General features: G+C 44.4%; 13 protein-coding genes across 23 annotated transcripts; 5 read left to right on the top strand and 8 right to left on the bottom strand.

The window, feature by feature from the left end:
• Nucleotides 1-27,862: 27,862 nt before the first annotated feature.
• Nucleotides 27,863-35,226, bottom strand: slc71a2a (solute carrier family 71 member 2a). Its single transcript, XM_084693593.1, has 12 exons — nucleotides 34,967-35,226; nucleotides 33,514-33,612; nucleotides 33,020-33,082; nucleotides 32,734-32,861; nucleotides 32,199-32,313; nucleotides 31,584-31,802; nucleotides 31,374-31,487; nucleotides 29,913-29,984; nucleotides 29,571-29,683; nucleotides 29,159-29,256; nucleotides 28,744-28,907; nucleotides 27,863-28,171 (listed from the first exon to the last, which is right to left on the bottom strand). The coding sequence occupies exons 1-12, from the start codon at nucleotides 35,048-35,050 to the stop codon at nucleotides 27,926-27,928; spliced, it is 1,515 nt and encodes a 504-aa protein (XP_084549719.1). The 5' UTR covers nucleotides 35,051-35,226; the 3' UTR covers nucleotides 27,863-27,925.
• Nucleotides 35,227-35,745: 519 nt separating this feature from the next.
• Nucleotides 35,746-41,463, top strand: LOC146220626 (uncharacterized). 2 transcript variants are annotated; one of them, XM_084693567.1, is made up of 19 exons: nucleotides 35,746-35,981; nucleotides 36,129-36,206; nucleotides 36,323-36,395; nucleotides 36,498-36,540; nucleotides 36,635-36,713; nucleotides 36,829-36,917; nucleotides 37,013-37,159; nucleotides 37,253-37,304; nucleotides 38,048-38,148; nucleotides 38,501-38,586; nucleotides 38,813-38,894; nucleotides 39,076-39,161; nucleotides 39,409-39,496; nucleotides 39,639-39,687; nucleotides 39,890-39,977; nucleotides 40,144-40,244; nucleotides 40,349-40,433; nucleotides 40,591-40,695; nucleotides 41,017-41,463. In XM_084693567.1, the coding sequence occupies exons 1-19, from the start codon at nucleotides 35,863-35,865 to the stop codon at nucleotides 41,119-41,121; spliced, it is 1,656 nt and encodes a 551-aa protein (XP_084549693.1). In that variant the 5' UTR covers nucleotides 35,746-35,862; the 3' UTR covers nucleotides 41,122-41,463. The 2 variants fall into 2 exon arrangements, with proteins under 2 accessions (XP_084549693.1, XP_084549694.1); XM_084693568.1 differs by having other exon boundaries at nucleotides 41,020-41,463.
• A 219-nt stretch (nucleotides 41,464-41,682) lies between these two features.
• spina (spindlin a) lies at nucleotides 41,683-47,727 on the top strand. 2 transcript variants are annotated; one of them, XM_084693586.1, is made up of 6 exons: nucleotides 41,683-41,899; nucleotides 43,293-43,563; nucleotides 43,695-43,743; nucleotides 44,009-44,265; nucleotides 44,577-44,810; nucleotides 45,110-47,727. In XM_084693586.1, exons 2-6 carry the CDS (start codon nucleotides 43,509-43,511, stop codon nucleotides 45,307-45,309), a joined length of 795 nt encoding a protein of 264 aa, XP_084549712.1. In that variant the 5' UTR covers nucleotides 41,683-41,899; nucleotides 43,293-43,508; the 3' UTR covers nucleotides 45,310-47,727. The 2 variants fall into 2 exon arrangements, with proteins under 2 accessions (XP_084549712.1, XP_084549713.1); XM_084693587.1 differs by lacking the exon at nucleotides 41,683-41,899 and adding an exon at nucleotides 42,354-43,047.
• A 1,082-nt stretch (nucleotides 47,728-48,809) lies between these two features.
• On the bottom strand, nucleotides 48,810-51,423 carry dnajc25 (DnaJ (Hsp40) homolog, subfamily C, member 25). Of its 2 annotated transcripts, XM_084693584.1 has the most exons (5): nucleotides 51,104-51,423; nucleotides 50,608-50,760; nucleotides 50,008-50,478; nucleotides 49,816-49,880; nucleotides 48,810-49,670 (listed from the first exon to the last, which is right to left on the bottom strand). In XM_084693584.1, exons 1-5 carry the CDS (start codon nucleotides 51,404-51,406, stop codon nucleotides 49,592-49,594), a joined length of 1,071 nt encoding a protein of 356 aa, XP_084549710.1. In that variant the 5' UTR covers nucleotides 51,407-51,423; the 3' UTR covers nucleotides 48,810-49,591. The 2 variants fall into 2 exon arrangements, with proteins under 2 accessions (XP_084549710.1, XP_084549711.1); XM_084693585.1 differs by having other exon boundaries at nucleotides 48,810-49,880.
• A 239-nt stretch (nucleotides 51,424-51,662) lies between these two features.
• Nucleotides 51,663-60,174, bottom strand: ythdc1 (YTH N6-methyladenosine RNA binding protein C1). Of its 2 annotated transcripts, none has more exons than XM_084693562.1 (16): nucleotides 59,948-60,174; nucleotides 59,287-59,388; nucleotides 58,880-59,190; nucleotides 58,327-58,723; nucleotides 57,558-57,611; nucleotides 57,363-57,457; nucleotides 57,103-57,211; nucleotides 56,805-56,922; nucleotides 56,594-56,678; nucleotides 56,225-56,391; nucleotides 53,754-53,833; nucleotides 53,307-53,343; nucleotides 53,173-53,212; nucleotides 52,961-53,026; nucleotides 52,718-52,876; nucleotides 51,663-52,573 (listed from the first exon to the last, which is right to left on the bottom strand). In XM_084693562.1, the coding sequence occupies exons 1-16, from the start codon at nucleotides 59,973-59,975 to the stop codon at nucleotides 52,355-52,357; spliced, it is 2,067 nt and encodes a 688-aa protein (XP_084549688.1). In that variant the 5' UTR covers nucleotides 59,976-60,174; the 3' UTR covers nucleotides 51,663-52,354. The 2 variants fall into 2 exon arrangements, with proteins under 2 accessions (XP_084549688.1, XP_084549687.1); XM_084693561.1 differs by having other exon boundaries at nucleotides 57,549-57,611.
• Nucleotides 60,175-60,501: 327 nt separating this feature from the next.
• LOC146220630 (UDP-glucuronosyltransferase 2A2-like) lies at nucleotides 60,502-63,029 on the bottom strand. The gene is made up of 6 exons (XM_084693566.1): nucleotides 62,188-63,029; nucleotides 61,776-61,924; nucleotides 61,566-61,697; nucleotides 61,395-61,482; nucleotides 61,072-61,291; nucleotides 60,502-60,903 (listed from the first exon to the last, which is right to left on the bottom strand). Exons 1-6 carry the CDS (start codon nucleotides 62,951-62,953, stop codon nucleotides 60,621-60,623), a joined length of 1,638 nt encoding a protein of 545 aa, XP_084549692.1. The 5' UTR covers nucleotides 62,954-63,029; the 3' UTR covers nucleotides 60,502-60,620.
• A 561-nt stretch (nucleotides 63,030-63,590) lies between these two features.
• LOC146220631 (UDP-glucuronosyltransferase 2C1-like) lies at nucleotides 63,591-67,477 on the bottom strand. 2 transcript variants are annotated; one of them, XM_084693570.1, is made up of 6 exons: nucleotides 66,563-67,477; nucleotides 65,014-65,162; nucleotides 64,748-64,879; nucleotides 64,574-64,661; nucleotides 64,241-64,460; nucleotides 63,591-64,101 (listed from the first exon to the last, which is right to left on the bottom strand). In XM_084693570.1, the coding sequence occupies exons 1-6, from the start codon at nucleotides 67,287-67,289 to the stop codon at nucleotides 63,819-63,821; spliced, it is 1,599 nt and encodes a 532-aa protein (XP_084549696.1). In that variant the 5' UTR covers nucleotides 67,290-67,477; the 3' UTR covers nucleotides 63,591-63,818. The 2 variants fall into 2 exon arrangements, with proteins under 2 accessions (XP_084549696.1, XP_084549695.1); XM_084693569.1 differs by lacking the exon at nucleotides 66,563-67,477 and adding an exon at nucleotides 65,550-66,416.
• A 1,706-nt stretch (nucleotides 67,478-69,183) lies between these two features.
• Nucleotides 69,184-70,825, top strand: LOC146220632 (uncharacterized). The gene is made up of 2 exons (XM_084693583.1): nucleotides 69,184-69,807; nucleotides 69,906-70,825. Exons 1-2 carry the CDS (start codon nucleotides 69,352-69,354, stop codon nucleotides 70,560-70,562), a joined length of 1,113 nt encoding a protein of 370 aa, XP_084549709.1. The 5' UTR covers nucleotides 69,184-69,351; the 3' UTR covers nucleotides 70,563-70,825.
• Nucleotides 70,826-74,758: 3,933 nt separating this feature from the next.
• LOC146220633 (uncharacterized) lies at nucleotides 74,759-76,385 on the top strand. Its single transcript, XM_084693588.1, has 2 exons — nucleotides 74,759-75,229; nucleotides 75,329-76,385. Exons 1-2 carry the CDS (start codon nucleotides 74,774-74,776, stop codon nucleotides 75,983-75,985), a joined length of 1,113 nt encoding a protein of 370 aa, XP_084549714.1. The 5' UTR covers nucleotides 74,759-74,773; the 3' UTR covers nucleotides 75,986-76,385.
• Nucleotides 76,386-77,518: 1,133 nt separating this feature from the next.
• Nucleotides 77,519-81,172, bottom strand: fktn (fukutin). Of its 3 annotated transcripts, none has more exons than XM_084693577.1 (10): nucleotides 81,055-81,172; nucleotides 80,589-80,778; nucleotides 80,346-80,402; nucleotides 80,042-80,242; nucleotides 79,667-79,944; nucleotides 79,447-79,579; nucleotides 79,167-79,296; nucleotides 78,600-78,733; nucleotides 78,286-78,410; nucleotides 77,519-78,119 (listed from the first exon to the last, which is right to left on the bottom strand). In XM_084693577.1, the coding sequence occupies exons 2-10, from the start codon at nucleotides 80,688-80,690 to the stop codon at nucleotides 77,906-77,908; spliced, it is 1,374 nt and encodes a 457-aa protein (XP_084549703.1). In that variant the 5' UTR covers nucleotides 80,691-80,778; nucleotides 81,055-81,172; the 3' UTR covers nucleotides 77,519-77,905. The 3 variants fall into 3 exon arrangements, with proteins under 3 accessions (XP_084549703.1, XP_084549704.1, XP_084549705.1); XM_084693578.1 differs by having other exon boundaries at nucleotides 80,936-81,109; XM_084693579.1 differs by having other exon boundaries at nucleotides 80,589-80,644; nucleotides 80,823-81,108.
• A 154-nt stretch (nucleotides 81,173-81,326) lies between these two features.
• On the bottom strand, nucleotides 81,327-96,180 carry fsd1l (fibronectin type III and SPRY domain containing 1-like). Of its 3 annotated transcripts, XM_084693571.1 has the most exons (14): nucleotides 96,028-96,180; nucleotides 92,491-92,586; nucleotides 92,254-92,385; nucleotides 91,163-91,264; nucleotides 90,346-90,368; nucleotides 89,779-89,900; nucleotides 87,365-87,574; nucleotides 87,154-87,252; nucleotides 86,664-86,793; nucleotides 85,923-85,955; nucleotides 84,266-84,363; nucleotides 83,737-83,988; nucleotides 83,309-83,397; nucleotides 81,327-82,854 (listed from the first exon to the last, which is right to left on the bottom strand). In XM_084693571.1, the coding sequence occupies exons 1-14, from the start codon at nucleotides 96,040-96,042 to the stop codon at nucleotides 82,732-82,734; spliced, it is 1,524 nt and encodes a 507-aa protein (XP_084549697.1). In that variant the 5' UTR covers nucleotides 96,043-96,180; the 3' UTR covers nucleotides 81,327-82,731. The 3 variants fall into 3 exon arrangements, with proteins under 3 accessions (XP_084549697.1, XP_084549698.1, XP_084549699.1); XM_084693572.1 differs by lacking the exon at nucleotides 85,923-85,955; XM_084693573.1 differs by lacking the exons at nucleotides 90,346-90,368; nucleotides 92,491-92,586; nucleotides 96,028-96,180.
• A 58-nt stretch (nucleotides 96,181-96,238) lies between these two features.
• Nucleotides 96,239-110,420, top strand: ift74 (intraflagellar transport 74). 2 transcript variants are annotated; one of them, XM_084693564.1, is made up of 20 exons: nucleotides 96,240-96,385; nucleotides 96,662-96,828; nucleotides 97,025-97,166; nucleotides 97,287-97,335; nucleotides 97,450-97,548; nucleotides 97,632-97,692; nucleotides 97,915-97,974; nucleotides 98,085-98,146; nucleotides 101,715-101,853; nucleotides 102,444-102,506; nucleotides 102,892-103,035; nucleotides 103,431-103,471; nucleotides 103,575-103,654; nucleotides 104,971-105,024; nucleotides 105,112-105,209; nucleotides 106,124-106,250; nucleotides 108,475-108,638; nucleotides 109,404-109,529; nucleotides 109,733-109,793; nucleotides 109,993-110,420. In XM_084693564.1, exons 2-20 carry the CDS (start codon nucleotides 96,703-96,705, stop codon nucleotides 110,106-110,108), a joined length of 1,812 nt encoding a protein of 603 aa, XP_084549690.1. In that variant the 5' UTR covers nucleotides 96,240-96,385; nucleotides 96,662-96,702; the 3' UTR covers nucleotides 110,109-110,420. The 2 variants fall into 2 exon arrangements, with proteins under 2 accessions (XP_084549691.1, XP_084549690.1); XM_084693565.1 differs by lacking the exon at nucleotides 108,475-108,638 and having other exon boundaries at nucleotides 96,239-96,385.
• LOC146220637 (leucine-rich repeat-containing protein 19-like) lies at nucleotides 97,880-100,536 on the bottom strand. Its single transcript, XM_084693582.1, has 4 exons — nucleotides 100,282-100,536; nucleotides 99,675-100,185; nucleotides 99,322-99,507; nucleotides 97,880-99,075 (listed from the first exon to the last, which is right to left on the bottom strand). Exons 1-4 carry the CDS (start codon nucleotides 100,360-100,362, stop codon nucleotides 98,672-98,674), a joined length of 1,182 nt encoding a protein of 393 aa, XP_084549708.1. The 5' UTR covers nucleotides 100,363-100,536; the 3' UTR covers nucleotides 97,880-98,671.
• Nucleotides 110,421-113,543: the final 3,123 nt, after the last annotated feature.

Consider the following 113,543-nt stretch of genomic DNA (forward strand, 5'->3'; position numbering starts at 1 on the left):
TGTTTTTCAGAAAGAGGTTAAAGTGAAAGGATGATTGGTACAGTATGTTTTCAGAAGCACCAGAGCACAGCTTTACCACAGAGACTGCATACCCAGTGTTTAATATACGGCTTTTTTTAAACATCTTTAAATAATCGTAAACAAAGTCAACATAAATATATCTCCGCTCAGAACTGTGGGATTATACATGGATTACGGTGGCCAATAAACCCACAGCCTGGTGTTCACTATAAATTGATATGATCTGTAAACCAGAGAGAGCCATGGCAAAAATCTGTTGCAGACATATTGTGGAGGTTGCTGGGGTCATTCCAGTAAAATGAGGGATTTGTGTTTGTAAGTGGAAGGCGCCAATCAGCCACACACACAGGGATCTCTCAGGGTTTGTCTTCAGAGAAAAACGACTCAACGTTTGGCTGTGGGGTGTTCATTCATTCACGGGTCAGTACGGATACACCTACATACTCACAGAGCCCTTGTTAAATCAACACCCACCATCTCAGGCTGCATTCATGGGCTTGGCAAGTGTTTTCTTTTCGTTTTTGCATTATCATCCTGGGGTTTACTTTGGTTGGCGAATCTTTTCTTTCCTTGGGTTAAGTTTAATTTTTTTTAATTTAATTTTTTTACTGCATTTTGAAACCTAGATTTTTGTGAATGGCTCTGCCTGGAACCAATATCTAAAGTTTCAGATTCATCAAACAATTGGTTGGTCATTCAAAATCTCTCTGCTGCTCTTGTATTTGATTCATCCTAAATTAAGGCTGGACTGTTTCCAGAGATACCTCTGAGTGACTTTGGTTTGACATTTCTGAGCCACTTTAACAGAACAGGAGATTGCTAAATGTGAACACACGTACTGTAGTTTTCCCAAGACTGTCATCGGAAAATTATTGCTATCAACATTGACTCATACAAAGGTCGTGAGAAACCTTTATGCGTGGGCATTGGTTCACTGCCTGTCATCTATCCAGCTAACTACTGTGTAATTTGCACTGTAACGCCATTGTTTTAGTGCTTCATTGTTTTGTTGAACTGTGGGGGAAACGCGGCTCCAAATGAAAGCCACGTTTTTGCATTTCCACCACCCAATTTCATAGTTTTTTGTCACAAAATAATTTCTGTGACACTTTTTTGGGTGCTCCTTTTTAACGTGGAAATAACACCATTTCACGTGTGAATCTTGTTCACACGTTTTAATTGGACTTTAAAATAAGATCCCCCCCACAAGGGGGGGGGGTCTTCGAAGCCTAGAGCCTAGTGAAACTGGAACTGCAACTGTAGCAGCTGCACACTGATCACCCTTGAGGTCGGAAGGGGTCTGTGGAAATCAAAACAACATATCTGTTGCGGTCCGAGAAAAGGAGACATGGTTATTCATAGGCGTTCCTTCCTGCCTCCCCGTGGGCGGACCAGTGGATTGAAGACACCTCCTGGCCCGAGCAGAAGGCAGAGATAGACGCACATATTTAATAATCATTTGCCACAGCAGCATGAAAGTCTGACAGGAAACTGGCCTGTAAAATGATTAAACATGTGGTGTATTTAACACCTATTTAGATTTGTTTTGAAGATGTTAACCGTAGCGTAATTGAAGAAAATAAATCCATGCTTTGCTGAAAGGATGGCACCTGCACTCATTACCAGCCAAAGCTGATAAATATTCAGATCTAACATCGTTTGCTTCTTTACCACCATCAAGCTCAGTCTTAGATTTGTGACTCTTTTACCATGCGTGAAATTCATTTCATTATTTTAAATTAGTGATGGGGACTATGACACTTTTTAAAATGTTATTGGGCTCCAACTTCCCTGTAAAACCAGGGAACCATGTTGCATACAACAGTCATGCCATTTTCTGTTGCATATTCAAGTGAAGAGTCCATCTAAACAGTCACTTTCCTCGTGACTCATGAATGATTATTAAGTCAAACACGTTTAGGAACATGTGTGTTGGCACCGGTGGATTCTCTGCTTTCTGTGCTCTAAAAGATCATACATTCGTCAACAGTGTGAGAGAAATGCAAAAGTGTGTCACCATCTTTGTGCCTGATAATGAATGCAAGCGTTTAGAGTTGTGTGCTCCCAGAAGGCTGATGCCATGTTTCTGCATCAGTGTGGCAGCAGCCAAGACTGCAAGGTCTTGTCCCACCGGCTCCTGGATAATCTCCCAGTGACCGTGTGTAAACACTGGTGTCATGACCCGGGCTTTGATTCCACAGGCACCCCACTGCCCAAGAGCACATGACTGCTCTCCACTCCCTACCTCCCCCCAAAACGTAATTAAATCCCTGCCATCAGGCCACACAATGAATACTAATATCATCATTATTTCTCTATTTGGCAGAGAGCCTGATCAAGAGGCACTTCCTGGGCCTTCAGTAGAAGTGCCCTGGGGAAAATAATTGGCCTAATGATGATTGTTGAGTGATGCATTTTTGACTGAATGCATGAAAGTCCATTTACGTTTACCTGTTAACAGTCAAGCAAGTGGTTGTGCTTGAAGCAAGGTTTTGAAAGACAACGTTGGAGGGATCCCAGTCCTTTAACCATGTAGCCCTCATCAGCAGTTTATGAAATACATCCAGGACCTGCAATGTTAGAGTCCTGTTGTCCTGTTACTATTATGATTTATTCTTACTAAATACTTTGATTCCCACAGGTTTGCTTTTTTTACTTACTCGCGTATTATATTTACCATGCTTGATACAGTATTATTACTAAAAGTACTACACTCATCCTTCATATGCTTTATATGTGTATTATATTTATGATGCTCCTTAGTTTATAATCCTCAATATATTTGTGCTTATAACACTTGCAATGCTTTTCAACCATCTCCTTATATGACAACATTTTCATAAACGTGAACAAGCTTTTCATCTCCGGTTTCAGGTGTCAGTGACGCGTCTCTCATCGCTCCAGATCTATAAAAAACACAAATGGATTAAGTAGTGACAGTACAGACATACCTACTGTACTGTAAATCGAAAAGACGATATTCTCAGAATATTGTGCCACATTTCGAGCTGTAAAGATGGTTCAGAATCTTGCTGTCAAAATCATGCACCGCTCATGAGAATCAGTCAGAGATCACACAGATTCCCGGAGTGGTAGACATATTAACCTGATATCATTCACAAATATATGTGTAGTGCCTCAAGTGCACCTGATCAATTGATCGAAGAGTATTCAAGACACAGTTTATGGTGCGTGCAGAATGTTCTAATTAAAACCAAATGAAAGCAGATTTGACTGTGGTATACAGTGTTTCTCCCATGACAATGCCAGTTAGACAACTGACAAGGTTTTTGAGCCACAGGGAAATAAAAGCTTGTCCCTGCTCATATGCAATTTATGTTTGAGAAGCTAATTCCACAAACATCCAAGTGAAGTCAATCAGTCGAATTAACATATGGGAATGCAATTTACAGTATGTCGTGATGAATCCCAATGGACGCCTCTCTAACTGAATGGTTGATGGTGTCATTGTCATGCAGACTTGCAGTCGGTCAACAGGAGAAAATAAGAGTCGGATTGTTTCACAAAAAAGGTTCACTTCAATGCAGAAATTACTCTGAAGACGCAGGCGGAAGGCATTGTTTTTTAACCACATAAAGCCCACGACCCTGCAGCAACATGTACAAACGGTCAGGTGTTGAGCGTTGCTCAACGGCAGAATTTTGGGAACGTTTTTGAATGAGACAAGAGAACCACACGTGCAGCTTTTTCTACATGAATCACATTGTCGAGCCACAGGTAAAAGTAACAAAGAAACTATTTGGTCATCCGTACAGTAAATCGATTTGTACCCTCAGAGGGATTTCATCCAGTTAAACAAAGGTTAAATTGATCAAATAAAACCCCCTCATTAACATAAACCATTAGAGATGTATTGTTAATGTGTTTTTAAGTAGATATTACCCAATGGTATTCCTATTCAGTTCCTGCTGGTACTTCCACTAAGCTGCATTCCTCTTGTCAACTGTCGTAACCCAGAGGCTGACGAACGTGTTGTTGTTGTTCCAGAAGCCTAGCTCCACCTCCACGCCACACTGCATGCAGTACTAATGTATGTAAATGCATGCTAATGCTCAATAATGAATAAAAATGCCCACAATTCAGTCTGTCACTGATGGGAGTGTGTGTCTAAGTGTGAGACCTTATTTAGAAGGAAAAAAAAACACACAAAAAAATGTAAATGTCACAATATTCTTACATTTAAAAAGTCAAACGCTTGTTGTTTTTCCGTTCCTAGGTCTACTGTCAAGCCAACGCAGAATAATCATATACTCAGACTGAATCTTATCGCATGAAAACACTGTTGCACCGTCTTATAATTATGAAACACAAAGAAAATAAGAACTAGCATGTTTTCAAAGCAGATCGCAGAAGGAGGGATAGAATATCCATCATTGAACAAAAACTGGTGTTACATTTCACACAGAAATTTTTAATTGGACCAAAATAGACTGTGGCCTATGAGGCCTAATTATTTCTTCTCATTTTGCATAGGTGACAATCATGAAGTGAGTGACCACTCCATCCATGTAAGGCAAAGACGTTTATTTGTCCGTTTTTACTCTTTCGAAAATGAAACGGGGGGACTTTGGATGACATGGTTGATTAAATATTTATAAAAACTTGTACTTAAAAGTTTTAATCCATTATTACAATTTGGGTGACAGGAGAGGGGCAGGGTGAGGGTAACTGAGCAGCTAGAGATCTATTGACAGGTTGATTGCTCTGATAGCATTGCTCTTCAGTAACTTTTAATGGATTTGCTGAAGATTAAATGTGTGGATGGTGGAATTAAATTCTAAAATGGAGACACTTTACTATAGGGTAATCTGCATAATGAACTTTAAGCAGATATGCACATACTCCCGGGTTCAAGCTGCAAAGTCTCGATTAGAAACATCAATCTACGGACCACTTTGGCTTTGCAGTCAGAGGGCAGCAGAAGACTGGAATCTGGCTTCGTCTGTCCTGTTGGAGAAACTGGCCAGCCTTGCTTCTTATCATGTTCTGTTCCTGTTTACTTGGCTCCTGTCATTGGATGTTTGCCTTTCGTCTCTTTGGTTTGTTTTCAGTGTGAAATGATGCCTTGTGTTCACTCTGCGATTTAGTTGTCTACCACCTCATTGTGTCATCGAAAAAAGCATTTTCAAATGAAAACAGCCTATCTTTTTCATGAGTAAAAGTTGGTCTTTGTGGAGGTACATGTAAATACAGGGGAATTTAATACCTAATTGATTTTCAGATGGGTTTTGCTGGGGAGGAATTCCTGTGCTTTATCGACTTACGGTACGCGGTAATCCGAAGGTCGTACCAAAGACAATGGTTTCACCTGCTCTGGTTTTGTACAGTACTTCCCAGGCAATGCCCTCAGGGTGTCTGCTTGCTCATTAAGAAGTGCACACTCATACAGTAGTTTACAGAAGATAATGATCCACAATGCAAACGCAATGATCTTCTTGAAAAATTTCATTTTCAAAATCCGTTCCTGCTCCGTTCGTTGATTGCTTCCATATTCCTGGTCTACACTTTCAGATGACTGAATATCCCTCCCGCTGTCTCCCATGAAGGCATATGTCATTTGTCGCTTATTGGCCGTTTGACTGGTTGAAACATCCTTCTCACGATATGCTAGTGTTACATCTTTAAACAGTAGAATTGTCATTGCTCTGCATTGCACTGAGTCATTTAGCAGACGCTCTTATCCAGAGCGACTTACAGTAAGAACAGGGGCTTTCCCCCGAGGCAAGTAGGGTGAAGTGCCTTGCCCAGGGACACAAGGTCATTTTGCACAGCCGGAAATTGAACCGGCAACCTTCTGATTACCAGCCCGATTGCCTAACCGCTCTGCCACCTGACTCGCTCTCTCCCTTTCTCTGGTTCTCCCTAATGTTCCGTGTGTAAATAATATACTCCATAACATGCCTGTCTGACAGGCTTGCCTGGCGACGTGGAGGGCGCGCGGGGGGGGGGTGGGGGGGCGTGTCTTCCAGGAGAAGGCCTTGTTTTTCAGCCGGCTTTGACAATCAAGACAGTCAAGCTCCAGTGGGCACCACTCACGCTGTGACAGACCACATTGTCCCCATGGTGACAGGCAGCCAATGCTGCGCTGAGGAAAAAAAGGACATGGAAAGAAACAGAGAGGACAAAGAGGTTAGGAAAGAGGGGAGGAATGAGACGGAGAGGAGGAGAAGGGATGCGGGCACGAAGGGACCCGAGCGAGTTGTGTGGGAGGAAGGATGAGAAGGAATGGAAGGGGAGAGAAGGACGTGGAGATGGAACGGGGAGGGCGGGAAGGGGAGGAGAAAGGGGAGAGAGAGAGAGAGAGAGAGAGAGAGAGAGAGAGAGAGAGAGAGAAAGAGAGAGACACACCTGTGATCGTCTGATGAAACGCATTCAAGGTGAAATGATGGAGCTTCTTTATTTTCTAGTCCCTTTGTTCCCCTGGGGGAGTCTCTGATGTCGGCAAGGCTTGGTCCCTACAGCTCTGGCTCTCTAACCAGCACCTGTGAGTCCACCCACTAAAGAGAGACTCATGAGCAGGGACTCAACCGTGCCATTTCCCCCAATTTGTCTTATCTCAGTTTTATGTGTGGAGACGTGCAGTGAAGCCCATGATGCCATTTCCTCCCGACTGTATGTGTGTTTTCCAGTCAATACTTTTCCCACTCCCCCGTTCTTTTGGCTGACTTTTTTTGTTTCCTCTCCTCATTTCCCTGGTTGCCTCGCAGCGCTATCGCAGAAGCAAATCTGTAATCTTACAAGACATTACCCCTCATGGAGGTGCTTGGACAGTGCACCACAACCTCCAGTCTGCCCTGCCCATTCCGTGCGCCATAAAAATGGTCATTTCATTTCCCCCGCGCGGATCAGGTGCCAGATATAGAAAGCCCTTCAAGAATCAAAGTCCCCTTAGGGTGAAGTGACACACCTGTCCATCACAGTTGGCAAAAAAAAACATTCAACATCCTAATGATGAACCTCTTATCACTACACAGACCATCCCGGCAGATGGGGTTTCCTATTTGTAGCCTTTATGAATCACCTACAGTGCTCACTTATCTGGGCTGCTATACCATAGACTGGTCATCTATTGTATATCTTTACTTTACAATATTTTCTCCTGTGCCTGTCAGTCAAGTAGGGTAAAATAGACTTGTTGACAGGTGAAAAAGAACTGTAATTTCATGGTGCGGTTCTCCTTTTCCTTTGATACTTAGAATTGTCCAGCCCAGCACAGATGTACTACATAGGTGTCAATGATTGGCTTTCCAACAATAACAGAAGGGGACGGAAATGTATTTTTGATGCCCAGGCAATGCTGTAGCTTGTGAAATGGTGTTTGCATCGAACACTTCAATACTTGTGCATTTGCATAGGAAAGTAAAGCATCGAAGACAAATCCCTCTGAGTACACTAAAACATTTAATACATGTGGTCTACTTCATAAAGTCTTTACATTTTGACAGTAAAAACAGATTTTTGCTCTGGTTAACTTAGTTATGTCCAGATTATTGTCGGATCAGAGGTGCATCATAAATATGCCAGAACAAATAACCCTGATGAAACCCTTTGTGATTTCTTCAGACGACTGTCACAATCTCAGGCTAAAACTGTCGTCTTGGTATATTGTTTTAAGCAGCTATTGTGGACAGGGGTCAAGATAAACACTTGTTTTGCAGTCATGAAAGTACAGAAAAGGCAAGGGGTTCCAAAAAAAAACAGACTTAGGAGACTTTAGATTCAGGTCTGAGTTGACTTTCAGGGAGTCTAATTGGATTTCCTGCCCGCAGTGATAAGAAGTGGCTGGGCTGGGTAGAGTCCAGTCAGCTGCATCTGGGCTGGGGCCTTCAAGCTTCACCAGTTCAGTGATTCTCCCTCATTACGCAGAGTCAGTAAGAGGATCCCAGCGTACAGCAATATTGAAGAACGCTTACAGTAATATGGCACCTAGGGTGAGGTACAGGAGAAGTCTCCCTGACGGCAAATGACAATATCTGTCCACAAACTGTCTTTGGAAACTTTGTTGAGTTTTGGATTTAGCCTGACCATTCCTCATTCAATTATGGCCTTCTCTGGACTGTGAATTTGTTTGTGTGTGTTTGTGTGCCTGTGTGTGGGTTTGTGTGTAGAAATGTGTGTGTGTGTGTGTGTGTTTTGGTAGATGTGTGGAGCAGTAATACAAATATCTCATTCCCTTGGGAAATATGACCTACAGTGAATCCACTGAAATATGGAATATATTATTCATATGGGTTTGTAAATATGTTAAATCGGAACTCTGAAAAAAAGTAATTATCCTATTTTGACCGAGAAAGGAGACAAAAAGATAAATCACATCAAATGAAAAATCATTCTGTATGATTCCAGGGGTGATAAAGTTTACAACCACTTAAATTACCGAGTCATACAGAAAACTGTACAGTGATAGGATTAAACCACAATGAAGAGAACATTCTAACAAGGTGATACCGACCTGCATCACAGCATACAGAGCAATTGAATGTGTGCCTCTCTATCTGTGATTGTGTCTGATTAGATCAATCTCTAAAAGAGCCATAATCATCTGTGTTGCCCACTCATTATTCATCTGAATTGCTGGTAAAGACATGTTTCCAATCAGTAAAATGGTATCTCAAATGAACGAAATAGCAGCCAACCCAACCAAGTCCCTCATCCTCCTATGGAATATTCAATTCACAAAGAGACAGAGAAAAATACTGATATCTCCCTCAAATTACACAAGTTATTGAGACAGCCAACAGTAAGAAATAAGGATTTAGATAAGCCAGCTGCTTTAGCGTATTGACTTTTTTGTTGTTGCCTCCAGGATACAGAAAATGAAATTGGCACTGGGCCAACTTATCATTTTGATGTCAAAAATAATGTCATCTTATTACTTTGGCCAAAAACGCAGGTCCGTTGTAGCGGGCCTAATTAACTGGCGCTGCCCAGCTAGTGGCCACGTCTTTGACGGTTGTGTTTCGGGAGTCATTAGACTCTGGACTGCATGGCCTTTGTGCAGCATGCACCTGTGGGGGGAAAAGCCCTACCAGGATAAACAAACAGAGCACTGCACAGTCTGGTGTCTGTGAGGATGACAGATGATCCCTGTGGAATACAGAGAGGTTTTGACAACGTGGTGGCTTGTAGTGGTATTCTGCTAGTGTCTAAGTTCCCTTATACCTGTGTATAAGTATGTAATAAAAATGTAGTGTAGCTCTACTTAAACATAGGCATAAAGTATAGTCAGTTTTGATGCAACAATATTCAGGGTGTCAATAAAATATGAGCACTCCATTATTGAATGGATTGGTTTCTGAAGGAGGCCCTTCTGTCTGAGTGACAATCCATAGCTTGCGTGTCTGAGTGACAATCTATAGCTTGCGTGTGTGTGTGTGTGTGTGTGTGAGAGTAAGTGTGTGTGTGAGGCTGGGCTTGATGAGGGATTAGCAGCAGGGGCATGTCTGGGGGTGACAGACAGAGCCAGTGTTAAGTGCCAGGGGCACTGCTCCCAGCCCTGTCTCCCCCCTCCCGGGCCCCCCATCAAACATCCCTTAAAAACACCAGCTGATAATGCTACCTAGCCCTGACCCCCAGGGGTGCCATCTAATCCCGGTCATATTAATAGACAAACATCACAATCCCCCCCCCCCCCCCAAGCTAGCTGTGGTTAGGCTGGCTTAGTGCGCCGCTTAAGTAAGAGTGATCGTTTTTCTGATAAAGCATACTGTTGTTCGCAGCATCACGGCCAGTGATCACACCATTTGTTTGTGTGTCATGTATGTCTGTCTGTGTGCATGACAGACAGACAGACAGACAGACAGACAGACAGACAGACAGACAGACATTGACAGGATCCTTGATTTGAATCTTTCGGCATCACACTGATTGTTGAATTAAACTTCACCTTAGTACCAATGGTGTGTGTGTGTCTGTGTGTGGATGTTTGTGTTGCTGATTGGGTGTCGGGGTGTGTGTGTGTCAATAGATATTAATAGCATGGCTGGCTAGCTGTCAGGGTAGCTGTATTTCTCCCTCTGTGTGTGAACTTGTCTCTCAGGAGACTATGGAGGTGCAAAAAGCTCTGTGAGATCTGCAACCACGAGAGCTCTGTCTGTGATTCAACATCCCTCCATTATTTTGGGATCAAACACTACATTGGGTTTAGTGTGTTGGACACGATCAATAATACTATTAAGATTCAAGCATGTGTGCACATAGTCGGAAACTCGTTAAAGTGAGAAACACGTACCTCCACTTACTTAGATTGTGTCCCGGGCTAACCCTTTTTGTTTTGCTAGTATCCCATGGAGTAAATGAGAAACTCTCAATGCACTGTCTGATTGTCTGTGTGCCTGTCTGTTTGTTTGCGGTCTTAAGTTCGCTGAGTAAGCAAAGCATCATCTTCAGCCATCCACCACAATGTATGAAACAGCCCTTTCTACAGTCTATGGAGCTAGATGTTTACCATGTCATTCTTGTGCGACTGTATCGGCTACATGTTTTGACCCTCTTTACTATTAGCCTGCAATCCTTTCTCTGTGCCAGCGTTTCCCTTAAGATAACGTCTATTGACTCATGAATACATTGACACCGCACGCATGCTAATGAAGGATCTCGTTTATAAACTTTCAAATCATCTTCAACTATTCCACGACTTCATTTCACCTGGACCTAAACAGGCTTACAACGTCTGGGCTGGAGGAATTGCTCATGGATATTTCACGGACAAGTCATGGACAAAATAAGGACACAGGGTATCCAAGGAGAAACAATGATAACCGTAGACATTTTAGTAGACAATTCAACACACATGTCAACAGAACAAAGTTGGTTGATTGGTACTGAAAAGGAGCAGTGCGTAATCATCAAACAAACAAAACAATTGATTTACAAACAGGTACTTGTAAGTCGCCATTTCCATACTTAATCATATCTATCACCAATAAAGCAGGGATAATCAGTGCAGCAATGTAAAGTCGTTTAGAAAATGAAATGCCTTCTAAACCATTGACGTGCTCTTCCAACAACATTTGTGGGAGGTTTTCGATTAGGATTTAGCTGCCACACATCCTCCTGTAAACAGATGGAACAGGGTAATACATTGAATATCTGTGGAACGGATAGAATACTGTAAGTCCCATATGTGAAATGTGCATTTGTCTACAGGATTACTCAAAGGTGCAGCCAAAAATCAAATACCCCATCTATATAGATTTAGTACAGTATAGCTTATGCTGTCATACAACTAACCATAAATCCTATAAATGAAATGCCAAGAGAGCTGGAAAACGTAGATGGCACACAAAGACACAGGCACAGAAATACACACACACACACACACACACACATGCACAGAGAGAGAGAGAGCCATTCCAAAGCACCTATCCATACATAATCACAGAAGTGGGACCGCCTGTGTGTGTTGATATGGGGGGCTATTCTACCCTGTGCCTGCATTTGAATAATAATCCCGCAGAACCCCATTCAGCAGTTTTCCCACACAGCCTGTGTCTCCACACATCCTCTTACGGCACCATAGATTCGCCGGCTGATTTTCCTTGCCGTCGAGGTAATGACATCTACATCCTTCCTGCAGGTGGGTGGAGATCCAAAGTCTCGTCTGTTTTTGTGCCAGCAATGGATCCAGGATTTGAGTTGTTTAGTTGGACGCAGGCTCCGGTGAGACCAGCCCTGGCCTCCGTCAGACCGCGGCGGAGATGTGTGAAGGATTGAGGTCACTGGGGGACTGTGCACCAGCACGCAGCAAACATGCTTTTCCCTCTACATGGACGATTTAACGACAAACTCTTATGCGTGTCGTTTGAAACAAATCAATGTGGTCGCCAACGGCAGTCATCTGTTATCGGTGCATGGCTGCAGCGAAATGAGTCCGGATCCTCTACATAAATTCCCGAGTCCATCTGTGACAGTATATGAAGCACTTCCTCAAAGGCAGTTATAGATTTTTCACTGTGAGAAAAAACAACCTGAGAGATTTCTTAAAACGTTCAAATTGATGTATGCAAAGGTACTTCACAAAAAACAATAGGCATGTGTTTTGGCATTACAAATCATATTCATATCAACATAGAATGAGTTGACTTTCCATTTGTCTTCAGCTTACTTTCAGATGACACATCGTCTTAGAAAATATTCTAATCTTGCTATGATTCATTGTGAACTGTTGCTGGCTGTGACTGGACAGAAAATGATATATAAAATGTCTTCAATCATTACAGATTGATATTCTTCTCACTGTCTGCTGCAGTGCATTCTAAACAGCGTTATTGTGTAAGCCTTGGGAATTCATGTACATTATGAGTAACTCTAATCCCTACAGGACACAATGTGGATAATGTTGCTCTGTCTATTTCTCTCTCTCTCTCCCTGTCTCTCTATATCTGACAGGAAATTTACAGTTTTACAAAATATTGTTACAGTAATTAGCACCTCCAAAATAAGGTATGAAATCTAGTTTTAGGAGATCAGTACTTTATCAAAATCAATTATCAGTCCATTGATAATTTCCTAAGACTCTGGAAACTTTCATGATTTGCATTTTGCTAGTAGCTAAGCCATTTACTTTAGATAGTTTAGTGTTTGGTCTTAGAATCTGTTTTTAGGTAACATCTGGTGTGTTTCAAGTGGATGATTTAGATACAAGTGTGGCAATTCCCCTGCTTAGGTTCCTCTCTACTTTGTATAAAGCACCAGGTGAATCAATCCTATTGTTGTTGGACAAGCACCAAACTGGCAAGTGACAGCAGGACTGTTCTCACATGTGTGCAGTTTAGAATAATTGGATATATGGATACAGTTCACAGAAACCCTGCACAACAGATGTTCTTCGTTATGACTTTGTTGACGCAGACATTGCCGCGTCAAGATAGCTATATATGGCCTATTGTGACTATTTTTGGTCCAACTTTGGAAAACCTTCCGCGACTGTTCTTCCTTTTAAAATTGTAAACCGAAATATAGACAGCAACATACTATATCTGCCGGACAGGATTCTTGTCATATGCCGTGTACACAATAAAAAATGAGTATTGATTTTACTAATAGCACACGGACGATTCACATATCATGTTTTATTGTAGATGTAGGTTATATCCCGCGAATAAGCAAATAAGCATCTTCAAAATTTTCATGCAGGATTTGACAAGATACACAAGACAGCGTGTGAGACCCAGTCTCTGCTCATTCAACGCCTGTGGCATTGCTGCTGGAGTTCAAGATTCCCATTGATTTCTTCTGTTCTCTTATGGTGAAACGGATGATTGTCTTAGAGGGCTTTTGTGAGATGAAGCCAAGGACAGCTCCATTGCAGGCATCTTATTGACCTAAAACGTTGGATATTTCCTATATCAGCAGAAATATCGTGACCCACTATCCGCCCGAGTTGGTGGAGAGATTCTGAGAGATGCGAACACCTAGACCGCAGCCTTTTCGGCTGCCCTCATTACAGAGGCAGCAGGACACTTGAGTCACTGTGCTATGTTTAGTACAATAACAAGCAGTCTTATGAGACTGGACCGCCGCACGGGGCTTGCTAAAATGCCAATGTCATCATAGGAACAATGCAGTCCTTTATATTAGGAGTTGTAAAGTTAAACCGATGGGCTTTCCTCTTGCTCTGACAAAGTGGCATAGACGATTGTAAGGCTGTTTGCGTAACAGCTGACAGCATCTCACAGTCAGGGCACAGCAGAATATTGTCAGCACTGTGAGATTAATGAGTTGTCGCTTGTTAAATGCACTGCATCCAAGAGGGAAGACGATCCTGTGATGTTGCAGAAAAAAAAACGCGTCGCGGAACACTGTCAGTCATCGACTGGATCAACTTCAGGGGTTATGGCTCCTACAGTCCTGTCAGAGGGTTTTGACTAATGTCCCTCTGCTCCGGTGGAACATAGTGCTGGCGCCGTGCCGGGTCAGGGGGTCAGGCCACTCACAGTTTTGATGGACGGGCTTGTGGGTGTATGAGGAGGATGGCTAATTATGATTAATGATATTGTGTCCACTGGTTCAGGAGCGACATGGGCGTGTAATTGGCATTAATGACTCTGAGTTATTAGTCTTGTGTTATTGTGTTCCTCTCTTTCTCTGTTTCTCTCTCTCGACTCAGTCTGTTTGTAGATCCGTTTATAGCAAGGCCGGAATCATAATATATATATTGGTATTCAAATCTGGTCAAAATGTCCCCCCCCCCCAATATATGGATACAAAAATATTAATACAAATATAAATGTGCTACACTACGACAGGCAACCACGCACGCTGTCCAAAGTTATCATTAAAAAATAATTAGTTCCCCCCCAATGTTGGCCTTGGTTTATAGAACAGATCAATTGCATGAGTAGGCTGAAGACGTTCTGCTTGTACAATACATGGTTACATTCTTGCAATGCTACATATATTGGTGTTGATTTGGAAAATGTACAGCTAAAATTGGGGAATGCCCTCATGCAACCACACTTTTCTCGAAATGTATCCTTGTGAAACTGAGAATTGCTGAAATAGGCAGTATGGGTGCTAAAGATGGAAATCAAGCACGATACAGTTCACCACAACACCTGCCTTGACTGACTCAAATACATAATGGCAACTTGTTTACTGTAAATGTCTGTATTTATATGAACAGAATGGAGCCAAAAAGATAAGCTTTACAAACATCTCCCAATTTACCTTCTTCTAAATCTATTGAGATTAGATTTTAGGTGACCTTTTGTGGATCCATTTAATGTAAAGGCATTCTTTGCGCTTATCAGTCTGCTAAACGCCAGCACCTGAGAATGCCAATTGCGTCATGATTTGAACGTGATAAATACCCTGTAAAGGCTACATTAAACTGCATAATTTTATGCTGCCTGGCCTAAAGTTGCACATATACGCCTAATGGAGTTGTAAGAAACCATGCATTATTCATACCCCCCACACATTCAGGATACATTGTCAAAATAGTGGGAGGAGAAATCACTCAAAATGCTACTGAGCTTTCAGTCCCTCAACTGCACCGCCCCTGTCATATATCTCATTCATTTTGGATGTGCTCTGTTGGAGAGAGTGTTTTCTGGCTGATGACAGCTAAACTTATAAGAAAAATATGAGTGAGTTGATAAGGTCACGGTCATGGCCTGGGCTGATTTACATCCAGCCCTGGATGTGGACCTCTGAGCAGGGCGAGGGAGGTGGCTTCCCCCTAGCCCGTTCACATTCCCTCTTGGTGCCATGTTTATGAATCGGCTGCGATAATGACCTTGACCTATAAACAAACCACCTCTCGCCCATGTATGTGTTATTGTGATGAGGAAAGTGTGGTTGTGTGAGTGTAACTGACTGTGGTTACTGTGGATGTTTATGAAAACATTTATTGCATTCAGATTGTTTAAGTAACACGTGGCAGTGGCACATCTCCTGATTTAGAAGCATGCAAAACAAAATACCACAATGTCTTTAATAATCTTCCCCCGCGCCTTCTCTGAATTAATTTTCCCTGTAATTAAACATAATTGATAGTGTAAGTGAGAAACATGCATACCCTGATCCTATTTTTCCCACGGGAAGAATAATGAATGTTATATTGGATGGATGTGTACTTGAATAGCTCTTATTAGTATTGCTGTTCCAAAATTATAACATAAGCCCAGGTTTTAATTTAAAGCAATTACACTTTCCGTACTCCTTGTAACTTTCAGGGGATACGTCACATTTCTCCAATGTTCTTTTCAAATCCTTAAAGCTAGTAGGCGTAATGCAGAATCAACTGTGCAAGACCGGATCAGCCGGAAGTTGTCCATGCCGCTGAGCCTCAATGCGCCACTGAGCACTTTCCATAGAAACTAGCGGGACACCGTCTCTAAACGTTTTTTTTTCTTGGTCTACTGCACAATAGGTCTATAGTTCTAACTCGAGTTGACAAAAAAATATTCAACCTTGTTTAAATCAGACGGCAAGGATCAAGCGTTTGCTCAATCATAATGGGCCTGCAGTATTCACTCCACTTTTGGAGTTTGCTTCTCATCTTGTTGGGCTCTTCTAACAAAAATCGTTCTGTATTTGAGTAGGGGCCTATTACAAAGAGCTTCCCAATAGATAAACTCCAGTTGGAGTATTGCCCTGGGCTTCATTCGGATTGAAATTGGAGATTCAGAATCAGCAAGGAAAAGAACCAACGGGGTTTCAAATCGTTTGGATGGACCTGGCTGGAATATCAGCGCAAGGTGCCAAAGGCATCATCAGGCCTACTTGTGATCAATTCCCTTAGTTTCCTAGCGCACCCATAGACGTAGATTCTAACTTTTTATCTGAAATTCTGTTTGCAAAGCCTCTGTCCATAGTTATTTCAGACAGTCGTTAGACAGGTGCCCCTCCTGTCAAGGCGAACAAATCCTTAAAGATTAAGGCTCCCTTTCTCCAGCCACATGTTTTATCCCCAAACAAGACCACTTTCATCACGTCTGAGGCACTTGGAACACAGCCATGGTGGGCATTAGCATATTGGAAGCTTTAGCATGTTCAAATAACCATAGTCTTATTACCGGGTGTTTAAGAACGTCAGCCTTACTAGTTGTCTACAGCAGCCCCTCAGCCATAAGGGATGTGTGGAGCAGATGCTCCGAATGCCATCTCATTTGCCTCTCCACCGACCCAATCTGAAACATACATGTCTGAGTGTGAGAAAGCGGAGAGACGATCCCCAGTAACTTGGTTTGAGTGAGTATTGTAAAACAATGCAGTAGTGTGTACAGTGGCTACTTTTGCGACAAAAACGATTACTGTATAACTTTATTGATCCCAGGGCGGAAACTACGAAGTACATGTACAACGCAAGTGTTAATCTTTGAGGTGTGATCTAACAGAGATCAAGTGTCATCCAATGTTTTTGTAATTTTAGGATATTCATTTTGATTTCAGTTTGGAAACAACTGGTTATTAGGTCATTTACAGTCAGGCTAATTTGAACAGTCTGACTCCTCCATTAAACCGGCTGAATGTCTTCTTGCTCCACTTTCATTTCAAAGTCAAATAGCTAAGTGTGCAGCCGTCCAAGGAGACACAATAAACTCAACGACACAATTTAGCATTTTCTAAGCCAAGAATATAGTGACTGTCTTGGTATATCATTTAAACTCGTTTTTTGGGTAACTTATCTAACCTCTTCTTTGAGTTATGGTAGTGTCTTAGAGTGCCCAATAGTCCTTAATACGCCCTTGTGATTCACTGTGTAGTTTTACAAGATAAGAAATAACCCCTAAAACACAGATAAACTATTGCTGTGGACAAACAGATTAATCACAGCCTTCTCATGCAAGAGTCTTACGCATGAGCTGCTCGATTCTGGAAGAGTTGTTGTCAACAACTACACCTTCTCTCTTTGCAAGAAAGATGCACTATTGATTGCATGCTCCAAAATGTATGGGTCAAAGACAGAAACTATGTCCGTGAATGTAAGTACTGGGAATGCTTGCATGATTTGAATATCATTTGCATAGTAATAGCAGCGTTTATTTTGGTCTTCTGAATGCTAGCTACACCCTCTTGAATGTGCCGGGTATACAACGGCCCCCTTGGGTCCAGAAGAGCCATCAAAGGAGCCTCTCCACAGAAACGACTGCATGACTTCACCATGTAGCCTCCAGCCAGCAGTCGTGGCTTATGCTCTGTTTAGCAAGTAGCGGCCGACTGTGCCTCCAGACTCAGTGTCCTGCTGAAGTATGAGGGGCACGAGCATGATTCGGACAAGGGGAGGTGGCTGGGAGAAGGGCAAGGCAGTGACTGATGGACTGGTAGAGATAGACAAAGAGAGGGAGAGAGAGAGAGAGAGAGAGAGAGAGAGAGAGAGAGAGAGAGAGAGAGAGAGAGAGAGAGAGAGAGAGAGAGAGAGAGAGAGAGAGAGAGAGAGAGTTGGAAAAGAAGATGCAATGGATGAAGAAACTGACTGTCCACCAACCCTCGTAGTGTCCAAAGCCAGTCAGCTCTGGGCTCTCAGCCAGTTATACTGTCAGAATCACAATGAGTTTGGACAGCCTCGTTAGGGCCCAATATAGTGGCTGGATGGTCCGCACATGCAGAGCATGCACTTGTAAAATGGACATTAACTGCACTGAAAGACAGAATTCTGTTTGAGAGGTTTGTATGTTGTGAATTCTCACTATAAATACCCAGGGTTAACAAACCAAATGTTTATAACCTTCAAAATGAAAATGGGTTATGATAAGTAACATTTATCAGACAGAAGACCAACTCGGCCTTTGAAGTTTTATTGTCGCATTGAATTCAAGCAATTGAGACGCTGCAATGCAATGTTATTTTTGTTCACCGCTCCTGTTTGTTGAGATGTGGTTACTTTCCAATGTGGAAAGGATTCAGAACGCAGCGGCCCGTCTGGTCGACAATCTACCCAGACGCTCCCATGTTACCCCGCTCCTCATCTCCCTCCACTGGCTACCCATCACAGCCCGCATCAGATTCAAGACCCTGGTACTGACTTTCCGAGCAGTGAACAGGACTGTACCAGACTACATCAAGTCTCTCCTGCAGCCTTACACCCCCACCCACCACCTACGGTCTTCTTCCCCAGTGGTGGAATCAACTCCCCACCTCCATCAGAGAAGGTGGAGAGACTGACGGTCTCTCCACCTTCAAGAAAAGGCTCAAGACGCACTTGTTCCGGGAGTACAATGGTACTTAGGAATAGTTTGCTGGACCCAATGCTAGCTACCTCAAGGATCACAATGACTTGCTTAGAGACTTGTTGCTCTTGTTAGTTAGTGGTAACTGATTTAAACTGTTGTACTCGCTGCAAAATATTTCATTTTAGTTTATCATATTTTTTACTGTTGCTTGCTTTTCTACAAGTACACTTGCACTTATAGCAATTCATGTTGTTTAATTGTAACTTGCTTAACTACATGCTCTTATGGTTCTTCCCTTTGGCACTAATTTTTGGTTGTTTACAATATGCTTCATGTTTTGGCTACCCGCAATGTTTTGGGGCTATCTTGTTGTTATCAGTGACCTATGCACTTTGTAAAGCTCTCTCTTGGAAGTCGCTTTGGATAAAAGCATCTGCTAAATGAATAAATGTAAATGTAATATGGCTAGAGAAGACAGATTATTCTTTGACTCTGACTCCTTGTTCAAAATACTGTAAGACTATGCACTTCTGACCCTTGATGTGCTGTTGTTCTTTCTATATCCACTATTTGTAAGTCACTTTGGGTAAGCGTCTGCTAAGTGAATACTCTGTGACAAGAACAATGTTATCTTCAATTCACAGAGTATGATTTTCCACAATAGTATTTAGATAATTATATTTCTCATCTGATCTTCTCTCAACAATGTGCATTTAAACTTTCTCCATTCCCAGTCAATGTATTGTGTTGCTTAAACATCTTTGCTCCAAACAAATATAATTGGATTTGATTATATGTGTGACAAACAAAGTACTTCTGCATTAGTAGTTGAAAGCTTGGTGTGACAAGTGCCTACGGACATGGATGTTTTGCTAAATTGGCATTTGCAATCAAACTTAAATTGTGAAGCAGTCATATTCAAATAGAGAAATGTTCAAATAAGACAAAGAAAAATTAACCATAAATCCTCCGGAAACTGGCAATCACATCCACATTGACATGGTCATGACATGGACCTGTCTCATTATTTTTCTGGAGTCATAAGTTGATCTCCATGTTGGACATCTAAAAAATTCTCAAAAACCCTTCCTGTATGTGTTTTAAAACGGAATGTACTAGTGACCACAGAGATGCCACAGACAACGACACAGTCAAAATAAAATGCAAATTCAAATGTTCTAGAAAACCACGGGCAGAATTATAAGCAGGCCCAAAGTGTTTTACCCACTCTCGCCACCAGGGGCGCCTGCAGGAATTTTGGGCCCCATGAGAAAGAAAATATATATTTATATTATTTGATCATTTCTATTCGTTTTTCTATTTTTTTGGGGCCCCTGTCAGTCAGGGGCCCTTAGAATCGTCCCTAACTTTTCCCCCCTGTACGGCGGCCCTGCTCACCACCATGAGCAGCATAAAACCAATTCGGCAACACTCTTTCAATGTAACTCCAGCCTGTTCTGTTGAAGATCCTTTTTTGTTTCAGAACAACTGAACATCAGGTGTCCATGTCCCTGGACTCTCATTAGTGTCGCAGCGGAGGCTGTTTTTCACATAACCTGAAAGAGCAATTAAGAGCTGTGTCTCGGGGCGTGGTGAGACAACTCCACGTCGCTCCACCGCTCATCACACCAGCAGTGTTGCAGCCCACTTCAACCTGTTGCTGACGTAACAGAACTCACCGTGCCGCACAGGAGCCCCAAGCAGAGGAGTTTGTGTGTCTGGGTGGATGAGAGTAAGAGAGAGCGAGGCAGAGAGAGAGAGAGAGAGAGAGAGAGCGGGAGAATGACAATGAGAAAGGGGTGGCGGTGGTGGTGGGGAACGACTTGGTCAATAAAGTATTAGGAGGGCTGTGCGGTTTCAGCACTAAGCCAGAGGGAACCTGGCACCACAGGGACGGCTGCAGGCAAACACACACTTACCCATATACTTACACCCACACAGGTTCACTAAACAGCACACACAGGACAGGCATGACGAGCATTTAGAGAGAGAGAGCCTTTGCAAAAGTGAAAAAAGCTAAGAACCTTTAAACTCTTTTTCTCTTTAACACACACACAAACACACACACAATCCCACACTGGGAAATATTGTGTGTTCGCACATACACCGCTGAGACTGCAACTATCTGCTTTGGAAAAGGTCACCTCTTACCCCAGACACCCAGATTATTACCTCTTCTGAGACAAATGTCAGTCTTGAATCATTCCTTACCAACAAGTAAACCTTAAAGTGAATCCTAGTCAGAGAACTGGCCTCTTATGCAGACCTTGATACAGAGTATATTAATCCTGTGGTCCTTAATCATACCACATAGACACTAGACAAGAAAAAGCATTAGGTATCAGTTAAAGTCTCGAGAGACTGGAGACCATTACAAGTTCTCTAGGGAGGGGGGGGGGGGGCTCTCTAACTCTGACACTTCCTTGTTTGTTGTGATGTCGCCAGATCCACTGAGCTACTCCTGAGGGATTGGTCGGTAGCCCAGTGGCATTAGCCAATGACAGCTGGGGTCTTTGGGAAGTTATCGAGGTAGTCTGTCACTTAACCTCAACTCCCCAGACACAAATTCACACACGAGGCTAACAGTTATTTGAGTAGCTTGCACCCACTATGGTGTACTATGATTGGAAGCTTCTCATTGTGTGTATAGTTTTAGTCTGTTTCACAAACATTGTGAAAATGTTTGTGAAAATATTCTGCAGCAACAAAGATATGCCAGAAAAGGAAATACAGAAAACAATATCACACTGATGATATAAATATAGCCATGACTTTTTATAATGCAGTTACCGGATCATACATTGGAGTGGGTGAGTGCGGTCAACTGAAAGGGTTCACGCCCAGCACCCCCCCCTCTCTGTCAATTAACCAAAAGAGGTAAACAGGTGAAGGCAATCAGCTAGACCCACTACCATTAGGTGTGTTCGACTTCATGCAGCGCCGGCGGCGCCGACAGCCGTCTGCAGCCGGCTGATTGAAGCAGCCAATGGCATTCACTGCTTCAAGTCAGCCAGCTGCAGCCAACTGTCGGCGCCGCCGGCACTGCATGGTCAAACACACCTAGTCACCCACCACCTATAATGACAATGAACACAAAACTCTAAAATATGTACAAAGTACAAGATAAATTATATATGTGACTCCTACACATTGCTTTGAAAGCGATGCATTGAGTTTTCTTTATTCTGAAACCGGTAACGCACATTTGATATTTGTTATTTAGGTACAGCAGCTCTTACGTTCAGAGAGGGTGTGCTTGTAATGAAAAGGCGAAAACTCTAGCTGTTGCATTTAGTGTGTCCTGTACTTTATAGGCCTACATAACCTAATGCTACGGGCCTGCTGAGCGCACTGACAAGTTTGTGTTGGCCAATTACATCTGAAAGCACTCTGAATCCTTGTGTGCACTAAGTATGATCGTCATCCAGTATGTCGCTGCTTTGGCCAATCAGCAGGGTTGTTCTTGACTGGCAGTCACCCCTGCCCCCAGCTCTCATATGCTCAAGTTTCTGTACGGAGTCTTTGCTGGAGGGGAGTCAGATAGCTGAGCGGTTAGGGAATCGGCCTAGTATTCAGAAGATTGTCGGTTAATACCACCACTAATATTTAGTTAATATCACAGTCATACTCTGTCCAGTTTACTCCTCATCCATTAAATGTAGCGGCATGGTTTTGTTTGTTTGGCCAATAAATACAAAAACTACATTCCATCACCATTTATGGTCAAAATGTATGCATTTTCACATCACAGCTGAACTGAATGAAGATTTCAGGCTACAAATGGAGATTGTTTTCTTTCATCTAAGCAACAGGGAAATGGTCAGCCTCTTGGTCTTCACACCTCAAATGGCTGGTGTCCAGGACAGATGGGCAAAAGCTTAAACTTGAGCTGAGTCTCTGACTCAAGTCTCTCATACAGGACCTCCCAGTTTAAATGTCAGCGCTAGTGAGACATCATCTGACTCTCCCGGGGTTCCTGATTGGTCACGGGTCAAGCCCCAATCCGTCAATCATCTCGAGGGGTTGAGAATGTCAACTGGAATCGAGTCCACACTCAACACCCCCTTTTAAACCTGATCTTTAAGCAAAAATAAATCAATACAAATACGGAAAAATAAAGATCTACAGTATTTAACAGCTACTGCATCCCCACACCCAGACTCCTGGCAGTGACCTGCATCCCCCCACAGTCCCTGAGAAGCTCATCACCTCAAACTCAGGCTTGGCTGGCCTCGCCTGAATCCCACACACACTCTCTCCGTAACTCCATCATTTTGTTTACCACATGCAGGTGTCACTCAAGCACACTAATTGCCTCCTCGAATCATGCAGCGATGGTTCACTGTGGCATGCAACCACTGAGCGTGCCCGTGGTGGCTGGGTGAAAGTGAGACCCTCTCAGCAGGTACTGCAGTAACAAATTGATCTGACCTCTGTGGTCGAGACACTTTGATGCATACAAATCTATTCATGCGCCAGGCTTTGATTTTTGTTTCACCGGGAGACACACACACACACCCCTTCAAACCGTTGTCATTATTATTTAATGAAAGAAGGTGAACACAACTTTGTGGACAACTTTGATAGCAAAAAGGAGTCTCACCCCATGCAGAGTTGTGTGTGATGTCAGAAGAAGTTAGGACTGTTGAAAACCTTAACTGTATCTAACTGCAAGGCGTTCTCTATAAATTGCAGCAGAGGCTCAATCTTCAATATGGCAGTAAGACAGTTTGTTTATCCATTTAGTCATACACACACAAATACACAAACCAAATTGGGTTTTAACCGATGCAAAAACCGAATGTCAATGAAGCTCATGAACTTTGATTAATGTGGATGAAACTAGACGGTAGATTCATGGAATCGTTCAGGTCTTACCAGTAGGAACGTTGCTAAAAACAATTTACATAAGGTCATCACACTAATCAAACTAATTGGCAACACCACCATAAAACTAATTGAGCGTGAATGCCAATCATGATTATGTCATATTTCAGTGCTGCGCAGGTTCGAATCAATCAGACCTCTCCAGTATGAACCATTGCTGATGTTGGGAGCTTGGTATTTACACAGGTTAGATGTTTTGTGAGTGCAAGTGTGTGTGTTCCCCCCCACCCCCACCCATCCCTGAAATGCCACTGCCTACATTGCGTTGAGGACAGACATTTAACAGCATGTTTGGTGGGTTCCTCTAACTGGAGCCCGGTCGGGCTTGCTTGCTCCACCTCAGTCTGTGACAGCAGCATCACCCAGAGGACGGTGGATTCATAGCACACTCCACACTGCCACCTAGAGGTGTCGGAGGCGTGTCCGTGACTATGCTAATTGGCCATCTGCAGTGGAACGATAGGGACTTTGCTAACGAAGTCACAATGACTGGCGGAAAGACCTGTCTGTGTAGGGCCTGCAGGGAGCCCAACTGACAGACATGTGGAAGAAGAATTTCACGCATTTGTGGGAAAACACAGTGGAAGGTTTTAAGTGACTACAGTCTCTCTCTTTGTATCTTTCTCTCTCTCTCTTTCTCTCTCTCCCCCTCTCTCGTCACTCCCACATTCATTTGCAAAGACGAGAAGAGGTGTGTTTGAAATGCGGTATTAAGCTTAAGGTGGCTGCGTGACTTGTATATTCAAGTGATGGTTTCCATCTTTTCCTCCCTTCCTCTGAGAGCCATTGATAAGGGATGACGCAGCCAGGTAATAAGGACGAAACCGCTGAATGCACACGTCAGCTCAATAATCTCATCTGACCAGAAGAGTGTAGTCTACCAGGGGCCAACAGATTATCCTAACACCGGCCAGCAGCACACAAAGTCATACAAGCACACCATTCCTTGAGCAGGTAATATCCAACAAGAACATTTGAACACCCTGTTTTATATGTCTTACCTTGGACAGCAAAACCCCATAAGACATTTAATGAGTGTCTGAAATATATAGAGCTCCTTCAGCTATTTCTAGTAGTAACATTATTTTGAATGTGCCTCACTGCATGTCTCACAGCTAACCCTTACGCTAGCCTGAGAAAACCCGAATCCACCCTCGAAAAAACAAACCTTGCAAGGCTGTGGGGTGTTTGATAATGCTAGAACTCTATTATCCTTTTGACATTTCTCATTTTGAACAAGACTATGGGTGTGCACTCACTGAACTGCCTTTTGAAGCCGCCATGTAGAAAGTGAACCCAGGAGGGTTCACCCTTTTGGACGCCTTCACATCGCACCTTCAAGACTCCTCCGAATTCAACACATAAAGCTGAGAAAGTTGTCACACGAGGAGAAAAGCACTGCGCAAATAGGCATGTGTGACAGTTACCCAGGGAGTGCATGCTTTCAGAACAAATCTCCCAGGAACGCATTTACAACCGGTGGGAGACAGTGTGACAACACTGCCCTCCTGTGGCCACACAGTGTTGAGTCTTGGAGAAAACACGTGAAGTTAAGCCAAGCAATGGTTATGTTGTTTTTTTTATTATCAATTCAACAAGTTTTTAAGATTTAAGACATACATACAATAAGAGGTGTATATACATAGCCCATGTACATCTCATTGCTGTGTCATCGTGACAGATAACCTCCAATCCATGTACACTTTAGTATTTACATAGTCATTTTCATTAATTAAAAAATGAACATGTTTACACAATAGGCACATTTGTATATACTCTGATAATGATGCTGGCTACATATGTTTGATGAAAATACACAGCAGATATGGAGAAATAACAAATTGTCTAATGTATTGTTTTGTTATAAATGTCATGAACACAACTCAACTGAAATTGGTGTTTTGCTAACAAAATATGGAATGATTAAGTTAGACAAAAACAAATATTTCATATTGAGAATGTGAATTTGTGTATACAGAGACAAGGGGTCTGATTTGTCATTTACAGATATTCTTAACTGTTTCAAAAAATAGCTGTCTGGCGATATGTGATCATTTCAAGATACTTTTTCATATATATATATATATATATATATATATATACTGTATATTCAATACATAACAATGCAATAGTCTTCAATTCATTATATTACTATACATAATTAATTTTACTCTTACAGGCTGGGTAAAACTATAACACAGACAATTCAATAGTCACTGTAAAAGCAGCTGTTAACCTCTGTGTGACATCAGTTTAGAGATTCTTGGTCGGAACACCTCACTACCAGTTTAGAAGCGTAAGTTCCAAATCGAGGGGCCCTTTGGTTCTCATTTCTCTTTCCTCGTTTTCCTTGCTTAATAAACCCTGGCTTCAAACCCTCCTCGCAGAACAAGGAAGTGACTCGCTCACAATCAGGTAAGACCAGAAGCACTCAAATGTCTTCCTCCTCCAAAATCCTGGTACTGACGACAAGTTCAATCTGCGCCATTTCAGAGACAGGACCCAAACAGAGGAGTCAAAGATGAAGGTATATATCTGACCGTCTACCCCCTCGGGGCGTATTGTCGGGGGTAAAAAAAATGATTGGATTTACAGACAGATACAGAACAATATGAGCTCTAGCGTCTAGGGACTTTCAGAATCGAGTAGGTACGTGTGGACAGCTATTCATGCGTTTGAGCAGTCAAACAGAAATCACTTCAGGAAAACACTCAACATTGATTATGGAGCTCTCGACCCGAGTGAAGAGAGCGTGACTCATCCATTAGCTAAGGAACAGCATGGTCAGATCGTGGAACACGACATCGGTCTCAAAACCCTAACCTGTAGGGAAACAGGACTAACCCTCATCTATGTACATATAAAACATGAACTATCAACATTTTCAACACTTGCAGTCTCACGGGAAAGGAGGATTATGTACAAAATGGGCCACTCTCAAAATGTGCCACGCTCAGAATGTACCACTCTGAACTGATGTACCTGCTCTCTCTTACAGCATTTAATACATTTTCAAGCAGTGGGTTTATTTGACACAGGGGGACAATACATTTGCATGGTGAAGGATGGTTGTACCAAATTTATATCAGACTTCAAAATAAAAAATTTCAAAGCTGAGGTAGCTATCGTAAAAACAGGGGACATATTTTGTAATGAACAGTGATTGAAAGTCAAGGGTCACACTAAACAAGCAAATCTCATTTTGAAAATCAACCCGTTACATGTCCCTAGGGTATAAAGAGAATACAAAATCCTCCCAGAAATTACAAAAAGAATATCATTAAAAACGTCTTCCTTTCCATCGAATTAAATACAACCCTATAACAGAGTAGCCATGACATTGTAGTCATATGTTGCAGAATGTTTAACACTCTGCTCTATACAGTATGGATCAACTGAAAATAAAGACGTCATAAATACATTTCTTATAATATACGTCAATGCACATCCCCTTAACTAACAATCAGCATCAACACATGTAAGCCTGCTTCACACAGAACCTTTATGGGATGCAGTAATGAGGCCACACATTCACTTAAACCTATCCACAACCTCACCTAAAACATCATATATGTTGGCATAAACATCTGGTTCAACAGCCCAACCCTGGTCCTCTAAATCTCTGGTGACCAATAAAAGTACTTTGGAACATCCTCTTTCTACATGGTAACTCAACATCCATTAAATTCTCCAGTGACCTAAAAGACATGATATGATATTTGCTATCACATGAGTTGTAAGGCATGTCAACTTCACCTTCTTTGTTGTTTATTCAAATATCAGACTCATTATCCTATGGCTATTTGCTTTGACAGATTACCTCTATGAACACTTTTTAAATAACGATGTTATTGAATACTACTGGCACAGCTGTCTCTGGACACCTTACGTAGTTCAAGCCAATTCCCATGAAACACTTAAGGTACCTTCATTTGGTTAAATGCTGTGTCTCGCACACCAACCTTTCCAACCTTGCTTCCAATATTTGTTTGCCACAATAACCACTTTCCTTAACAACAAAGAGCAGCTTTCCTCCACTATTCTAGAACATAACTTCGTATATTGGAAACATACCAGTAAGATAACAACCCCCTTATATGACAACATCATGAACAAACCGCATGAATTAAATCATCCTAAAATAAATACTAGCCGGTGTAGATAGGGTCTAAGAGAAAAGGGTCAGGGAATGGTTGTGCATCAGTGCAGAGAAGCACGCAACACTGAGGTTAGGGCTTTCCCCCTCCTCCTTTCCCCCTTCTGAGGGGACACCTGGGGGGGGGGGGGTGGGCACTGGATGGAAGAAAGGGGGGAGGGTTGCCATAGCGAGGTGTGATATGGACGGGAGACGTCCGCCCCATCTGCCTCTCCCTCGGTCACACAATGCTGTCCTGCAGCAGGGGCTCAAAGTCCTCGTCGCTGGTGGGCGCTGGGGTGTCCTCTTCGCTTCCCGGCAGGGGCGTGTTGATGTGGACGCCAGCCAGTGCCGACATGTCCTTGCCCTCGAGGCAGGCCTGCTCGTCTGTCGGTGCCGGGTGCTCGGGGATGAACAGGGCGACCATGAACGCCACGATCACTGCGCAGGAGCCCAGGAGGAAGGGAGGGCCAGGGATGATCGCCCTCTGCGGGGGGGGGGGGACGAAGGGATGAAGAGGGGGAAAAAAAGAGGATTCCTGGGTCATACAGACAGCGAGGGTTGCCAACTTCCTCAACCCCAAATGAGGGACACGTTCTTCCAGGTGACTGACAATAATGGAAAATCGCAAAGTTTCATTAGCCATACTATTATAATCTACTCATTGCAGTGTCCTTTTGGCAAACCACTGCTGTAGTTGCTTGGCGTTTGCGTGAGTTTTGGCGCGTTTACAGTAGCCTATTATTGGCCGGCGAGGCCGTGATTGGAATACGGGACTGGAGCTGTCCCTCCAAATCAAATCAAAATCACCCATCATTCGGGATGTCCCGGACAATTTGGGACGGTTGGCAACCCCGCAGACACCTGCTAGCCTAGCATTGCTAGACCAACCCCGTGTTAGCAGATTCAGATACAGCATGAGATATTGATACAATTTCAAATATGGCATAAATAAAAAGTCCAAAGTGTGATCTGAGGGAGATCGACTTAATGAGTTCGATGTGGGTGGTATCTCATGGCAACGTGAGAGCCTGGGTGTGGACTATCATGGTGACGTACCTTTGTGGGAGGGTGGAGGGGTATGGGGTCGATGGCATACTCCCCGGGTATGGGGTCTATACCACTCAGCTCCACGTTGAACGTAAAGAAGATCAACCCGTACAGAGCCGGGCCGAGTCCATTACAGAGGCCTCGTATGCCAGTGATCATGCCCTGGACCACACCTGTGGAGAAACATTTCACCTCCATGAGACCCTGTTTGTGTTCAGCCTGTCATCAGGGAAAATTCCAGTAACAGAATCGCAGGACAGCTCTGCTGCAGAGGAAATAGGAGCGAAGTCAAAACATCTAGGGGGGAGAAGGGCATATTGATTTGGCTGCTAAAGGACAGTGGAGGGGAGGGGGGTGGAGAGGTGGGGGGGTGGAGAACAACACTAATGGGATAGATTACACGGGAGAGAGGGGAAGGTCTTACCCTGCTTGTCCGGGTCTGCGCAGCGAGACACCAGGGCGCTCACAGCCGGGAAGGTGATACTGGACATGGCTGCCACCGCGCCCGCAGCCCACATCATCCTGAGCATCAGAGACACATAGGAGACGCCATCAGCTCGGCTCAGATGTCTTTCAACCCCAGTCTGGTCTTCCCCAGCATGCATAGATACCCATTATTGATAGCCGGGCGCCTACTCTTCTCTACGTGGGTTCGGGGCATGTCTTCTGTTCATTTGAAGGTCTTGTCTATAATGCCTGACACTTCAATTTTTACATTATAATTTTTGATGTTCTATTCTGTTCTGTTCTGTTCTAGTCAGGTTATGTCAGGCCAGGTCAATTCTAGACTTTCTTGAAATGCTTGGACAGTGGAGTGGTTTTTGAAGGTTCCTCACCAGGGTTCTGAGCCGAAGCCGTACCAAGCCAACTGGAGGATTTGGAAGCCCAGACCCAACAGGACTGTGTTCTTGTTGCCAATGGTCCTCATCAACAGCGTGAGGAACAGAGTCTGTCATGGGAGGCACAACCATTCTGGTGAATCTGTTGCAAACTTACATTGGTTCGTTTGTTATCTTGAGACATGACACTAGGTTTGCTATGCAACTGTGCAGGGGCATCATTTTGAAGTATTATCATATCAGAGCAAATTTAAATCACACCTAATCTAAGGTAAACACAGATAAGAAAAGCTGGATTTAAGTTGACTGCTTGAGTAGGTTTATTAAAAGGTCACATACCTGTGCTACAATGGACAAGATCCCTACCACTCCGATGAACACTGCAATGGTTGTGGATGAAAAGTTAATGACCTGTGGGAGGGAGGGAGGGAGGGAGGGAGGGAGGGAGGGAGGGAGGGAGGGAGGGAGGGAGGGAGGGAGGGAGGGAGGGAGGGAGGGAGGGAGGGAGGGAGGGAGGGAGGGAGGGAGGGAGGGAGGGAGGGAGGGAGGGAGGGAAAGAGGGAGGGAAAGAGGGAGGGAAAGAGGGAGGGAAAGAGGGAGGGAGGGAAGAAAGAAAGATTGAAAGAAAGAAAGAAAGAAAGCAGCTTAACTCTCAGTTCTGCTCCAAGGGTGCAGTTCACATTATGATGCCACTATGTTAAATTACTACCAGATAACGGTGAGATAATCGAGTGTTCTGAATAGGTACATCAAGAACACAGTCTATTAGGTTTTTAGATAGCTCTATAATTACACACACTTTATGAACAATGTAGTTCACTTGGCCAAGCACGGTGCTTTTGTGATTTCTATTGCAAATGAAAATGTACAAAGATACATAAATAATATATTCGTTTTTTGTATATGTACCATTGTATGGGTATAAAGTATAGTAAATATGCACTGCATGTAGGGCTGGGCGATATGGGTAAAAGATTATCACGATGGATATTTATATTTCCATTCGATAACGATAACGAAGACGATAGACCACAGATCCGTAGTAGAGGCAAAAGAAGTCTCTTCTTCAACTTTTTCCCTACACTCAGCATAAAGTTTAGGCAGAGCGGTGTGAGAGAATTGTTTGAGGCCAGGGAGCACGTACCTGGGGTCAAGTAACTTAAGCTTTTCAAAAAGCTTTTATCAATACCTTGGCGCAAACTCACTTTCTGCATGTTCCAACGAGTGATTTTGCTTCAGGTGGTAAAAAAGGTTTGTCGTATTAGCAGACTTGGTAGCCACCTCTTTGATTACTACACAATTTGCACCAAACATTGCTCTGCTCTTTGTCAGATTTCAAAAAGCTAAACCACTTCCAAATAACTGAAGACGAACCCTTTTTATCAATAATTTCTTCATTGGAAGTTGCTCCCTCGCCATTGCTATCGCTGCAACTGATTTCGGCAATAAGACTAATTTTCGCGGTTAACATTAGCTACTCCACTTGAGGTGCTCAGTCAGTATATTTTAGTGAGCATATGTAGGCTACCATGTCTCCTCAACTTCGAGCTGCATCACAGAAATTAAATGGACTGCTGTTCCTAATTATTCTCTATGGACATTATCAATATTATTCCAAATGAATTAATGTTACAATATCTTTATTGAGGGAAGTCATTACTTTGATAAATTCGATTAAAAAAAATATGGCCCAGCCCTAACTGCATGTATAGGTAACAAGAGCATGAGGGTGAATGTCACATTCAAATCAAGTGTCCAGTCCATATCTGACAAACGAAGGAGGAAGGAACATGTATTTACCTGTCTCAGGTAGAGGAAGAAGCTGGAATACTGGCCAGCCTCCGGTAAGTAAGACAGGAACACTGTTATACAGATGAGAAGGATGGTTGAATCCTTCCCCACCTTTCTTAGAGACTGCAGGACAAGGAAGAGTCACCGTTTAAGCATGATTCCATCATAAAAGACAACGGCAACCTAACAATGAAGTGATGCAATAATACGGAAACTCACAGAGAAGGGGTCGGCCTGTTCCCAGGATATGGGAGCTCCCCAGGTGTTGAGTCTCATTTTTTCCGGCAGGGACTCGGGCACGGCTAGCAGGATGAAGCAGATGTCCGCCAGGGCTACCAGAGTGGCCACCAGCACCACCAGGTTGTCACCGTAGCATGCCGACAGGTAGGCTCCGATAGCTGGGCTGGTCACCAGGCTGGCGGCAAATGTGGCTGATACCTGGGGGGGGGTAAACACACACAAGGAAGTAAGGGGGGTTCAAACGTGACATCTTTCCAGCCCAGTGGTAGTACAACTTTAACCACCGGCACCAATTAACCATTGGTGAAGATTGGTGGACGAGGTCAATAGCACACTGCGAATGCTGTGGCCCTCAGGCTGGTCACTCGGTCACATTGGTGTGCCATTTGAAACCGCCGGGTGAAAGATTCACTTGTGGATATATGAGCCAGCCAGTCAGCTGGATCAACGCAACGGGGGGAGGGTTTGATAACGCTCCTATAGAATTACTGAACTGAATCCACGGTCCTTTTCAGAAGAACCCGTCATCTAACCAACTAACACACGGATCGCACGAGGAGCAATGGACACATGGTGCAGCGTGACGATGTTTACCAGTCCGTATGCCGTGCTCCTCTCATGCTCCTCTGTCACGTCGGCGACATAAGCAAAGATGACAGAGAAGGTGACGGAGAATGTCCCGGACATGGAAATCATGGCAAAGTACCACCTAGGGACAGAAGATAGTGTCTGTTAGCTCGGCAACATTCTCGATACATTCAGAGCCTTTACATTTAGTCATTTAGCAGACGCTCTTATCCAGAGCGACTGACAGTAAGTACAGGGACGTTCCCCCGAGGCAAGTAGGGTGAAGTGCCCTGCCCAAGGACACAACATCATTTTGCACGGCCGGGGAATCGAACCAGCAACCTTCTGATTACTAGCCTGACTCCCTTACCGCTCAGCCACCTGACCCCATTGGAGGCCTTTGGAGCCTTCTGTTTAATTTCAACACTGAACTGATGTCATTGTATAAAGTCCTAGGGTATTCTAGAGCAAAATGGTAACATTTTACTAAATGTATGAAATAATAACTCAAGAGATAATTGACGATAATTTTTTTTATCTGACAGCCAAGATGCAGTCTTACCACGGACTAAGGCGCATGAGGGGGATGGGAGCGCAAGTGAAGAACACAGTGACCAATAGGAAGGAGCGCCTCCCCCACACATCTGACAAGGCACCAATCAGAGGGGCGCTCATGAAGGAGAGAAGACCCTGGAGAGAAGACATGGAGTCAAAGTTTATCATGTCATTTGCACCAGGCATCCTAATGACGAAGTCCATTGATTCCAATGGGTAAGGAGCATTATTTTAAAGAGAAATTGCATTCAGAAAAGTTCTTTTGGTGACGACAGAAATGCCAGGTGTCTTACCTTCACCCCTTGAATCAAGCCATTCATCAGAAATGTGTGTTGTGGGAAGGTTTCATGTAAAACCTACAGAGAATGAAAAAAACAATAACATGCTTATAACAGGGCAATTCCACACATGAGAGCTTTATTTAATAAGCCATTTACTAAAAGAACATGCCCAAAGTCACAAGTGATGTTTTACAAAGAGAGAGAGAGGCAGAGGAGAAAGAAAGAAAGACAGAAAGACAGAAAAGAGGATGAAAACAGATCAGTCTAATACCGCAGGCTTCTCCGATAGATAGACAAATGGACAGATGTACCATATGAGCCAATCAGGTAATTGACAGACAGACGGGAAACTGGACAGAGAGATTGTGCCAACAACCTGACAAATTGACAGTCAGGACAGATGAACAACTAAGCCAACAAGATAGCGAGACACATATAGGGCAAATTAGCTAGGACAAAAAGGAGGTTAGGCAGGCCACAAATAGACAGATCACATTATGACTCACTGTTAGCATAGGTGTGGTGAGGAGACCCCAGGCAAAGAATTCCAGGAAGATGACCACCACAGCATGGTAGACACTGGCATTGCCAATGCCTTGCTGCGGCTGGGATACAGGGCAAAGAAAGGGAGCCATATCACATGCTGTCTGTCTTACGTCAATACACACAACCAACTGGGCATGGAAAACACCCAATGGTCTTAAAGTGATACAGCTGTGATACATTCAAGCTATTCTAAAACAATCAACAAACACAATATGATTTCAAATGAACACATATATCAACAAACAGATGAAGATATGATCCATCTTAAAGTGATACAGCTGTGATACATTCAAGCTATTCTAAAACAATCAACAAACACAATATGATTTCAAATGAACACATATATCAACAAACAGATGAAGATATGATCTCAATCATTAATCATGAGAGAAATCAATGAGGCTATCTTTAGAATCTGCCGTTTGTGAGAGGCAACAGTGTCTGGGCCCCTGAGGCATCTTCAAACTGAGACAGACGTCTGTGGCATTTGGAGAGGGCAGAGATGCGCACAACCCTCGGCTGAGCCACAGCGGGATCTAAGATGCAATTTGGGGGATGTATTATGTAATAATATGGATATAACCCCTTTGCCTTGCAGTGCTGTGCGTGTGTGCCTGCCTGTGAAAGTAGGCATGCGGCATCTAGTTGGCAACGTCTTCATTGTCAAATTGAACTTTCGGCTGAAATCCCGGTTTACTTGTCATCCATCTTAGACATCCATTGAGAGCACTCGAGGTTTTGATGTCGTTTTGGTTCTCCCACATTTGATACCCAATCTCCGGGCAGCATCTAAGTGGTGGTCAATCTAACTTTCATCTCATTTTTTCGGTCTGTCAAAGGCGTGCAATGAGCAAGCACTGACTCATCACTCAGCTATGAGCATCTTTTAACCGTTTAAATTGACAGAAAATAAATGGTCAAAACAATAACAATGAAGTAACATTTTGTTTTTATGTTGTTTTTTTATGTTTATATGCATGGTAGTTAGGCTATTCTGTATGAATAAATACATTAAACACAAATTTAGCGCCAACTGTAAAGATGTTATGTAATTACATGATGGCAACCGCGTAACGATATTACATAGGCTTCAATAAGCTCACGCTCTGCCATAGGCCCTCTGCAAGGCGCAGAGATCCATCAGTCTGGCTGATAAAAACAAGGCCTATGACCCATAGTCATTCATCATTCAATTTATGATGGGAGAAATGACCGTTCCAGTGCGGCTTGGCAATAGGCCGAAATTCACAGCAGATCACATTTTCCAGAGGGCATATCAAGTGTTTCAGTAACAGACTACCAGCCATCGCGGACGGCATCCAAAGTTGCTAATTTCGACAACGTTTAATATTTAATGTTGTTTGGATTGCACACTGCACACACATTTAACATTGTCGGATTGTATTCACATACCGTGTATCCATCTTTCATTATAATTTTCTTGACCAGCACTACACGGCTGGTACCCCGATGCTGATCTTTCTCTCCTGGAGCCATCTCCTCACATTTTGCCGGAGTTACATAAAATCCATGCTGCGTAGGGATCTTCGGTACCGCCGCTTCTTCCAGGATGCTTTCTTAATTAGCCCTCTGCGGCTAACGCGTATAAAAAGAAGCTGTTTATCCCAATAGTCCAAATGAATTGACAACCCTGATAAATACTGTGCAAAATGGTTACCGCACACGTCAACCCTCCTTTCAATACAACTGTAGGCTACCTAGGACAGCGCAATCCAGCGATTGAAGATCAGTTAGAGGTTTAAGACCGACCACGAGTCAGTGCGTCGTTTTGTGGCATAATTGTACGCGTTGCAAGAGGACGGCGTTAAAGCTGTTCGGGGATCAGATCCTTCTCTAAACACCGCTTCATCCCAAGGCGGAAACCACGTGTCTGTTGAGATTACTCTCAGAATCTGAATAAAACATTATGTTCGGTTTAGAATTCCAATGTACAGATCATTTTAACGTAGTTTGGTCTGATTCAATTATGTTCAGAATGCCACTGATCTTTCCGATTATTTCGTTTAATCTGTAAACTATACTTTAATTCAAGGCATGGAGAAAAAGAGAACATTACCCTACGGGAATTTTGTGAATAGGCCTATATCAAACCGCTTTGAAACAAACAAATGCTGCAACAGCTAATAACTGATTATAATACAAGTAATAATATCTGATTGTCTGATTTTGCCTTGCATTGTCTGGGTAACTCTGACATGGGGAAAAACAGAGGAATAATGTAACAGAGGAAGCTGTTGTTTTGTAAACAAAGTATTTTAAAAATATTTTCAAATACTCCTCTGCCGCATATGGCTCATGGATCAATGGATCAGGCAACTTGTAAACATTCGTGCTTTAGTTGGTTCATCGTGGTGTCTGTTTGGCCATTGCTAGGCAACATGAGTGTTCAGTTTACCAGCATAGCAAAGTAAGTGCACTTGTAAGCAGACCCACTGCTTAGCTAGCAAACTCTATTCATCTGGGGGTATACCTCATTCACAATAATAGAGCTTAGCTCCACATGACAACCACAGGTATCGCAATATAAACCTGGTATAATCCTTATTTCTTTCAGTTTCACAGACACCAGCATGGCCCTAGCCAGTGGACACTGGGTTGACAAGGAAGTAAGAGGTGAAGCCCCAAGTCCCAGGTAAGTGTGTGTGTATGTGTGTTCACATAAAGACTAGAATGAATTAATCACCTCTGGGTTATATCAGGGCAAAGAAACGTGCATCATTGTGCTTCAGCAATATCATTTATTCGCAGACATGGTCATGCATTAGCTCTGGCTGGAAATATAGCTTTCCTCTTTGGTGGAGTGTCCTGTATGACCCAGAAGGTACAAAACATCTTGATGGATCGTTTTTTTTTTGTTGCAAATATCCCACAGTATTCCTAAGATGTCCTTATAACCCTAACTAAGTCTGCCTTTCCACTTAAGGAGGACGAGCCGATATATCTGAACGATTTCTACATGATCACCGGTATGTTCATAGATATGCCTGTTGGCTATTGCTATTTCCACGAATCCCACAAAAAGTTGGGAGTCATTCATGTTTGGTACTGATGTGTCTGTAGTTTCGCCCACCCATGTCTTATGGGAGCTAATGCCTCAGAATGGAACTGTACCGTCTGCAAGACAAGGACACACACTTTGGTGATACATTATTTTTGTACAAATGTTTTCTTCTTCCCCTGAGCAATTCACTGAACACTGACTGATGTAATACTGATGACCACGTCTCCTATACTTTTATATATTCCTGAGACAGCGTGGTTAAAGGCAAGCTCTACCTGTTTGGAGGAGTGTCCAGTCCCTTGGCCGCGGAGTGTCTCCCAGGGGTATACTGTTTTGACATAAGTAAGATAACAGGGCACTGGGAAGTCACCTCTGACATTTGTACGATTACAGCCTTGGCAACGCAGCCACAGTCACAAACTGTATCTCCCTTTCAGTCTCTTTGACGTGGGAGTGCCTTACCACCAAGGGCATGTCACTCAGATCTATCCACAACAGCTCGGCTGCCGTGGGTGACGGCGTCTATGTGTTCGGTGGTCTCCTGCATGGAGTTTCCTGTGATGACCTCATGCTGTTCAACACAGGTCAGCGTGAAGCCGCATGTGCAAGACACTGATAGGTGTTCCCCTTTTATAGAGGGGGATTGTGGTGATCACTCTCAGTATCCTCTGTTTCAGTTTCACTGAGTTGGACCCCTGTTAAGACCACAGGAACTCTGCCATCTGCAAGGTATTTTACCCTATTCCCTGCTATTTCATTTATTTAAAGTTCTTAAAGCAGCCCTTTACTATACTTCTATGTTTTTTTGTGTTTTAACCCACCCCCGCACCCCCAACAAAGAAAATTAATGAAAATATATTACTCTTATTATGATATGTTGTTTGCATGCTTCTGCATGCACAATTGCTGCCACTATCTGAAAATGCGAAGTAAATATGATTTTGAATGACTATTGTGAAGGTGAACCGTTGAGCATTGGGCTGTGGACTTATTGCTGTTGGCTTTTATTTTGCTCAAAGAAGTCATGCGTTACTGTTGTTAACCTATTGTAGAAGATCTTTTAGAAGGTTGCTATGGAATGTTGGCATATAGACCAGTACTAATTCACTAACAGGCAGCCTCACCAAAATATATCTGAATGCCATCTGTCTTCCATTGAAGCTCTACAGTTTTGGCAGTGTAGAGTAATTGGTAAGCCAAAAGTACTAGTACAATAATGCCAGACTCACCCATTTCCTGATCCAAATTCACACAACCCCCTTAACAGCATAGAACAGGCTATAGACAGAACAAGTTCCAAGAACAAGTTTCCCTCAAGAACACTGATGGTGTTTGTACAGTTCTTTTGCAGTGGTTTCCACAGATAACGGGTGGCATTGTCCTTGAAGTTCAGCTTGTTTGATGTTTGTTTCCACAGAAACCCCTTACAAACATAAAATCCCATGGTTCTCATATGTTCTCCTTGTACGTAGGTACAATCACACATTAGCTGTAGTCAGTGAGCAAGTGTTTATGTTTGGTGGCTGCGCTGAGGACGGTTGCTACTACAAAGATGTCCATGTTCTGAACACAGGTACATTCCTAGATTCATTTAGATTGAACACGTTTTCTGTTCCTATAGTTTCTAATTTAGTACTCCTTTTCAATTGGATAGGAACATTTCATTTGTCTCACCAAACTATTGAATTATCAATGAAACTTAACACCATTGTGACATAATTGAATGCAAGGCAGAGATACTTTTGTTGGATTAGAAGGCTCTGAAAATATACAAACGTCATCGTTATGTAACAACCCCTTTGTGTCATCGCTAAGAAGCCATTGTGATGTCATTGTGTAATTCTAAACACAGCGCGTCATGTTCATGAATTATTGATGTCACAGTAATGGTGTCATAATGACTCTTTCAACTTCTCTTCAACCAGAGAGCCTCGTGTGGCAGAAGTGGGATGTGAAAGGAGAGTCACCCGTGATCTGTGGAGGGCAAACCCTTGTAGCACATCATGACAAGGTAGAAGATATTTACATGTACTGCTTCACTGGCACCACCACCACCCCCCCCCCCCCCCCCCCCAAAAAAAAAAAACACACAGAAAATTATACTGTAATGTAGTCCAAAGAACATGCAAGATGCTGTGGAATATTAAAAAGAAAAAATCAATATCATTGTTGTATTTTCTTTCTGCTCCCTTCATACCAACCTCACCGTTCCTTCACATGAATGTCACTCTATTCAGGACATATATTTGTTTGGAGGCAAAGTGCCTACTCAGGATGGAACGCACACCTCGACAAACGAGATATTTAAGTTAAGCATTGGTAAGTAATAACCACCTAGCCCATTCATTGGAGCAGAGAACAAAATATGTCAAATAGGCGCCCTCAGGTGGTAAAACCTTTAAAGCCACTTTACTTGTGATCCCTCGCTCGTAACTTATTTGTGTTTACATTACACAATGCTAATCAGCAAGCACCTTAATAGCCTCTCTGTCTCCCATAGGAAAGATGAAATGGAAGGTGCCACTTTATGTGGGGATCCCACCAGCTAGACGTCATGGTCATTCAGCCTTCATCCTCCACAGCCATGTGTGTGTGTATGGTGTGTGTGTGTGTGTCTCTGTGTGTATGGGGTGTGTGTGTGTGTGTGTTTGGTGTGTGTGTGTGTGTGTGTGTGTGTGTGTGTGTGTGTGTGTGTGTGTGTGTGTGTGTGTGTGTGTGTGTAAATGACCATGTGGGCATCTATCAAATAGATGTACTTTTTTTTAAATAGAATATTTCAATTTCACATCATCTCCCAGTGCTTTTTCATATCTGTGTCTCTGTTCTCATGTAGATGTATATATTTGGGGGCAAAAATGAAGAACAGGAATTCAATGACTTGAAAGTGATGAAACTGATTAATCCATCAGAAAGGCAGCCAGGTAACAGCTTGTTTCAGCATGTTTTAGTTTGTTCCTTTACATTATTAATTATATTCAACCTGTTCTATTTCCTCTGGGAATGAAATGCAATTTAGTTTGCCAGGACTTCAGTTTATTTTAGGCTTTCCACCTCTTTGTCTAGTCATGAAAGATATTCTATCAGAGTTTGGGCTTCAGGGAGTCAGCCATGGGTAAGTGCTTTCATTTTCAACGATTAATGTCTCAATGTCAAAACTGAAAAATAGATCTGGAATAGTATAATAATAGATGAAAAATGGTATTGTATGCCATCGTTTTGCAGCTCAGGCAACTTGTTACAATTGAAACATACTACATTCAAATAATTCCAATCAAGTTTCAGTTTTCACATGATGTTCCTTTATGCGTCACCAGCTTTGCACCTACGAAAGTCCCAAATGTAAAGTATGAGTTGAGTGAGTCTCCGCTGTCTGTGAGAAAGAACACAGCTGTGTCTGCACAGGTGGGTTCCCAGTTCAGCATTTCAGTTTCCCCCAATGTCTTATTTTTGTTCTGGGCCGCATGCCACTAAGAGTATTACCTAAGCTATGCCTTGGAGGCATGTTTTCATGGTCTTTGATGGTTTTCACAAATTGACACATTTAGTTGGACTATTATTGGATGTTCAGGTGACATCCGACAGAGGCCTCAGTAGTGTTCGGGACGAGGCTATGGACATGATACACAGAGCTTTCTCCATGCTGGATCAGGAGTTCCAAAAACTTGATCGGTATCCTTATTTCACAAATGCCTCTCCATTTTGAGTCATGATGAAGTCAAGCCTTTTCCTTATCCCCCACATTGGTTAACTGATTGACTGACTTATTATCATAGAGAGAAGTTAGATCTCGCTGAAGCTGTAGCTGCTATTCAGCTTGAGAGAGAGGCACAGCAAGCTCACCAACAACAGCAAGAGCAGGTTTGTGTGGTCAGACTCTTAAGTGAACTCACATCACTCCATCAAATCTGTCTGCCCATCTGTTGTTTTTTGCTTTATAGTACCCCTCTGGGGCGAGTCATTTCGTTTAAATCCTTACTCTCAGAAAGCAGTTATCAACTGTGGTTTCGCTGTGTAGCAACTACAGGAAATGCTTCAGAGGCACAGGGACCAGAATGAAGCCTGGTTACGAGCACGGGCTGAAGAGAATGACAAGGAGAGGAAGGAGCTCTGTAAACTGAGGGTGTGTAATAACACACACACATCAAAACAAACGCAAAACATAAAAGAAGACTCTAATTATACCCTAGAATTGTAGGAAGCATGCAGAGACTTATCCAATTACCGCAGAGATGCCCTGCTGGTAGATGAAACCACTGACAAAGATAAACAGGATATAGTCATTCTATCACTGTTCCCTAAAATGTGATGTGAGATAACATTGAGGATATTTAGTATGTGACATACAGTATGTGCAACTCCATTTATATACCTATAGTGCTTTTGTCCTGTAGAGCAAGCAACAGTCATGTGCCATGACCCCATGTATTTGTCTTTTTTCAAGGAGGAGGTTGTCCATGAACAGGAGCGACTTAAAGATGAACAGAGTAACATCCAAAAACGCAGTGAGCACCTTCTTTCTATCATGCAGCAGTTCAAAGGCATGTAAAGCACCGTTTCCATGACAACCAATAGAGGACATGGACTGGATTTGGGCATGTGACGTATCAAAGGATGGAGCTGTGAAGGGTCAACACAAAATCTCTCAGTTGTGAAAAATTGATGTGATATTAATCTGTTTGTCCACTTGTGTCTTTGAATAGTTGCGCTAAGCTAAGATACAATTTGGTTGTCTTTAGCAAGAGGGTCAGATTTTGGGACATGTGTGTCATCATTGACCAAAAATAGTAGGCTAAACTGACATAATATAATGTCAGCAATATTCTTGAGGTGTTTTAGGGCGACTTGGCTAGTGAACAATGAATGTTGGTGATGTAATAAAAAATATATAATTTTGGTTGTGCGAGTCTCACACACCTCATTGTAACTTTTTAAAACAGTATTTCTAGCTCATTGTTTTACGTGATTAAGGAAGTAACAATGTAGCAGATTCGCATGGCCCCAACATAAGCAGATAATAAATCAATGTCAGAACCAAAAGGCTTTATTCCACTTGCAGAAGTTCTCACACTACTCTGTCGCAGTGATGTATGCGCAAGCGCAAGGTTGTCTGTTCTAGTTTGCTCACTATTTTGTAGTATCGTTGCATTCTTTCTGCCGGTTGATTCTCCTGTCTTTATCACTATTTGGCAATAGAAAAGGGGAGGTGTCCGGGTTGAACGGTGTTGCTAGCAAAGAAACGGAGGCTGACTGCCTGAGGGTAACGGGAAATCTAAAGGAGAAGCAAAGTATTCTTTAAACATTTCTATGGTGTTCCTTGGAAACGGGTAAGTCATTTACAAATAGAAGTTATACGCACACTGTTATTAAACAGTAGCTTACATTATTATAAAAATGGGTTCAATGGCAGCTAACGTCTATGCGCGCCGACGCTGCTCAGTCAAAGTGTGGAAACAGGAGGAGGCTGAGTTGGGGCATTTTTGTTTTCATTTGGAAATGTGTTTCTTGTCACCGGAGTACAAACCGTTCTTTGTTCTGCGACCAGCTTTGCCTCTCCTGGTCTGCTGCGGAGAATGGAGAAATGTTGAAGCAACATGGCTGACATTGCAGTGTGCATTAGAACACTGATAGACCATGCGAAATGGCTTTCTACTGTACTTATTTCTTATCTGGAACGTTTTGTTTTGCTGTCAGACACACTGATACGATTTCCTATGGAGTGAGACAAAAAGTTGTAGAGTACAATACAGTACGTTCAGTTAGTGTGTGAACTTCAGTGTTTGTGACAAAAGATGATTATCAAAACATTTGCATGTGACTCGACTGATCGAAATCGAATGGCTCTATACGTCAGGGGCCACAGTACATTTGGATGAGACAGCATCAGACCAAGCTCACGATGTTATGTCTCATTAGGACGAAAAGAGCAGTGTGTGTGACAGATTTAACTAAAGTAGACTCTTGTTTGCAAGACATTGGAGAACTTAGACAGGGAAACTGAATTTATTTGCTGCATCTTTTTAGAGCTAACGCTACAGTAGTATTTTATAGCTAGTTTGACTCAGTACAGTTGGTAAAATGTTGTAACTGGTGTAGTCTGACAACAGTTAGTCTGATTCTAACTACAGAGAATGCCAAGCTTTGAAAGCATTTATTTCCATTTTGGTAAATTAAGTCTATGTTGTCTGTGACCTTGGATCTGAGATGTTGTCGTAAAACCCCAGTCAGTGTTGTCAAGAAGTTTACTTCCTGTTGCTATGGCAACCAACACCTATGATTTTATTTTAATGTTGGTGTTGCCATTGGCAATATGTCGTCATTCACACTTATGGTCAAGGATTGATTTATTACGCTTTTTTTCTAGTATACTATGTAACACCACTTCAATAACTAATAGCTATATTTGTACCTCTGAGCAACCAGACAACATTATTATTAGATTTAGGAATTGATATACAACTGTCATTTTGAGACGGTAGGCTTCATCAAAAGACCCACTAGTTCGGGTGCTACGGCTGATTCATTTACCAGTTGTATATTAATGGAGAAACTTGGGTAGCAGAAATACTGTCTGTAGTTCTGTAGGGCTGAGTTTATGTTAATATAACTTCTGATGGACATCTGTGGCATACATTCAGAAATGACTAGCCTAATGTTTTCATGTTAAGAGGACAGTCCTGATAATGGCCTTTTTAATATCACATCATCTTTTTTTTTCAGGATTTTGGAATCCCTTCAATTGCCCGTTTTTCTAAACATTTTATTTCCGTTGACTTAACCCTGGACGACATAGATCCCCTCCTTCACTTTGATCAACTCTCTAGCATTTGAAGTAATCATGTCTTCCTTACACTCATGTAGTTGCACTCCAGAATTGGTACCTTAGGTATTTTCACCCTAGTCTAGCAGCTAGGCTGCTCACTTATACCCAGATGAATGAAGACTCCATTTGGAAAGACCACGCCAGGCCAGAGACCCAGAGCTGATCCAGGTTTGTATTTTGGCTATCTTGTAATGCACTTTAACTGACAGACATAATACTTATACGTACAGCGCACAGGTTTATTGTACCATAAAAGATGTGTGTGTCTGTGGAAATAACTTTTTGTTATTTGATCAAAGGGCACGCTGGTGTTTCTGCAAATATGATGAAGAAGAAAAACTCCCACAAGTAAGCCATAGTGAAAAGACTTTGTAGCACCATTGGGCAATATTATATTCAATGGATAGATTTTGATTGGTTATGAAAAGGTACTGCCCAGTTCAGTTGGTATTTGCCTTGGGTAAATAACAGCAGCTCAGCAAGGTAAAGATCAGTGAATAATTTAGTACAGTTGTGTGTCAGTGAAAACCTGAAATCAGACACCTGCCCTTTCAGTGTCCTAGCAATGAAAAATGCAGATTCTGTTTTTACTGTATCCGAATGTGCCCTGTAGGAAACACAAGAACACGGGCCCTCCCTCCAAGACGGCATCCCAGCCCCGAAGGAACATCGTGGGCTGTCGTATCCAGCACATCTGGAAGGAAGGCAGTAGTGCATCTCCTTCTGTGTGGAAAGGCAGCGTGCTGGACCAGGTCCCTGTCAACCCTTCGCTCTACCTGATCAAGTACGACGGTTTCGACTGCATCTACGGCCTGGAGCTGAACAAGGATGAGCGCGTGCAGAACCTGGAAGTCCTACCCGACCCCCATGGTAAGGCCTGTGGTCCTGACGCAAAGTCCCGATCTACCACATTTCTAAGGGGCCCATAAAGATGAGCTTATGGGCCAACTGTGAAAACATTTTCCATCAATTACAACTCTGGTCCATCAGAAATGTGACAAATGAAACCTGTAAATCGTAGAAGCGGACATGACATCTCTACAGTACGTCACCGGATTGTTCCCGACAACAACAACGACAAAACGAACATGTATTGAGCTAAACTCAACGGTCCGGTGTTGCCGTGGGCCTTGATCAGTTTTTGTTTGTCCTTTTTATTATTTTTATTATTATTTTTCTAGCCAATTCGCGCATCAATGACGTCAACCTGGCCGACACCATGATAGGCAAGGCAGTGGAGCATATGTTTGAGACAGAGGACGGGACCAAAGACGAGTGGAGGGGCATGGTGCTGGCCCGAGCCCCAATCATGACCACCTGGTTCTACATCACCTACGAGAAAGACCCGGTGTTGTACATGTATCAGCTCCTCGATGACTACAAAGAAGGAGACCTGAGGATCATGCCAGACTCCAGTGAGTTCTCCTGTCAGGCCTTGTCTCACTACCCCCCCAAATCATAGCTGGCATCTCCCCCTCCACCCCCCCCCCTCCACCCCCGCCCTCTTGTACAATGAATATCACCTTTTGTTTGTTTTTTTGGACGTGTTGAGTGTTATCGTAGGTACAAATGTGTCGTTACGAGGCATATCGGAGAGATTGAGGCCGTTAACAAAGACTGTCCCTCATAGTAATCCTTAGGCACGATATGTCGAAATGTAATGTAGAATCGATCGGTGAGCCTGTTTTGTTTTTATTATTATTTTTATCCTCAGGTGATACCCCACCTGCGGAGCGCGAGCCAGGGGAGGTGGTGGACAGCCTGGTGGGGAAGCAGGTGGAGTACGCCAAGGAGGACGGCTCCAAAAGAACTGGTATGGTGATCCACCAGGTGGAGGCCAAGCCCTCGGTGTACTTCATCAAGTTCGACGATGACTTCCACATCTACGTCTATGACCTGGTGAAGACCTCCTAGGGTCTGAGGCCTGCTTGGCATGGGGATCTGGGAGAGGATGGGGAGGGGATGGTGAGAGGGTTTCGGGGGTAGATGCGTGGTTGTCCACCATGCAAAGCAAGACGATTCTGCACCTTGTCCCAGTCCAATTAACTTTTGCCAAAATCCTTGTGGAATGTTTTAATGCAACAGTGTGTGTTCTTTTTAAAGCAATTGAGTAGATGCGATACATTTCACCGAAAGCCTTGAATTGCTACTAATGTGTGTGGGCACGGTCTCACTGTGCTAAAAGCCAGGTGAATTTGTGACCAACAGGTCAATGTGTTCAAAATGGTCTAGTGCCTGTTATGAAGGGTATAAACTGATATCATCCCATTGTATCGGGATTGGTATAAGAAATGAAGCATAGTATTTGCACACTGCATATTGCAATTCTTGCCCAAGTTGGCATCAAGGGAGACTTGATGACCCAAACAGATATAGTGACACATATGCGATCTTGACAGCTTTAACATGCCGAAGAAAAAAAATCACTACCACCTCAGCCGATCATTCACACCTATTGTAACTGGCTGTAATTTGTATGGAATGTGGATGATAAATGGCAACATAGGCAGTAAGCAAATACATTGGCTTGTGTTAACTGTTGAGGGGGAGATGAGCATTGTTTAAATAGAAATATTGTATTTTCAAGAATTGAGTTACCTGTTTGGATATATGTACAGTGTATAACTAAGCATAATGACAATTCACATTTCTATTATAAGCACTAATTTTGAAGAATCATATTTGGAAAAAAAGGATTCATGCACTTGTTTTGTCTTTCTCTCTGATGAGCAATGATAACATCTTATCAACAATCACTTAAAGAGCGTTTTGACAGTTATACAACTAAAGTAGTTACTTAAGACAGTCTGGGCAATGTACCTTGCCAAATCCCTGACTTCTATTTATTCGTCCATCTATGAAAAACGAACTAGAGATGGCCTGATGATGGTACTAAGAGCTCTTATTATTATTTATTGTGTACCCATGTTTACAACCTTGTTCTTATCTTTACTTTTGTTGTGCTTAATTAGAAGAAAGAAAAAAATCTGTTTGGACTTTTATGAAATAACCATTTTAAATGGTATTGTAATATTTGTATTCACCATTATTCGCCTTTTACAAATACTAAATGCAGTGTTTAGTGTGTTAAATTCTACAGAAGTGTTAAAAACTCTTTGATACAACATTAAAGTAGTGACTGACATGATGTAGCCTTAATCCTTCTGCTGACCCTTGTGGTAAATAAGTATCAACAGTGAAAAAAAATGAGTAAATTTGTCCGTTTGAATTCCCAAAACCACAGGGACCACAACCATGTTGTGTTTCTAAGCTCCAAAAGCATTGCATGTCTTTGTCCTGTCTTTATTTCAATTGTGGGAAATAACTGTTGTCAAATTCCAACTTCTACTTTCATTCTAAATAGTTATTGCAAACCCATGTTTCTCAGTGCATTGAATAATGTGTTGACTTGAACTCAATGAGTTTTTCTCCTGCCTCACGGTCCATAGTTATAATTAAACATGAATGCACTGCTGCCTTGTCTGTTTAGAAAGTTAGTTAGCTAGGTTTACTAGCAACTGAGACCCCCTTAGGAAAGTTAGTATGGCTCCTGGTAAATAATTGATCAATCTTTCATGAGTATATGTAAGTTCAATACTGCCAAGCTTAAGTCTTTAAATAACTCCAGGTAGCCCTCCTTACACTCTGTAGACTTTCCCAACTTTGTATGTTCAATAGCTCAGAGAAAGCTGGAGAGATTACGCTAGTTTTCACATACTCCTGTAGCAGAATAACAGACTGGATATTTCAGCTCTCGGAAGAATATATATATTCAAGAAACATTCACAAATGTAACTTCCTCTTTTATATTTTCTAAGTATTTTCAAAAATATACTTAAAAAAAAAGTATCTTTCTTTATTTAGTTATGTTTTTCTTATCTTTCTCCCCTTTGGCCTGAATTTGCGTATTTAAACAGTATGACTTTGTGGAAGCCCCTATTAAGTAGTGTGTAAAATCAGCTCCGGTCTGGCTCCATGAAGACAACATCTGTATGACAATATATCAGCTCCACAAAGGCACTACGTGATACCTTTTTTGAGTATAAAATGTGACATATATCACATTTTAGCAGGTGTGTCAAATTCCAAACTGTAAACTTTGTTTGTGCAAATGGAAAGATGTGGCCTTTAATGACGGTTTAAAGGGAATTGGCATTTAATATTTACGTGCTGTGCTACTGTGTTTGTATTCAGCTCATTGTGAAAGGTTGGGTGAAGGAAATGGACGCATAAATCATTTTGCATGAGTAGCATTACGGTAGAGCTGTAAGTGTGTTGTTCAGGGTTTTTTGGCATTTCAAGATACTTAATAAAAAAATTAAGATAACATTATTCCTTTTAATTTATTATTATTTGTATCTGTTTAAGGAAAAAATGCACTTGTGTTCTACAGTTTGTGCCAATAGAAAGGCAGGGGCCACAGTTGCACAGCATCTTCCCAACCCTGACCCTTGAGAGCAACTTTCCTGTAGGTTTTTGCTTCAACCACTGTTATTGCTAATTTTCTATCACCACAATTGGAAGCTGAAAAACGGCCTTAACATATAAGTGGGTATAAGGACATGTGTATGTACTGGTGAGGGTGTGCAAATAAGGCATACATCAGAATTGAGTGTACACTGAAAGTTGAAGTGGGAAATAATTTGGTTGTCATTTCTACCTTTTAATCAGATAAAATAATTGTATCAGGTTCATTTTAGATGCAGTTTTTCTTTAAATAGCGGTAGTGCTGTTGGATGTTTGCAGTAACATAAATGTTTTGTTTGGTGTGCATTTAAATGGCTTGTTTAATTGCATTTATTGTTTAGGATAATACAGTCTTTTAAATTTGCATTGACACACTCTACACATTGCAAAGTTACTTAATTCTGTAGGTAATTTTTCTCATGTAAGTACCCTACATATGACAGATTAAAACCTAATGTGCGGTTTTGCGGCATGTGATTTGCTTAAAATGGCATACCATCCGTGAGCTAATTTTACTTTCTCTACAGCCCTGCGAAGGGTCCTTTCCCCCTTTGTTATCACTCATTTTTTTATTCTTAAGTGTAAACTTAACTTGTCCAAACATTGTGTTCTGAAAGGGTGTGTAAGCATAGGGTTACAAACAGAAGGAAGCTATGTAGCAGAGGACATTTACATTTAGTCATTTAGCGGACGCTCTTATCCAGAGCGACTTACAGTAAGTACAGGTACATTCCCCCCCCCCCGAGACAAGTAGGGTGAAGTGCCTTGCCCAAGGAAACATCCTAGTCAGCCAGGAATCGAAATGGCGACCTTCAGATTACTAGCCCGATTCCCTAACGGCTCAGCCACCTGACTCACGTTCCTTGTTCACTCAATGCAGGTGCTCCCCCTTGTGTCAAGTTGATAGGCCCCCCTGGGCTTTATGCCAGAAACGATTAAAACTGCTGTATCAAAACCTCTTTATTTTATTGCAGTACATACATAACTTACACATACAGCATTGTGTATGGAGGTCAGAATTCATTGAACCATGCCATTGCATAACCCAGAATTCAAATGTCATACAGACACTAATTCAACTAATAAATAAAGGCGTTTTAAACACTTGAAAGAAAATGATTTATTACTCAGTGTGTCTAATTTGATTTAAAGCTGGTAATGGTAAATTTGACAAACTGGACATATATGATGAATCGAACAAAGCTTGTGACTGCTTCCTTTCTATAAATGTTTGTTTTATAGGACTTTTTCCCACTATCAGCCACCGGGCAGGCATTCAGGCTATGGTGCCCCTTCATTTTTGCACCGTTTTAAGATTAATGTTACCAAGCTAAATCTTAGTTGGGTAAAAAAAATGTTAAGACAGATTTCCTTACTAGACTACAGTTAAGTAGTTGTAGTAGTAATGTAACAGGTAGATAAGTGTATTACGGATTACATCTGGCGATCAAATCCAACAATGTCGAGGTATAATGCGAACACAAGAATGTCTTACATTGTGACCCACCTCAAACAAAGGCATGGGCAAGATAGCAGAGACAACAGACCAAACGACACAACCCTTGGATACACAGAGTTCCTCCAAGCAGGCTTTGGTGCAGCATCCTCCCAGTCTTCAGGTGTCCTGGTTTCTTCCCATAATCATTTCAAAAGGCCTCACATGTAAATAGCTGAGATGCCACAATACCTTTTTTTTGTTTTGTTTGTTTTAACACTACAGTCCAATACATTATGAAAATAATTCTTGATATAAACAGGCATCGCCAATCATCTGTACATGTATTTGCAGAGAAAAGTCTCTCTGGATGCTGCACACACACACACACGCACACACACACACAAAGTGTGAGTACCTGTACATAATGGCATGAGTGCACAGTGTTGTGTATGTGTAGTCAATCATCAATGAAAGTAAGTCGGCCGGGTCCTTCATTCTTCATCCACCGCCTGTACCTTTTCATCCTGGGATCAAGGGCCATTTTCATCTTCATCTCCTCTTCTTGCTCCTCTTTGTACACCTAGAATTGGTCGATAAAAAACATAATCAATGGTCCGGGTGCTGCAGTATTCGTACTATTTCACATAAGGGAGACACAATTGAACGAACATATGAGGAGAATCCATTCTCAATTGGCATCCCCCTACCTCATAGTTCTCCTTGATCCAGAGCTGCCTCTCTAGGAAGGTGTTTTTCAGGCCATCGTCCAGACTATCAAACTGAGACAGAGGCATCTTCATGTACTTCCGGATGATGTACAGCTTCTCCTCGTCCCCATACTCCTCCCTGCAAATGGTGAATTTGTATATCCACGAACAGTACCAGATCACATAGAGACACAGGTGGTAGGGAAACAGGATGATCTTGCACAGCAGGATATCCGAGATGTTGGGTTTCTGGTAGCCCCCCTTGATGTCAATCTTGTTCTTGATGATGTCTCGGATAATCTCTTCCTCCTGCTCCCGGATCTCTTCCTTGGATCGACGGTTCTTGCCCTTCTCTTTAGTCCTGTTTAGGAGCCCCTGTTGCTTGGCCAGCTCTGCGGCCTGAATCCGATACTTGGGCACTGTTGCTAAGTAATTGATGGCTTCGTTGTAGCTGCTGTGCCAGCTGTAAAACTGCAGGGATCGAGATTGTCACAAGGTTTTATCAATGAACGATTAACCACAGAATGAATGTTACATTCAGTAATAGGCCTATCTATACAGTTTATCTTCCTATGACTCAGGGAAAGAAGGAGATCTTACCTGAAACACTGAGATGGCACACACAGTGACCAGAATTACAATTCGCACGTCCACCTTAGGTGCCAACCTTCTCTTGTAGTAAGCATAATAATGACTATAGTATTCCTCTGGGTGATCAAGCATGTAGTCATAGTCTTTCCGGGATTCTTCATCCTAGCAGAGAAAAAAAACTGTAAGGAGCATTTGCCTATTGTAACAGTGAAGTGAAGTACCTCGAATGATTTGTTTAACATCTGCACTGCTGTTTGACAAATCAACGTTTGCGCCTTGTAATCATACGGTTTTCATCAAGCTGGGGTAGTCCAAGACAAGAGATAATTTCACGTTACGTAAGCATACTACTCATAAATGTTTCAGTTCAGTCGGAAGTGCCACATTGGCAAAGCAAGTTGACACGTTCTGCTGGATGAAGCTCAAGCATTACCTGGCATTAGCTAACATAGCCAAGTAACATTAGTTCGGTAGCTCTATCTTAATCCGCAAATTCAGTATTTACCTTTAGGGTCTCGTATGCCGTGGCAATTAGTAGAAATTTCTGATGTGCACTTTCTCGAGTTTCGCCGGCAAGACTTGGATCTCCAACTCGGAATCTGTCTGGGTGATACTTTCTGGCCAGCTGTCTATAAGCACGAGCTATTTCAGATTTGGTCGATTGTCTGCCTACGCTAAGCACATCGTAGCATATCTCAGTGCCACAATATAGTCCCTCTATCAGTGCCGAGACACAGGGAATATAAAACCCACAAAGCAAAATAATACACAGCGTAAAATATCGCCCATGCACCGCGGGCGCAGCCATCTCAGTCAGTACTCCAGTCGCACAATACTTGCCTAATCAGAGACGTGTACTTCCGGCCATATATCCGGACCACAAAAATGATGACGAGCTATAAATCCATGACCAGCCAGACATTACCTATTGGCTTGTATTAATGCATTAAACAAATGCATGTGTCATGCTTAATTACTATTGTATACTAACCTTTTATAAACTAATGGAAAAAAATTAATATAGGGATACGAATCACACTTGACAAACCAAATAAACAAGGATACACAATTTCATGTTTATTTTTTTGTACAAAACAGACCTTAAGAGACATCCTCCCCTTTGACCACATCTCTACATTGCAGGTTCAAAAAAAACAAACACAAAAAACAAAGCTTTATAGCACTGATTTGAGCCTTGGTTTGAAGTAGATTCAGAGACATGACAACATTGCTTTAGCTTCTGCTCAAACACTAGAGAAAATAGACATGGCATGAAACAAAAAGGACGCCAAGAAGGGTAGTTGCTACAACACCGCCATTTTCTAACAGCTCAAAACCCCTTCGACCATCTTGCCTAAATCCTTTTCATTTCAACTGTTACAGCCATGTACAATTAGGAACAATACAAACACACTGTGGGCTCGTGCAGTCAAACAGTCCCTCTGATTCAAAACAAACAAGATTGGCAAACACTTAACTGTCAGAACTGTCAAACTTGTGCAGAAAAAAAATACTTTACCATATTAAACCAATTTCTCAATGTGTGATGAAATAAAACGGAAATAGGCATTTTGGTTGTTGTCTGCCAGTATAGTAACACTGCATGCATGATACACATCAGTTTAGGACAACATAATGTAGAAAAGTACAATTACTCACGGAGAAGGTACAGTTCAGCTCTTTAAAAAAAAAAAAAAAAAAAAAGATGACATAAAAGCAAAACGACAGTTTCACAGGAATCTTTTCGATGGTACGCCTATCTCCGATAGCGGCCCCTCTCCTTCTCCCGTTCACGGTCTCGAACCCGGTCTCTCTCCCGGTCCCGTTCGCGTCCACGGTCTCGGTCTCCTCGACGCACGTCTCTGGGCCGGTCACGCTCCCTCTGGCGGTCACGCTCACGGGGGCGGCTGCGGCGGCCAGTCACCACCGCCTGCGTGCGCCGCAGGAAGTCGTCGACCCGCATGTCGTAGTCATGCTGCATTCAACAGAAGAACCTTTACATGCACAACTCGTTCGAAGTTCTCAAGATGACAGACTCCGGAACATGCCAGACAAACTTATTACAGTGGTGGTGGTCGTAGTCGCGTGACTAGTGATGTCTGTCAAGAAGAAATCTTACCAGGCTGGATGAAAAGGAGCGAACGACTCTCTTTTCTCTGAACCTGGCGTCGTGAGGGACTGGGTGATGGCCAGAATAGGGCGGGTGGGTCTGGGGTGGAGGTGGGTGGTGCTGGTAGTAGGGATGATGAGGGGGCTGCTCCATTCCTGGGTACGGGGCCTGCAGTCGACCAGATTCCTCCGTTACATTGGATGAATGCGAAAACCAATGGGACTGTACTTCATTCCACATATTCGATATTACCATTCCCTGCCAAGGAGGTGGCGGTCCAATGTTGTGATGGAATTCCCTCATGTAGTCATTGTAGGACTGGAGTGAAAGCAATGCACGTTGTTAGTCGATGCCAGGGTCTATGCTTCAGATTGCCACATTACAGAATGGGAACATAGCAAAGGCTATTCCATAACTTCCTTGAGAGGTTGGGGGATAACAAAACAGATCGTTTATGAACTCACCCCGTTAAGAAACACGTCTCTTCGGACTCCAGGGAACCGCCTGTGAGAGAGAGGTATGAGGGGAAAGTTGGAATTTGGGGCCAAACAAGAGCGCATATCAAGCACACTCCATCTCATTTACACATGCTGCTCACCTGTCCACAGGCGGGTTGCGTGGGTCCTGTATAAAACCTGTATTGATAGAAATAGCACCAAGACTGAGTAGCGATGTCAAAGGACTCCAGTTTTCCAGGGTCATAGTGCAACTGCATAATAATCATGCTTATTATTATTATTAAGAAGCAGTTCCACTTTCAATGGGTTGGTTACTCATATGACGTCTTAAGACTGGAGTGTTCACTATAAGACTAGTGGAACAGAATAAGAATATCAAGTCATTAAAGACAGCAGGATTAATACACGTTGAACCTCAGTCAAATGTACAAGACATGAATCATACGGCTTTGACATCATTGTATAGGTCTGTATGTACAGGGCTCATAACTGATGATACAAAACATGGAGAGAGAAAAAAGGACTTGAACATGGCACTTGTCCATCAGCCGTTACAAAGGGATATACCAATATATAGAGATAGTGACCTGGTCTTTGGGGAAACTCGGGTGGATAGTCAATCCGTGGCCGTTTCCTGTTGTGAATGTCAAATTCCTCTGGCCGACGCCTACATGGATTAAGGTAGAAATTGAGACAAGAGACCACCCGCTAAGGACAAGGCAAGTGTATCCTATCCACATTAAGACACACCCTGCATTGGCATTCTACCCAATAGGATATATGATCACATCTCTTCTTTATAAAGCAGATTCAGTTGGTCGTCATGCAATAGTCAGGCCTACATTTCTGGGTCCATCATGGTTAAATCTTTTCATTTATGCCCCAAGTTCTTGGATGCATTTCATTGCCCGTTTTCATGAGAGTACCTCACTACAAAAAGGTAAACCAGTACACATACAACAGACAGTATAACTTGATGGCATTTAAGTTCAATAAATGAGTTGTGCTGCATCTGTTTAGATTCTCATGCTACCAAAGCCAATTCTACATTTTCAAGAGGATGAGTACTGTTAATGAAGTGCATCCTTGTTAAACTGCTTGGGGCTGGGCATTTGAAGTTCAGTTACCCTACATTTAACTATCAAAATGTTAGGCACATTTAAATAATAGCCTACAGTTATGAATATTGCCATGCTATATAATGGTGTAAATCTGTTTACCTTTATGGACCATATTTTTACAAATACAACAATTTAAGTGTGAATTAGGTGGCCTCACAGGAAACCTTCAATACTGTATTTAAATACACCACACTATCAACCCAGATGAAACAATTTCTACAGGAAATGAGAATAAGCCGGTGAAAATGGTAACATACCGCTTTCTTGTAGTTTTGTGACTGTTACCGTTGGCAAATATTAAGATAGCAAAAGTTCATATACAGTCCATCTTATGGTTTAGGTCTACAGCCACAAACACATTACAAGGGGAGGCCTGGAAACGCATAGACCGGGGTGAGAGGGAGGATGCAGTCCATTGCAATCAACCAAAAAGACCAGAGGCGCGTCGGCCATTTTTTTTCCTCTCTCTCTTATAAACCAAGAGGTAATCCCTCTTTGGCTTACAGCTTTCCCTTGGGTTTTTTTTTCTCAGTCCATTGAGGCCTTAAGAAGAAATGAGAGGGGTGCGTCTCCTGCTATCTCACTTCTCAGTCCTTTAGAGTAAGGATTTGCAAACCATTCCTGGGGGGGGGGGGGGGGGGGGTTCCCCTACCTACCACCGGACGGCACTCCAGATGTGGAAACTTAACGGCTCTCACCCCCTACAACATCCACAGTCCTTGGTGTTCGGGGGTGACTGTAAACCAACATATTTGCCATTTGATTTCTTGAGGAAAGGGGGGGGGGGGGGGTTGGGATGGGAGGGGGGGGGGGGGGGTATTGGTGGTTTAATTGGAATACAGGACAGTTCAACAGATCTCCTTTTGGTGGGCCACTCTACATTAACGGAAACTCGAGGGAGGGCTTAACCTCCCGGCATTCTCCCTCCTCTCACCCAAGTGGTAAAAGATGCGAGTTCACACAAGGCCCAATAATAGATGATCCCTGAAAACACCAGAGTCCAAAAGGCACTGCAACAGGAGGCGGGGGGCGGGGAGGAGGAGCCCCTGTGATAAGTCACAGTCACAGCCCCCCCCCCCCCCCAGGGCTGTGTTGGCCAGGTCTCCCAACGGCCAACGGATCTTTTCCCCACTGGCCTACAGCTCTCCAGCAGCCTGGTATGGTGAGGTGGGTGCTCGCTCCCTTCTCTCCCCCTCTCTTTATCTTTGTGTGTGGGGCTAGATACACTGCATACCATCTACGTGTGCGAGACAGACCACCCAGCTGTGGGCTCACGGAGGGAAGTCCGGTAAAAAAAGAAAAAAATGCTCCTCTTGAAAGCATTTTAGATTTTTTCTATCAAGCATTCTCCCCCCTCAATGCGATGTGCAGTCTTCTGCTTAACAATTATGGCTCCTTTTAAAAAGTCCCATATATGATAAGGTTTATCCCCAGGAAACTCCTGAAAGAAAAGGCTTTGGGAATTATTTTTCTTTTAAAAACAGCTCATCTAGTGAAAATAATTGAAACAGCTAAAGACAACAAATGTGTAACTTCCTGAAATAGTGAGTGCTTTCGCATCATTTGAAATGGATGTTCACAGAATACTCCTGGATATTACCATTCCATCTTATACCTACTTCTTTTACACTAAAGCAAACAATTACACACCACTGGCAAACGCTTATATAAAATCAGCCTAGCCCTGTCTTTTGGGGTTTTTTTCTCCCCTGTGACAATCCTCAACGAGGCTGCATTTGGGTCCGTGCAGCTACGAGGAACGAGGTCTCCCTCTTCCGGAGTGACGACAGGAGAGAGAGAGTGGTGGGGGGGGGGTGGGGGGAGGGGGGAGGATCTGAGAAGCCCCCCCCCCCCCCAACCGCTCCCTCCGTCATCACGTCACGCCTCGGGCGCGAGCGGCGTTAGCGGCGTTAGCGGTCCAAAGAAGCATTTCTAACCTTCCCAGGTCGCGCGCCGGCTCTCGGTGTGGCGGCCGTCCTCGAGAGCGCGGCTCGGACGGCATCCTCCTCTTGTGACGCATTTTATGAATAACCTGATACAAGTCAATGCTCTCGTCCTGGGGGAAAAGCACGCAGAGCTGCATGCCGCATTCCGTCTCGATCTCCTGCGGGACACCACGACGACGTCCCCCCCCCCCCCCCGGGGAGCGGAGAGAGAGAGAGAGAGACAGAGAGAGAGAGATAGAGAGACAGAGAGAGACAGAGAGGACAGAGTTCAGGAACACGGTCAAAACAGGAAGCACACAGTGAGCTCCTTTCTGTTTTGTTTTGTTTTTTTGTTGGTAGGAGGACGTCGAGGATATTCACCTGTCCGTCCCGGCCGATCTTCACAGGCTTGTGTTCGTTCCACGTGTTTGAGAGGTGAGCCGTTTTTGTGAATGGCAACTCGCGTCTGTAGGTCAGGACGTTTCAAAAGTGTCAACGCCATGTTCTAGAACAGTGACTAATTTATTCATTTATTTTTAATGGAACACCTTTAAAATGACACCTTTAAAAGTAATGCATTAGTAAGGTTTACCTGCAAATCCAGTCAATTTTGAAGACGCCGCCCAGCATCTTGGCATTCATTCCTGCCGGCAGGACCCAGTGGATGGGAGAACCGCCGTGGTGCGACTCAGACGACAGCCGGGCAAAACCTGAACTCAAAGACAGGGGAGACACCTTAAGACATCTTACAAAGACTACAGTGTAAATGGAGGAGAAAGACATACATACATACATATACACATACGTAATGGGAAAATGTGTCCAAACATTTGACTGGTACTGTATATATAAAAAAAAACACCCCACAGAACGAGCGGCTTTGTTTTCACCTTGAAACTTTCCACTTTCCCTCACGGAGAACACGAGGATGACACTTCTAGCTGAGCGGAAAGCAGCGTTCAGCTTCTTCTCGTTCACAGGCAGCGTAGACCAAACACCCTGAAAGACAACAACACTGGAGGTTTGCACAAGGTCCTTGGGACAGGAATGTGCCAGCTGGGGTACAATTTCTTCTCAGGATTTCCCCAGTCAAAACAAAAGATTAAACTCAATAGTAATGACTCAGTGAGTGATGACTGGGTGAGCAAACCTTAGCTTTGGCCAGGGAGACATTCTCGTGGTTGTTGCTCTTAATCAGGAAGAATCTCGCATCTCTGAGAACATACTTCAGCTTGCTGGTCTGATCTAAAGAAGAAGAAGGTTTTAAGATATGATGCTAAGCGGTTCCCAGACAGCAGTACACCGTCATGTGAACGCACTAAGAGCGTTTACTTACTCTCCTTACCCTTGCGTACAGCTCGGACTGAGGAGGACAGCTTGTCGTGCTTCTTTTCAGAGCCTGTCAAAACCACAAAAGAAAAAAAGCTATTTCAATCTACTCGATAAAGACAACATGAATTATACCATTGTACTGACTTGTACAGACTGAATTGTACAAACTGAAATACAAATAGTAGAATAGAGAAAGATGTTCTCAAAAGATTTACATCTGTTGAAGTGCCCTCGAGTCGAAAAACGGAAGAAAAAGCATAACATGCCTTTCTTTGTATTTAGGAAAGACGATATCACCAGCAAAGACAATAGCAAAAAGGGATTTTTGGGCAAATAAAGGAGAAACATATGTTTTCAACGCAAAAACAACTCAAATCGTATACATTTTTATCGGTTTGTTTGGTTCTGGTATAAAAAAAAATCCCAAACAAAGCCGGCATAATGAGGGGGGTCTTCTTTGATTCCAAAACTGTTGGCCTCTGCCCACTAGTGGTCTGTGAGGGTAATGCGGGTGGGTCACCAACCAATGAAAACATGGGCGGAGCCAGGCAGGGACTCGTGGGATAGCTGTAGCACCTCTAAGAAATGACTGTCTTGAATTCTAACCCACCGTCTCCATGTCGCTGATCACTAATCCGAAAAATCCCATTAGAACCCTGCACTGCGCTCCCCTACTCAACCATTCAAATATTTAACAACGAACCAGAGTGATGGGCAGGATGGAAAAGCAGACATCACGTGACGGCAGCGGTGACGGTTTGGGGCTGAGACCCCGCTGTTACCTGAGGCGTCGGACCCCGAGCCCGAGCGGACCGACTCGCCATCGGAGAAGGTGACCGACTCGGACTGGGAGTCGCTGGCTTCGCTCCGGGTGTCGTAATCGTTCGGCTCGTTCCCTCCCCGCCGGTCGCCTTCCTCCAGCTCGTACTCGTCGTCCTCCTCGCCCTCCTCCTCGTCCTCCTCCTCGTCCGCCTCCTCCTCCTCGTCGTCCGGGCCCTTCTCGCCCTCCTCCTCCTCCTCCTCCATCACGTCCTCGTCGTCCAGGTTGGACTCGTTGCCGTCGGAGGAGCCGGCCGTGCTGCCCGTCTCCTGGTCGGTGACGTACTCCTCGGAGTTGGCCTCCTCCTTGGACGCGGGGCTCGCCCTGCCGATGCTCTCCTCGCTGGTCCTCCGGCGCTTCTGTAAAAAAAAAAAAAAAGGGGACGAGGAAGAGAAAAAGGGCCACCGGCATCAACATCTGTAGTGCTACATCGGAAGTATGACTGCGGAGACGTTCTCACTTCCTGACTTGAAACCAGGGGATCGCCGTTCCATGGACCGTGCGTCTGCCCCTACCTCTGACAAATCAGGCATCAGGGGCTTGATCCTCCGGTCGGGCTCTCTCCTGCGGACCATGGGCTTGTCGTTATGCACTTTGCCGGGGTCACCTCTGGACATGCCAGCTCTCATGGGCTGCGGTTTCCTGTCTTCATAATACTCCTCGCTTTTGTATTCGCTGGGGTGTCGGCCTCGCGTGCTGAGAGACTTTTTGCTACTGGCTCCAGCGGACGAGAGCGGTCTTTTTGAGGCCTGTCTAGCGGAGTGTCCGGAGGGCCTCAGGCGTTTCAACTCCTGGTTATCAACGCGGTCGTTCTTCCTTTTCGACCCTGACAGTGAATACAAATGAATCATTTAGACAACGATGATTCCCAAAGGCTGATGCTGTCATTAGGTATTTAATTCGCACCAGTGTTTCAACCTACCTTTCTTCTCATTAACATCATGCTCGCTTTCTGGGTTGTACAGCTCGTCGTCTTGGTCAGGGGCTTCAGTGAGTATGTCCTCAAGGACATTTAACTCTCCTTCTGTAGGACAGAAAGTACACGAGTCAAAGATTAGCAAATACGAATCAATAAAATGGCATTTAGGAGATTACTTCAAATAACAGCCAGGATGAACCCAGCTGGCGTGTAATCACAAATTAAACAGCCAGTCGCCTATACAGTAACCGTAGATCATTTTCTATTGCAGTTGTCTAGTTAATCTTTTAAATCAAATCAAATATCGTTACCGAGGCTGTAGCCAGACGACAACATTATTGTAATTGGTGGAGTCCCCCCCCCTCCACACACACACCAGCCTAATTTCTCTCAAGGATATATGTTAGCTAATTTGCCCGTTTGTGTATCCATGGTCATGTTGACTAAACAAGCTAGGAATAAGATACGTAACTAGCTAACTAAACCAGCTAACTAACCCTATGCACGCCAGCCCACTGAATCAACAAAGGATCAAAACCACGAGACAATGGATGGGTTAGCATGTATGCTACATAGGCCCCTCTGCGTTTTGTCACTGACACTGGCACTAGACGGTGGCTAGCTAGCTGACGGTAGTTAGCCAACTAAACAACAAGTATTTTACCTTTTTCGTCTCGTCTGTCAACGGCCATCTTTCGCCCCTTTCGCTCTATGCCGTGAAATTTGAGCAGACTCGTTTTGCCTTCTCTGAAGGTCGGCTTTCTTCAACCGAATTGAACGAAATACGGTTCAGATCCTGCAGAAACCCATTGTAGCTAGCTATCAAAGGCTGAAATGGCGGAGGCTTGCTTTTGCTGGCTGCCTGCGAAGCGTCTACAACTTACTACCCATGGTGCAGCAGGCAAGACACATACGTCACTTAGCCATAAACAACCGAGGTTGTAAACATTCTCTGGTTGTAGTAAGAATTGTCACGTTTGACTACTCATGTTTTTGATGTTTTTGTACATTTTTTTATGTTCTACTCACACTTTATATCAGATTTTGTAATGGAATGTTTATACATTTAAGTTGTTTACTACATCCTGCTGCCTAAAGAAAAAACAATGGATTTTAGGTATTCAACTCCCAGACATGGATACAAACTAATAGCATGTCTTGTTAAGTCATGAGCTTAATCTTTTGCAAGTGGCTGATAAATTGCAGAGGACAGAGTAAATAAGTTACTGTCTTTATTTATTGCGTGTCTCACTGAGAACAAGTTCAGTTCAACACATGCAACAATGTATGACACATTTTCACAACACAAAGGATCATAGACCAATCTTTGTGCAATATTACTCTGTCTTTTCCCTTGGTTTGCCTTTCCCACAGCACTTGCGAATGCAGAAACAACACGTTTTTATCAGTAGTACAAGGATGAGTCCCACTACAGAAAGCAAGAAAGCTGCTACATCTAAACAGTAGTACTGGTACCAGGTCAGGTTGTGTGCTTGAACCCTTAGATGCTTGGCCCCCTTGTTGCGCATCACAAACTCGATCCAGAACACAGCTGTGTCCAGTGGTGTCATTGGTTGGTCATGATGGATTCTTGAGAGCTTCATCATGTTTTCTTTGTACCTGGTGAGAAGATGACATTGGTATATGAGTGCATTCCAGGGATTTTATATACTTCCATCCTGGTTCAAACAGATGGCAGTTTGTGGTGGCAAGGTCAATATAACGTAGTATATCTCAAGAAAAAAAATATGGATCAACACCATCGTTTTCTCAACGAATGAAACTTACGACGGGTCATTAATGACTGTTGTGAGGCCTTCCACCAAGTCTTTGGATTGCATTGTGTTGAAGTCCATCATAACTGCGGCTCCCTTGGTTTTCATGTGCATTATGTTGTAAGGTTGGTCACCCAAAAAGGGGATCCCCACCATTGGGATGCCGTGGTAAATAGCTTCATAAAGACCATTGGTCCCCCCATGGGTGATGAAGGCTTTGGTCTTTGTATGGCCTATATTACAATCAAAGTCAAAGGAGTGCTCAAGAGTTGTGGCGGACAATAAGAACAATTTTAGTGTTTACTGCAAAAGTAACTAAATGTATATATTTTTTACCCAGTAAGTCATTTTGTGGGATCCAGTCATAAACTCTTGTGTTTGGAGCGATAGTGTCTGGTTTCTCTCCACTGTATCTCCACACCACCTTTTCATTGAAAGAAAAATTGTCAGAAATCGGGTCTGCAGCACAAAAAATAGGGATAACTCACAAATCAAACATCAGCTAACCTTCTGTGGTATTTGTCCTAAAGCAGTGGCAATTGTGTTTCCTTTTTCTTTGGTAAGGTTCTTGATAATGGAACCCAGAGAAAATACCACGATGCCATCATCCCCAGAACTCTGCACAAACGCCTCCATTTCCTGAAACAAAGCAGACCAGCATAGGCCTGATCACAGGTCTGTTGCATTGGATCACTACACCACCATTGGAAGTCTTACTGTAGGAAGTGGCTTGGCAGGTTTGCAGTGAAGACCTCCAACAAACTTAAAGTTTGGGAGGAATGGCCGAGGATACTCAAAGTCCCAGTAGGTTCGAATCAACCAAATGTCTGCCTTCCCCATCATCTCACACATCGATGTAGGTTTTCCTGGTGAAATTGTAAAAATGTAATGCTTGAGTCTTTATTTGAAAATCAACACACAGAGACAGATCAGTACAGCACATCAAATACATGTTTATGCAATGACTGCAGTGTATACTAACAAAAAAACAAGCAATGCATTCTATCATAGTTATGCAACCTGGCAGTGAAAGGTGAAATTGCTTGGATTTAAACTGTGTCATAGTGCATCCTAGTGTTAAAATAAAGCAAAAAGCCAAGGTATGACAGCAATGATCCATTAAACTTACCGTGTATTTCACTATAGTAACCATCCAAAGAAATAAAGCTGTGTAGCTTGAAAAGAAAAGATTGGAAATGTTGCATGAGAAAATTCTTGACTCTCTCGGGAAAAGTGAATGGAGCAGTGTACGGCAGAGGCGGGGTAGGAACATAAGAGGGAGGTGCTGGCATCTGACCACAAAGCCGCTCCATCGCATAGCCAAACGAAAACCTCAAAGAGATGATGTAAGGCAGGCCAAGAGTATCTGCCACTAGTTCACTGCAGAGCATCATGGGATCGGCAAGGACCACATCAAACTTGGATTTCCTCAGCGAATCAAGGAACTCCTTATTTCGCAGCATAGAGTCGCACATGTCCAGCTGCATTTGTGTTGCTTTACCCAATAGGTCCCGGATTTTGAGGCCCACCTCAAACGTGGAGGCGTTCGGAGCCCGATTGATCCAGTAATCAGTTAAGTCATCCGTCATAGCATTCATTTGTCCTTTGCTATAGGAGACATTGAAAACTTTGAAGCTGAATCGTTCTTTTTTGGTGTAGTTGACAGAAGGTGAGGCTGAATTCACTACCACTGTTACAGAGTGATTACGGTCCACCAGCGCTTCTAGCATGACGCGAATGTTGAGCCAGTGACTGTACTCCCCTGGAAACACCAACACATTGCCACCATGTGTACCCTGCACCCAACAGAGCATGAGGAGGGGAGCACAGAGCAGAACCTTCAGAGGCCCCATCCTAGTGGTGCAAAAGTAGAGACTGAGAGGAGCGTAGAACATGCAGAGTGTACGAGTCGAGCGTCTGAAGTCCCGTAAGTAGAGATCACAACAAAAATGGTGTGCTCGAGTCAAAGTCTTCGTCATGTGCACCGATTTAGAGATACGCAGGGAGAGATCAACACAAGTAAGGTGTGATCTGCAGTGTCAAAGTCCAGAGGGCAAAGCGTGCAAAGTTTTAAGTTGAGTCACTACTCGCGTAACACTACTGGTTTGCTTCTGAATGAACATTAATGCCCTACAGCTATTCCATTAAGCAAAAGTTAATGTAAACAACAAATAAACTATGACTTTAAAATGAGTGCTCTTCTGTAATATGGGGATGTGTAGCAATCTGACTGTTGAATGACTTGAACCCATCTTAAACACAAAAGCCTTTTGTATGTTAGTAAAACAACACATTCATTGAAAAAAAGACTAGAGAAGAGGATTTTTTTTTGTCAGTGTATTGTCCAGGCAACAAGCACTACCATTAGATTATGAGAATGTCCTTTTGGTCTAAAAGTTTGGGTCAGTGTGCAGATGTCTATGTTATCTGATGACTATGTTTTCAAGCAATTAAGCTCTGCCACTGGAGAGAGCTGTAATCCTGTGCTTTTTTTATCTGAGTAAATATAAAGGAGTACAAAAGCAATCATCCTTTGATTTAGAACCTTTTAAAAATCATTGTTTATAACGTTTACTTGTGTTAACAATGACACCTGCTGATGCACTCTGATTCTACAACATTAACTGTACACATATAAAACATTACATTTCATAGTATTAAAAACTTATCATTGAGAAATTTCATCTGCTTTCAGGTTGTGAAATAAGAGCAATAATCTATAGTTTCCAAGGAGCTCTACAGCATCTGTTAAAAACTGCATCAATCTGTCTTTACTCTTGGTTTGCCTTTCCCACAACACTTGCGAATGCAGAAACAACACGTTTTTATCAGTAGTACAAGGATGAGTCCCACTACAGAAAGCAAGAAAGCTGCTACATCTAAACAGTAGTACTGGTACCAGGTCAGGTTGTGTGCTTGAACCCTTAGATGCTTGGCCCCCTTGTTGCGCATCACAAACTCGATCCAGAACACAGCTGTGTCCAGAGGTGTCATTGGTTGGTCATGATGGATTCTTGAGAGCTTCATCATGTTTTCTTTGTACCTGGTGAGAAGATGAAAGAGTAATATGACTGCATTGCAATGGAAGTTTGTTGTGGCATGGTCAATTAAACAAGTTTATCCATTTCAAAACTTAAAATGTTGATTAACAACATCAACTTTCTTGGACAAACAAGACTTACGATGGGTCATTAATGACTGCATTGAGACCTTCCACCAAGTCTTTGGATTGCATCTTGTTGAAGTCTATAACAACTGCGGCTCCCTTGGTTTTCATGTGCATCATGTTGTCAGGTTGGTCAGCAAACAAGGGGATCCCCACCATTGGGATGCCGTGGTAAATAGCTTCATAAAGGCCATTGGTCCCACCATGGGTGATGAAGGCTTTGGTCTTTGTATGGCCTGAATGACACAACAATCAGAATCAAATGAGTGTTTAAGAATTGTGGGGGACACCAGTCTAGAATGGTATGACGTTTACTGTAGAAAAAGATAGAAAAATTGCTGTTTTGTACCCAATAAGTCATTTTGTGGAATCCAGTCATAAAGTCTTGTGTTTGGAGCAATAGTGTCTGGTTTCTCGCCACTGTATCTCCAAAGTACCTTAAATAGAGAAAACAGAATGGTAAAGATCTGGGATGTAGAATGACCTACGCCAGAAAGCTTTGATAGGAAACATATCAATTAACCTTCTGTGGTATTTGTCCTAAAGCAGTGGCAATTGTGTTTCCTCTTTCTTTGGTAAGGTTCTTGATCATGGATCCCAAAGAAAACACCACAATGCCATCATCCCCAGAACTCTGCACAAACTCCTCGATATCCTGAAACAAAGTCCATCAGCATTTTGTTTGAATAGTTAAGATTTATATAAAGAGATGGGCCATAGCACTGGATTGTTCCATTAAAAAACTATTGTCAAGTAATGTTTGTACTTGAAATTTAATGAAAGTCTTACATTAGGAAGCGGCTTGGCAGGTTTGCAGTGAAGGCCTCCAACAAACTTAAAGTTTGGGAGGAACGGTCGAGGGTACTCAAAGTCCCAGTAGGTTCGAATCAACCAAATGTCTGCCTTCCCCACCATCTCACACAACGATGTAGGTTTTCCTGATAAACATGTAAGAACAGCATAATTTAAAAAACGTAGCTACTAACTCCTTGTTGTACGTAACACTGGTCCACACACAGAGGTAGACCAGTACAGGGCATGTGATAAATGCTTTTGCAAAGAACAAAGTACTTTTGTGTGTACAAAAGCAATAACAAGCATAATCCTTGTATTATATTATAATATATGTTGTACAACTGGAGATGAGCTTGTGTGTGAATATTAACGGTGTGGTAGTGCAACTAGTTATCTTATCACACAGGAGTAGATTAAATCAGAAATACTTTGAAATCAACGAACAGTAAAATAAATAGGACTAAAAATAATTGTAGGAAGGCAGGAAATGACAGTGCCCTTTAACCCTTGAAACACTGTAATCAACTTACCATATATGTCACTATAGTAACCATCCAAATAAATAAAGGAGTGTAGCTTGAACATGAAAGATTGTAAAATCAACATGAGAAAACTCTTGACCCTCTCAGAAAAGGTCATTGTAGCCGTGTAAGACAAAGGGGGCGTGGGAACATAAGAGGGAGGTGCTGGCATCTGACCACAAAACCGTTCCAGCGTAAAGCCAAACGTAAACCTCAAAGAGATGATGTAAGGCAAGCCAAGAGTTTCTGCCATCAGGTCACTGCATGGCATCATGGGATCAGCAAGGACCACGTCAAACTTGGATTGCCTCAGCGTATCAAGAAGCTCCTTATTTCGTAGCATAGAGTCGCACATGTCCAGGTGCATTTGAGTTGTTTTTCCCATTATCTCCCGGATCTTGAGGCCCACCTCCAGCACGGAGGCATTCTGAGCCTCATACATCCAGTACTCCACAAAGGCCTCTGTTACGGCATGCATTTCTTCTTTGCTAAAATCGACGTGGAAAACCTTGAAGCCGAATCGTTCTTTCTTGGTGTAGTCGACAGAAGGTGAGGCTGAGCATATGAACACTGTGACAGAGTGATTACGGTCCACAAGCGCTTCCAGCATTACTCGAATGTTGAGCCAGTGACTGTACTCCCCTGGAAATACCAACACATTGCCACCATGTGTACCCTGCACCCAACAGAGCATGAGGAGGGGAGCACAGAGCAGAACCTTCAGAGGCCCCATCCTAGTGGTGCAACAGTAGAGACTGAGAGGAGCGAAGAACATGTAGAGTGTACGAGTCGAGCGTCTGAAGTCCCTTAAAAGAGGGTGTGCTCGAGTCAAAGTCTACGGGCAGTGTACACAGTTTTTTAGTTGAGTAATCCCACTACACCACGGAAAACTAAAGTTTGCTTTTGAACAAACCTAGTTTTCCTATTAAAGTTACATACTTTAAAACAGTTAATCATCTAAAGTATGTCAAAATACTATCAAATCACAATTGAGACGTTAGATTCACAGGGCTTTTACTTACCACTAAGTTCACTGTAGAAGACATCAAGTGTCATCTTTGCTACAAGATGGAAAACTATGTCTTGTGACAGATAGAACAGTGTGTTCTTCAGCCTCTGTGTGAAATCCATCTGATCAGTGTAGCTCAATCCTGGGGCTGGAACATAAGAATGAGGGGATGGTACCTGCCCACAAAGTCTTTCCATTGTGTGAGCAAAGGAGAATCGCAGACTTAAAACGAATGGTATATCCAGCTGTTCTGCCAGGTACTCAAAACCTATTGTCAGGGGATCACTGAGTATCACGTCGTACTGTTCTCTCTTTAGTCTCTCCAGCAAGTCTGTATTAGAGAACAAAGTTTTGGCTGTAGCCATGTTGAATTCCATACTAGTTTCCATTAAGGGCTTCATCTTCAGTACAGCCTGGATGATGTTATCATTTGGCATGTCGTAAGTCCAGTACCTTAGTATCTCATCGGTCATTTCATTAAACTGTTCTTTGCTGTGGGGCACTTGGAGAATTTCAAAGCGGTACCTAGCAGTACCGCTGGTGCTGTTGTCCGCTACGGTCGGTGAGGCTGAGTTGGTGATGACTGTGATCGCGTGTCCTCTCCGAGACAGCTCCTCCATGATGTTCTTCATGTTGATCCAGTGGCTGTGCTCTCCTGGCCAGATCAATATCTTCCCCCCTGACACACACAGAGGGGAGTAGAGGAGTAGCAGAAACACACCGCTTCCCACAGTCCACATATTCAGGAAATTGCAGAAATAACAACTCTCAGAGCTGCCAACTCTCACGGTTTCGCCGTGCGACACACGCGTTAAAAAAAAGTTTGCCCCGGGGAGGGGGGAGGGGGGGTACTACCAAATCTCACGCCAAGGTTTTTGGAAAAATCGGCAGCCCTGAACTCTTCAACAGATTTCAAAATTGTAGTCATGTGATCAAATGGTTCTGTGTAGTGGCTTCGTTGCAACCTCCAATAGCCGCTGAGAGGCTGAGTCAGGGCAAATTATTGGTATGACGCGCTTCAATAAGGCAGTTCCACTCCGTGTTATGCGTTCTGGTCTTTATTGTCCCCTTGAATTAAAAAATACAACAATTCGAAACTAAATCCAGTTGAATGAAAAATACTGCTTTAAACTATGGGAAAACTGCGGTCAACCAAAAAAAAAAAAAAAAAAAACTCACCCCCTCTCTACCACCATGTAGGTGCAAAGGTGTTCTCCATAGGCTATCTGACCATCCCCCGTGACCTCCTATAGGCTTACCTATAGTGACGTATAGGTAAAACAAACCATAAACAAATGTAAATATAGCTGGCTCCTATATGTATATTATATGCATGGCTCCTATATTCTGATTGATTGGACGGTTCGGGATTGCATTATCGTCTTTTACAACATTCCAGACATTCCGTTCATTTCAGGGAACGTTCCTGTAGCAGCAAGTGAAGCTTTGCTGAAGAGAGTTGTTTTGTGGAAATGTACATCTTGAATGTCTCCAACAAACAGTCATCTGTCTCCATATTTATGACCAAACCCTGTGAATCACAATTAAAAGGAGGAAGCAGTAACTGTTTTGAAATCTTGATAGCCAAATGGAGAAGAGCATTATGTTTAAACTCAAATTGGAGTATCGTATGAGAATATGAATAGAAATGTGTAGGCAAAAATCACACTGTAAAAGCCTGGCCTTTATTCAGTCATAAATATACAGTTAACAAAACATGAACATGCATTTGTCAATGTCAGTGCTTGTTACAAGAAAAACATGGTATCAACTGATTGTGCCCGTGCGTCACTTTCAGTCTGTTTCATCATGGTTAAATACGGGAAATGTGCTGCTAATTTAGCCTGCATACACCTCAAACTAGCTGACGTTATTGCTAATGTTAGCACACTCAAATATGTTTTAACTTCGGTGCAAGCTAAATTATTATTATTTGGCTAGTTCACTGGCTAGTTCACCCCTGCGACAAGCGTAGCCGAATGAATGAATGAATGAATGAACGAACGAAAGATCTATCAAAACAATATTAATCAAGGAGGAACTGAAACTGAAACAAGGAACGTAGTGTATAATTGTATGAAATGTATGATGACAATTGGTTAGCAATTTCGCCAAGCAAATATCAAACGATAGGTTACTGCAGTTTGTCTTTCAACTACAGTTGCGAAATCCGCGATGGGACTGAACTTGAATAGCTTCGGTGACTTTATATAGTACAAAATTACTGTCAATCAAAAGGAGATGCACAGATCCTTCAATTATCACGCGGAAGCCCAGCGTCCAGGCCAGCCCACTCCTCCATTCACCCCCAGAGACGCGAGCGTCCGAGGCGGGACATTATCTCAGCATTCATTCAATGATCGTATAGTTTCCGTATAGTTTTCTGAAGCACTGAAAAAAACGGGACGCTACGGGAATGAATGAAAAGGAAATCAGTCAGTCGACCTGTTAATATATGAAGCTGATTCTGAAAGAACTCGTCTTCGATATGAGTGTTCTAACGCATTTAAAATGTTAACAAAATGTTAGTAAATAATTGACTTTATTTTTTTTAGATTGCAGGGGAAGCTAAACCGTGTGCCGTGTTTTTGCCATGAAATAGCCTATCTTAGAAAAACATCGGAGAATGAAATGTCTAGCAGGAGACTCAGAATTTTGTCACAATAGCTATGATGTCACAAAGCAATGTGTCATTTCTAATGTGTCATAGGCCTGTGTGTTGGTCGTAATGATTAAAATAACTATAAATGTCTATGTCAACACAACACTGCAGTCACTCTCTTTGCCAATAGAACAGACAACATGAGCGGATTTCAAGAAAAGAAGCGGATGGAGAAGAAGAAGAAAGAACGGACACGGGTGGTAAAAAGCGGGCCACAGATACTGGCTGAACAAAGATGGGTCCGAGAGATGCAGAAAGCAAAGAAGGATGCAGAAACGAGGCGTAAAATCCAAAGGTGGGTAGACCTAAAAAAGATATTACAGAAGCCGCGTGAACAGAAGCTGGCAGAGCTCAGGGAGGCAGAAAAAAGGCTGGCAGAAGACAGGCTGGACATGCAGAGGCAGGAGAGGTGGAGAGAATGGATGCAGAAGGAGCGAGAGCTGTGGGACGCAGAGCAGAGACGGAAAGAGCAGGAGCTCAACTCCTCCAAGAAGAAACTTGAAGGTCTGCAGGAGACCAAGACACCTCACACACCGGTGGTTAAGTCTCTTACCATCATGGAGGAGTTGAAGATGTTGGATGAACTGCTTGAGGAGGTAAGACTATAGCCATTAGGTTTTTTTTACTTCAGAAAAGTGTCCTTTGTGTTGGGTATTCCATTACAGTGCTGACAATTTTCTTGTCTCCAACAAAGACAGCGGATATCAAAGTTCCATCAATGTCCCCCATCCATCAGCCAGTCTCCCTAACCCCCACACCCCTCCCACTGAGTAAAGATGGAGCAGAATTGGGCCTCACCACCATCAAACCCCTGGAAGCTCAGGCCAGGCACCCCCACGGGGTCAAGCATCCCACCTGCACACCTCTTCCTGAGGACACTCAAATCTACACCCACCCCTTGGCCAACCAGGAGGAAGAATTAGAGAGTGAACTGGCGAGGATACAAGTTCTGGAGGCATCTGTTGAGGAGAGTTCCAACAGTGACATATTGAAAATTGAGGACGAGATAAAGGCTGAGGAGGGGAAAGCAGCAAAGAAAGAGAGGGAGTTCATAGAAAAGCTGAAGAAAGCAGAAAAGCTGGCGCAGGAGAAGATGGAGAAGAAACAGAGGAAGCAGCTGGAGCAGGCAGAAAAAAGAAACATGGAGATTCAAACAAAGCTGGAGAAAGAGAGACGCAAAATGAAAGATCTAGAAAGGAAAGAGATGCAAAGGTTAGCAGAAGAGCAGAGGAAGGACATTGAGAAGAAAGAAAAGGAAGAGAAAAAGGCACAAAAAGGAAAAGTGGAAATGAGGTCTTTGCCAAAATGTGGCTTCTTCGAGAAGTTCAAGAGGGCCTTTCATTTCCACTGATAAGAGAGACTTTCATCTACGGTAACACCAACCGTGACAAACATCAAGGACTTGAAGAACCTTTTGAACTCTGTGAAGAACCTTTATAGAAGTTATGTAGTAGTAGTAGTAGTAGTAGTAATAGTAGTAGTAGTAGTAGTAGTAGTAGTAGTAGTAGTAGTAGTAGTAGTAGTAGTAGTAGTAGTAGTATTAGAATGAGTAGTAGTAGTAGTAATAGTAGTAGTAACAGTAGTAGTAGTAATAGTAGTAGTAGTAGTAGTAGTAGTAGTAGTAGTAGTAGTAGTAGTAGTAGTTGTAGTGGGAACAATAAAAACAATAATAATGGTGAAACAGATGTTTTGAAGCATGTTTTTACTTACATATCAGATTTTTGAAAAGTATACAACAATAACGATTCTGGGTTGATCCTTTCTAATTTGCAACAAGAAATACATAGAAATCTCAATGAATACAACATATTACATTATACATTTAGAGCAAGACGTTTGCCATTTTAATTACCCTTATTGATACTTAATTTGACTTGTTGCCAACCATGCGCTGCATAAAAATTGGTCTTCTTTACATTCTCTGCACTACGTCTGCACTAGTCTGACTACGTATGACTGGTGATGCTCTTACCTTGTCAATGACATAGCCTGTCTGGATTTCCATAGAGCAGGTATGGGAGCAAGAGTATTGCAGCACAGACGGTGTGTCCTAAAAGGAAAAAACACAACTTGATCATTTTTTATAGCAATTATGGCATCATGTATTTGAAGAACATCAAATAACGTTCTAAATACCTTTGTGTGTCTCCTCACATTCCTGACTGACTGCTCTCTGATACTGGAGTACAATCTCTTTGCCCAGGCTGCTCAGTTTGGCTTCTGCAACAATGTTGTTTGCTGCTTCCCCAAAGTCTTCCAGCAACCTCTTATCCACATCAATGTTATAGATGTGCTCAATTTTAACAAAAATCTAAAAGAGTATTTACATACATTAAATATGTGTTTGGAAGAGAAATCTTATTACGAATTGTACATTAACTACACTAAGTTGTACATTAACTCCCTGCAGGGTTTGAACTCACAATGCTGATATGCCGTAAAGCTGGGAACTCCTGAATAATGTCACTGGTGGAGTGGCTTTGAATGAAGCAGACTCTCAGCAAAGGTCCTCTTCATTTTCTCCTTCAGTATGTCCATGTTTGGATGGGCTTCTTTGCACTCCTCTTTCATTCTGGCGACATGTTTCTCAAGTATGTTCTTGTTACATCACGGCAGTAAAAAAGCAATTTCTAGCGTTTTCTCTATCATTTGTGTATTTGTGTATTCAGGTTTTTAATTTAAATGATTACGGGTGGGGCTCTCTAAGGTCACAAGGGATTTTGCACAGACACACATCAGCTATTTTTACGCCACAACCATCAATGTTTGACATTTATAGTGACTCCTATCAGCTGTTATCATACCGGTTGACAGGTTCACTGTGTTTACTGCTGAGAGATTTAGGCAAAACAGCTTGGTATTAGTAGTATTGGTAATCATTATATTGTACTATTGGACCATTGATTGACAGTTTCAGTGAGAAGGATTTCTGTTTCTTCCTCCTGCCTATGTTTGATGATGTCACAGTGGGGCTTACAGGTTACATTTGAATGAATGTGCAATGCTTGATAGATTAATATTTCTGACTGGTCCACACACAGAGGTAGATCAGTACAGGGCATGTGGTAAATGCTTCTGCAAAGAACAAAGTACTTTTGTGTGTCCAAAAGCAATAACAAGCATAATCCCTGTATTATAGCTATGTTGTACAACTGGAGGTGAGCTTGTGGATGAATATCAACTGTGTCATAAGAGAGTTTGTATGTTAGTAAAACAACACATTAATAATAAAAAAAAAGACTAGAGAACAGGATTTTTTTGTGTCGGTGTACTGTCCAGTTAACAAGCACTATCATAAGACAGAGTATCTTTTTGGCAAAACAGAGCACGCAACAGAGCATGAGGAGGGGAACACAGAGCAGAACCTTCAGAGGTCCCATCCTAGGAGTGCAACAGTAGAGACTGAGAGGAGCGAAGACGTTGCAGTGTGCGAGTCGAGCGTCTGAAGTCCCGTAAGTAGAGATCACAACAAAGAGGGTGTGCTATGAGTCAAAGTCTATGGGCAGTGTACAAAGTTTTCAGTTGAGTAATCCCTCTACACCACCGAACACTAAAGTTTGCTTCTGAACAAATGTACAGTTTTCCCATTAAAGTTCCCCTACAGTTAAGTTTGAAAGTATGTAAAAATACTATCAAATCACACTCGAGACGTTTGATTCACAGGGCTCTTACTTACCACTAAGTTCACTGTAGAAGGCATCAAATGTCATCTTTGTTCCAAGAGTGACCATTATGTCTTGAGACAGATAGAACAGTGTGTTCTTCACCCTCTTCTCTCTTTAGTCTCTCCAGCAAGTCTATATTAGAGAACAAAGTTCTGGCTGTAGCCATGTTGAATTCCATACTAGTTTCCATTAAGGTCTTCATCTTCAGTATTGCCTGGATGATGTTATCATTTGGCATGTCGTCCAGTACCTTAGTATCTCATCTATCATTTCATTAAACTGTTCTTTGCTGTGGGGCACCTGGAGAATTTCAAAGCGGTACCTAGCAGTGGTGCTGATGTTCTTCATGTTGATCCAGTGGCTGTGCTCTCCTGGCCAGATCAAGATCCCCCCCCCCCCCCACAGTGTTGAACGGATTTCAACACTGTAGTCATGTGACCAAATGGTTTTGATTCTGGTTCTGGTTTGGGATTGCATAATCTTCTTTTTTAACACTCCAGATAGGGGAATGTTCCTGAAGCAGGAAGTGAAGCTTTGTTAAAAGTTGTTTTGTGGAAATGTACATCTTGAATGTCTCCTACAAAACAATCATCTTAAATGTCTCCATATTTATGACCAAACCCTGTGAATCACAATTCAAAGGAGGAAGCAGAAACTGTTTTAAAATATTAATAGCCAAATGGAGACAGGAAGAGCATTATGTTTTAAAACTATGTTTTGTTATAATGGTTTCTGACGACCACAGGCCCTAAACCTAAATTGGAGTATTATCGTATGAGAATATGAATAGAAATGTGTAGGCAAAAATCATCATCAGTCATTTTCATAACACTGTAAAAAGAATGGCCTTTATTCAGTCATAAATATACAGTTAACAAAACATGAGCACGCATTTGTCAATGTCAGTGGTTAGCTTGTTACAAGAAAAAAAGTAGGCTACTTCCACACATGGTATCAACTGATGGTGCCCGTGCGTTACTTTCAGCTAAGTCCATGTTTAATCATGGTTAAATATGGGAAATGTGCTGCTAATTTAAAGGTTGCATACACCTCAAACTAGCTGACGTTATTGCTAATGTTAGCACACTCAAATATGTTTTAACTTAGGTGCAAGCTAAATTGAGATCTTACTGTTAATCATTATCTATGCATTTTACAAGTAATTGACGCCAGCTAGCAGTTACTTTACATTCTATGATGCTTTTATATACCATTTATCAAAAAGTTTTTAAATTTGTAATAAAGGTGGAGAGCTCCTTGGCTATTAAACTAGGCTAAGAAACGCAAGGTAACCTACTTGATAGGTCTTTCAAAGAGGGGAAGCTCATTTTCGGCCTACATCCTAAAAAGGTTTAATTTATTTGGCTAGTTAGTTCACCCCTACGACCAGCCTAGCCAACTGAATGAATTAATGAATGAACGAACGAACGAACGAACGATCTATAAAAACAATATTAATCAAGGAGTAAATGTGCGAATTAGGTTAAACTGAAACAAGGAACGTGGTGTATACTTGTATGAAATATATGATGACAATTGGTTAGCAATTTCGCCGAGCAAATACCAAGAAATAGGTTACTGCAGTTTTTCTTGCAACTGCAGTTGCAAAATCCACGATGGGACTGAGCTTGATACCTTCGGTGACTTTTTGTAGTACAAAATTACTGTCAATCAAAAGGAGATGCAGGGGGGGGGGGGGGGGGGGGGGGGGGAATACATGCGCCGTGTTTTTGCCATGAAATAGCCTATCTTAGGAAAAGATCACAATAGCTATGACGTCACAAAGCAATGTGTCATTTCTAATGTGTCATAGGCCTATGTGTTGGTGATAATGATGAAAATAACTATAAAAGTCTATGTCAACACAACACTGCAGTCACTCTCTAGAACAGACAACATGAGCGGATTTCAAGAAAAGAAGCGGATGGAGAAGAAGAAGAAAGAACGGACACGGGTGGTAAAAAGCGGGCCACAGATACTGGCTGAACAAAGATGGGTCAGAGAGATGCAGAAAGCAAAGAAGGATGCAGAAACGAGGCGTAAAATTCAAAGGTGGGTAGACCTAAAAAAGATATTACAGAAGCCGCGTGAACAGAAGCTGGCAGAGCTCAGGGAAGCAGAAAAAAGGCTGGCAGAAGACAGGCTGGACATGCAGAGGCAGGAGAGGTGGAGAGAATGGATGCAGAAGGAGCGAGAGCTGTGGGACGCAGAGCAGAGACGGAAAGAGCAGGAGCTCAACTCCTCCAAGAAGAAACTTGAAGGTCTGCAGGAGACCAAGACACCTCACACACCGGTGGTTAAGTCTCTTACCATCATGGAGGAGTTGAAGATGTTGGATGAACTGCTTGAGGAGGTAAGACTATAGCCATTAGTTTTTTTTTTACTTCAGAAAAGTGTCCTTTGTGTTGGGTATTCCATTACAGTGCTGACAATTTTCTTGTCTCCAACAAAGACAGCGGATATCAAAGTTCCATCAATGTCCCCCATCCATCAGCCAGTCTCCCTAACCCCCACACCCTTCCCACTGAGTAAAGATGGAGCACACTTGGGCCTCACCACCACCAAACCCCTGGAAGCTCAGGCCAGGCACCCCCACGGGGTCAAGCATCCCACCTGCACACCTCTTCCTGAGGACACTCAAATCTACACCCACCCCTTGGCCAACCAGGAGGAAGAATTAGAGAGTGAACTGGCGAGGATGCAAGTTCTGGAGGCATCTGTTGTGGAGAGTTCCAACAGTGACATATTGAAAATTGAGGACGAGATAAAGGCTGAGGAGGGGAAAGCAGCAAAGAAAGCGAGCGAGTCCATAGAAAGGCAGAAGAAAGCAGAAAAGCTGGCTCAGGAGAAGATGGAGAAGAAACAGAGGAAGCAGCTGGAGCAGGCAGAAAAAAGAAACATGGAGATTCAAAAAAAGCTTGAGAATGAGAGACGCAAAATGAAAGATCTAGAAAGGAAAGAGATGCAAAGGTTAGCAGAAGAGCAGAGGAAGGACATTGAGAAGAAAGAAAAGGAAGAGAAAAAGGCACAAAAAGGAAAAGTGGAAATGAGGTCTTTGCCAAAATGTGGCTTCTTCGAGAAGTTCAAGAGGGCCTTTCATTTCCACTAATACTTTTGGAACCTTTGGAGGTTCCTCAATTTGAAATTGTGGAGAACTTTGAAGAACCTTTGTGTTGTGTTGTGTTGTAGTAGTAGTAGTAGTAGTAGTAGTAGTAGTAGTAGTAGTAGTAGTAGCAGTAATAGTAGAAGTAACAGTAGTAGTAGTAGTATTAGTAGTAGTAGTAGTAGTATTAGTAGTAGTAGTAGTAGGAGTAGTAGTAGTAGTAGTAGTAGTAGTAGTAGTAGTAGTAGTAGTAGTAGTAGTAGTAGTAGTAGTAGTAGTAGTAGCAGTAGCAGTAGTAGTATTACTAGTAAAAACAATAAAAACAATAATAATGGTGAAACAGATGTTTTAAAGCACGTTTTTATATACATATCAGGCTTTTGAAAAGTGTACAACAATAATGATTCTGGGTTGATTATTTCTAATTTGCAAAAAAATAAATACATAGAAATCTCAATGAATACAACATATTACGTAATACATTTAGAGCAAGACGTTTGCCATTTTAATTACCCTTATTGATACTTCATTTGACTTGTTACCAACCATGCGCTGCATAAACATTTGTGTTCTTTACACTCTCTGCACATTTAACTCCAAAGATGAAACAGAATCCAGTAGGGCACCAACTCCCACTGAGATGTCCTTTACCTTCGCAATGTCCTTTCCATCCATGTGAAGACAAATTTCACAAGGGGTGAAAGGGGTTCCCACTCACAAGCAGCACAGGGGTAGGAGCCTTTTCCATATATGAAAAGCCAACAACAAATACAGTATCTTACTTGAATACATGACATTTAAACTGTTTTCAAGCACTCTCCGTTTTATTGAACTGACTGAAAGAATGAGTCAGTCTGACTGTCAGTGCATCTGATTGGAAAGTTATCTGAACATAAATTATATCATTCACCCAATTATGCGCAATAAAAAATACATCTCTTATACTATGACAAAAAAGAATATAGATAGACAAATACAGTATCTACATGAATTGGTGGAATTGCGGTCATTAATGACCAGTCATAAGTCTTGTTGGTTCAAGAAAATTGATGCTGTTAATCAACATATCAAGTTTTGAAATGCATACACTTGTTTAATTGACCATGCTACAACAAACTTCCATTTGCAATACAGTCATATTACTCTTTCATCTTCTCACCAGGTACAAAGAAAACATAATGAAACTGACCAACCAATGACACCTCTGGACACAGCTGTGTTCTGGATCGAGTTTGTGATGCGCAACAAGGGGGCCACAGTTACACACCGCTTCCCACAGTCCACATGTTAAGGACATTGAGGGGAAAAACAACCCTTGGAACAGATTTCAAAACTGTAGTCATGTGACCAAATGGTTCTGATTGATTGGACAGTTTGGGATTGCATAATCTTCTTTTGCAACACTCCAGATAGGGGAATGTTGAATTTTGAATGTCTCCATATTTATGACCAAACCCTGTGAATCACAATGAAAGGAGTAAAGCAGTAACTTTAAAAAAATCTTAATAGCCAAATGGAGACAGGAAGAGCATTTAGATGTTTGCACTGTAAAAAGCATGGCCTTTATTCAGCAATAAATAAACAGTTAACAAAACATGAGCACATATGTAAATGTCAGTGGTTAGCTTGTAACAAGAAATAGTTCTTCCACACATGTTATCAACTGTGAGTAGTCTAATAGATGACAGCCCTTTGGTGCATCCTAGTGGATCTATATGTACATGTTCACATTTCCAACCATAACATGACAGCAGGCAGGCTGTAAATGGTTTCACATTGAATGTGACGTCATGTCATGTGAGCCAGATATGTTGAGTCGCCCACTGAGACTGTTCTGTGACGACACTCAAGTACAGGTGGTCTGAACTGTCCAACCAGCGCTTTTACGAAGCAAAGTCTTTTTCAAAATCTTGGGGAGTGTGTCGCTCAATACACCTGAATGACATCATCCCATTCCCTTACAGGCCACACCCCATTCTCCTGCACGTTGGCCGGAGAGCTCTTCCAGTCCCACGTTTTGACCGGCGTGTTCCAGTTGGCCCCATAGTTGGCCACCACATAGTCCAGAGTCTCACAAGGAACACGGACTCGGAGTTCCATCAGCTCTGTCCAGCAGAGGCTGAACTTTGGGAAAACGTACCTAGCAGAAGGAGGGCATTCTATCAGTTACACATGTTGGATAACAGCCAACGACACTATACGAAAGCTGCTTCGTAGGCCTTAAACGTGTTAAGTTGGTGACCTGCGAGGCGACTCGATCACTAAACGAGAAATGGAGACGCCATCTAAGAGAGGGTGATAGTTACTTGAACTTTTTGCCACTCTTTGCCTGGGTTCCTCCATTCCACATGATGTCTCCCTCCTCATAGAAGAAGAAAATGTCCAGTTTGACATCCAGGCCCTGGAAAGAGAGTTCTAGACTGTCTTCGACCTTGTGAAAGAGTAAGAAGACAGTAGAGAAGAAGAGGGGCGAGAGAGAAGAGGGAAAGAGAAGAAAGAGAAGGGGTGGGAAGAAACAAAAGAAGGAGAGAGGAGGGAGATTAAGACAGAGTAAAAAAAGGTGTCGCTCTTCATCATCCCTCATAACCAGTCCCAGCGGATTAATAGAAATGTCCTTTACCTTTCCAAATTTGTGCTTTAATGGAAGCCCAGCCTTTTGAAATGCTGAGGTGATATCATATCTGTAGTCTTTGATCCAGATTCCCAGATCCACATCCTTGCTGTAGGGAATAATATTGCACTGTCGAAACCAGCCTGTAGGGGGGAAGTGACATCGTGATTAGCCTTCAAGAGCCCAAAACTACCAATTGGCCTTGTTAGTAGATCAGACAGCCAACCGAGGAAACCGATTGGAAGTAAGAAGAATCTAACCAATGTGTAAACACTGGGGGGGTTAGGTTTAGCTCAGTGTGTTTAGAGCATTTAACTGCAGATCATGTTGCATGTTTAAATTCCCCCATTTTGTAAAACAATTTTGATGAAAGCATCTGCTAAATTAACAAATGATTATCATTGTTAATGCTGCTTTCCCCCCTCGCCATCTGTAATCACAGTAGGGACTTTGGAGGGAAATTGGGATGCACGTCATTCACAAGACACAGATACAGTGAAGATACAGTTTGTGTATATGACCCTAGCATTGGTGTCTCGATGCACTTCTGTGGGTACATGCAAATGGTTCTCCTACCCAGGCAAGTGCCACTACTCAGCCAGAATGGCACCCCCAGGGCAGTGAGGGTCCTGGCTGCCAGATACAGGAGGCTCTTGGCCTTCATCCTGAAGTCCATGGCTTCTGGAGAGGTGTCGTCTGGGTACATCTGGTCAACCAGCAGGAAGAAACGCTTAGGCATGGAGTCCAGATGAAGATCAGAGAGAGAGAGAGCGAGCGAGCGAGACCGAGAGAGCGCGAGCGGGAGAGAGGGAGGAGATCGAGTGGTTGAGAGAATAGAGAAAGAGAGGGGTCCAACCTGAAAGAAGGCGCGAGACTCCCTGTGCCTGCACTCCAGGAAGCGGGCCTGGGAGTGCTCTCTCAGGAAACGGGAGATGTTCCGCGGTATCCGGACGTCAAGCCCGTCCAAAGCAGTCAGCACCAGCTCCGGCCTGGAACCCAAAGCCACCCAGGGACGTTTTCCCCCTCAGTAACCTGCAGCGGAGTTCGCCATTTTGTGTCTTGACGGGGATATCTACCTGTCATAGGCTCCCGCGTGGCGGCCATAGTCAAGCTTCCTGAACGGGGCGAGCGTCCGGTCTGCGTTGGGTTTGAGCCGCAGCGGGCCGTGCCACAGGTAGTTCCCACTGCGCTCGTACAGGACCACGACGTGGATCACGTGACCTTGGAAGTGGAACAGGAAGTGGAGGGGGATCTCTTTCCCCGACAGATCGTCCATGCTGACGAGGCGAGGGTCCTTCCCTCGCACCTCCAGCAGATCGAATCCTCGCTCCTCGGCTGCCGCCACCAAACCAGGCTGCTCGCGAAACGCAGAAAACCAAACGTCTTATTCCCCCACATTCCCCTCAAATACGAAAGCGGTACACGAAAACACATAGGATGCGCTCGCTTACGTCATACTTCCAGAGATTGCTGAACAAGGCGAAGGTGGTGAACTCTCGGCCGGTGCAGAGGAAGGTGCAGTGGGGCTCTCTGACCAGGCTGTCCTTCAGCAGCATGGAGTCCTGGGAGAGGAGAGCCAGGCCTGCTGTGTCGGCCAGGAACACTGGCATGTTGTATTTGTTCACCAGGGCCAGGAACTTTTTCACCACCTGCTGTGCTCAGGGATCACCATAACCCACATCACAGAGCAATCATGTCAGCGTTTCGCGTTTTTTGGACTGTTCTAATTTAGACAATATACCCCAAAATACTTACCCATTGGACATCATTTGCTGATAGATGACCACTCCGACTTAGGATGTGTGGACCACTCTAGAAGTGAGAAAAAAAATCAGCAATCATTCTGACTGTTGGGATTGTACAAAGGCACATCATGTTTAGTTATGATGTATGTGTTTCATACTGGACAAACAGTGAATACAGGTGCTATGAGTGACTATGCTACAAACTGGAACAAATCGTTATAGAGGGTTTATGTCATCCATGTCGTTAACTCACCTTAGAAACATACTGCCTGTAATAATAAAGTTGGAATAAAAGGAATACCGAACTGGCTGCAATGAGAAGGGCAAGCACCAGTGTTTTGTTCAGTCGAGGCATTAGTTCTCTTTAGTCGCTTTTCTTGATCTTCGTTTTGATGGTGCTGGTCAGATGGACCAGCACTAACCATGTTCATTTGATGAGAACTCTGGGTGGAGAAAAGGTGCAGATTACAAAATAATTTTCCCTTACGTTCAAACAAAGTGACGTCCACGCTTTCAGCTATTTTAACTAGGGAAAATGAATGAAAACAATTATAGGTAACGGGCCAATTGCTAGTCAAGCAAATAAGATTGCTTTGCTACCGGGTTACGCGATGGAACAGTTATGAAAACGCCATCTTGAGAGATATCAACCGCTACGTTTACGTAGATGACCAATAATCCGTACAAAAGAATACTTGAGATAAATTAAAGAATGTTACATGAATTTCCATCAGTTCCATTAGCATCTTCTAAAAACAACACACTGCTGCAGGGGGAGTCAAGGAACCAACGCGCATGGCCGACACAGGAAAAACGTATCACGAAAGCTATCTAACGTCACCTGCTGGATTGGAGGGTGAAATATTTATTTATATTTTCATTAAATGTTTTCATGTTTTGTGTTCAGTAAAACAGTTACAAATTAAGACGATTCAATTGTGTAAACCTAGAAGGCTGATGAGGTTGATTTGACAATGACTACCAAAAAAAGTATGGATGAAAGGTTTATTTTCACTGGTCAGAACACAATGTTTATAATATAATACATAATATGTATCATATTATGAGAAGTCACGCAGAGGAAGAGTTTCACAAAAAAAGGATTTATGAACAAGAGATTGGCCCATATCGACAAAAGGACATAGAGACATTTTCTTAATGGCCCAACACAGGTTACAGCAGCATGGAAACGGTAGAAAATGGAAAAACAGAAGAAAAGAGACAGTTAAGCCCACATTTAAGGTAAATTAGATAACCCGTATTGCTTGGTACTTACTTAACTAAAGTTTAATGACAAACAGACTATTGTGAAAATACGGAAGTGACATACCAAATAAAACTATTGAAATTAAATTGTATGACTAAATCAGGCATTAAAAACCTTGAAGCGAAAAATAAACATGACCATTTGGATTCCATACTTTTGCAAACGTATCATCTGGACAGCAGGTGGCAGAATATACACAGTATTTCCCTTGTTTTAAAAATATATATCATAACAAAAGGAAAATCTTTGGTGGTTTTTAATGACATTTCTTTCCAACAGATTATTGTCACCACAGTTAGCTGTGTAAAGCTGTACCAGTTCCTAATATATTGAGATATATTAATGGTTTAAGGGCATAACCTCAAGAGCAGACATGAATAAGATCACACAATATTTAATAATCACAGATTAAATGGGTCAGACATCCAGGGTCACATGATTCGTCAGTCCTAGCCTAGTCTAACATGCAGTGTTAGAGGCAGAACATGTGAAAAACTATAAGAAAGGGGTGCATCAAAAGCAGCACTAGATATCATACAGTACACTGTGCAAAAGTCCTCCGTTATTTAAGTGAGTCTACTTCAGCGTAAACCTGCAGTTTTGCTTCAAAAACGGACGTTCAGTAGCACACTGAAATAGAACGTTTGAACAAGATCCGTCAATTAGAGGGCGAAGTATGAGCCATTCACACTAGTCATACACATACGGCGGCAATATACATAAAAAGGCGCGCGCGCACGCACACATACACACACACACACACACGTTTATACAATTGCCAGCTGGTAATATACATAGTGTTTCATGGCAAAACACACCCACTCCAGAGACAGATACAAAAGTCGGCATTCAAACTAAAACAAGGAAGGAAAAGCGCACTCATCTACTCATCTTATCCCTGATAAAGCAACTAGCATTCCCGATATGAAATTGAAAGGGGGTGCTCGTTCCTCTAAGAGCTGGAGTCTCGTTTTCGTTGGGATCCACGTGGCCTCACACGGTGCAGTTTCTCCTGCGTCACGCAGAGCCGCGGTCATGGTAGGCAGACCGGAGAGGGTCGGTACTTGCACGGGGGGGGGGGGGGGGGGTGGGGCGGGAAGCAGGAAGCGAGTTCGTCGATGACCGTAGGCTACTGGGGCATGCTGTTGAGGCTGCTGTTTGAACCTCCTAAACCGTTCTCGGTTTTCTGGAGGCTCTTAATTGCACTGGGGACCTGCAGACCAGTGGACAGGCTCAGCCCTCCACACCACACCTTGAAAAGAAAGGGGAAAAAAGACAAAACAAATGCTGAAGAGAGCGAGAACTGCAAGAATACGACACCTGACGAAAGAGAAAAGCCGTGTTGGGCAATTCCAGGCGATTAACCTGAGACCCGTGGCCTTGAGCTCTAAACACATAAAGCAGTTAAGATGGCAGGTCTTCCAGGGTGAGGAGATTACAGCGATACTGCTGTCACGAGCAGCGCATTGTCAGTGGACGCCCAGTGAACATGGTTCCTGTGGAAGGCCATGTTTCCTGATTACAGGACACAACTTCAATGCTTCACCTGTTCCCGCCACATCTGGCAATGTGTTTGCAGTTAACATAAACAGATGCACGTTTTAATAGTTTGTCTCATGTTTTATCTCTACAATAGACTTTATAAAAATGAGTGAGTTTATCGTACACGTTATGTATAAAAGAAACGACTGCGTTACACAACTTACCATAAAGGCAGGTACAACGGGTTGACTAAACCTAGCCTTAAAAGTGTGGACCAACTGTTTCGTTTCGGCATTGTAAAAGGAGAGTTGTCCTGTGGACAGAAAGAGATCACACAAAGTTCAGGACAATGCGACTGCTTCATCATTATCAACGCAAAGACAGAGATGAAAAGAGTGCCATTTGAGCCGCAGAGTTCAAGCAAAGCCTGGTTCGTTCTCCTCTCCAGCAATTTCCTGGGGGATGCTAATGACTGTCATTGGATATGCCGAGATCCAATGACCTGTGCATGTTCCAGGCCTTCCAGTCACCTGAGAGCTATAGTATTCCCTGTAAAACACACCACTACACCAAGTTAGGGGCTACAGTGGTCGGTAGGCTTTTAAGACTAGCTGACCAGCGGGCAGGAGTCTTATCTTGAATATCGACCCACCACTGTCCATGTCACAGTAGACTCCTACGCGGTCTGGAACGGGGACATCCAAGCTCTTGGCCTTGTTGTTGTGCTTGGCGGCAAAGGAGGTCTGCAGCCAGTTGTTCACATGGAGGCACCACGTGGTGTTGGTCTTCCCCAGCTGGTCGAACTTGCCCAGGTTCCTGTACGCCAGGCCCACGCTATAGGACTTGCAGTCCTTGAGGGCCTTGACTTCCCAGTAGTGCTGACCACCATCCATGCCGGTGTCACCTGGAACAGGGTGTGGAGGGTATACAGTTATCGCTGCTGTCAGCACAGTGTAAAACATAGATAGTGTACACGGCTACAGAAACAGTAGGTGAGTCATGAGTCAAAACATTTTGTACTGGCACCGGTGTTTGGGTGATACTTTGTGGGTGTGGTATTATTTCGACGGGTTCATGTGTTATTTTAGTCAAATTAGACTTGTTTGCATACTCTAAGGTAGTTGTGTGCGTGTGTCTGTGTGTGGGGGTGGGGGTTGGGGGAGGGGGGTGGTAGTGTTTACCTAATACAGTGTAGGACTCTCCTGTGAAGCGGTCTCGGCCGCCCCTCATGGCCGGAGAGCGTGTCACTGACGTTCTCTTGGGAGACGGAGTTCCACTTCTGGAGAGGACAGGACACACATGCTCACCATCCAACAGAACAGACGCATGGCTACATGGGGAGGCCCAGGTTAGGAGCACACAACAACAAATGCCACGGGTGCTGCTGATGACACAATGCAAATGCGATGCAAAATGGCCGAACGGTGCAATTAACTCAGCGATAGAAAGTCAAAGTCTGTAGGAAAGCTCACTGAAAATTAGTGCCAGACACAGAGTGATAGAGAAGCCAATGAGGAAGAAATGGTAACAAACTGAACATATTCCTCACCGTTTTGCTTAGACTTATATTGTTGAGGGTACTAGGCTACTCCTGACATGAAACAAAACTCAAAGAATCTGTTCTAAGGCCTCTGCACAGGACTAGGAAGTCTCTTCAGTTTGGGGACAGAAACCAAACACATGAACTGTGTCCTCCCAGGAGACAAAATGGTTACCCAAGGAAATGGTTGCTTTCTCAAGAGAAATGTGGGCCAGCAATATGGCATCAGTTGTGGAGAGATGGAGATTGTACCCCAGCACTCACACACACACACACACATCAGCCCAAATTCACAACGTGCTGTATGGATGTACGGTATACAAGGATATTGGAATAGCTGGCAAAACGCGCCAAGCCATGGGACTCAACCAATAGGATGGCCTTATACACATAAGGCTTGGTCAGCTCTAGGTAGGGCGCAGACATCCCATCCCTTCCAGATGTTCTGGAAGTCTCCCGCAAAATATCCCAGAAATGTATTGATTTTTCAGAGCGAGTGAGCGAGGCCTAGTTACAGACTCTTGGGGGAGAGAGGGCTAGTGCAGGTGGTGCTACCTCCCTGAATTGAGTTTTTGTCGGGTAGGGTTTCTCTTGGATATGCTAGTGTTTTTGATATGAATACAAATTTGTGAATGACAAAAATTGATGTGTCGAGTAAGTGGAAGTGAATTTGAATGAGTGAATGGACAGGCATGGATCATACTAACTACCATTTTGTCGACTGAATTTTTACTCACCAAGAAAAATTGTTTTGAAAGCAAGGAAAGATTAGTGAAAAAAAAAACAGATTACATGCTGGTACACTATAATATCTAAAGCGATATTTCATCTAAGGATTAAGGATATCTTTGTCACCATTTCTTAGAAAGGGAAAGAAGAAAAAAAGAGGAATACATCCTTTAAGAGAGAGAAAGAATTAGGACAGGGGTCAGTTACAGATGGAGGTTTTTTTATGTTGGTATGCTTCGTCCAAGCATTTCATCTTTTCGGACCAAATCTTTGTTGTTGTTGGGTGTTTCCGAAAGAAACATCTCCATCGGTAAATAACTACTGTAACATCAGTCACACACAGAAACCAAACTACATCTCAATATCAAGTCATGTTCAGGGAGTTCCACACACAGACACAGAGAGCAAACACTTGTATTTGCTGAAAAGGTCTGTGAAGTGTAACGACCCAGACAAGACTTGATGGCTGGAACAGCTTAAGCATCTGTTGGAGACAAAGTAACTCTAGGCACCATCTACCTAATGCCTAAAGTTAAACTACACCCTGAGACTAAGGGGCACAGGATCACCTTGACATGTTCTTCAGATTGGTAAGATGTGCACTGTCAAAAACAAATGAAAGGAACTGGTTAAAAATAAAAAGCACTTTGTGGCAGGCACACAAAGAGGTTTAACCTTGCTGTGGAACATGATAAGTCCTGAGCAAAATCCAAACTGAAACGCATTTTCTGGAATGTACTTTGATATTTTCTGTCTCAGGTGGTAATAATAATAATAATAATAATAATAATAATAATAATAGGTTGCTCAGAAGCACAGGAAAGACAAAGGCTTTCAATAATTCATGAAAACACTGAGCTGTGATCTGATCCTCTGGACACAAGAGTTCTTACTATGTCAAATCATTTTTTCAACCAAAGCCCTACTCTGAAAACCTAAGTGTGGGAAGATCTGAGTTTATTAGACAGGTAAAACCAATACAGTAGCAATACCACAAAAGAGAGCAGAGGTCAAGTTGGAATGTAATCAGAATTGGATTATAACTGTCAAAATTCCTTCAGATCATCACGTCCATGAGGCTTGGGACTTACATTTAATCATTTAGCAGACGCTCTTATCCAGAGCGAAGTACAGGGACATTCTCCCCGAGGCAAGTAGGGTGAGGTACCTTGCCCAAGGACACAACATCATGTGCCCCAGCCAGGAATCGAACTGGCAACCTTCAGATTACTAGCCCAATGCCCTAACCACTCAGCCACCGGACTCCCTGTCACCTGAATTTGAGACGAGGTCCATGCCCGAGTGCCTACCTGCCCTTGTTCTCCTTGCCCTTGACCTTGCTGTCCAGGCCCTTGCCTCCCTGGGGGTCCCACTCCACACTCCCGTCCTCCACCTTCAAGTTCAGGTGGGATGAGGAGGAATCAAAACCGAAGTTGAAAGCTAGTGGAGGGAGAGATGCAGCAGGTTGAACACAGCCAAAGTCGCATTCGTTGTTTTGAAAACGGACATCAACAAAACATACACTCCAGACACTATATGTATGCGTGTTATTTATTATCATGTTTAATATGATGTTACAGCAGATATGTATAGACGCGGCGGTAATAATATTTCCGCTATTTCACATCGCGTTGGGGCCGTGGTGGTCATTGGAATTTCCTGTCTTTCGAGGCTTTTTGCAAACCACCGTTTAACTCACAACATGAAACATAGCAACAACCCCCCCCCCCAAAAAAAATAAAATAAAATAAAATAAAACTATAAGGATATCATTTAGTAATGATCATTGAACACATTTACCTTTGGTTTCTAAGGTGATGGGATCAGAGTACTCCCCTGCGGCTGCCTTGTTACATGCTCGTACCCGGAAGTTCATGTACTTGGAGTCGAACTTCAAATCTGGAGGGAGGCGCAATTCAAACACCTGGTCAGAAACGGTCGGTTCGAGACGCACCCAAACGAGCTCCAACTCGGCGTAGCGCACGTCGAGGGAGAACGAGTCTTCAGATACCTGGCAATGTGTACTCTGTGGACTTGATGTTGTCCACCGCCTCCCAGCAGTGCTCATCTTTGACCCGGGGAAGCCCCTCGTGGCTGGTCTTCCGGTACTCCAGGATGAAGTGGTCGATCTTGCTGTCCTCCACCGGCATTCTCCAGGCCACCGTGACGGTGTTGTCTGACACCTGGCAGTCCTGGGCGTCCAATTCTGGAGCCCGAGGGACTGGAGGGAGTAAAAAAAAGTGTGTTATTTCTTGAAACGGTTGCATGGAAAAACTTTTTGACAAAGGGAGGGGGGGGGGGGGAAGGGTTGGTCAGGAGAGAAAGCAGAAGGGTAGAGAGTATAAAAAGCGTGTGTGACATATGACTTATTAATATGACAGTGGAAACATAACTGTGTAGCAGGTGGTACGCTGCGGTGTTGTGGGTGACTGCGCAACCATTGATTAATCCTCTAGATCACAAACAGCAGCCTTCCGCAAATTGAGCGTACAAGACGTTTGACGGTGAACCGTTAGAGCACTCGAGACTAGAGCTGTCCCGCAAACGCACTCCTGAACTCACTTCCTCAAGTTTTCACATTCCCACAAACCCTTCTTCCACCCTCTTATTTCAAAAGTAAACAATGAACATCAGCCTCTTCTTCTGGGACTACTTGAGTTGCAGTTGCCAAGGCGATGAAGCCAGTGAACCGCCCTAGTGTTTGGCTGATGAATGGCCTCGGAGGCCCCTTTGTATTTCAGCGTCCCCCGGGGGGCCCTCGGACGGCCAAGGGGCCACGTCCTCCAACACCCCCAGCAAAAACACGGAATCTTTGAGATGTAGGTGGAGTTCTATGCCCGTGTGTGAAGCCCTCTGTGAAAAAGAGCAATACGAATCAAATTGATTTGAATTTCCACAGAACGTACTGTAGGTTTTGCCAGGGTGCTCTTATAATCATTGCCAAAGTGAATCGTCAAATCGTTAAAAAAAGACCAATACGATCAGCTGTCACCCTTCTCATATAACGAGCTGTAACCAAAATCCATCCTACGATATATTGTCTTAAGGTGAGTAAGGTCAGGCCTAAGTCCTTCCTTCTATATTTGTTCAGCCACAACGTTGTCCTGGAAAACCCTGAGAGGTCGCTCCGTATTCGACCGAACTGCACTGCCACAGGAACACAGTTAGTCTGGTCTGACAAGCTTGATATTCGACTGTTTCTCTCTACGTTTTGAAGACTCCGAGGAGGACTGAGCCTTCAGCCCAGCTCACACGCCTCAGTGCGTACAACCACTGGCTTCAAGCGAGAGAGAGAGAGAGAGAGAGAGAGAGAGAGAGAGAGAGAGAGAGAGAGAGAGAGAACACGGTGCCGTCCCAGACTGCATCGTTATGTAGAACACACACACGTACACGTGTACACACACACACACACACACTGTTCTTCTTCCACAGCTCTTTGAGCAGAACAGCGCAGAGCCCCGTTAAGGTAAATCCTCACCCAGCATCTAAACCTACACTGGAAATGTAACGACACCAGTGCTTAAAGGATTATGACGATATCTCTACCGCAGTATCTCCTAAAGCAGAACCCTCCTTTAACCTGACAAAGGACTTAGGTCCGTGTCCTGGAGACTTTGTTCTTGTGCAGGTTATTTTTAGCCTTTGTTGAGTGCCCAGCTCGAGGCATCTGTGGCCCTGTGCTAAGCAAAGAGCCTCCGGGACCGTCTATGACACAACACTGGGGGAGGGGGTGGGGGGGGTCTGGGTAGGAATGTGCACGACGCCTCATATTTGCCGGAACGAAGTCCGATGGAGCGGACGTTCACAACACGTTAGATTATAATTTGGCGTCGTGCCTCCGACAGTGAAGCTTAGCACTGGGATGGAATGCAATGAGCCCCTTTGATGACTGATGATGTCCAGTCTCGGTGGACCCCGCTGACACAGCGTTGCTTCTGAGGAAAAGGGTTAGGATGTGGGGTTTGAGCCTTGTCACCGTGTGTTGGCCAATGTAGCTCTTGAGCACGGACAAGTGAACAATCCGTTCCTCCCTCGTTCCTGACTGGGAGTGACAGCTGGCAGATGACCCTCTCCAGACACGGAGCTCTGTCAGAGAGAGTCCCGCTCAAAAACCGTTCCGTGCCACACCGATGGTCAGATGGCTGAGCGGTGAGGGAGTTGGGCTAGTAATCAGAAGGTTGCCGGATCGATGCCGTGCCGTTGTGTCCTTGGGCAAGGTCCTCGGGGGAATGTCCCTGTACTTACTGTAAGTCGCTCTGGATGAGAGCGTCTGCTAAATGACTAAATGTAAATGATTGGACGCAACCGAGGAGGAAGACTCCTCCCGAAGCTCCACGACGACCTATCAAATACCCCTTTACACTGACTGGCTCAAGACGATGGCGTCGTGGACGTTTGTGCTTTAGGGGCTGGGTGCATCTGTACCGGGCAGAAACTGGAGGTCCTGGAGAAACAACCTCTCCTGGGAGAAGTCGACCATCAGGTGGGTCATGCTGTCTGTGGCCTTGGGCTTCATGGTCAGGCGGAAGGCAGGGGCCATGGTCACCCTGGAGGAGAGATCAGCCCAGTTAGACCTCCCACAGGGATACACTGGACCACATGCGCTGGGCGGCCTACACTACCCAGCATGCATTCTATGAGACTCCCAGGCTCGTTCCCACCAACAATGGTAATCAACCAGGAAGAAAATCACAACAAATCCACACAGACTATGCTTACAACTAGGCTACACAAAGAAACATCTAGTAAAGAAACATCCAGTCTCTATGGAAAATTCTCTAAAACAAAATGGACTATAACTAGGTTAAATGTTGGTTCTTTTGATGGGAACATAAAGGCACACTTTACTCATCTCTCTAGTCACACACAAGTATCTCTACTGTAGAAATCAACAACATGCAGAACTACAGGACAGTAACGATCACAAAAAAAAGACTGCACCCAAAAGAAAAATGCCTCTCAAGGTAGCGAGATGGGAAAAGTATACCGTACCTATCTTTGATCTGCTTGGCAGCCTTTGGAGGGGTGGGGAGGAGGAGGACAAAGAGGGAGGAAGAGGAGGAGGAGGATAAGGAGGAGAAAGAAGAATAGGAAACCGTTAGTACAGCCATGCAGGTGGGGGTTGGCATGAAGCTGTTTAGTGGCTGAGTCGCACACACACACACACCCACACACCCACACGCACGCACACACACGCCCAGAGAGATTGGGAAGATGGGGTAGGCATTAGTGATCAACAACAATGTGATAGTTGTTGACATGCAGAGTTTATAACACCCTATTAGAATTTGCTTGGGTTGCCATTCAGAAGTATTAAGCACATTGCTTTATGACAATTATAGAAAGTATTGTTAACATCAAATGCATGTTTATAAATTCCAGTGAAAAAGAGGAAAGACGGACACAGCATTTGTACATATTGAGTTGCTGTATACATATTTTTGGTCAATTCAGAGAGTAGTCAGGAATCAACCCTATTGTATAGTACCAATAGGTTCCTTTTGAGATCATTTGAGATGTTATGATACCATGACCTTGCAGCAACAACAACTTTGTAGTTCTCAGAACTACAGTCTATCAGTTTCACCTGCGTTACCTCGGGTGGAAAGAGCAGGAACTACCTTCCACAGTCGAATCGCATTGCAGCCGTCATATACCCATCAGTTCCAATCAATGTTGACCTTTCCTCCACGACACCGCAATAAAAAGATATGAGATCCAAACCGTTTCCTTATCTCGTAACTTGTTTGTTCCCCATCAAAAGAGAGGCGCTGCTCCAGTTAGCACAGCCCAGAGCAGAAGTGCTTACCTTGGCAAACTCCTCCTCGTCTTTGATATGCAGGGCGTTGTTGGCAAACTCCAGCAACTCCTCAGCACTCTCCAGGGCGCTGGTGCTCTGCGAGAGTTGATTCTGCGGGGGGGCACAAGACAAGGAGGGGGTTCTGTTACCACCTTTTCCCTGTTGACGTGGTAAACCTGTTCGATTCAATCGAATCGATTCCCCACACGCTATGCAAAACGGTCAAACTCGAACGTTGAAGGGCGATGGACTGAATTGCAACGTTTGATTTCTTCCCTTGAACATCAGGCTTGTACATGAGATATCGACCAGGTTTCAACATGACCACTTTAAACACTGAGTCTCATCCAACCTACTCTAGAAGGCCATTATAATCTCAGTCCAGTTTGTGTACACTTACATGTGTATACATGTTATGTGTACTTTTCTATGGAGCAGGCTTGGCGGTCTGCCTGCATTGTAGCCTGTGCTTAGTCACTAGGTCATTGAAGTGGACAGTGTTTTAAGAGAACAGTGTCCCTCCTAGGGGACAGTCAACATCGTATGGATCCGATTCTAAGCTCCCCATCTGGTTCCTAAGACTAGGAAAAGCACAGAGAAAAACGGCGGATCCTGGTGCAGACATGTTTGTGAAGCACCTGCTAGGCAAACACATGACGCAAGGCGTACCCAACCGACTTTGGAAAAGGATGAGCTCAAGCAACAACACAAAAAAAAAACATAAATTAAGAACATTTAAGGTGTGTCGGAAAGCTATTGGTATAGAAATGTCATTGTGTACTAATCCTTACCTCGTTGAACCGCAAGAGGACTTGAGATTTGAAACAGTAACTGGAGCTTGCAGTTGTCAGTTAACGTGAGCTGGCTGAAGTTGCTGGGAGACGGGATGCCAGAGCTCCCACATAGTATGGGTTTATCTCTTATCTGGGGCTAATTTCACCCACTTTTTGTTCCTGCTCAGTGGACTTAGCAAGTTGGCCAGAGAACTGCCATAACAGCACGGTGACATCACAGATTCCCAGGCTGCAAGTGGCGAACTGGCAAGCACTGCAACAACAACCATATCAACATGTCTACCCACTCGTCTCCTGCTACGCTACCTGGAGTTCATGTGACTTCCTGGCCGCTTCCTGTTTGATGGTGTTGGTCATGCTCTCTTTCATCTCATCCAGGATGGCGAATAGTGTGTCAAATTCCTCTTCGAGGTCCGACACCACTTGGTTGGAATTGACCTGCCACAAGCAAAAATGTCAAAGGTTTAGGATGCTTCCAATCATGGCTAGCAGAATAAGGGCTATTTCTGTGATACAGTGAAGTGTCACTGGATCATTTCCTACCTGGAGACCAGCCAGGGAGTGATTTAATGTTTCCATGAAATGGTGAAGCTCCTCATTTTTATTTGCCAATGTGGTGATTATCCTTTGTAGGGCCTCCTGTAAAACAAAAGACAAAATAAAAAGTCTACAACAATCTTGGTCATAACAAAAACAACCACAATTCAAACAGTGACAGATGTACTTCAAGAGACTACTTGTTTTTCTATGTAAGTAATTCATTCATGATTTGCAGGAGTTGAATGGGTCGTCTTTCATCCTGATCCAAGCTCAATTTAATTTTTACGGTCTACCACCGAAAACCTATTGACAAAACGTGTTACTTGATTTCTGTCAACAGTCCAGTGTAATTATCCTCATTAGGTGCCAACAAAGAACCAGAGCACGTTTGGTGCAGAGGGTGGGGGGGGGGGGAGAAATCACTACACCAAATCTCAAAACCAAAACAAGATCCTAGATTTAAGGAATGAGAGACGAGATATCGGATCGAGATATCTGACGAGATTCAAAGACACGCCAGTTTCAGCAGCCAGACGTGACATGGAGAACTTTATTCCTAGCGTTTCCTGAGTGGCTGCCAGTGACAGCAACTCGACACCTGGTAGCGATAGGTCCACTTGCTCTAGACATGGCTATTCTTAGGTGGGTGTGTGGAGGCCAACATTTTTTGCTTTTGAGTTTTTACAAAGATTGTCTATGTCGGCTGGCATACACAAGGCATTTGTCATTTCTGACCCAATTCCATCGGGTTCCGAGTCATTTCATGATTTATCTTTCAGTCGAGCGACATCGCCATGGCATCGTCACCCCTTTAAGGCCTGCTCTGAACGCTGGCCTATATAAGAAGAAGCGATGCTGAAACTTCACGACGGCTCTGTTTGGAATGTAGCGGGCTCTGTCGTGGTTACTACCGTCTCTGGGGGTCAAGACGAGAGCTTGGCGCCCTGCCCTGTCATCTGTACGTGGTGGTTGTTGTGCTATCACAGACAACATGGTAGCAGCACCGGACGACAGACACAGAGAAACCGAGGAAGAAACCGAGGGAAAAAGATGCAGAGAAAGAGAGACGGATAGGGAGCACGGGAGTTTGTGATAGAGAGATGACTCTTCACTGTCACGCGAAACCTATTTTCAATATGGCTGTTGGGAAAACGAACACAACCTGAAAAGATTGCGGGGGGGGGGGGGGGGGGGGCGGACAAAGACATCAGGACTATGAGCTGAGGCCACTGAGCCCTCAGTCTGGACCTATCGGATGTCTCCGGCACAAAAAGACGGTAGACCTACTCAACATGAAGGGGTGTGGCCTCCCTTAATCTAGGTTAATTAGCCTTGCACATGTTGAGCCATGAGTGTACAGTTTGCACTCACAGTAAAGTGTGTGAGTGCATTATTCATGCAGGCGTCGGTGCCCACCTATAGACCAAGACATGTGTCTCGTTGTGCATGGGGGGGGGGGCTCTTTAAACAGTCCACTATGTCATGTGATCATGGACGGGCCTAACCCTAGACATCGGATGTCCCGTGGGCTTCATGCATGCACGCCACAGGAGATGATTAGGCAGATTTTCAGGATTAAGCTGCACTTCTATTTTAAGCTGCGGGACAACACAACAACATCATCATCAACAACGTTCATATTTCACTCTTTACCCTGAGAGGGGCTGCCCGTAAAGCTACCGTTCACACATCATTTCTGATGTTCATTTACAGCCCGAGCGAGTGGCCTGTTTAATGTGAGCTGATATTCCTCTATCACAGTTAGATCCTCCATGCCCCCCCGTCTCATGGAAGCTGTGGACCAAAGCAAAGTTGATGTTGAGACGTCAAGCGCATGTAGGGCGGTCCTCAAGCTATGACAGCCGTCGTATTGAAACACAGACACGTCGCGTTCGTTTCGCCGAACCAACCGAGTGCTAATTGGAAGCAGTCTCCAGTGAGATTAACCAGGTTACATAACATGCATGATGTGGCATAGCGGCTTGCACATGCCCCCGTACGCAAGTAAGGGAGGAGTTTCAGAAGACTTAAGGCCTACAGTACTATTCTCAGGAGCCAATTACTGAGCCAACGCTGAGTCCTCTCTGTACGTGACGGTCAGTGGAGCTCCTCAATTCAGCCTCTGACGCCTCAATGACATTATTGAACAGGACTTTTCTGACTTTAAAATGTCCCCCAAAAGGATATCCGTCGCATGAGATGTTGATTTACAACTTTGGCATGCTCCCCTCGTCCTGCAAAGCCAGCCTTTCTAACACCGTGGCTGGTGGGCAACTTCTTCTGCTGGATACTGTAACCATGGAGAAAGAGTTTATGAACACAAGCAGTGTGCACACAAACGAAAGGCTAGCCTGGCCCGCTGGTCCCTGATTCTATTTCCGTAAGCTCTCCGATCAGCCAAATACTCCACATTAAAATAGTATCCGTGCAAATGTCCAAAATGTAAGTGTAGGCCTGCTTAGTGTTATCTCCCATGTGGGGGGGGGTTACTTGACGTTGTGTAGCATGGGAAACAGATCAGCTAACTTGTTCTGTTGGTCATCTCTTGAAATTGCCCTTGAGAAAGTGACACTTTAGTCGAAGAGGCTCATCAGATTAATCAGGAAATGGAGTGTAATGCACACATGCTGCTGTCTGTCTGAGCCTCTAACATATTCTAGCTCTCCTCTCCCTTCTGGTTTCACAACTTGGGTGTCATTGGCTCGTCTTTCGGGATGATGTCACTCCTTTCACAGTGAATAGGCTTGTGCCATTGAAGAATGACCTCCCTCTCTCTCTGATGTTTGGTCAATATCATTTTGTTTTGAACAGAAAGCACAGCTGCGGATTCTTCCCCTGTGTAGCTTTTGTATCCAGTGAACAAATTACAAGAACTGCTTGAAGAAACTAAGAAACCGTGATAACTAAAGGCAGCTAAATAAACTGTCTGTTCTCGAATCTGCCGCTTCTTCATGAGGCTGTTGTGTGTCGTTTTAGCTTTCAATACATTTTGCACCCCAATAAACTGTTTGAAAGCCACAACAAATTATATTTAATGATAAATAGCGGCAGTAGCCTATGAACTGGCAGAGGGACACTTGACACCTGCTGGCATAACAAACAGTAGCCTGAAGTGTCTGTGGTCTACTAGTCCTAGCATTACTGTATCTGAATATCATGTATTTGCATGACAGGTCATTATCACTATTTCGTTAGTGAAGGGGATTATCTAGGCACAGTTCCACTGGTTACATTTTGTGTGGCGAGGCAGGTGCAACGGAGAGGCACAAGGCAGTCTTTCTTCCGCTTCAATCGCACAGCCAGATAATCTGAAGTAATCACAATCATTATAAACAAATGGCACACCGTCTGGATAAATATTCCGGGAATAATATCACAACCGCCAGACTAAACTACAAGCAGCTGACTTGACGAATGAACAGCTTTCAAGCTCGATACAATATTGCAAGCTTTAATGCACTACTCTTCCCATTTCTTGGGTCGACAGAGGAGTGATGACAATCCATATCATTTCGAGATAGATATACCGAATGCACTTACTTTTTGAGAGTCCATACCGAGGACAGAAACACAAATGTAATCAAATCCAATTCATAGGCAGGCCAAGTTTCCCCACAGAGGAAGACGATTACACCAACGGATAGCGGAGCATAACAAACATGCGCAATGGTTCTTCCCTGTGCCCCTCAGAAATGTGCGAGGCGGACTGGAAGAACAAACACGATGCGATTTGCTGCCCCCCATTGGCCCCAATAAGAACTCTGAGATTTGAAGATCTCGCGATCAACCTTTGCCGTAGTTGCTAGGGCAACACAACATCAGATGCAGCTAAGCTAGCTAGCTAGCCACCAATGGTTCCGTGATTTGTCAGATAATTCCTCGTCTTATGTCATAAAAGGTACATTTACTGGTTACAGGGCTCCGCCAGTAGACTAAAGACACACACTGAGTCTGGTTGGAGTTTAGCTAGGAGGCTATCTAACGTTAACAGTACGTGTAGCTACACATTTTGGGGAAGCTAGCATTTGTACTGTAGTGGCACTCTTGCAAACTTTAGCCAGTCCGATATAACGTGGCTAATCAGTCTACGCGTAATCAGTAACTGTAACGTCAAGATTAAAAACAGGTTTGCTGTCAACATTGTTTTTGGTTTTGGTCTTTATCTACATTATAGGTAGACAGTTAGCTAGACTCAATAACGTAAATTAATAAAGAATGGCTAGCCATCGACCACCGTCTGGCCGACCGATGAGTCGTGGTTCTCTAATGCCTGGGACTGGAAGTGGAAGACCTCCGACAGCCGTCAGACCTCCACAGACAGCCATCAGAGTCGGAACCGGGGTATGACATATCTTTGATGAATACTATCCATCTAGCTACTAGACTAGTTGATTTTGTGCGATAATGAAATAAATCATTTGTGTCACCGAGTAAGCGTACTAGTACCTGGTACCTGTATCCAAAATGTTTAGCTAAATTGATAATTTGTGTCCACTTGTGTAGCCTACTGTGTAAAGAGTTCATTGCTGTTCTGTAGATGGTACCGGGGACTGGAGTCCGTCCTGGTACACGAGGAGGACCCATTGCCACCCCAGGTGTCCTCCTCTCTGCCCAGATCAAAGTGACAGACCGGCCAGTCACTCAACAGGGTCTGAGTGGGATGAAGACTGGGATGAAGGGTGAATATCATTCAGTATTTATATATAGATTAACATTCAACATTTGTGTAAGTGTTTAATTTGAGCTCCTGTAATTGACTTGACAGTTTTTTAAATGTTTTATTATTATTTTTTCACAAGGTCCTCAGAGGCAGATTCTGGATAAATCCTATTACCTTGGACTGCTCAGGTACAGCCTCTGAAATTCAACCGTATACGAACTGTTGTGGATCTGCTATCTACTGAAATATGTGTTTTTTGTAGTAGATGTCTGATGTCTACTTTTGGATTATGTTCCAAACAGGAGCAAGATCAATGAGCTCACAACAGAGACCAGCAAATTGAAAAAGGATATTGACACCTACGGTCAAGAGAACTCTGTTTACCTTTCATATGAGAAAAGGTAATTTGTATGGAGGAGTACTGTGGGATTCAGAAGCATGTCACGAATGGTTGCTAATCGTCATTTTGTTTGACCTCCTTCAGAGCAGAGGGACTTGCTGGGGAAATAAAAGATTTCCAGGGACAATTGGCCGATTACAACATGGTAAACCCACCTTTTTTCATAAACAATGATTGCATATCATCCATATTAACAAAGCATACCATATCAGAACATTTACAAATGTTTTTATGCTAATATAATGTAGACTTTCCAGGTCCGCTAACAATCGTATTTGCAGAATTGTAGAACAATTTGGGATTAGTTTGACACAGCCCCTTACCAGAACACATTAAACAGTCATCCTATTTATTTTTTCCATATCAGCTTGTCGACAAACTGAACACAAATACGGAGATGGAGGAAGTGATGAATGACTTCAACATGGTATGGAATTGATTGTGCTCTTTAACACTGATCATGCTATCCCATGCTACAAAAATTACATTCATTCATTTCGACTTGGCCCCAAGCACTGTGCTCTTCTTTTCATACAGCTGAAAGCCCAGAATGACAGAGAAGCCCAAAGTATTGATGTCATATTTACAGAGAGGAGAGAGTAAGTATACCATTGTTTGTTGTGGTGAATTCCATTCACTAGGCGCATTATAAGCAAGTGGATTGCATAACAAGTGTATGCTTATGGCTAGAGAATCATACAGCCAAGTAGAAAAGGTGTACAGTACCATTCATCATTTCATTTCAGGATCACTCACTGTAAGTGCAGCACAAACACAGGCATTTGCATCTTTCCTCATTTTCACATTAAAATGACATTTGCATATGTAAATTAATAGACGTGCTTTAAATATGAAGGATTATATTGAGGTACATCTAGTTCCTGGCACATCCAAGTGCTAAGCTTTCATCAAAACTTTTCAGACGATTCAATACTAAAACGGGCTTGTTATCAAAGGACTACGCTTCCTCAAATCTTTGTTGTGCAGGCCACACGGTATCCTGTCATTAGTTGGGTTCACCGGACCACCATCACATTGTGATTGGATGTAACTCCTATGACGCCAGACAAAACCCCACACAGAAACGCCTCCAACACACAGCCTTGTCAGTGTGACGGTCCCCATCACGGTACCTCAGCAACGTGGTCTTTGTAGTCCCCAGCAACATGGTCTTTGTAGTCCCCAGTGTCGATGTAGCGATCTTCTATATAGCCGTCCTCCTCCTCCTCCTCTTCCACCTCGTCCAGGATGTCGTCCAGCCCGGCGTCCAGCTCGTGGGCGCTCGTCTCCGTCTGCTCTGTGTCCAGGCTGAAGTTGGAATAGCGCCCCCTGGTGGGGAAACCGCTGGGCTCCTCTTCCTCGTGCAGCCGCTGGTGTCTGTAGTTAAACAGCAGCTTGTACCAGGAGGGGGACTTGACGGCACACACGATAAGCATGGAGGTGCTGAGGACGATGGCCAACACTCCGACCAGGAACTTCCAGGTGTTCCCCATCACAGGCTGGCTGTGGTCTGGGTCTGGGTCTTGGTCTGAAGCGAGAGCGATGGATAACAGCACATTATTGGTACAGTTGGAAGGGAAATCATTGGTTACTGAGTAACAGTTTTTTAGGCCATTGTACTCATGGTAATGACTACTGCATTCGGTTATGTTTCTATGTATGGAACAGTAGTTCAACCAATGAATGGATGGACTGTGTTTTTGACCACAAAGGCATATAAAGTGCACAGTGATCATCCATTTACCACAAGGAGAAAGCTGTCATTCACTTTTACCTTTGCCGGAGATTTGGGGATTTTTAGTCTGTGCTGGTGAGCCTAGGGATGATGTTGGCTGGGATGTTACCGGCGTAGTATTTGGCAGGGGTGCTGTGGACGACTCTGACCAGCATGTGGCATTACTTTCCAGAATGTTCTTAACAGCCTGGTCCTTAGGACTAGCACACATGGCCCGTGTGCCTACTGTAGAGATACACATCAAACATTGCGTTAGCTAAACGGACACAGGTCCAGGCACTTCTAGGTTAACACAGGAATGTTCACAGGCACAGGCTCTTCAGTCTATAGTTGTCGCAGTTCTGTCTGTAAGGATGCCAGGGATAAACAGAAAGCATCAATTCATGTCTTACTTATTTGGACCTCCGAAACCGTCGCCCATTTCAACACGTCGGCAAGTTCACAGGAGCAGTTCCAAGGGTTTCCCTCCAGGTCTATACTTTTGAGCCTTTTCATATCGACTAAGGGGCCTAACGTCCGCAGGCTGTTCCCATTCAGACGGAGGCTGGTGAGGTTCTGCAGGCCAGTGAACACATCCAGAGGTAAGGACTGGAGGAGATTATGGGATAGGTCCAGCTCCTGCAGACTCGACAGACCAGAGAAGGCCCCGGGATCCACGTCGATGATCTTGTTGCCAGACACGTTGAGAGCCTTCAGCTCTGACAGTCCGACAAAGATTTTCCTACTCAGATTAGTTAGCTGGTTGTCGTTGAGATGCAGCTCCTTCAGCTTTGGGCACTTCGATAGAGCCTTCCGATCAGGTTCGGACATTGCTATGAAGTTTTCGCTCAGGATCAGTGTTGTGACGCTGCTGTTGAGGTCGGGAGGAATGTTTCGCAATGTCCTGTTGCTCATGTCCACAACCTGTTGATTCGACGAGCAAAGAATTTGAAGGTCATATGAAAGAAAGTCAAATCAAATGATCTGTCCACGACAGACAGGATCTGTTTGCATACTTACCAAGTCATCTTCCAGCACGGCGTCTCCAGAAGTGATTACAGTTGCTGCCAGCCACAGTAGACGTAACGTATTACCAGCCATGTTATTTCCTTCAACAAAAGACAATGTGAATGTCTCGTCCAAAAATAAATAACAATAATAAAAAAAAAAACAGTTGCTAATGAAATGGTTTACAGAGGACAGATCTTGGTGACGGTACAAACTGCAGGAAGCTTTTTTGAACGAGTCATGCACTCTGCGTCTGCGCTATCCGATGTCAATGCCCCAAGAGTTTACCAGTAAGCTTTGAAGGCATCACCGTTCAAAAAAAAAAAAAAAAAAAAAAAACGGATGAAATTGCACACAAAGCATACTTTGTTCCCGGGGAGCTTTCCTGTGGCTTGCTATCTTTCAGCAGACTTCTGCTTGTGTTCCCCTTGCTGTGGTTTGTTATCTGCTATCACACACAAAGACGCTCATGGTGTCCACAAGCTTGGCAGCAATGACAAAGGACTGTGCTGTCCTCAAGGTTGGAGTTAATTTCTTTCTTTTTTGGGGGGGGCCCAAGCAGCACATGTCATCGCGGCCGACGAAATGACATCAAGCATAAAACACTGGACTATTTGCTGTTCCTTCATAACATCTTTCCTGGCTTAAGAAATCAACATCACATGCTCAAGGAAATGATTCTGCTTCTTGTGTTTAGTGTCCGTCATAGCTGCTGGGAATAACGAAGGTGTTTCCTGCAGGGGCTGTTGGATGTTGGTATTAAGTGCTAAGAACAAACATTGTCATCTCCAAGGTTTTCCAAAGAAGTTGATTCAGGAACCAGTCTGGTTATAGCATGTTCTGCGTTTGCGATATGCTCACGGACTAAATAGGCCTACTCTTAGGACATGGAGCATGGTTGAATCTTTTTCTAACCTAGTTTAACACTGTCACACCATGTTTGGTTTAGATATTATAAGGTCACAAATTTCAACCAGAACACCGGCATTCAGTCTTTTGCAGGTAAAGTAAGATGTTTATAATGTTCTTACCTGCGTGGCTAGTGAGGGGACCGTGAATTTGTAAAAGCGTCTCCTTAGACGGAATGTGTGTGAAGGACCTTGATCCATTGCCATAAAATCCAGCCGGTACATTCTAGCAAAAGATTGACAGCGTGGCATCTTTATAGACCGTAAAACATGGATTACACCGTGGCTCCATACTATTGACATGATCTGCTTTATCTAATGTGTACATTGCATATTACGGCAAACGTTTAATGTGGATGCTGTACGTGTTGCTGTGTAGGTATCTGTGTCTCTTTTCATGAGAAGCCCAGTGTGTTGTTTTTCTTTCTTATTTTTTGAAATTTTTTAACCAAGCTCTGATTGTAGCTACAGTAGGCCTGCTGGTCTTTGGTAGCAGAGAACCAGAGAACGAACGGGTCCCTCTTCTGGTTGATCCAGGAAGGAGGAGATGATCAGAGCTGTGGAGGAGGAGATTGATCGAGAGAAGCAGGCCGCCGAAGACATCGTGAAGACAATGGCCCCCGAGAAACAAGCCAAGTATGCCGAGATGAAGACCAACAACGAAGAGCTTCTGCGGGTGAGAAGCGAGAGACTCGCGTTTTGCCGGAAACGCGGGACGTTCTCCGCGGACGAGTCAACGCTTGGCGCACACCTGCTTGTATACACGTACACGAACTTCTCATGACTTCTATACGGATGTTATTCTGGCTTCCCATGAGGTCGATGTGGTCTAGACCCTTCAGAATTCCTTTTTGAACGTTGCAAAAGCTGCTGAACGTGTCCGTCTAAAGAATCAGAGTCAGAAGGGATTTCATTTGCCATGAATGTTTCCACAAACAAGGAATTTACTTTGGCAGGGAGGTGCATACATTAATTAAACATATAGGAATATTGAAACTTGAATATGTGGACTAACTATTCAAAAGGAGCAAAGTCTAGCTAATACTAATGGGGGGTCGAGCTAATACTAAGGGGAATAAAAATCGAACCTAAAAAATACAGAGAAAGTGCAAAGAAAACGATACAATAGACACATGCATCAACAAAGGGGTCTAGGTCCCAGCCCGGTCACAAAAACCTAATCTTGTTGACTAGATGTTGAGTAGAAGGTAGGTTAATATTTAACATGGTTTCTTGCTCTGTTTACCTCACTTTTTCTTCAAACAGGCACTAGTCGCCCATCAGGCAGAACAGGATGCTTTGACGCTGCGGAAGGAGACGTTAGAGGCTGTGAGTGGACTCTGGCCGAAACCACAAGATACCCCTCCCTCCACACGTATCACAACGCACCCATGACCTTCATTCCTATGCAGACAGAATCTCACCAATTAGGTTCAGGGCCAAAGCTGACGGCTGAAATGGGGGGGGGAAACGTCACCGCGTGAAGGACCAAATGCAGTAGGATTCATTTTCTCGCGACGAGCCGTTTACTTGTCCTGCCTACGTTCAGCTCATTTAACACTCTTACCACAGTACACGTCATACCTCAACGGTTAAATACTGACACGGGAATGGAAATGTGTCATCGCGTACATTTGGGGGAGTGTGTTTTCGTGGCCTCGGCGAATCAGAGAGGGTGGTGACCCCCTGTGTTGTCTCTGGGTGGCCCCTTCAGGAGCTGGCTCACTCCCAGGTGAAGCAGGAGGCGGTGCTGCTGCACGAGAAGCTGCAGGAGCTGGAGCTGCGGCGCGACGCCATGGTGGCCGAGGACAAGCACGTGGGCTCCCCTCAGGAGGAGAGGGACCGGCTGCTCCGACAGGTCCGAGGACCCCTCCGTCTCTAGCTCTGTCTGTCTCCCTCTCTCAGCCTCTCTCCCGCGCTCTCTCTCTCTCTCTCTCTATCTCACTGTCTCTCCCTCTGTCTCTCTCTGTCTCCTTCTCTCTCTCCCTCTCTTTCTCTTTCACTCTCCCTCTCTTTCTCTTTCCATCTCTCTCTCTTTATCTCTCTCTCTCTCTCTACCTCTCTTTTTCTCTCTCACACTCCCACTCTTTCACACTCTCTATCTCCCTCTCTCCTTCTCCCTCTCAATGTGACTAGACAGCACTAATCACTTTTAAACATTCGAAATACCTGCAATGCCTGCAATAATCATGGAAAGACAGGTCGTCTCAGCCGTTGTTATTGTAAAGTAACACCCTTCTTTTCTTTCTCAAGGTCAAGGACGACAATCAAGAAATAGCCAGCATGGAGAGGCAGTATGTATTTCATCCCAGACTGCTCGAGCCAGTGGGTGCTCTGGAGTCGTCACAGTAACGCACGGACGCTCTCTCCCCCCCCCCCCCTCCTGTTTCCTGTCAGGCTGACAGAAATCCGAGAAAAGGTCGGCCAGATTAACGAGGAGATGAGGCAGCTTGATAACGACATGGAGGAGAACCACGGTAGGGACCCGAGCCCTCGGGCTGGGAGGGTGGAGGCGGGGAGAGAGGGTGGAGGAGGGGTGGGGGGGTGGTGGAGGCGTGGGAGGGAGAAGTAAGGGTGGAAGAGAATGCAGGACGGGTGGAAGAGGGTGAAGGAGGGTTGGGAGGGTGGAGGAGGGGTGTGAGGGTGGAGGAGGGGTGGGAGGGTGGAGGAGGGGTGGGAGGGTGGTGGAGGGGTGGGGGGCCGGAGTAGGGTTGGGATGGTGGAGGAGAGGTGAGTGGGTGAAGGAGGCTCGGGATGGTGGAGGGAGGGGTGACAGAGGGATTGGGAGGGTTGAACAGGGTGAAAGGTGGGCTAAGAGGCTGGAAGAAGGATGGGAGGGGGAGTCTTGGCAGCGGCTGTGAAAGAAGGGGGATGTGGCTGGGTTATGGGAGCATTGTCCCGTGGATGGGGTCGGTCAGTCCATGGGCCATAAATCCATAAACTCTGTTGGATGTCGTCCAGAGTCCTCAGCCTATGTGCTGTATCACAGTGGACGGCCTTGAACACAGGCCCCCTCAGTAGCCCTGTTCTCGTTTTACTGGGAATGAACTCCACAACATGGCCTGTTTTGGCTCTGGGGGGGACGTCAACATGTCTGATTAGCCGCGGCCTTGCCTCTGTGTGTGAAATCCTTCTCCACTTCGCGCATCGCTCGCTCGATAACAGCATTAACGAGGACTCGTCGTCCTCCACCCACGCCTAGGGGGAAGGGACTTGGGCTCCTTGGTTCCGTCTGTGTCGAAACCTACCTGCTGCGCGTCGTTGTGGCTCCCGGCAGGCATCTCGACTCACTCTCACTGTTTCCTCTCCTTTCCCCCCCACGTCCGCGCACCTCGCGTGCTCTCTCTTTCCTGACAAGGAGGTAAGGCAGTCCAGCTCGCTCGCCCCCCTCCCCCCCGCTCAGTACTGTCCCGTTGAGGCGCGTAGAGTTGCGGTCTTCGGCCCTGGTCCTCGCCGCCCGCCGTCCGGTATGTTTTCAGTGTTTCCCTGCTCCGACGGAGTCAAATGAATGGGTCGTCATCGGGCTTCGGTTCGACGACGGCCCCCGCTTTGTTCGAATCGGCTGCGCTGAAGCAGGGCAACGTCGAAAACATACAAGGCAGTGGACCCTGAAGAGTAGGGTTGAGGACCACAGCTGTAGACACTGTCCTTTTGAACTCGTCTTTAATGTTTAATCAGTGTCCCACCCATTAGCATCAATGCCTCATCAATTTAGTCTGGATGACAGACATAGATATCTATCACTAACTCCTCTTATCTTATACACTTTTGCGTCTGTCTTTTTCCCATGCAGGGGAACGCAGCCAGAAGTACAAGGAACTGAAGAAAAAAGATGATCTCATGGACGGTGAGTTTGTTTTCTCTGATCGGAGTGTGATCCCCCCCCCCCCCCTGTTGGACTGCTGTTGACAGTGGGGTTGTGTGGTTCCTCCAGACTTCCTGGACACGTTTGAGGAGACCAAAGCCCAGGAGGTGGAACGCAACCGGGAGACCCAGGCCAACATCGTGGCCCTGCTGGAGCACTCCAGCAGGGTGAGTCAGGGCTGGGTGGGGAGGGAGGGGGGTGGAGGGGGGTGCGGTGAGAGGAAGGGAAGGAAGGTTGAGGGAATGGAATGGTGTTGAGAGCAGTGTTCAAAATGGGGGGGGGGGGGGGGGGGGGGGGGGGGCTAGGGGCTGGGAGAGAAGTTGAGACCTTCCATAAGTCCATAGGGACCCTCTCATAATATACATTTTTTGGTAGTTTAGGGGTGGGTCCCACAGGTTTGGCATTTTTCATAATCTAACATGTCGGCAGGGCTTGAGAGCATTTTCAGATTCCAAACATGCAATTTCACAACGTGAAAAAGTCGAAAAGATACGGATAAGATAAAATAGTTTTCAGTATTTTTATTTACATTTTTGAGGGACCCCCCCCCCCCCACCCATAGGTCATTTTGAACCCTGGCTGAGAGCTAGCAAGGGGTTAGCACAGTATAGAGGGATGGATGGATGAGAGATAGAGGGGGGTTCAAGCACATGTTCTCATCGGACATGTGCCCGCCGTACGCAATCATCCAGCTGCTCTGCCTAGGGCGAAGAGAAAGGACGCCATTGTTCTGGAAGTCTTCAATTGATAGTGATTTAGCCGAGGCCGCTTCTTCTGTACTGTCATTTACAGAACATGCTGGGGGTTGGTTTACGAGCTCTGACAACATGGATCAGACCCAATAAACCAAACCACCTGACTGGCCCTGTGATTTCCTACTCAGAGCTAAATGGAACTTCCCATCCAAGGCCTGAATTTGTACAGCACAGCAACACAGGGGGAATAAGCATCAAAGGGTTGACTTCAAACACGTGGGGTGGTCGGGCGGGCGGGGGGGGGAACGAACCGCGGCCAGGGCGGGACAGGGACATGTGTTGCGTGTGTGTCCTGGCGCTAACGGTGACGCCGCCCGTGTGTTCAGAACATGAACCGTCTGAGGCAGATCTCGTCAGTCACGGCCAGCGAGCTCAAGTCCATCCAGGAGGACCTGACCCTGAAGGAGACGGAGATGCACAGGTCGGAGAGCACGGCCAAAGGCCTCACTTCAGGTGGGTGTCCCCTCCCCCCCCCCCCCTCCCCTCACGACACAGCACAGCTTGCCCCCGAACCCATACACGCACAACTGAAGTTCACCCATTGCCCCCCTCTCCCCCGACTAAGATTTGGTGAAGCGCTCCGTTTTTTTGGGAAGTCACACCTGTCTTGTCGGCTCGTAAAGTGCAGCCACGTCGACGGAGCCCGCCGTGAATTTTCCGACGTCGACGCCGATTCACCTCGAGAGCCTGGAGACAGTTTCGACTCCACCGTACGTGGTTGTGGTTTTGCCCGACGCTTCCCCGCATTCCTGCCGCGATAGTGGCACACGCAGCACGGTAGCCGAGGCGCTCCAAGCTATCCTTACTTCACCCTCGGCGAGTCAGCGCATGACTGTTTACGGCGGAGCCTTTCCCGCCCCCACTGACCTTCTACCTTTGCCACTCCATTTCTAAAACAGTCGAACGAGGACAGATTTATGGGTCCTATAAACGGGTCTCTTTTCGCCCCAAAGCACTGTGTGACAAGATATGCTTCTCAGGCAAAGTTTTCCAGCTGACCCCCCCCGTACAGGAGCTTAGTCATGGAACCTGTGGGAAATGTTAGGACGAGTTAGTCTATCGAAACACGAAACAGGGCTGTTTGTTTCAAATGGAAGAAAAGCCCTTCTGCTCTTTCGTAGCCTGTCTCATGTTATGTTCCACCACCCTCACACCCACACAAAATGCTTCTCATTGGTCTTGAGTCGTCCCCCCCCCACCCCCCCCTCCATTTCTTATTTCCATTTCAGGAAGTTGGCAACCCTACCCCCAAGTCACGTCACATGATAGCACAATGGTAGCGCAAAGATCAATTTGTCATCATTTCCCAAGCAAGTCTTTTAAATCAGACGTCTACAAAGAGGAACATATTAGTGTACAGTGTGATCTCTGTCTGTCATGCCGGCGAGATGATCACTGAAAACCTTCCTGGAAAATGTCTTCCGGAGCAGAGCGGGAACCCTGGTGTGCATGGGACCATGATTTGATCTAACATGTCTGGGGACAGGGTGGGACACCTCCACATTATTGATGGCCAGACAAAGAGCCCCTCTGCATCCATGCTCTGTAAATATTGTTGCTAATGGATGCCAAGAGATTCGTCCTGCCGGATTGTGAGTGGCCACAGGAATCCTGGGGGATGAGGGGGGGAGGGAGAGTGTGTGTGTGTGGGGGGGGGGTGGGGGGGGGGGGGGCAGGCGAAAGGCAAAGCCCCAGGAGGAAGCTGCAGAGAATGCACAGAAGTGCTGACGGGGCACTCTGCTGCTCTGTACACATCGGCTCCTCCAAACACGGTCTGGGGGCCCTGGTGTTCCTATCGGGAGGAACCGGCCCTCTTCCTCTTCCTGCCCCCCGCTCCTCCCCCGCCCCCCCCCCCCCCCTAGCTTGCCGCCGGTCGGGCCCCTGGCCTCTAGACACCAACCGGCGGCACCTCAACCCGGTGTCCTGCAGAGACCTTACAGGAGAGTAGACCCCGGGGACAGGGTGGGGTGTGGGGAGAGGGAGGGAGGGGGGAATTGCCCCCTTGCTCAGGACCCTGCCCTCACGGTCGTCAGAAAACCCCCCCCCCACATACTTTCCTCCTACGTCTCCGCTCGCTCGACTGCGTGTTTGTGACCTACCGAATGGCCCGATTCAAGTAAGTTGTGAGATCAGCGTTAACTACGGCACAGGAATCCTCTGGGTGTGTGCACCAGTCATTGGTTTAGAGATAAATCTTTCAGTGTAACAGCGACGCCTCGGTGACTCTTGGCCGGGGCTTGTGCTCTGGGCAGACATCCTGCAACGCCTGTTCTCGAGCAAAGGAAACGGGCGAAAGATGATTCGGGAGACAAGGAGCCGGCTTCTCTTCTGACACGCAGTCGGCAGAGCCGTGCTATGACATGCATCCAAATCTATTTTCTGATTGAGATGCGACAGTGTGGCCTGTTGGTTTTCCGTTCAGATAACATAGAGGGTCATACGTAGAGGAGCTCATGTTCACCTGCCGATAAAACATCCCCGCGTCCTTGTCATCGATGTAAACACGCTTCCGACTGGAACGGAGAGGCCCCGGGCCGTGAGCGGAAGACGTTCCAAGGGCCGACGTCCGCAGGGCAGCCGACTCGCTCGGTCGCCGTTTTGTCAGGGATGCGCCGCTGTGCCTTTTCCAAATAAAGAGATGTGTTTGCCGCGTGCGTGCGTGCGTGTGTGTGTTCAGAGAGCGATCGGCTGCAGCAGGACCTCCAGAAGGTGGAGCAGCTGGAGACCAAGATCACCGGGGAGCTGAACACCCTGAAGGAGAAGATCCTGCACATGAGGGAGGGCTTGGAGACCTACAGCAACCTGGACGCCCTGAAGAAGTCCGGGGAGGAGAAAAAGAAGGTTAGCGAGCCCACGGCCCGGGGCCTCGCTCTGGGCCGCAGGGTTTCACTTACCCCCCCCCCCCCCCCTCTTAGTGTGAGGTGAAAAGGCATGCCTTCCTCGGTGGTTTTAGAAGACTTTCGTCTGTAGAGAAGGAGTCAGTCACTCCATAGTCCACAAGCCAGTCATGGATAGTCAGCAGCGTAAGACGAAGCACGCGCAAGTGTGTGTAAAGTTCACGTCGAAGGAATTTCGCTTTCCTCAGCTCCATGCTACAGGAAGAGTGTCTCTCTGGCCGAGGGGGGAAAGCCGTTACCCCGTCTGCGATAGATGTGTGCGTCCGGCTCTGTGGAAGAGCACGTCGTGAATGTAAACACAGCCAGTTCTCTCAGTGAGCGAGCAGACCCATTGGGGGAATCAGTTCCATGCAACAAAGGAAACTTAAAAGCATCCTTAAACATTACAGAATGCCCCCCCTCCCTCCCTCCATCCCTCCCCCTTAGAACAGGACACAGATTCTCTGACAGGTTTGACCTTGGGAAGTCATGTTACTTTCTCGGAGAAATGATCCCGTTTCAGCCTAGCCCTCAGCCCAGATGTACAGTTCTGAACAGCATATGGTACGCTTTAGAATCCGCCCCACTTCCTATGCTGGCTGAAGCCTCTAAACATAATGACTCTGTTTGTAGTTTCCACCAACGTCTTGGCAGGAACCGCATTGATAAATTAATTCATGACCTCGGAATGAACCGCAGCTGGGGGGTGTGGGGGTTTCCATATGGGTAGAGGCTGCAGGAGGACCAGGTGTCCCTGACGCAGAGGAAAGACACCTTCCGGAAGGTGATGCAGAAGATGAACGAGGAGTACGAGGCCATGAAAACCCAGCTCCAGGAGAACGAAACCCACGCCCAGGTGAGGAAAGCGCCTTGTCGTCTCGGATCGTTTTACCTCGCTGAGGTGGCCTGTCTATTGTCCAGGAATATTCCAGAATGTACAGTCATGGTTTAGTGAACGACATTCAAGTTCCTCTTGGGTTAAGCACGAAGCAAGAGGAATTTCATGTCTTAAAAAAATTAATCGGTTTCCGAATGCAAATGTTTTCAATTTCTCGCCAGCTCACGAACCTGGAGAGGAAGTGGCAACATCTTGAACAGAACAACTTTGTCATGAAAGAATGTATCCTTTTGTATTATTGCTATTTCAAAAGTGGTTTGTAGGTTAGATCTGTCTTTTGGGGGCCATTTTGTTCATCATTGAGCAAGGCGCTTGGTCCTCGACTTGGGCCACGTCTCGAAGGCCACGAGTTTGACCTGTATTCTGAAGACTTTCCCCCCCCCCTCTTGACGGAGCGTCTCTCCTTGACTCCTCCCTGCAGTCATCGCCTCCAAGGGGATGGAAAGTGACTATCGTCCGTTGGTGAAGAACGTGTCCAGGCAACTGGCCGAGTACAATAAGATCCTCATCGATGCCCTCCAGGGCACCAGGAACTGAGCCCTGGCTTCCTGCTTCTGGGGAAGGCCGCTGCGGAGAGACTTCCCCCCTGTCTCCGCTGTCGTTTCCTGCATTCTCCAGCCCCCCCCCCCCCCCCCTCTGCTGCGCTCCCCTGCTCCAGTACCACAGGAGCTGTCGGCTAAGCGGGATCCCCATTGTGTTCTATGGCGATGCATACGTTCATCCCCCATGTTAAATCGTGCTGCATTTAGTTACCGCGACGATATCTATGTTTGTAAGAATGTATTCCGTAGTTTTGTATACTGCTGTTGTTCTACTGGAAAGGGTTCTAATAAACGGTTCATTTATGAAGCGATGGCCTTCTTGTTTCAATCTGATTTATGTATCAACTCCTGACTCAAACTGGACTTTGGAAGTGGGGGTCTGCAACTGAACCGTAGTTAATCACGCTGTGTGCATAAGCTGTGACGCCCCCTGCTATAGGAGCAGAAGGCTGTAGGGCCAGGAGGGGTTAATGTCAGGCAGGAAGTCCGCAGTCTGATAACACTATTGTTTTAATGCTATTGGTTTCCTCCCAGCGCTATCAGACAGCGGTGCTGCCCAGCGGCCCTCGGGCCCTCCACCCTGCTGAGAGGGGGGGGGGGGGGGTTGGAGGGAAAGAGTGCCTCCCTAGTTCAGGACAAGAGCCAGCACACACACTCACAGAGAATCACATGCTTACACACAAACACTGGTATAGCATGCGCACACGATTCCACCCTTTTGGTTGGAGTTCAAAACTGGCCAGGGGGGATTTCCACTGCAAGGGAGCTGAAATGTATTACTCAATGATAATGGATTGGAGGGTGTGGGTGGGGGGGGGGTACTGAATTGGTCATGTTGCTCAACTTCAAGACACGCTCCACGGACATCTCGGTTCCTCCCGGAGTTTGGAATAATCGAGAGCGATTCAATTTGCGTCATTCCGTGGTATAACCGGGCACAAACTCGCCGGAAAATCTCATCATAGATGCGACGGCCGGCTTGTCCCTGAACACGAGTCCGCCATGGGACCTTAATGTTATATACTATTATGAGATCAGCATGGCACAGTATTGTTTTGAAGGCCTGCAATATTACCTGAAAAGCTCAACTACTCTTTCCCCCCAGACACATGGGCAAACACTTCCAGCCCAGTGATGTTTAGGGACTGGGTTAATTGGCTCTTGTGTCTTGGTTTGGGAGCCAGCTGCTCACAAACGGCACGCAGGCACGAACCCAGCTCAAAGCCTTCAAGAGTCACCTTCGGGGGGACTACAGGTTGACAAGTCATGTCTGTTAGGGCTGAGTTACTAAGTGCTCTGGTTTGGAAGCTGGCCCGATTTACTGTTTGGCACTCGACACGTGTTCCTGCCGCAAGGGGTTCAAATGAGGTGTGGAGAGGTCTGTGTGTGCCTTTTCAACTCTCCAGACATCCACACTCCTATTGCGCACTCCCTCTTGCCCCATTCCCAACCGCTTGCCCCTGGCTAAGCAACAGGCCTGGAACTCAATCTCCCAGCCCTCCGTGAGGTAACAGCTGGGCCAGGACTCTCGTATTAACGACGAGAGGCACTCCTGACGCTCCGATGAGGGAAATCTCATGTTATTAATGTTCCAATTCATAAAACTCATCCGGCTCCGGAGGCTTACCAGCCGACGCTATAGGGTCCTTTTTTTCCTCGGCTCTTTCCTCTCTCCATCCCCCCCTCTCACCCCCACCCCCGACCCCTTTTTTTTCCATGGCTACCTCGTCTAATCAGTGTGTGTCTAAACACATCGGAGTAACACGTTAACATGTGTGAGTGACGCGTCAAGATTACAGTCGGCTTCCCCGCACGGCAGCCGTGGGGGTGAATGGAGACGGCGATATTCGACAGGCCGCAGTACCGTGTAGCCTGACTGTTGTTTCCACAGCTGCTGCATCGACTCCTTGCTCTCAGGCAGAGGAAGAAACATAGCCTCTGTCATAACAAAAGTACTTAGCTCATTCCCTTCCCGAGTCAAAGGTCAGGCGACTATCAGAGCATTTTCCCACATAGTAACAGCATGTCCATCATCCGTGCTCGGTCTGGTTACTCTCTACTTTACAGTATGTATACACTTAGGTGATTCCAAAGCGCAAGGGACTGTTGGAGGTGTGCTTCACGTTCGCTCGCTCCCGAGTATATTTGCGTCGTGCGATGTTTCAATCGACGAAGGACGGAATGCAGTCTGCTTCGCCACTTTTTCTTCACTCGTACCCCCTATGCACGTAGAATCGAGCGACTGGAGGGGGGGGGGGGGGGCGTCTTTGAATGGACTCTGTAGGTATGTAAAGGAGCCACCTGAGAGCCGCTTGGCCTCCGGCGTCACCACGTGATCGAGATGCAGCGGGAGTCTTTTCCTGGCTCACTCCAGGCCATGACATCACCGCTCCCAAAAACCTGCTGCTCCCTCCCAGAGGAGCGGCGCTTGCGAAATATGTTGTGCATAACAGCAGAGCTGTGTCTTCACAGTTCAGCCCCACCAGCCCTCCTCCCAGAGCACCCAACTCACACATGCACACCTGTTTCCAGAGTTGGACGCTGTGTGGTTTATGGAATCCCACATCGACGCGATCGGGGTCCCTTGAGTCATAAGAACGTGCTGAGTTTAGCTTCCTTCTTCCTCGTTCCATCAGCCAGTTGTCCTCCTTAAGCTCCCCGTATAATTCTGATTTCCTCCATTAATTGTTTGTGATTTATATGACGTGGTCTCCCAGTATTTAGTACTTCCTCAGTGAAGCCAGCTCATTTGGAATGGGTCCCCGGCACGCCTTAACCCTTGTGCTGCCTTCGGGTCACATGACCAAAAGGTTCATAACGAACCATCGTTGCGTTTACCCAATTTTACCCAATACAAAGGCAAATAAAAATAATTATCTTTTAACCTTGGCAATGTGGGGGGGTCTGAGACAGCCCAACAGTTAAAAGAAAATGCTTCACTTTGTTTTCGTATGTGGTAAAATTGTCGCAAACGAAGGTGGGTCACAATGACTGACGGGTCAGAATGACCCGAGGAGAACACAAGGGTTAACATGGAGGGAGCTTAGAGAGCCTCAAACCCAACTTCAGATTTGAAAGCTCCAGCGGGAGAAAAGCAGAGTAATAATCTTAGTTACACAGTTGGCACATGTCAAAATGCTCCAAACACTGGGAGGAATAAATCAAATATTTTAACGAGTTCAGTACATATCTTCAATGTTGGGGAGGGAAGGGAGGACTGCGTGGACGTTTGCTGGTAAAATAGCCAAGTCCAACATGAAGGTATAGTTCAATAGCCATTTGTAAACCACACTGAGTACTTTATAATGAAACTTAATTTCAGAAAACACACAAGGAAGTAATGCTAAAGCATATAAAGTTATGAAAGACTAACATCCCCATAGGCTGGTCTGTTCTAGCGTATATAGTCAAGTGGAATAAAGTTGTGTAT

This window comes from Hypomesus nipponensis, chromosome 27 (assembly GCF_054491055.1).
Source record: "Hypomesus nipponensis isolate SF chromosome 27, ASM5449105v1, whole genome shotgun sequence".
NCBI classification, from domain to species: Eukaryota; Metazoa; Chordata; class Actinopteri; order Osmeriformes; family Osmeridae; genus Hypomesus; species Hypomesus nipponensis.

Excerpts from the sequence above, each read along its gene's own strand:
- fktn (XM_084693577.1), bottom strand. The coding sequence starts at position 80,690 with ATGCCTCGACTGAACAAAACACTGGTGCTTGCCCTTCTCATTGCAGCC. Across the intron at positions 80,403-80,588 it reads ACAGGCAGTATGTTTCTAAG|AGTGGTCCACACATCCTAAG; the intron begins GTGAGTTAACGA and ends TCTCACTTCTAG. Across the intron at positions 78,120-78,285 it reads AAGAGTGGCAAAAAGTTCAA|GTACGTTTTCCCAAAGTTCA; the intron begins GTAACTATCACC and ends TCCTTCTGCTAG.
- fsd1l (XM_084693571.1), bottom strand. Across the intron at positions 91,265-92,253 it reads GGAAGTCACATGAACTCCAG|AATCAACTCTCGCAGAGCAC; the intron begins GTAGCGTAGCAG and ends GCCCCCCCGCAG. Across the intron at positions 83,398-83,736 it reads CTACTGTGACATGGACAGTG|GACAACTCTCCTTTTACAAT; the intron begins GTGGGTCGATAT and ends TTCTGTCCACAG.
- ift74 (XM_084693564.1), top strand. The coding sequence starts at position 96,703 with ATGGCTAGCCATCGACCACCGTCTGGCCGACCGATGAGTCGTGGTTCT. Across the intron at positions 96,829-97,024 it reads CCATCAGAGTCGGAACCGGG|ATGGTACCGGGGACTGGAGT; the intron begins GTATGACATATC and ends GCTGTTCTGTAG. Across the intron at positions 97,693-97,914 it reads AATTGGCCGATTACAACATG|CTTGTCGACAAACTGAACAC; the intron begins GTAAACCCACCT and ends TTTCCATATCAG.
- LOC146220632 (XM_084693583.1), top strand. The coding sequence starts at position 69,352 with ATGAGCGGATTTCAAGAAAAGAAGCGGATGGAGAAGAAGAAGAAAGAA. Across the intron at positions 69,808-69,905 it reads TGGATGAACTGCTTGAGGAG|ACAGCGGATATCAAAGTTCC; the intron begins GTAAGACTATAG and ends TCTCCAACAAAG.
- slc71a2a (XM_084693593.1), bottom strand. The coding sequence starts at position 35,050 with ATGGCTCCAGGAGAGAAAGATCAGCATCGGGGTACCAGCCGTGTAGTG. Across the intron at positions 32,862-33,019 it reads GCTTGATTCAAGGGGTGAAG|GGTCTTCTCTCCTTCATGAG; the intron begins GTAAGACACCTG and ends TCTTCTCTCCAG. Across the intron at positions 29,257-29,570 it reads GGCTTCGGCTCAGAACCCTG|GATGATGTGGGCTGCGGGCG; the intron begins GTGAGGAACCTT and ends TCTGATGCTCAG.
- LOC146220630 (XM_084693566.1), bottom strand. The coding sequence starts at position 62,953 with ATGTTCTACGCTCCTCTCAGTCTCTACTTTTGCACCACTAGGATGGGG. Across the intron at positions 61,925-62,187 it reads TTACTATAGTGAAATACACG|GAAAACCTACATCGATGTGT; the intron begins GTAAGTTTAATG and ends CAATTTCACCAG. Across the intron at positions 61,292-61,394 it reads CCCACAAAATGACTTACTGG|GCCATACAAAGACCAAAGCC; the intron begins GTAAAAAATATA and ends ATTGTAATATAG.
- LOC146220631 (XM_084693569.1), bottom strand. The coding sequence starts at position 66,315 with ATGTTCTTCGCTCCTCTCAGTCTCTACTGTTGCACCACTAGGATGGGG. Across the intron at positions 64,662-64,747 it reads TAGGACAAATACCACAGAAG|GTACTTTGGAGATACAGTGG; the intron begins GTTAATTGATAT and ends TCTCTATTTAAG. Across the intron at positions 64,102-64,240 it reads GCAGTCATTAATGACCCATC|GTACAAAGAAAACATGATGA; the intron begins GTAAGTCTTGTT and ends TCTTCTCACCAG.
- LOC146220637 (XM_084693582.1), bottom strand. The coding sequence starts at position 100,362 with ATGGCTGGTAATACGTTACGTCTACTGTGGCTGGCAGCAACTGTAATC. Across the intron at positions 100,186-100,281 it reads CCGTGCTGGAAGATGACTTG|GTTGTGGACATGAGCAACAG; the intron begins GTAAGTATGCAA and ends TCGAATCAACAG. Across the intron at positions 99,076-99,321 it reads TCCCCAAATCTCCGGCAAAG|ACCAAGACCCAGACCCAGAC; the intron begins GTAAAAGTGAAT and ends CTCTCGCTTCAG.
- dnajc25 (XM_084693584.1), bottom strand. The coding sequence starts at position 51,406 with ATGGCTGCGCCCGCGGTGCATGGGCGATATTTTACGCTGTGTATTATT. Across the intron at positions 50,479-50,607 it reads GTGCCATCTCAGTGTTTCAG|TTTTACAGCTGGCACAGCAG; the intron begins GTAAGATCTCCT and ends CGATCCCTGCAG. Across the intron at positions 49,671-49,815 it reads CTTGATCCCAGGATGAAAAG|CATCCAGAGAGACTTTTCTC; the intron begins GTACAGGCGGTG and ends GTGTGTGTGCAG.
- spina (XM_084693586.1), top strand. The coding sequence starts at position 43,509 with ATGAAGACTCCATTTGGAAAGACCACGCCAGGCCAGAGACCCAGAGCT. Across the intron at positions 43,564-43,694 it reads GAGACCCAGAGCTGATCCAG|GGCACGCTGGTGTTTCTGCA; the intron begins GTTTGTATTTTG and ends ATTTGATCAAAG. Across the intron at positions 43,744-44,008 it reads AAGAAGAAAAACTCCCACAA|GAAACACAAGAACACGGGCC; the intron begins GTAAGCCATAGT and ends TGTGCCCTGTAG.
- ythdc1 (XM_084693561.1), bottom strand. The coding sequence starts at position 59,975 with ATGGCCGTTGACAGACGAGACGAAAAAG. Across the intron at positions 59,389-59,947 it reads TGACAGACGAGACGAAAAAG|AAGGAGAGTTAAATGTCCTT; the intron begins GTAAAATACTTG and ends TCTGTCCTACAG. Across the intron at positions 57,612-58,326 it reads CTCGGGGTCCGACGCCTCAG|GCTCTGAAAAGAAGCACGAC; the intron begins GTAACAGCGGGG and ends TGGTTTTGACAG.
- LOC146220626 (XM_084693567.1), top strand. The coding sequence starts at position 35,863 with ATGGCTCATGGATCAATGGATCAGGCAACTTGTAAACATTCGTGCTTT. Across the intron at positions 36,207-36,322 it reads GGTGAAGCCCCAAGTCCCAG|ACATGGTCATGCATTAGCTC; the intron begins GTAAGTGTGTGT and ends ATTTATTCGCAG. Across the intron at positions 36,541-36,634 it reads CGATTTCTACATGATCACCG|TTTCGCCCACCCATGTCTTA; the intron begins GTATGTTCATAG and ends ATGTGTCTGTAG.
- LOC146220633 (XM_084693588.1), top strand. The coding sequence starts at position 74,774 with ATGAGCGGATTTCAAGAAAAGAAGCGGATGGAGAAGAAGAAGAAAGAA. Across the intron at positions 75,230-75,328 it reads TGGATGAACTGCTTGAGGAG|ACAGCGGATATCAAAGTTCC; the intron begins GTAAGACTATAG and ends TCTCCAACAAAG.